The sequence below is a fragment of the Saccostrea echinata genome, unplaced genomic scaffold, assembly GCF_033153115.1.
Source record: "Saccostrea echinata isolate AGI-Se365-2 ecotype Australia unplaced genomic scaffold, CSIRO_AGI_Sech_v1 ptg000018l, whole genome shotgun sequence".
NCBI lineage: Eukaryota > Metazoa > Mollusca > Bivalvia > Ostreida > Ostreidae > Saccostrea > Saccostrea echinata.
The window spans coordinates 3,275,847-3,420,025 of record NW_026889767.1 but is presented as its reverse complement, the minus strand read 5'-3'; the positions used below and the strand labels follow the sequence as shown (position 1 = coordinate 3,420,025).

The 144,179-nt window shown below is 33.0% G+C and overlaps 2 protein-coding genes, 1 long non-coding RNA gene and 1 pseudogene across 3 annotated transcripts; 3 read left to right on the top strand and 1 right to left on the bottom strand.

Annotated features, from left to right (window-relative positions):
• The first annotated feature begins 24,603 nt into the window (after window positions 1-24,603).
• On the top strand, window positions 24,604-128,547 carry LOC133189445 (glucose dehydrogenase [FAD, quinone]-like; annotated as a pseudogene).
• LOC133189395 (steroid 17-alpha-hydroxylase/17,20 lyase-like) lies at window positions 46,507-63,912 on the bottom strand. The gene is made up of 10 exons (XM_061324774.1): window positions 63,771-63,912; window positions 54,742-54,819; window positions 54,513-54,611; window positions 53,708-53,801; window positions 52,431-52,586; window positions 48,547-48,758; window positions 48,170-48,298; window positions 47,786-47,890; window positions 47,430-47,561; window positions 46,507-47,070 (listed from the first exon to the last, which is right to left on the bottom strand). The coding sequence occupies exons 1-10, from the start codon at window positions 63,910-63,912 to the stop codon at window positions 46,715-46,717; spliced, it is 1,503 nt and encodes a 500-aa protein (XP_061180758.1). The 3' UTR covers window positions 46,507-46,714.
• Window positions 72,289-74,186, top strand: LOC133189402 (uncharacterized). The gene is made up of 3 exons (XR_009721468.1): window positions 72,289-72,384; window positions 73,719-73,793; window positions 74,040-74,186. It is a non-coding gene; the product is annotated as an uncharacterized LOC133189402 (long non-coding RNA).
• A 5,326-nt stretch (window positions 128,548-133,873) lies between the features above and the next one.
• Window positions 133,874-134,473, top strand: LOC133189444 (uncharacterized). The gene has a single exon (XM_061324817.1). The coding sequence runs from the start codon at window positions 133,883-133,885 to the stop codon at window positions 134,471-134,473; it is 591 nt and encodes a 196-aa protein (XP_061180801.1). The 5' UTR covers window positions 133,874-133,882.
• Window positions 134,474-144,179: the final 9,706 nt, after the last annotated feature.

Below are 144,179 nucleotides of genomic sequence, written 5' to 3'. Positions count from 1 at the left end.
CCTTGAATGAAGAAAGGAGTCAAGGTCAACATTTTAGTGCACTGAATCTTTTGTAAATGTCTTTTTTCTATGTTAAAATTTGAAATCCTAATGTCAAAGGGTTCTCAGGTTATATCCTGGACTATATTTTTATGTAAAGATTGACCTTGACCTTATCAAAAGGTCAAGATAAAAAGAGTTTGGTGGCTTCAACGCCAATTCCATACCACCTCTCCATGTTTCAAGTTTGAAGTCTTAATGTCAAAGGGTTGTCAAGTTAAGGCTCGGACAAAATTTGATTGAAGAAGAAAACTGACAAAAACAATATGTAGACAAGTAAAGTCTACTTGTTGCATCAAACCTGTAGGAGGAGTAGTTTTGAAAGAACAAATTTGTTTCTACATTATGTAATGAAACTTTCACATAAGATTCAACTTTGCTTGCCAAGTGGTTCTTGAGAAGGAATTTTTTCTTATACAGTAAAGCATACTTATAGCGAAACAAGCCTACAATGAATTGACACTTACAGCAAAGCGATTTTCATCCCCGTGACTTTAAAATATATTGTAAACTTAATGGATATAAGCAATTACACTTATAATAAAGCAAAATTTTCCGTCCCAGGCACTTTGTTATAAGCGTGTTTTACTTTACATTCCCATGTTTACAAAACTTTGATCCCCTTTTGTGGCCGCACCCTACCCCTGAAGGTCATGATTTGGACAAAGTTGAATCTACACTAAGTAATGAAGTTTCACATAATTTTAAACTTTTCTGGCCAAGTGGTTCTTCATCAGAAGATTTTTGAAATAACATTAAATTTTCACTCATTTTTATCTGCCCTTAAAAGAAGGTTTGGCCCTTCATTTGAACAATTGTTTTACACAAGAAAGAATATTTTGCATGAGAAATAAAACTCTTTGTGTTTCTAAATATTTCGTCACACCTCTATTGTGTTTCTTCTTATTTTAACTAAGATAGTGATGATTTAATTATGACTTCAATTTTATTCAGGCCTTTGTATGATAATTCTACCCTGAGGGGTATGTTTACCTGTCTTCAACAAGTCAGGTGATTGTTCACAGTGAGTACTTTTCAAGCATAATTGATCAAGTTCATTTCTGCCTACTGAAAATACTGATCTTGAGCAAATTAATAGGAGTTCAAGTGAAATTTGTAACAAACCACGTTAAAAGATTTCTGCCTGTGTCCTTTTGTAATTATAGATATAGATCAAAGACAAGATAGTGGGTAAACTTATTTTTTTTCTGGGAGGGATAACATTCTTGCTGCAGTATGAATTAGTGTAAAATCCTAAAAAGTCATCAATTAAAAAAAAATTGTCTTATAATTCCACTTTAAATTTGACTCAAGTAGGAGAGAGAGAGATTACTCCAGGTATATAGCCCCATGCAAAATATATATCTGTGATAGCAAATTCTCAGGAGACAATTTTTGAAATGCAATTTTCCTCCATGCATTGTTTTCAGAAAACTCAAAGCTGAAAATTTAAAAATTATACCTATGTCAACATACTGCATATTTTATCTATATTGATAAAAATGTACATTAAAGAAAAGTATGATTAAATAGCTAAATCAAAGTGTTTTGAATAGCAAAACCAAGCTATACCAGTATAGCTAATTCAACTACAGAGCATAACCAATTTTAAGAGATTGTGCAAGACCTGTTTTAATTCTTAATCATTCTTAAAATATTTATATCACCATTCCTGATTCAAGGGAGAGCTAGGCATATGACCAAAAAAGTCCATGATCTATTGATTTAATAAAGACACATGTATGTTGTGAGAAGATCAGTAAATAATGATGACAAGTGGGAAACGACAGGGTTAATATTCACAAATTTTAGGAGTTTTCAACATTTAAGACAATGCAGACATAACTCCTTCCCCTTTCCCCTCTTCCCAGCCCCAGGCTCGTTTATTTATACAAATTATTTATAACTTGTTTTGGTATAAAATAAATTGTGAATAATACAGAAATATATATGTACACAAAGTATAATGGCTGGTCTCTGAATGATTTTCATTTTCTAATTCTAGGAGGGTGGACTGACCCTAGGGGGTCCTGAATAAAATGTCAAGCAGATTATCACTAACACACTTTTGACGCAGGTCATATTGTGATCATTTCCAGTTTCAGGATGAGGATGACTTCAAGGGGTCATAACCTTTATACCATTTAATGCATAATGACTCGAGGGACAATATTATATATGGTTAAGGGGAGAGTTTTCAACCATTTTCAAGATACAATGTATATGATCATTTGTTTCAAGTTTTAGGGGTTGGGAATGACCTCTGGGGGGTCATGACCCCATATATCCTATTTAGTGTGTTATAATACAAAGATGACTTAGGGGCTTTTCCTTTAATGAAAGCTATTTTATTGTTTCCGGTTCCCAAGATCGAGTGGAATGACCCCAGGGACTTGCCTCATTGTATAATTTGTGTAATTGTGGCATTCCAATGATCTTTGACCCCAACTATAGGCCCCCTAACCATTTTCATTTCCGATTATTTTACCCCGTTTTAGTCACCCGTGTGGCGCAGTGGTTAGAAAGTCTGCTCTAGAGTCGTGGAGTAAGGAGTTGATCCTTAAGTCGCGGGTTCGAATCCACTGCGGGACGTGGAGACCAGTGTCGACCATAGGTTAAAATTTGCAGCCCTCCACCGGCAAGTGGTGGCGTCTCCATATGAGTGAAAAATTCTCGAGAAGGACGTTAAACAACAATCAAACCCCGTTCTATACTAAACGTTTAAAATAATATATTCATAATACAGTACTTACCGCCTGTTATAGGTACTGTTAACTTGATAGAATAATAAATCCATTTAAAACACACACTAAATATTAATAATCCCAGTAGTAATAATGATGTACCTACACCATGTGCAAAACAATAATGAAAACGGTAAAAGTAGTGCTCGCAGTGTGATGTAATTCCACGTTTGTAAAATTTATATTATAATTACATACATTTTTTTTCATAAGTCTGTGTTATCTATTCTAAATATGACAGGAAAACGGGTAAATCGTGGGTGGGGTTGATTTTTGACAAAGTTGATTGGGTCAAGATTTGTAAAGGGGTTCTCCGAGTCCTACCCAAATACTGATAAAAATTTGCATAAGTCGGCATCTATTTTTTTTAAGTTCATCAAAAAAGCTATGCACTAAAATAATTTTTGTTGTTTTGACAATAAAATCAACAAGTTCCAATTATGGGTAGAAAATTAACCACCCCCTCCTTTTTTTTTACACAAATCTTTCAAAAATTCTCTCTTTATCAGAATTTACATTATTAGGTAATATCAGACTGGTAATGAAATATTTACATGCGCGGATCTAGAGGGGGAAGGGGTCCGGAAGCAAACACGAAATCTATATACGAAAGCAACTAAAAGTGATCTTGGAACCCCCTCCCCCCTTAGAAAACACGGGCCCCTGTTAAGTTGAAAAGTTATACTTATGAAGCTTAAAAAGTGAGCGGCCAACCCCCCCCCCCCTCCACCACCATGAAATAGAATTTATTTTTTTTTTGTCAAGAAATTTCTGGGTTGGATCCCCCTGGAAAAAATTCCTGGATCCACACCTGATTTACATGAGAGGCCCATATGGGCTGCATGTTCACCTGAGCATTTTATGCTTGATTTAAATGTGTGCTTCTTCCCTGGGTTACCAGAATTTGAAGGAGAGCAGTCAGAGCACATTTCAGGGACCTAGCAACGTTTTTGAAAGTGGAAAGGGGGGGTAGCCAGAGAAAAAAATTTCAACTTACCTGAAAAAATTTGACAAGCCAAAATTTTTTTTTTTTTCAAAACTCAAAAATCCTATTTCGTGGGGTGGGTGGGGGTGGGGCGGATTCCAACTTCTTTCAGTACTCCAATTTTATATATACACTACTACATTACCTTTATTTGACTATAATGCAACAAAAATTGGGGGGGGGGGGCAACCACCCGTTCATGAGCATTTTCAATAGTAAAAAGTTATGTTTCAAAAAAGGGGGGGGCAGGCCCCCTCTGCCCCCCCCCCCCCCCCCGATGCTATGTGCCTGCATTTAGAGGCAAACACATTAGTGCGGGTATTACCGTCTCATGACAGCATCTAGTTTAATTTTGTTTTGCTTAGATACTTTTGTTTCTCACATACACTTTCGATATTTTTTAAGCATTTAATGTATCAAAACTACCATATGAAATAAAATATTACTTTAAAAACAGAATGAATAAGTTAATGTTTTAAAATTGATAAGAGAGAGAGAAGGAGAGAGAGAAAAAGGGATTACATTGGATCCAATTTATTACATGTTACATAAGGAAATGTGAAACTTTAGTGAGAAGATGAATTTTTCGAAACAATTTAATTATTAAAATATGAAATGAAACTTTGCCTATAAATTTTCAGGAACTCATAAATTTAATTTTTTGGTACTCGTTTAATGCGTTTATATGAAGGTCAAAGGTTTAAATATCATCTGCATTTATTTTTTTCATTGTAGTCAATATGATCTTGTCATTCATAATATCTACGCAGTATAAGTCTTTACGTTCATATTTTTATTAATGATGTATAACTTCAATTATGGATTTGGAATAATATTTCTTAACTTGCCTTCGAATTATATAAACATATTTTTTTTTATTCTTAATTTATTTGTAAAAAAAAAAAAATGCTTTAGAATTACATGTAGTTTAAATCAGGTTTCATTTGTGCATGTACGTATAAAATACTACAAATACATTGCACAAAACATAAACATTATGCTTGCAAGGTTTTTATTTTGGCTGCAGACAAACAGGCACTTGTTTCAGTTATATTTTTTTCTAAATCAATATTATGATAATTTTAGTATACTATGGGTTAAAAAATTTATTATCAAATCAAGTGCCTGTGGGCAGAGGGGGGGGGGCATTTTGTATTACTGGGACCTAACTTTGACAGATGTAAAACTTTACAACGCTAAGCATATCCATGTCTCTGGCATGGGGCCAGACTGAAATTCATTAAAACTTTATTTGGATTGATAACATGCTTATTTTATTTATTAAACTTTAACATAACTTACATTAAAATTTCCTATGAGAAAGAAACTGAAGGGGGAGGGATTGTTGAAATTCTGAAATTCTTTTTGACACCGTTAATTAATTACAATATACCTCCATGTACCACTTTGTAAAAATCCGTACCCGGTAATTTAAAAGCTCGGCAAGTCAGGGAATATTACGTACATGTAACAGACACACTTACCTGGACATGCACATTATAAGTCTGATTTTGAATTGAACATAATTAAACTTTTACTATAAATTAAACAGCGTGATTCATTAAAACAACATATATATAATTATACATGTGTCTGATTTATCTATTATAAAATATATTTAATTTGATTTAAGTGAATGAATAGATCGACAAACCGATTTCACAGCTTAACGAACAATTCGTTTTAAATGATAACGAAAATGCCCGGAATCTATTATTTGTCCTCTTCTAAATCATTTTCATTTTCTCAAAATGAAATTCAATTGTTATTCTTCGGTGCCATTTCACTCATTGATAGCAGTCAAGTTCCGACTTCCGGGCATGTGGAGCCCGGCCATTGATCCAAGGATCGTTGATTGTTTATGAAAATGACATTTTTATACATGTAATTATATGAAGAAAGAAAAAGGTGCAAAAAATAGATCGAAGAATAATTTCCCATTGTTATTTTAAAGTAACTAGGTGGTGTATATCGTTGTGTTCGGAGGGGAGGGGACATTAGGCTTGCGCACCTAAAGAAAGCTTTTTAAAAATGCTATGAAGCTCATATCATCTATAAGTATGTCATTTATCATTTTAATTCCAACCCCACCCAACCCACCCCATCCCAAAATAATCACCACCGGAAATCCTGGAACTGACCCTAAGTTAATATTCATACATGTGAACTATAACTCATTTAATCAGCCTGTTTTATAAGTAAATAATCAAAAATGTTCAATGTTACCATTGAAAGACAGGTGTATTGTGTCTATTAAAATAGTGATTATTTTATTACCATATGCAAGACAGAAGTCCTTCCGAGTTTTTTTGTTTTGTTTTTTTTTTGTTTTGTTTTGTTTTTTTTTTTTTGAAAAGATTTTGTGGAATATTGCGTTAACATGCAAGTATCTACTGTGCATCAACTTAATGTCCTTAAAATTGTTGAATATTAGTGATTAATAACATTTAACATTTTCATTTTTATATTCATGTTTATATTTAGAAAAAGAAAAAAACAAATATATTTTACACTACCCTGTAGCATCTAGATTCCTGTTGTTCCCGGGGACATTTTTTTTTATTTTCACATTTGGGATATACTTATTTCAAACAACAAAAATTGACATCTTGGCCCATCCAGAGCCATATTTAAAATGAAATGACTTTCGAGTTAATCCTATATATTTCCTATTTCCTATAAAATTCCAAAACAATTCTTGCTCGGAAGTCGCACGCTTCTAACGTCTAAATTTCTTGTTGTCCCAACATAAGCGAAGTGTACAGCGAACAACTCATACGCTTATAAATCTATACAGTTGATGGAACTACTAATAACAACTATTTATAAATTAACAAGGTAATGATAAAAAAAAAAAGATTCTATACATACATATATTAGTAACGTTACAATAAAAAAAAAACACAGTCACGTTCACTCCGAAAATGTTTGACGTTTGACGTTGGTGCAAAAGTATCATGACGTCATGTTTTCACTGTTGAAAGTATCGTTGATATAAATGAAGAAAAAACATACCTAGAGTTGGAGTAGAACCATAAAAATTCATATTTGACAATTCCTAACCTTGCTCTATCAAAATCCATGAAAAACTCAAAATGTGTAAAAATTGCCATAAGCACCCTTTCCTCATGGGCGCAATCTTATACGTGACAAATACATACTATGCATACAGTACCCGCATCATTATTCTTTACAATTCTATCGTGTCCTATCGTGCGTTTATCCTATCGTATCGTGCGTGTTTCCTGTCGTATCGTGCGTGTACCCTATCGTATCCTATCGTATCGTGTTTTCTGTTTATCAGGTTTTGCGTTTTCTATCGTGTTTTCCGTTTATCAGGTTTTGCGTTTATCGTGAAGATCGTTTATCAGGTTCTATCGTGTATCGTGTTTTGCGTTTATCGTGTGCATTCGGAAACCTTCGCTTTTTATCTTTACCTTGAAAAGAAACACCCGAGATATCTCGAGTTCATCTTTCGTTTTGTTAATTTATTTAGGATTAATTTAACTGTTGAACAGAAAGAGAAATCAACACTCTAACTTTGGTATATTTTTTAAGAAAATAAATATATAAATAAACAAACAAATAAATAAACTAGAGCCGAGCTCGTTGCAATGCAACGAATAGGTCTTCCGTCGGAGCTCCGGACAGGACAGAGCGACCTTGAGTCAAGGTCATGCAACATTTTAAGGTTATAAACAATCCTGTAAGGGGCATCAACTTTCAATGTTTCAACAGTAGAAAGACAGTAAAGGAATGTAAAATTCCCCTGTCAGTGAACTTGAACTTGTCCAAATAACTTTGCGTCAGTGACGCCACCATTTGCCGATGGAGATCTGCAAATTTTGACCTATTCTCGGCACACATGGCCATTTAGCAGTGAGGGATCTTTTTCGTGCCAGCACCTACTGCCAGACGGGACCTCAGTTTGTACGGTCTCATCCAAAGGATCAGTCTCTGCGTCCCACAGTGGGATTCGAACCTGCGACGTAAGGATCAACTCCATAATCCACGACTCTAGAGCAGACACTCTTACCACTGCGCCACTTGGGCGACTAGACCTTTTTGAATTTTACACTTATTATATCAGTGACCTTGAACTTGCCTAAATGATCTATGTTAAGGTCAAAAACAACCTTTGAACAAATTATGAGCTTCCAGTGATACCCAATGACAAAGATATACCTGAAAAAGAATATTGCACTTTTCTGTCAGTGACCTTGAACTTGCCAGAAAGACCTTGGATCAAGGTCAAAACACATTCTTGGATCATAAGCAATCTCTGTATCAAGTAAAAGCTTCCAGTGATTTTATATAACAAAGTTAGAGCATGTGGAAAAAAAAATACTTATCTGCCAGTGATAACCTTGAACTTGCCGAAAAAACCTTTGTTCAAGGTCAGGAAAACCCATCTCAAGCAATCTGAGAAAAAAGTTTCCTGTGTTCCTCCCACCCCTTATAAATTTATAATCCAGGCACGAATTTTGCCACTTCTTCTGCCAGTCTAGTACTATGTTATCTCAAACCGGTGGATCATAAGCAATCTTTGTTCCAAGTATGAGCTTCAAAAGTTATAACACATACAGTAATCTTACAGTTTTCTGTCAGTGACCTTGAACTTACAGGAATGACCTTGGATGAAAGACGTGTCAAACCCTTTAATTTTGTCATAAGCAATTTCTGTATCAAGTATGATACTTGCTATTTTTTTCCAATGACCTTGAACTTGCTGGAATGATGTTGGATCAAAACCATGACACACCTTCGGATCATTAGTAATCTTTGTACCAAGTATGACCTTCCAGTTTCTTCATAACAAAGTTATAATATCCTTGGCGAACTATCACGTACAGTTTGACAGCTAGGCAGACGGACAGTGTGATTCCAAAAGACTCAAAACACCCCCACCCCAAACCCACACACTTCGTTTGGGGGGATATATAAATTCCTTTGTTAAATTATGAACACTCTTTCCGGCCCAAACCTTCTCCCTGGAATCAATATTTGAAAAAAAAAATGAATGTATGCTATGTTGGAAATTTTCTCATTCTAGTCCAGGGATTCTTGAGAACACTATTTTCAAATGACCCCATGCGCGGATCTAGAGGGGGTAGGGGGCAGTTAAATGTATATACTAAACAAGAGGCCGATGGGCCACATCGCTCACCTGAGTAACTTTGGCCATGCTGTTCATTACCAGACTTCCCCCCTTGTAATACCTATTGTGGCCCCACCCTACCCCCAGGGGCCATTATTTGAACAATTTAGAATCTACACTACCCCAGGATGCTTCCACATAAGTTTCAGTTTTTCTGGTCCAGTGGTTTTTGAGAAGATTTTTAAAGATTTTTCCTATATATTTCAATGTAAAACTTGAGATTCCCCCAATTGTGACCCCGCCCTATCCCCGGGGTCATGATTTGAACAATTTAGAGTCTACACTACTTGAAGATGCTTCCACATAAGTTTCAGCTTTTCTGGCTCAGTGGTTCTTGAGAAGATTTTTAAAGATTTTTCCTATATATTTCAATGTAAAACTTGAGATCCCCCCAATTGTGACCCCGCCCTATCCCCGGGGTCATGAATTGAACAATTTAGAGTCTACACTACTTGAGGATGCTTCCACATAAGTTTCAGCTTTTCTGGCTCAGTGGTTCTTGAGAAGATTTTTAAAGATTTTTCCTATATATTTCAATGTAAAACTTGTATTTCCTATTGTGGCCTAGCCCTGTCCCTGGGGGGCATGATTTGAACAATTTAGAATCTACACTACCCCAGGATGCTTCCAAAAAAAGTTTCAGCTTTTCTGGCCCAGTGGTTCTTGAGAAGAAGATTTTTAAAGATTTTTTCTATATATTTCAATGTAAAACTTGTATTTCCTATTGTGGCCACGCCCTACCCCCGGGGGTCATGATTGAACAATTTAGAATCTACACTACCCCAGGATGCTTCCACATAAGTTTCAGCTTTTCTGGCCCAGTGGTTCTTGAGAAGAAGATTTTTAAAGATTTTTCCTATATATTTCAATGTAAAACTTGTATTTCCTATTGTGGCCACGCCCTACCCTCGGGGGTCATGATTTGAACAATTTAGAATCTACACTACCCCAGGATGCTTCCAAAAAAAGTTTCAGCTTTTCTGGCCCAGTGGTTCTTGAGAAGAAGATTTTTAAAGATTTTTTCTATATATTTCAATGTAAAACTTGTATTTCCTATTGTGGCCACGCCCTACCCCCGGGGGTCATGATTGAACAATTTAGAATCTACACTACCCCAGGATGCTTCCACATAAGTTTCAGCTTTTCTGGCCCAGTGGTTCTTGAGAAGAAGATTTTTAAAGATTTTTCCTATATTTTTCAATGTGAAACTTGTATTCCCTATTGTGGCCTCGCCCTACCCCCGGGGGTCATGATTTAAACAAGTTAGAATTTACACTACCCCAGGATGCTTCCACATAAGTTTCAGCTTTTCTGGCCCAGTGGTTCTTGAGAAGAAGATTTTTAAAGATTTTTCCTATATATTTCAATGTAAAACTTTGATTCCCTATTGTGGCCCCGCCCTACCCCCAGGGGTCATGACTTTAACAATTTAGAATTTTCACTATCCCAGGATGCTTCCACATAAGTTTCAGCTTTTCTGGCCCAGTGGTTCTTGAGAAGAAGATTTTTTAATTACCCCACCCTATTTTTGTCTTTTCTTGATTATCTCCCCTTGTAAGGGGACTTGGTCCTTTATTTTAAAAATTTAAACTCCCCTTCCCCCAAGGATACTTTGTACCAGTTTGGTTAAAATTGGCCCAGTGGTTCTTGAGAAGAAGTTGAAAGCTCAAGTGAGCTAACAAGTAAAACTGACCATGCCCCCCCCACCCCCCCTTAGAAAACTCGGACCCTTCCTCGGAAACGCGGATCTGTGTTAAAATGGTATGAAAAGTCTTAGGTATGAAGCTTTAAAGTCAAGGACCCCCTCCCCCATACACACACACAAACACACACACGAAATAGGTTTTTCACGTTTGGGAAAAGAGTTTCTTTTTTTTTTTTGGCTCGTCAAGAAATTTCTGGGTTGAAATATTTTTTTTATTGGGATCCCCTCCCTCCCCCCCCCCCTCCGTGGAAAAAAATTCCTTGATCTGCGCCTGGACCCCATCTAATTTTTTCTACATGTATCCGTTAAAAGAGGATGTGACCCTTCATTTGAACAAAACTTTACCAAAAATATTCTGTGTTAATTTTCGTTGTTATGGTCCAGTGGTTCTTGATAAAATAAAAATGAGAAAAATTTACGAGTAGCTTTAGAACAACAACGACGATAATGCTTATATACACCAATATAGCAAACAAAGATGAAGAATTATGAACAGCAAAAGCTTACTTGGGTTTTTGGCTTGGGAGATGAGATACTTATTAAAAATTGAAATTATTTTGTCATTTTTTTTTACAATCGACGGGCCTGCATTTCAAAGAGAGAGAGAGAGACAGACAGACAGAGAGAATTTCTAGCTAGGTCTTTAAATAACAGTGAGATCGGTTCAGAAAACCAGGTCCCTAAGAATGTACATGTATATAAAATAGGCAGTGCCTTTCTCTCGGAATTCATCAAGCTTCTATAAAGCTCCATCCTCACTTGTACTGACATGCACCTGGTAAAACCAACCGACTGCGAAGGAAAACATTCTATTTATTTCGAGGATGGGGGTTTACGTATAGTGATGAGAGGAAATTTATTCACCTATACGTTCATTAAATAAGAAAGATTGCTTCTGAGTATTTGTATACGATCGCACGACTTTCGTGTTAATTTATAAAAAAGTTAGATTATGAAAGCAAAGAACTAAACTAACATTTGTTGTAGATGAATTAAATAATTATTTAGCCGTTTATAAGGTTTTTTTAACATCTGTAAGAACCACTTTATTTTAAAAAACAAATAATCGTCCTATTATTGGCGCCCATGATATATTAGACTATGTGTTTAAATAAAACATAATTCAGATATCGACATCCAAGAGAACAACACATTCTTTTTCAGTGGCGGAAACAGGAATCTTGAAAAGGGGGCCCGACCAGTTTTGTGTCGGGGTAGGAGCCCAAAGCCATATTATAAATTGATTTATTAAATCTTGTGTATATTTTGGATACAAAAGGGGGCCATGGGCGGATATAGGATTTGTGAGGGGGGGGGGGGGTGGGGGGTGGATAACTTCGTTCAGGCAGGGGGTCTGGGGGCCGCCTTAAGGCCCCCAGTGGTGGTGGCCCAGGGCGAGAAGCCCCCTGAAGCTCCTGGGTTTTCGTGAATTTTAAGAGTCAGTAAGACCAGACACAAAAATAGTTGTATTGATTATTTCCTTTACACAAAAGCCTATAAGATATGAACTAAGTTTGTAACTTACAATACTCTAAAGTCTTTGTAGGAATTTCACGTCTGCTTAAGAATAATGTACAAATTTATTAATCATTTGATAATTTTTATTTCAAATTTACTCTTGAGAAAGCAGAAACTTTGTGTATCTCCGAACTTCGTGAATCTCCGAACTTCGTGTATGTCAGAAGTCGTTCTGAATCATTATTATTTCAGCAAGGATGCTTGTCAACCTGATATTTGTATGTAACTCTAATGTTATTCCAAAAAGTGTTGTTGTTGTTTTTTTAAATTCCATTCACTGACCTACACATGTATCTCCACCGCAGCCAACGAAACAATATAAACAAACACGCTGTAACGTGCAGTTCCCTTTATAGCAGTATGAAATAAACGAAGCACAATGATACACAAAGAATATCTGAATATTGAAAAATTAAATATTGCAACGTTTGCTTTTATAAGTATTATACATATATGACAGATACACTGTAGGGTAGGGTGGTGTAATTTCGACCGATTATTTTTTTATATTTAGATTTGTTCAAGTATGTCACTGCCTATTACATGTATTACGCTCAACATTTACTGGATTATTTTTCCTTCGGAATACCATTTATTGTTCAGATTACATTGTGTTATATGTATTATTCGTCATGATATAAAATAAATGTGTTCGATTTACAAGATATGTGTGTTGGGTAACTTCAACTGCACACGGGGTATTTTCGATCGATGTGCAAATATAAATGAAATTAATCGCGTCATCTCTAATTTAAAAAAATACATATATATTAATTTAAATTATTCTGTTGTAAAACATAAAAGATTGTGAAAAAATGCTGACAAAAAGAAAAAAAAAGCAATTTTCAAAATGTACCTAATTTGAAGACATTAAGTGCACCAGGTGCCTAGAGACTAATTTACCGATTTATCAAGGCATGCTACAAATATATATATGCGCAGGCATCTAAACCGCATGTAAACAAAACAGATGATTTTTTCACGGTTATAGAACTAGTTTCTACGGAGTATTCTTGTACATAATATTATCCTAATACTTTTTTTTATACGGATGGTGGTCATGATTTTTTTCTGGTAACAAATAGCATTGCGTCATTTTCATTGGTCGAATTGAGTTACCTGCTGACGCCGTATTCATGCAAAGGGTAACTTCGGCCGATTTCTGTTCAGCTGATTTGCATTTTATTTGTAAAAACTAAATACTATAAATTTAAAAGGTATGAATTTAAGTTGCAAATTTAAACATAGTTGATAAATTTCACGCCAGGAATATCCACTGTGTCTTTCTGTATATACAAGATATTTTTAGAGGTGATAAACTGATAATTCCCCGCAATGGTTTAAAAATACTCGTCCGTAATTTTTCGGGCGATAAAGTTTCTTCTTGGATGTAATTTTCCAGTAAAGAAATAAATTTCGCCTATTATTATCAACATTGATTTGTATATGAAAAATGCATTTTCTTTCTGCATAAAATAGATGTGTGTACACTATAATTGGTTATAAACAAATTATTTTAAGGTATTTATGAAAAGTCGAAATTAACCAGGTGGTCGAAGTTACACTCGTCTGTGACCATCCTAGCCTATATCCTGACGGTAATGTTTATGTAAGTAAATTACTGCATAGTTACACCATTTGATAAATAAATACATCAATCAGTGGATATAGGTTTGTAACGTAGACCTTCTGATTTTAAATTCATTTATTTACCTCACTCGGCACACCTCGGCCGATTCGTACCTCATCTGGATGAAAGTGACGGAATCAGCAGAGGTTTGCCGAATGTTATTTACCTTCGACCAGCCTTTAAATATTGCAGTATTTTTCTTTGCATCATCATAGGAAATTGACAAGTGCTGTCTACCCTTCAAACGAAATCGGGAGACGTTTTCCGCTTTGAATAATTATGAGATAATATTCATAGCCTAGGGAATGCAAGGTTTTCAGACTTGATTTTTAAGAAAACTGATACTTGGTCATAAAATAAAATTACCATTTTTTGATTGACCATTAATTATAAAACCAAAGTATGGCATTATTAATATTAGTCATGTCATATTTTGAAAATTTTAGGTGGGGGGGGGGGGGGGGGGGGCGTGCGCCCCCAAGTCCCACTTAAATCCGCCAGTGGGGGCAGGCCCCCTGAACCTCCTCTAAATCTGTCAGTGTTTTCTTTCATTATACGGACTTGCAGAATAAGCGAAATACTCCAGACATTTAATAAAAATCTCGAACCCGATCTAAAACGCGTTGACAAAGTCAAACCAGACGGTTTTAGTTTTTACGGCATTTTTACAGTGATATGAGAAAAGTCGGATAATTGCTTTTAATTTTAAGAAATAAAGTTCGGCATTTTTCAACCTCGTTCGGTATAATATAATTTACTGATATTTTTTTCCGTTAAGGAGGAACACATGGACGAAGGATAAAAAAAGAGGTATTCTGTATGTACATGTACACATCATTGCTATAATTGTGTACTCGGGATTAAACCCAAAATCCTTCGTTACATTGTATTTGGGTATAATTTTCACATGTTCTCAGGCGGATAATCATTTATTTTTATCTGTCTAAAGACAATAATTTCAGTTAATAGAGAAATGTATTTATTTCGTCGTTTTTTTTCCCATCCTTTTGGTTTACACGTTTGCTTTGTACACAAAAGCGTGTGTTCATATACCGCTGTTTCTACACGCTATCGATGTGGTCAGGGAGAACATGATATCCTCCAGCAATTTACTTCTTATGAAAACACTCAATGAAAACATATTAGGTGAAAATATATACACCCATTAGTATCTTAGTACCTTAGTATCGACCTGTTTAATTGCAATGTCACCAACCGTAACGATCGCTGGCCAGGACTTGAATATAATTTATTACCGTTATTAAAACAACTCGTCAGCTGAGTGGACCTATGATAGGGAAATTCCAGAGTTCGAAGTGTATTTATTTTGGGCGCTCTTCTGCATAAACAAATTAAATCGCATTTACGCGTACTTACATGCATGTACCAATAATTTGTCTCATGGGTAAATTCAATTTATTAGATGAAATGAAACAAATGCATAAGATTAATCTTCCTAAACAACACGTTTTTAAAACAATCTATCTGATATAACTGACGGTATAAAATAACAAAGAAAATAAAGGGTTTGTGTTTGTATTTAATTTGGAATGAGAACAAATCTTAACCTGTCAAATAACTTATAAAACATACTTCGTTTTCCAGACACTAATTGCCATGCGTAATCTTCACATGCACTGACCAAGAGGTCACAAGTTTGAAATGTATGGCTTCTCATTGCGTGAGTTTTGTCAACACATGTCGGAGTAGACTATCTAAGCCAATTGATTCCCAAAGAAACCTGCATAGGAAGGGTTCTTTTTTGATACACTTTTTAACGGGTAAAATTCATTCGACGCTCGATAGAATTTTCAAATACAAGTGAAATATTGAGGCGGTTAAGTTACATGCGTCGGACCTAGTATTTTGTATGCAATAATATTGTAAGTTAGGAAGAAAATAATACAAACTCAAAAGTACTTAATTTTATTTTCGATTTTCCTTACAATTTAAAATGTGACCTCTACATACAATTATCGTTTTTAATTATATACATCCTGTTTAATGTTCATGAAAGAAATAGCAACTCGTTAAATAATAACATAAGAGAGATAAATAAACTGTTTCTTTAATACGCAAAGAAAGTGGTCTTTTCGGCATTCAAAATGCATTGAATTTGAAGTGAATAAGTGAAAGGCACTTAAGACTAGCTGATTGAAACGAGCGAGTGATAATTAAACAGTAAAACGGAATCATATGAAAGATTTGAAATGATTTTAAAGTAATTTTCCACAAAGCGCAATTATCTCAACAATGCAATGTTTATAAGAATAAATATGCAACTTTCTTGTAATTGAGCGAATAAAATATAAATCGAAATGTACTAGCGACTTAATCAAAGATATGAAATAATCTGAAAGATTCAACATATTTATACACTCATCACTTAGTTAAAATGTATTTGGAATGGCCATTCTATGGTTTGTTTTGTGTATGACCTTAAGTCGCTGGTTCAAACGCCGATTGATCCTCGGTGACCTCCTTTGCCACGCGCTATCGAGGGAGGGGTTACATAATTGTAAACACACGAGGTGAATGTAAAAGGCTTGTACTTAATGGCTGTGAATAGTCTATGTTTAAAGTTTTGTTTTATTTTCTGACTTTATTGTTTGTTTTTATATGATAAGAAGAAAAGGTTATCTTTTTTCCCTGTTTAGTAGACTGGTTTATCCTAATTTGAAAACAAACGAAATAAAAGGGAAAGTTGTCAGTAAATAATTTGGAAATAAAGCACAAAATACTTCAAAAACCTGATTCTAAAGAATATTAGCATCTAATATAGCAAGGTTTATTATTTATGGTAAGTTTATTTTAATTACACGCATGAAGAGCTCTTGTTTACTTGCTGAATGAAAACACTTACCTGTATATGTGTTATGCTTCTAGCTCATTTAGAACACAAGACTCAAACAAAATAACATTTTCTTCAGATCAATAAGATGTCAAATAACAACTTTAATTACGGCAGCTATTTCGAAATATTTACCGTTTTTGAGTTATAAGGCAAAAACTTTAAAGGGCCCCAGATCCCTAATTTTAGGGGCCAGACCCTTTTTACTGGTCTCAAATGAAAGGCCTTAAAATTGTGCACAACTTTTATTCTACATGTTTTATCAAAATATTTTTAGTTTAGAAGATAAAAAGGAAAATATGTGTAAATTTTCGCTCTTTTTGGCGTTCTAATTTTTGACCCCAGACTAGCGCCATTTTGAATACAGAAATTGAAAAACAAAAACCGATGTGCACAACTTCAGTGCTTCTATTATTTAAATTCGGTAGAATTTCTACTCCAGCTTCAGTAGTCTCTGAGCCTTTGTCTGGAAATGAAGCCTCCTAAATTTTCATTTAAAGGGAGATAACCCAAAAGCGGAAGTGGGTTTTGAAATGTTTGACAGCATTCTGATAGAATTTTGTAATTTTTATGTAGTCTTTGGAGACCAGATCTTCCAGCAATCCGTTGGAAATCCCATAGGTACTATTTTTGTCCCATATTAGCAGAACTTTTTTGTATTCTTATGAAGCAGAATTTATTAACGTCTTTAAACCCTGCAAATTTGAGCAAAATCCGTTGAGAAATGAGCAAGATATGAGGTCTCAAAGTTGGCGTCTAGGAAAAAAAAAGAATAATAAGAATAATCTTAACCATCAGAATCAGTAGAAGGTCTTCCGCCTGGAGCGGAAGACCTTAATGAATAAATGAATAAATAAATAAATAAATAAATAAATAAACGTCAAGTACCGTGACCAAGCAGAGTGCATAAATCGAAAGTCAAATTCTATTTTTGTACATGAAATAATGGATTTACTATTTGAGTCATTCGTTATTTTTTTTTTAATTTGTCGATACGTAAGAAATATTTTTGTCAAAGATAGAAATATAATCCCTTCACACAGTCAGAGTCAAAAAAGCAAGACCTTTATTAACTTTGTTTTGATAATTATAGACACATAAAACATTAGGTATGTGTGCAAAAAATAAATTATGAATAAAAAAATATCAGCATCTTTATTAAGTCTATCCTTTTTATCAATAACGGAAATATAAATTTTGTCTATGCGCGCAAGTTTTGCTGTTCCTTTGCATTATTATTTTTGATCCATTCGTTTCTCTGATGTATCTACAAGTTTAATGACAATTTATTATACATGAACATGCTCCATTCAATTCATCATATATAAGATAAGTAGATAGATAGATAAGTATATATTATAATATAGATGTTTGCCATTCATATTTAACTACTGCATTTAGAAGATGTAAAAAATAAATAAAGAAATAAACAAAACCACACAATTTTTTATTATACATCTTACCTACTTCGGCGCGGAAATTAAGTAATATATACCGTAACTTAATGACAGGTGGAAGCGCTCCCGTGACAAGAGAACTGACACCTACCTGCCTAATCAGTACACTGTCTTCTTGTCAAGTCAAGAACCCCCCTCCCCCCCCCACCTTTCCTCTACATGACCGGCCCGTGTGTATTCAACGTAGACATACCTGAACTCCAGCTCTCATCTGGTGTCAAGTATTTACCTTGAACCCTACTGGGTTTCAATGAAATGCATCTACTTATTTTCTGGATATTGTTCATAATTTGTATGAACAACACTTAATTAACAATTAAAGATTTTATACTAAGAAAATTGGTAAACGTACACTTCCGTTACAGATTAAAAATTGAAGAATTGAATCAAATAAAATATAGGCGAGGTTTGTCCTCCAAACTCCGTTGATTTAGTTCATTTGTATATCTTTATGTAATTTTTATAGATTTACAGTCATAAACATGATTGGTGTGATCAAATAAAAAAAAAATGCTCTTGCGGTACTTCTGGATCTTAGGGTTTTCTGTGTTGTCTGTCGTTGTTACATGTAAAGGCATCTCAAAGATACATAAAAAAAAATCGCCCCGTTCGCGGTGATACACAAGACTGGTAAATACCTTGTATTTAATTTTATTCGTGTTTATCGATTGCATATAATACATGACTATATTGAAGATGTCAATATGTATTTTTATTTATTTTATTTATTTATTTATTTATTTTTTGTGTGGCTTTTTGAATCGGATTCTCTTTTTTTTGTGGGGGGGGGGGGGGGAGGGGGGGTATGGACTTTCATAATTTACAAAGTTTTGTCTAATTTTACCGATGTCTTCCTATAAAAGATAAGTTTTGTAACAATTATTACAAAGTCTAATAGCAATAATTGACAATTATTCAATCCGAAAATCCACTTGTCAAATTGTGGAAACTGATTTATTATTTATTTTTTGTGTGTGTTCTAATATGTTGTAAACAAGTGTACGTAACCATTCAATATTATTTATTTAATACAAAGTTTAAGTACCCAATAAATATATTCACATACATTGTAAGCTTAGTTTACACGTATCTATAGTAGATACAAATCCTGTTATTGTAAATGCTTATAACACAAGCACGTTAAGAAAGCAATATCATTTCTTTGGGGGCGGTCCGGGGGGGGGGGGGGGTCTAAAAAGAAATGTTTTGAAAAGCAAACAAAAATGGCTAAAGACATTATAATTGTCGATGGGCAATATTATATAAGCATTATACTACTGTATACTACACATGTTGGTACACTGTAACATTTTTTTTTATTTATACGACTGCATGCTCCCTTCTAGCTTAATCTTACAGGCCTACATGTATAACATTAAAAATACCAAAATAAATATAAAAGAATAGAAATGCGATATTTTTTCGGATAATAGATGACGACAGATCTAGTGACGTTTAATAATTTTATTAAATTCGATTTCTTTCGCCGGTCTCCTTCCTCATATATACATATACAATGTATGTACTTGGAATATGTAAATGATTTCTATGTGCACAGGATATGCGTGACATACATATTTATATATGGGAGAGATTAATTAATCACAGTCCAGTGCATGGTCTGTCTCATTGCAACTAGCAATTTCAGCAATTTTAAAACATAAAAAAAATAATTCATTTATATAAAATATAAATTAAATTCGTAAAAACTTGGAGGAGAAAGCATTAACCTTAAAATAATTATAACAATAATTTTTCAATTCCCCCCCCCCCCCCCCCCAAATTATGACTAGTAATTTTTTTTTTTTTTTTTTTTTTTTGGTAAGATTTGAATTATTACATACAAACTATTAAAGGCGATTTTGGATACTTCGCAGACTTCTAGCAAAAGATATTGAATCCAAATATTTCATTTTTTTTTTTTTACATGTTTTCCCGTGAAAATAATCAATGTTTGTTATGAATTTCATAAGGTTTTATTTGTTAAAATAATAAGTATATTTATAGCGTTTCGTGAATTTATTGCACTTGGGTGTAAAACTTCGCTTGTCTACGGACTCAAAATTCAAATTTAACGATTCGAAGGAATTTCGACATTTGTATAATTACATAAAAAAATCGCCTTATTTCCATCATAGAGTGGAATTAATCTTAAAATAATTACAGTTTGAATCTGATGACGATCAATTTTATTGACAAAAAAAAAAAAAAAAAAAAAAAAAAAAAAAAAAAAACGTATCTTTTACAAAGCATAATTACTTCAAATGTTTTATCATAATAAATTTAAAATGTTTTATCATTTCGATTTGCGGCTTTGTAAGTAAATTAAAATTATCATACTGCAGTATATCAAAAAGGAAATTTTTCGTCTTGTCAAAAAAACGTTTCGCATTTTGAAACAATCCTATCAGGTTTTGCGTTTATCCTATCGTGAAGATCGTTTATCAGGTCTATCGTGTTTTGCGTTTATCGTATTTTGCGTTTATCCTATCGTGCGTGTATCCTGTCCAATCGTGCGTGTATCCTATCGTATCGTGCGTTTATCCTATCGTATCGTGCGTGTATCCTATCGTATCGTGCGTTTATCCTGTCCTATCGTGCGTGTATCCTATCGTATCGTGCGTGTATCCTATCGTATCGTGTATCTTGTAAAGAATAACGATGCGGGTACTGTAAATATGCGAGGGTTGATCCAAAAGCAATGTCACAGTGTCCATATCTTTTATATTTGGCGTCATATTATCAAATATAATATACAAAAATATGCACATATATAAATCTAATTAACATTGAAATTTTGGTTAAATAATGTTAAATCAAATTCATTTTAAAGTTGTTTCAAACATAAGGCATAAGGGGTTTCGCCGCCTCACAACTAAACTTCACTTTTTAAAGAGCATTTTTTTAGGATGAAAAATAAAACAAACAAAAAAAAAACACACATTAAAAAAACATCAAAAACGCGAATAATCGGCCAATAATTCTAAAAGACAAAATTTACGTTATTTTCTAATGATCAGTTGAAAACTAAAAGACGCCACTGTTATTTTAGATTATAATCATTGTGTTTTACTCTGATGCATTGAACAAAGGACGCGTCAAAATGGGAGGAAATACCGCAACGAGCTGTTATGCATTTCTCATTTTTACTTCAAAATGAGGATATTACCAGCAGAGACAGTTACGTTGATTAATCAGACTCACAGTGAAAAGAATGTAAATAAGAGTCTTGTTTTATAGATGGTTTCAGCGATTTTGGGGAGGGTGATTAGTTATTGAATGATTAGCAAAGGACAGGAAGACCGAAAGATGAGAGGTCGGACAGAAACGTTTAACTGGTGTCAAAAGACACACATATATCTGTGATGTAAAGGGATATGAACACTCTTTGTCTTGTGTACTGTTTAAAGAATTTTGACAGAGGACTTAATTATGAAAAGAGTGGGTTTACGGTGGGTACCAAGAATTCTTAAAGTTTGTTTTTCGTCCCGTTCGAGAAATTTTCACTCATATAGAGACGTGGTCATCAACAGAACAGGAAAAGGGAAAACAAAAACTATACCATTTACAGTGAAACCTCTCTAATCTGGATGTTATGTAATCCAAAATCTTGCTTTATACAACATAAGCTTTTGTTAAAGTCCGAATGTCCTTTTCAGTAAATTCATTTGTTTGAAATACCGTCTTCTATGAATCTTGTCTATTTCTTTCAAATTATTGGAAACAATTGTGTCCAGATTAGAAAAGTTTCACTGTATATAATTCTTTCTTTAGCTTACCTTTGCGTTCTCCCAGGTATCTTCTGTCTTGTTGAAGAAATAACAGTGGTTTTCAGTCTCATCCAAAGGACTGGTCTCGACGTCCCACAGTGGGATTCGAACCCGCGACGTAAGGATCAACTCCTTACTTCGCGACTCTAGAGCAGACGCTCTATCCATTGCGCCACGCGGGCGACTGCATAATGCTAAATCATAAATAATTTCGTTGAGAACATATCTGTGTGTCTATACGGAACATGTATCTGGAAATATGTCATTTACTATATCTATGATAATTCAACAATTTGTGTATACCGATTTGAAGACAAAGAAATTAGCTTTTGTTTTTGTACTTTTTACTCTAGTTATTAAAGTCAGTAAATGAAATCACCTAACTGGAGAAATTTAAATCATGGCTTATTTCTTTGAAATGCATGTATTTATGTTTTCAATGATGGTGCTTTAACTTTTTTTTTTTTTTTTTTAAATAAAAACCGAGATTCTTTTTTTTTCATTTTTCAGTAATTCTTATTGTAATTTTATCATCGGATGAGACCTAAATCTAATTTTCTATCCCAACATCCTTTATTCCAATTCTAAGGTAAGTAGAAAGATAAACTGCTGTCAGACACATGGAGAGATCGTTATAAAGACAAGGAATGTTTCTCATACATTTGTCAATTTAAAAAAGAGGAAACTTTTTTTTTATTTTATAAGAATTGGGTAATTTAGTAGATTAAAAAAATATAAATGTCAGATATAGATCTGATCGTTCTATATTACTAATTGTTTTTATACTATCAGTTGTACAAATGAAAAAGGTTATGCATTTTTAAAAAGTCTCTCCTGAAAGATAGAGTAAATGTTCAGGAAATAAAAAAGAATTGCCATTTTAATAATTTAGAGCAAAGAGTTATTGCAGCCACATATGAACGAGACAATTTAAGACATAAATTGATGATATTAGGATATACTTTTTAAACAATTTGACCTACTTTTAAGAGTTCTAAACGTACAATATACATGTAATAAAACTGGGCAAACAAGATTCTAAAAGAAAACAAAAACGATATTTATTTTATCCCTTATTATTATTATTATTATTATTATAAAGGTCTTCCGTCTTCACGGAAGATTTTATGGTGATTTTACTGTTTCTTCCTATTTTTTAGACCAAGATTTTGTGCAAGCGATATCTCAAAAAGTTTTAGCAGTTTTTCGTCAAAGTTCCAGGAATAATAGGCTATGACATGAAGTTGTCAATTTTGTAGAAAGTGTGGAGAAGTTTTTTTTTTTTTTTTTTTTTTTTTTTTTGGTTCCACGTAATGGACAATTTCCTGATTTTAAAATGAGATTTTGTCCGCCCAACTCCTCCTGAATGGCTTAAGATTTGAACTGGAGGCTCATTAAAAATGATAGACAATCATTTGTAGATGTACAGGTTTGAATTTCGTGCTTCGTCATTACTTGCTGCAGAAAGCGAGTTTAAAAAGTGAAATTTTTTTCAACTTTTTTTTCAATTTTTTTCTATGATTTTAATAAGGGTGGATAGAAACTTTTATCAGAATACATAATAAATAATTTGTTTTAAAAATTGTTCACTGGAAGTAGTTTCAAAACAAAGATTTTTTTAGACAAATTGTGTGCACCCAATATGTCAAGAATTAATCAGTTGTTTTTCGTCAAACTTTCAGGGATATTGCGCTATTAGATGCCATTGTAATATTTGAAAGGATTTTGCTCGCTTCCGGTAGCAATTGATGGATGTACATGGGGACAGTTTTCCATGGGCTAATTAATTACACTTCATATGCCCATGACTCACAAATTATGTCAACAAATTACATGTAATCTGCCTATTAGAGTACACGTGTACCAAAACTGCACCTGGGGACTCCCCAAATTTTGGCTTGTTTTTCCAAGATCTGGGCCTCAGTCGCACCCATACAACCTACCCCCAGGCCCGAGCGAGCAGGATAAAACACCCAGTATGCTGTAAATCAATGCATGCCCTAATGAAAATTCACCAATTGATATGGGGCCATTCACCTTCCCTCTGAGATACACACTTTCTTCTAAGGCCTACTGCTTTTCAGCTGAATTTCCTCTGTAACTGACCACGTGTCTTAGTTTCGCATTTACAATTCTGTATATAAGCGTCATAGTGACACCTACATGTTGCACAGCATTTTTTTTTTCATTAAGCACTCTGCTACACACAAATGTGTCCCATAATTATTCTAATCATTTTTTCTACATAAAATATCACATCAAACAGGGGATATCTCAGTTTTTTAAGAAATTTGACCGGGTCTTTAGTACGAAACTATCCCCTACCACCCTTAACTTTCAAAGTTTGCTTTGCAATTAAAATAACTTTCCATATTTATAAAGTAATATCAATTCTGAGTAAAAATATACTAAATATGTCTTATTTCAATGAAAAACAAAAAAAAAAGTTAGAGGCAAATAAGTGACCCCACCAATTGTCGGTCAACCACCTTAAACCCATTTTCTTTGTGTTATTTCAAAAATGACCAACTCCTACAGTAGCCGCACTCAAGCAGTGAAGATTAACACCAGTGTGTCCTCAGATGTGCCACTGTCCACTGGAGTGCCCCAATGGTCTGTTCTCGGCCACCTTCTCTTCCTGGTGTACCTTCTACCACTCAGGGGAGAGTCATTGACTTGTATGCCATAAACCGTCATGGATTTGCAGATGACACTCTACTGTACAGCCGTCTGAGTGTAAAAAATAATGCGTACCGTACAAGTCAACGTCATGGAGGAGTGCATAGCGAGTGTCCGAACCTGGATGACTGTAAACAAACTCAAATTAAATGATGCAAAAACTGAGATAATGGTGGTTGCCAGTGCCCATAACCAGTACCGTGTGAAGGATCTCCGCCTGAAGTTTGGTAAGGCAATAGTGACATGTAAATCTACTGTAAAAAAAAAACCTCGGTGCTGCCCTGGACGCCACCTTATCAATGGAAGCGCGTCAACTACATGGTAAGAAAGATGTGCTTTAACATTAGGAGAATCTCCAAGGTGAAACAATATCTCATCCAGGAAGCGTGTGCAAAGGTCATCAATGCAAGTCATATCCCACCTTGATTATCACAATGCCCTTCTGCTTGGCATAACCGATCGAACCATTTGAAGTGGCTCAGAACAACGCTGTACGTTGTCTCACAAGAACATGCTACAGACAACATATCACGCCGGTACTTCAAAAACATCACTGTTGCCTGTAAAGCAACGTGTTGTGTTTAAAGTGCTGACAACCATGCACAAGTCTCTACACTCCTCCTCAGCACAACCATATATGATAGAGCTATGTCCTATTTACCAGCCACAAAGGACTTTAAGATCATCGTCTGACAAATAGAAACTGATAGTAAAGAAATCACTAAACAAATACCGTGCAAGAGCCATAAGCACATTAGGTGCACAACTGTGGAACGACCTGCCATTAGAACTTCGAAAGCTTGAGGCACATGGAGCATTCCGCAAGAACCTAAAAAAAACTCTTGTTCAAGCGTGAATATAACCTGTGAATGTAAAATTCTAGCACAACATTAAGGACTCTATGTGTAATCTCTCGCAAACTCAACTTCAGTCCTGTACTATCCTGTATGTTAGTTTTTATTTTTTATATTGCCTAGTCTTAATTAACCAATTTTCATCTTACTACCATGTTTTATCTAAGGTTTTTCTATGTTTTATCGATGATTTACTTAACAATTTTATCATACCTCTGATAAGTCTTTTATTGATATTTTGTCATTAAAATGTTAGCAAAAACATTGTACAGCGCATAGAAACTACATGTAATTTTGCGCTTTATAAATTAATAAAATAATAATAATAGTTCCACATGATGTGGATCCAAGCTTCAAAGTACCTAACGACGATCTAATGACTCTAAAGACTCTTTCTTGACTAGTTAAAATTAAAATATGTGTGAAGTCATGCAATACCATCTTTTCCTCTTCCAAACCAAGAGCATCTAGAATGAATATAGTTTTACGTATTTGAAATAAAACAATTTAAAAAGCCGGTTTTATTGAATGATTAAAGAAATAGATAGCTCATCTTCATTTAATTATGTGCATTTACGTGTAGTTTACCTTCCGAAAGATTTTTTGGGACACAGAATTTACAGTGATAACTGCGTTCCAAAGCATTAAAGTTTAAGCCTCGGTGAGCTGTTTTTTTTTTTTTTTTTTTTTTTTTTTGTTTTTTTTTTTTTGGATTAAATCAAACCAAATTTGAGTTTTTAAGTTATTTCAGTTCTTATAACTATGCTGACAAAAAAAAAAAAATAATATTAATTATCCTGTTGTGTGATAATATCTGTAATAAAGAATTTTCAATCGTCCATCATTTACAATCTTAAACGAAGGACAGACGGGTACACTGATAACAACGAAAAAAACAATTTAATAAGGAAACAAATCACTAACGATCAAACAAACATATAATAATTCTTATCTTGGAAGGGTGCACATTGTGTAAATATTACAATTATAAAACCACAAGCTTTTTTTCTCATAAATATTGCTAATTTCTTAAAATTTCTTAAAATTTGCAATCTTTTTCCTAAAGGGAGCTTTATGTATTTTTTTTTTTTTTATTTTTTAAGAAAGAAGAAAATTTATGACAATTTTTTTAAGACATGCTTTTCAAATTTCAACCTCAACACAAATGATTTCAGTGTTCCCTATGTTTTCATTCCAAAAACATGTCATTCGCAGCAATGTTAAGGCTTCCCGAAGCTTTAAATGCGTTCAAAACATAACACTGCATTGCAAGGTCGATTTTTATTTTTATTTGTATATACAGAGTTCTCTAGCCTATATATAAACGTATTTGGTACGATATCACATGACCTCTTTGATTACGTGACGGTCATTTCTACGCTTTTTTCAGCGTTTCACATAAATCTCTTCGGCGCAGCTGATTAACACAATTATTATTAACTTTTTGTCACATAAATAAACTCGCCGCATCCTTGTGAACCCGAAATGTGCTTGGGAGAAGTTAGACTATTACTCTGGTACAAAGTATTTCACAATAAATTCAACTTACCGACAAATTTGAGGGTATTTTCCACTCAGTATCGTCATCTGTATTAAAACAAAGCCATCACACATTTTTCCCAAGCAAGATTCAGTTAGAGGGGAAACTCCTCTTACAGATTTCCACAAAAGATCTCAAATAAATCCTCATTAATCACATGCGCCAGGCTCTTTTATACACATATTATAAATTCTACTTCTATGCAAGGGTATAAAAAAGGGTAAATGTCAAACGTATATGTTCGTATATATTTTAAACACGCTGACTTTTAAATATGAGTAATAAGGCAAAGTTATCTAAAATATTCGGATATATAAGATTTTTAAAAAAGATTATAACACGTTTATTTTACACTACCTTTCTGACACTTTATATGCAGATTGAAATAAGGTGAAAAGTTTATATCACTCTCCCTATCATAACAGCTCAAGTTTGCAGTGACTTGAAATCATTTTCAATTGTGATGTCATAAATTTGTAGTTCAGAGAAGTGAAGGCACAACATACACTGCGATATTCTCTAGGAAGTCTTAACGTACCTGCGTTGTTAGCAAATACAGGTTGTTTCAACAAACATGTCCCGACCTTGGATATCTATATTTTTGCAAATTGTTTTGCTAAGTGGATGTTGAAAACATTTCTTTAACCGGCGTGATATGGTTCTCAGATGAAGCACATTTACACTTGATGGACTTGTAAACAAGCAAAGCCTTACTTCTATGAAGAGAGACCACTGCACAGCCAGAAATTAACAATCTGGGCTGCTATGAGCAGTACCGGTATCACAGGGCCATTTTTCTATGAAGAGGATAGTGAAACCACAACGGTAACATCTCAACGCTTTCTGGCTATTCTGAGAACAAAACTTCTACCTGAGCTAATGAGAAGAGGAATAGAAATTAACGAAGTATGGTTTCAGCAGGATGGAACCACTCCTCACACCGCAAATATTGTGCTTGAATGGCTGTCTCACAGGTTTGGAGAAAACTTTATATCCCTTCGTTCAAACATTTAGTGGCCACCACATTCACCCGATCTTAACCCTTTAGATTATTTTTATGGGAATATTTAAAGGATCGTGTTTATTCACCACCCCCACAAGATACAAGTGCTCTGAAAATGGCTATTAGAAGAGAAATTAGACGTATTTCTTTGGACTCTTGCAGCAATGTTATCAGGAACTTCCGAGATAGAATGAAGCTGCTGACAGAAAAAAGGTGGACATTTGTAACATGTTATAAAATGACGTCAAATCAAAATCTGCCTGTAATGATCATGTTCAAAAAATGTCTATCTTTAAAATAAATGATCCATCTTCTTTAAATCTCTTGTATTGATTAAATTGTATAACTTTTTTTTTCTGAAACTTCCCTTTCATGGATGCTGTATAACTTTTTTTTACAAAACGGCAAAGTCGGGACATGTTTGTTGAAACACCATCTATTATGAAGTTCAATGCTGACTGGCGTTTTTCATATAAATTGTTAAGACATTATTAACACACTGAACTGTCTATGAATTTTTCGGTTTGCCCGATCATGACAAGAAGCACACGACGGGTGTAATTACCGCTTTACAGGGGATGCTTACTCTTCCATGGCACCTGATCCCAACTGTGATGTTTAAGAGGTCCGTGTTTGCTATGTTTCTACTTTATATTGTTTCAATGGACTTATGAGATTGATTACTGTCTATCATATCATATTTCATCAAATTCAACTGATGCATTAGCGTTGGTTTCCTCATGTTATGATGATATTCTTTCAGTCTTTATCAAAATATTTTTCGTCTGATCTCTTTGATTTAATGTTTAGTAACAAACGATAAATTGTAATATATGTTGAGACTAGGATTGAAAACTATACTGACATATAAAATTCGCATGTGTGATGCATATATGACGCTGTCACACTATGTTTGCTTCGCACTCGTGAAAATATAAAAAAAAAATCCTGTTCCACTCGTGAAATGAATTTCATATTCAACTACAAAAGATTGAATATCCTCTATTTATTTTATCAATGCTAAGTCCTTTACCTTTTGATAATAATGAAACATAGATAGTGACCAGTAATCATCAGTAAATGATCATAACTATGTATACAGATTGCGAGCAGAGGAAACTCGAACCTCTGAAAACAGAGAAAAGATCAGATGGGAAAAGTGAAGTATGAGTAACACTCCAACACACAAGGAGGTTTTTTTTTCCGTCGCCTCCCTTTTCACTTGATTAAACATTACGAAATATGCCGAAAAGGCAGGTCAACAAAGGTATGATATCCGATAGTGTTTTCACGGCTTTCAAATTTCTTCCTGCATTTTTTGTAGGTAGATTCTATGCAGCCTGCTATCCTTCATGGATAACTTTTATATCATCAGGGAGGTTAGTATTTATAAGAAACCAGGTAATTTAAACAGTTTTTGTCGGACAGTACGCATTCCCTGTAAACATGTCTTCAAAAATCATTTATTTAGGTAAGAAGGCAAATTATGTTACGATACATTGTGAATGCTAAATTGTCAAGGGGTGTTTACTCTTCATTTGGCGGGTGGATTCAGGAGGAGGCAATATTTGATTTAAAAAAATGATAAATGATATTCATATGGTTTTTAAATATTATATATTACACATGTATATATTCGTACATAGTTCTTAATGAATGAATGATAAAAAATATTGCGTTTTGATAGTTTATGTTATAAAGGAATTTCGGCCAATATTTTTTGATTGGATTTTTTTTTATTTTTATTTTTTTTTTTTTTGGATGGCGAGAAGAAAAATAATAAGCTTTAGATGGGAAACATGTAGCAAGGATAAGTAAAACATAGATTTTTTATATAATATCCTTATCTGCTTATTTTTTTTTTAAAGATTTTACTAAAAAGGGAAAGGAACATATGACACTGATAGGGGGAGAAGGGTTGAAAGGACGTTTGCTATTTTTTCCTGCTTATTTAGCTAAATTTAATACCAAAAAAGGTTATTCTCCCTGTTCTCCTTGATTGATCAATATGTCGGCAAAGGTGTCTAGGAGTTTAATATTATAATTTAAAAAAGAAAAATTCACGAACACGATGAAAAATAGTATTTAAGGGAGAGAGAAGGGGTGTCTTTTTTTCGAGCAGTTTTACAATCAAGATACATGTACGTGCACATTCTTTGAAAAGTATGCAATATGGGAAGTCTAGTCCAGCAAAGAGTCACGTCAATTGAAAGTGAGGGCATTGAAACAAACAAGTGACATTTACATATCGAATGGAGGAAGAATCAAATATTTTTTTTCGTTCTTTTTTTTTTTTTCGTTTATTCGTTTGAATCGAATTGTGAGAATATTTTAATAATGCATATATACATTGTAAAACTTAGGATATTTCGGTTGTTAACGTGCTAATATCAGATTTTAGAAATATCAAAATATTGCAGACAAGCTCAAATTGATGCTTAGCTTTGTAAATCACCATTGTAAAACTCTCCCATATTTGAATCACTTTATATATGCTGTATAATACATATACAGTCCCTGAAACGTTCTACTTTCCAACTTGAACGGTGAGCGAACGCTGAACGAACGGTGAACGAACGCTGAACGAACGCAGAGCGAACGGTGAGTGAACGATGTGTGAACGCTGAACGCAACTTGGTGAACGATGTGTGAACGGTGAACGGTGAGCGAACGCAGAACGCGAACGGAGCGCAAACGCGAACGCAAAGTGAACGGTGAACGAACGGTGAACGCAAGATGAACGATATATTCGGAATGCCTCTGATCTTTTCCTTGCATTGAAACTATTTTATTGTTTTATAATGTCAGGTGCCAAAAAAAAAATAAATAATAAATCAATAATAAATAAGTAAACCAATAAATGAATGAATAAATAAGTCAATAAAATAAATTCTCCAAAATTGTCCTGAGAAAGACGATGCATGCACACTAAGTTTTAATCACATTTTATCGCATTAAAACATTGCAATTGTTGCCGAACGCTGAAGTATAAGAGATATTTTTTTTTTAGTTGGAAAATAAAAATGTTTATTCTTATTTGATAACAAATCAGAGAAAACTTCTGACTTATAGAATGAATTAAAGTGGTTGTAACATCCATTCATATATCTCCGTGTTAAGGCGATTTCGTGTAAAGTAATGAAAAAAAATAATTACAAAGGTCAGTGGACGTTTTGCATTTATACGCTCGTATTTTAAATTTTTAATACAATAATATATGATATGTCATTTCTATTTTTCATGATGATTTATCAGGCCCGTAGGAAGCAAATTCGGTTGGGGGGGGGGGGGGCACAGCCATACATTTTCAGTTGATAGTTGAGGGGGCACTACCAAAAATTTCCTGACAAGCAAAAAAAAAAAAAAAAAGGTTTACTATAGTAATCTATATATCGGCAAAGTTATTGGGGAGGGGGGCACGCCCCCCCCCCGGTTCCTACGGCCATGTTTACTGAGCAGACTTCTACATTTATTTGTAGATAGCCGTGATTATACTCGGACAAGATAATACAAAGATATATTGATATTATTTGTTATAAATTCAATTTTCAGAACTTGATATTCAAGTAATATCCTGTTATAGTTTTTATTAAACAGAAAAATGAGAGAGAGAGAGAGAGAGAGAGAGAGAGAGAGAGATATTCCGTTTTAGCCCCCCCCCCCCATTTCAGGCTTCACTGCATGTTTGTACCTACATCAAACAAAAACTCTGAAATTTTTTTCAAAATATATCAGACAGTGAAAGTAACTTTTTTTTATCAACAAATCATATCCATTAATTTTGTTTGACAGTCATACTCGTTTTTATTTTCCTGCTTCAAGTTCACACGAAGTCCACGTGCTTGTCCTGTCAATCAAAATCATTCGACACTTTGCAGGTGTGAAAGTTTCGTCACATCGAAGACGAAGCGCGAGTATTTCCAACAAGTTATAACATTTATTTTCATCATTTCTAGATTTGATTCCAACATTTGAATAATAATTGAATAAAATACATAGGGCATTAACACTTGAATTTGAAACATACTCTCTGCCAATTCCAAATACCACCGCCGACACGTGTACATTTTGAACTACTATTGTTTTGTGACTTTTTTTAGATGCCTGTTTGTTTTGAGACTGAAATTTTTGTTCTAAAAAAGACCTTAACTTTTTTTTTAAATGTTAATTAAAATATTCTGGAAATACAATACTGACTAAGTAACCGATTTGGGGGAAATGGGGGGGGGGGTATTAATGATATCGAATGGCAAACATATAAAGTTACGATGAAGAAAGATTTTTTTTCTCTATATAACTATAGACTTTACATATTGTAGTAGAGAAAATTCTGTAGTGCGTTACATTTTAAATAAATATTTCCTTTAACCACACCATCAATTTAATTCGCTCCAAAGATAATAAATTAATACGATATCCGCAGTACTATGTATAACTCTCAGAACTAGTTCTATCATATTTTCTGTAGTAATTGAAAAAAAGAGTTATAAATATTTTCGTAATTTTGCTGCGTAATTATTTGACTTGGATAATTATATCTCCATTAACGATTTGTCGTCTTTAACAAAACAACAAAATGTTGCAGTGCTTGAAGTATTTGCACATTGTCCTTAGTTAAATTTAATATTTCAGCATCGTTCTACATAGGTACAAGATGTGCTTATAACAACATTTATTTTCCAGAGTAATTTAATAAATAACCTAACAGCTAAGTTAGAATAATAAAAATATATATCGTAGATATTTTCTCCCCATGAAATAATGATTCTTCAAACACGATATGTAAGTTATTAAATTAAAAAACCTGTAACTCCTAACCTACAAAAAGATAAGTCCTAAATTTCACTTCGGAGTTCCGAATGACAATGAAAACTGAACGATAGGTGAACGCTGAACGCAAGGTGAACGCAAAGTGAACGGAACGAAGAGCGAACGCTGAACGCTTTGTGAACGGTGAACGCGAGCGCACGGTGAACGGTGAACGCAAAACTGTGAACGGAGAGCGAACGGTGAACGCACGGTGAACGAACGGTGAACGCACGCTGAACGAACGGTGAACGAACGGTGAGCGAACGGAAAAATGGGAAAGTAGAACGTTTCAGGGACTGTAATCATAACTGACAAATATTGAATAAAAATTACAGCTCTATGTTGTAGACCTAAGCTTTTTACCTTTTTACTTAACAGACATGTGTTTAGTTCGGGTTTTTTATTCGTGATTTTACAAAGAATACACATTCATTTTTTAAATGATTGAATGATTAATTGCATGTTGTTTAACGTCCCTCTCGAGAATTTTTCAGTCATATGAAGACGTCACCATTTGCCGTTGGAGCTGCAAATTTTGTCCTATACTCGGCACTTACGGCCATTGAGCAGTGAGGGATCTTTTTCGTGCAGCACCAATGCGACACGGGACCTCTGTTTATACGGTCTCATCCGAAGGACCGGTCTCCACGTCCCACAGTGGGATTCGAACCCGCGACGTAAGGATCAACTTCTTACTTCGCGACTCTAGAGCAGACACTCAAACCACTGCGCCACGCGGGCGACATTTTTTAAAATGAAAGTCATGCATTATTTTTTTTCACTCATGGACAGAAGTATACACGGTGATAATTTTGAGCATTTCTATCAAGTATGTGCAAAAAAACCTATTTTTCTGACTTTATTATACTTTTAGAAAAAGAGTGTTACATATTGAAGAAATTAAAAAAAAATATTAGCTATAAAAGATTTGTTTACAGGAAAAAAGCATTTAGTTCACATTTAGGAAATCATCCAAGTGTAATCTATGCTTTGCATACATATTAATACATGTAAGCTTTATGTAATTGTTCCAAAAGTTCATACTTTGGTCATTGAGCTGACCAAGGAAAAAAACAAACTCCTTTCCAACCAGGCGCTTTTCCTCACTATTTTTCGCAAATGAATTGTTTGCTGTACCCACATTTTGTGTCATCCCAAACTCCATTTGGACAAATTTGAACACAGTCTCCATTACCGCCGTTGTCCGGCTGACCAGGGAACCAGTTGGAATATGTTACGTTGGTGTTTCGGTTCCACGTAAAATACCCCTCTTTGTCGATGTCTGTTGCCCCAATCCAAATTGAGCACGAACAAATTTTAGGGCACAGACCACCTGAACACAATGCAAATATACATACTCTAAAAGCAGTTACTTTTTTTTTGTTCTGGTTAAATTTTCGTTGTTTTCGTGAAAAGACCAAAGCTATGTGAAAGAAATGGTCGAACAATCCAAGAAAAATGCATATGGCTCAACAAATAAGAAACTGAAAAACTAAACTCCAATCATACTTTTCAACAAAAATTCAGGTAACATGAGAACGGCCATCTTCTAACAAATGCATAACAAAACGAAATCAGGGCCTTTTCAGTTAATTTACTACAACACTGCTACAGCAAATACGGTTAAATAGATAACGAATGCTTCAAAGGGCAAAAATAAGAATTATATTTATTCATCAAAATTTGATATCCTCACCTTGTTTTCTTGGATGAAGAATAGCCTCCATAGCCCAAGTATTTTCTACTTCAGTTTCTATCGCCAGTAGGTGAGCATTATTCCTTTCACAGTGTTTCTAATATATATATATATATATATATATATATATATATATATATATATATATATATATATATATATATATATATATATATATATATATATATATATATATATATATGAACAATGATTGATATTTAGTATATTCCCTATGCACATGCAAGGTATTGATTATCGCGTTATTTTGTGACAAACAGAACTCAAAGTCCTGAAATCTATATAAAATCTATATAAAATCTCTTGATAAACCGTCCACTCGAGAATTATTGTGACCGCGAAGTGTTGTCAAAGAGCCATTTCCCCATACTAAGTACTCATAAAAAGTAAGGAATTTACAGTACATTTATATAGTTGACAATCAACAAAAAAGCAAACCAAAAACTATTTATACCATAAAGAGTAAAATTTGGTCTAATCCTAATGCTTAGTAATGAAGGATACTCCTTACTAAGATATCAACATTAGTTAAAGTCCAAAAGTCCTTTTCAGTAAATTCATTTGTTTAAATGTCTTATCTTAAATGTCTGATTAGGTCACTTTCTTGGTGTCTAGATAAGACAGGTTTAACTGTATATAATTCTCTCTTTAGCTCTATATCTTACTTTTGCGTTCTCCCAGGTATCTTCTGTATTGTTGAGGAAATAACAATGGTTTTCAAAAGGAATCCATCCTGGCTGACAAACTAAGGAAATGGATAGGAAAAAGAAAAAAAAATATACATGCATAGTTTATTGTCAATAGGCAATAAAGGTTGGAATATTGCGAGATGTAACTTCCACAAGAATTTAAATTAAAAATCTCTAGAGATTTGTCATTTAGATAAAAAAAAAATGAACTAAAATCATGTTTTTTTTTTTGTTTTTTTGTTTTTTTTTTTTTTTTGTTTTTGTTTTTTTTTTTTATAATGATGTAGACTTTGTTTTTCCTTTCAAAAATTTTTATGTCAATTTTATTATCGGATGAGACCTGATTCTAGTTTTAATCCCAATTCCATTTATTCGAATTAAAAAGAAAGAGGAAAAGACAAATGATGACAGGTCCATGGAGAAATTGCTTTGAGTAGAATAAATATATTACACACCTTTTTTTCATTTAGAAAGAGACGCTCTTTTTCCTGCTTTATTTTATATGAATTGGGTATTTAGGTAGGTTCATCAAATATTGATGCTGGATAAAGAGATGATCATTTTTAGTACTAATTGGTATTTTTTCCATCAGTTACACAAATGAAATAGCATCTGTTCCCGTGTCATCAGATATATACACACCTTATATTGCAATACCAAATGTTGTGTAATATGTACATACAAGCAATTTAATTAATTAAACCATAGTACATTCGTATCGTACACTTTAATTTATACATAAAATTCATAGCAGTATTGATACATAATTATACAGTAATACAACTACTGTGACTGATTACTTTTCTTATTGACTGTCTTCGGAAATATATCGGGTTGCTCAATCTCATAGATGGTGATATATTTCCGAATACACACGACATACATCATAATATGCAATTCAATTCATATTAGAGAAATTAACATTGTACAAATTTGTCCAATTATCAAGATGGCTAAGCGTCATAAATGTCGAATATTAGTTTCCACCTGTCAAACATGAAGATATAGCGGGCAGTCACAAAGTAGATTTCAACCAATGAAGATTCGAGATTTTTGTTTTTATTAAAATGATTTTTAAAAGAATTGGCTGTTCCCTGAATAAATAAAGTATTTTTTTTAAATATTCATCAACATGAAATTAAAAAACACCCGTCTTTCAAGCTAATAATCTGTTCCGGGGAATAAATTTTGAAATTTTAACTATCATTTTCACATTAATTTCATTCCTTTTTAACTTCCAAAAATTATTCTTTGTGTCAAATTAATTCTGCAAAAAACTTCAACATCAGTACTTAGTGCTATCAATGTTGTTTACTGCAATCGCAAACCTATTTTTTTTTTATTGGATACAATGTACACATAACACACAATTACCATTATTCCGAAACCAGAAGTTCCACCCACTGGAAACATTATTCCTGTTCACCGACTTTTCATTAAGGTGGCATCGCATCAGTCTACACGACTGAAGGTTGTTGTTATACAAGATTCCTGCACATTTGGATTTTTGTATAAAGCAACGCAAAGCACAATCAGTTAGGCTTGATCTTTCGTTGGAGTCGATGACGTAAAGATCATGAACTGGTAATAGGTTTTCGAAAGAAAAATCTCTTATAAATCGAACATTATACAAAGCAGAAAGAGAATATCCATTGAACACGCTCAAAAATATAAATAAGCAAGTCGAGGTGTATCCTTTCCACATGTTCACAGATTCGTATCTTATATGAATTTCTCTAACTTAAAACATTACGTACTGATTAATACAGAAAACTGATTAAAAGGTACAAATTAAAAAAAAAAAGAATATAATGTACACGGTCATACTTATTTGTTTTTTTAATCATGCTCAAGTGTTTTAAATCCATAAATGCGCAAATAGGTGACAAATTGTTGATAAAGAACATTAGGGTTTCCTATCAACATAAAATGCGTCATTAATCCCACTGGAACATTTTTTTTTCTGATTCATCAGAAGAATCATTTGATTTGTTTCAACCTGTTAATAAATACTTTATGTATTTCATTTTTGGTGTCACTTTGTGGTAGAAAGAAATGGAGTGGAAGTGATTCAAGCAATAATGAAAAAAAAAAGATTGAAATAACTTAGTTGAGTAAAAGGTAAAGTGTGGCATTCCTATTTCCCATTCAAACGCCAACTTTCATTTTTAGTATAAATGAACCACTTATAAAGTATTTTCAACGGTACATTGAAAAGGTAGATATAATCGACACCAGTTGGAAATCGACTTAATAAAAATTTCAATATTTCCTTTAGAATCCATTCTTGTAAAGGTATGTCAGTTACAAACAGAAAGGAAAGTCATATACAGTACAATTACTTAAGGGCAATGAGGACAATAAGAAGTTAATTGGCGCCAAAGACAGCAGTTACAGCGTGTCCGAAAAGAAAGGTAACACTTTAATACTTTGGGAATGCTGATTTAATGTTGAAGAATTTATATCAAAATATGTACACATAAAAAACAAAGATGTAAGTTTGTTCTGGTAGCATGATTTAGTTAATATGTCAAATATTGTTATTTCAACAGTATTTTAAATACAGAGTACCTTAAAATAACATAGTGTCATAGTGTCGGAACGTGATAAGTTTTGGCGCATTATTTTTTCAAATAGTAAAAACTTTCATTTGAGACCTTTCGAATGATATCAGTTTCATGAAAATAGCACGGGATTTAGCGAAGTTATCAAAAATGTTAAATTGTTACCTTTCTTTTCGAACACCCTGTATTTCATTGGAGCAATTTTGTTGTATCTGACATTATAAGAGATAAATGTGCGGGTAATGATGGTGAATTATGTTACACGTATCTATTTATATGCTTTATCAAAATACTGTATTTTTGACATTCTGTTTATTTTTTTCATAATATTATGTTTTTGGAAAAACTTCTTGGATGGTCAGTTCGGCCTACAAGTACTAAAAACCCATTATTTCTGGGGTAGCTTAAGATTATTACTTAACAAATTTTAAATTGTCATCATTTCTGTTTCATATTCATAAATAATTATTGATATAGACAAGATGTGGGTCGAAGTTTCAAAGTAGCTAATCACCACTGTAAATCTTTTCCATTTTTAAATCATTTATAAATGCTGCATAATACATATATCAAAACTGAGAAACCTTACAGAAAGAAAATAAAGTTCTATGCTGTAGTCTTAAGCTTTTTACTTTTTTACTTGATGTGTTTGTGTGTTTATTTCGTTTTTTCGTGATTTTACAGGATATGTCCTCTTGAATATTTTTTTAAGCAAAAAGGTGACGGTGCGAGTAGGAAAGAAAAATACGTGACGATTCATCTCTTCCTGCAACCTATAAAGAACTACGAATGCTAACTCTCGATTCCCACCTACAATTTTCACCCATTTAATTCAATACTAATGGCAATTTGGCCATGAAATTCAATGGTAATTGATTAATGATTTTAATATCAGTGTTAAAGAGATAATTATCCCGAATTCCAGCTCTGTTTATAATAGGGGTTTAGACGATGCTTTCCATTGAAATCGGGTTTTAAAACATCACTTTATTTTAAAATATTCTTGAATATGAATAAACATTCCTTAATTTTTTTTTTTTATGTTTTCCGCGTATAGAATAAAACAAATATATTATTGATAAAATACAATGTTTTAGTTGTAAACTAATTTGAAATTGGTGAGAAAATGAACACTTTTGTCAATTTGTGTCTGTAAACATATGTTCCCCTCTTGAAACACAAAAGACTTTGGTATGAATTCGTGAAATAACAGTCCATAGTAACTGTAAAAAAGAATTCTTGTTTCACGGAGGGATGTTTTAAAAAAAATATATTCAGTTTTCCTCTGATTTCTATGGTGCAAAACACGAGTTTTACCAAATTATAACGTTATCTCACTTTATTTACCCAAATAAGTTGTTTTAAGAAAATTCATTATTATATTGATATAAATATGAAAAATCTTTCAAATTTGTTAACTTTTGAGAATTGACTTGCAAGTAGGCTGGAGAACAATATTAACGTTTGCAGTTCTTCAGGATTTGTCCCATGCTGTACTACCAGTGTTTTAATCTTTTTTTTTTTTTTTTTTTTGGTAGGTATAGATAGACATGACATTATCATCATTCATATTTTGGGCGCTGATTGCTGTTTTTTGTGTAAAATTATTGGTTTGTGAAGAATGAATCAGCAGAAGAAAGTGTACTTAGCAGTATATAAAACTACGTTACAGTTATGAATCAGTTTTTATAAGATTTTACTGTTATACACACGTTACCAACCAAGTACAACCTAATAAATAGATGACATTAAAGAAACTTCTGTTGCTAGATCTACCTCATACGAACATGAAATGATGCATGTCCCATTTATGTCAAGTGTCTTGCAAGCGACGAAACATGACTGGGATTTCAAGACAGTTCCTCAAAAAATTGCATGCCATAATACAAAAGATAAGGTATCAAATTGGTAAAGCTGTAATACATGTATTTGATTTTCAATCATTTTTGTCGAACAAAATAATATGGATGGTCTTTCCCTTCCCTGTAAAACAGCTTATAAGGATTTTTTGTCATGCAATATTATGGAATTCAGGATTATATTGAGAACCGTTTTCTTGTATAGTGACCCTAACAGATTCTCCATACATGAACCTATATGTATAAATACTGTATGCAGCAATATTTTCGCTCCATTTTAAATTCGCCCATTCACACTTGCAAGCAATTTTGCCCCGTTTTAAATTCGCCCAGTCAGAGTTCTGTTCAACAAATTATACTGTGTTTTTTTTAATTCGTCCCGTTTTAATTTTGCCCACCTGTGAGTAGGGCTAAAAGGGCGAAAATTTCCCTGTATATGGAAATTTACGCAAAGTTTTTGTATATATATTATATATATACTTCCTCCTAAATGAGGTATAAACTGTATGTTTAACTCCTTCTGAAAATCGAAACAATGAAAAATATTAAGTTGGAAATAAGTGTATCTGTTGATTAATTGCTCTTCTTCTGCATATGAAACAAGAAATATGCAGTTTAACAAGCCCTAGTCACAGATTCTTTTAAGTTTTCCTTATGAATCAGGATCATCGCTAAACTCATACATTAAGGACCATGTGTAAAGATTTTTTTTTTCTGTTAAATGATCAATGAAATGAAATTTGTTGTTAGAAATGCACATGGCCAAGAGGGCGTGTTCTCGGTGGTTCAAGTTCAAGTGGGCGCGAGAGGGTGCAGATGGATGGAGTTACAAGGATGTTCTTTCATATTGTAGATAAACAAAAATGAAAGCAAAAAAGCAAGTTAAACTGTAACAATTTTGGAAAATATCATTTTAAAAATTTGGACTTTTGACAGGGGGTAAAAAAAAACTAGAAAGAACTGATTAAAACCATATTTAATCAAACAACATGGTTACACGTATCTTATGTATGATAACTTTTTTTCTACAAAATAAAAAGTATTTTTTTAATTTTAGATTGATAAATGGCGGATCCAATATTTTTGTGGGCGACTATTTCAGTACTATATCCGGTGACTCTCCTGATCGGACTTTACGGAAATATTTCGGGCCTAGTCGTGCTTTTCCGTTAGCGAAAAAAGACAGGCAGTCTTGTTCTTTTACAGAGCATATGTGTTGCTAACCTTTTATCCGTTGTTTTGGTATCTTGGTTGACTCTTAGGTTAAATATTAAATTATATGGTTTTGAATCGCAAATCACAGAAAATGACCAATGGCAGATAAAATTTTATGCCTTTATTGGAAACATTTCAATATCCTGGATTGCTTTCGCAACAGGGTTGATTGCAATACAACGAGCATGCAGAATGACGATGCAGATGAAGCTTCATAGTTCTTGTATGATCCGCAGTATTCTCTATTTATTTTTTAGGGATGGCAGTGCCAATATCTAAATTTTTTGACCTGGATAAAAAGTCAGTAACTTTAATAGATACACTAATTACAAGAATTATTCCAATTGTTGTCGTCACCATCGGATTTGCGATAACCATGACCGCATTTAGTCTCCATTCGACGAACAAACTAATAAGGCATCTTATTGACAACATTCCAAGTAAATTCCTGAAACGCAAGGAAACCCAGAGAAACAGACTCACTAAAATGCTTATAATTCTGATGCTTGCATTCCTCTTTTGTGTTGTTCCGAAGACAAACTTTCACGCTGATAGTTGTCTTTGGTGAATTCAAGGTTTGCTAATTTTTGTTTATTCCGGAAAATATCTAAATTGACTTTCACGGTCAGATTCCTGTTTTTTGATTTCTATATAGGTAATATTGATAATATTATGGGTCGCAAATACGGAAGCTTTTTTGTGCCACTTGGACACTTTTTTATTTTTTATTTTCCACACTTTAATCTGTAAAATTTACACTTTAATTTGTAAAAGTTACAATTTAATGTGTAAAATTTACAATTTAATGTGTAAAATTTACAATTTAATGTGTAAAATTTACATTTAATCTGTAAAATTTACACTTTAATCTGTAAAATTTACACTTTAATCTGTAAATTTTACACTTTGATCTGTAAATTTTACAGATTAATGTGTTGAATTTACACTTTAATGTGAAATATTTACACTTTAATGTGTAAAATTTACTTTTTAATCTGTAAATTTACACATTAATCTGCAAAATTTTCACTTTTTATCTACTTAATTTTACATAATCAATGTTGCAATTTCATTCATCTTAATGTACATGTATGACTAATATGAAACTTTCATAGAATATTTGAGAGAATTATGAATTCAGTGGATGTGAAGAGTAAATCAGACACATTTATATCTTCTCAATAAATATGATATTGATATCATTATACCCAGATTATCAACTGTAAAACTATGTTTAGCTCATTTTTTGTAATTTTGTGTGGCATACATGTAGATGTTTAATCGACTACCGGTATTGTTTATTATTGTAAATTTACTTCAATTGTTTGACTTACTTTTTTTCAACTGCTTTGTTGTTAATCTTTACTTCTGAATGTGCTTTTATAATTGGTCTGAATCTAAAACGTTTAAGGAAGATACTTTCTTTTTGTGAAAGCAAGGGTCATTAAAAGGCCTCAACATCATAAATGAAGGTCAATTAAAAAATTGTTGGTTACGGCACTACTGTTATACAAATGTCCCATCGGTTAGCATAATAATGTAGAACAAATAAAACATTTAGAAAAAAAAAACTTGCTAACTAGTGGCCTTTAATTCATGATATGAGGACTTAACATAAGTTAGTGGCAATCCAGCAAGGGCCATAAATAGTTCCTTCCACTTAATTGAACTTCTTGCATTAGAAAATCTTGTAAAGGGGTTGCGGCGTGATTAGCTTGTACTTTAATTTCATAATCATGGTAAACAAAAGTGATGTTATTATATAAACTTTTTTTTCCAATATATCTTCAGTAGTGATTTGATCTCGTCAAAAAAGAATTAGTTTTGCGCTGAAATCCGTATAATTCACTTAAGGGTATTTGGAGAGAGTCCAATTCATCCTCAAAAACGAGACAGTCTTCTCCCCTTTCTATGTTGAAAAAAAATGTACATGTATATTTGCATGATTTAAGTTTCTGGAATAAATCTGTTACTAACTGGAATCTTTGGCCCTGAAATACAGTCTACAGATTAAGAAATCGAGGGTAAAACCCGTAGGTTTCCTACTCTTATCAATATTTAAAATCGTTGAATGAAATGGAATGCTAAAGAATCCGGTTATCCATTGCTAACTGTGAAAAAATGTAATGAAGGGATTTATCTTCAACTAACATAGTAAGGAAGAACTGAATTGTTTCTCAGGAAAATACTAGTTGAATCAAGAAAAGTTAACAGAACATATACATGATGCCAAGCTTCAGCAATTAATACTATGCATTTTCAGTTACATAAGCTTTCTTTGAATTCCTTCTAAACTGCAAATATCTTTTAAAATGGGTAAGTGCTTAAGTTATTTTTGATTTCATAACATTTGAAAATAGATTCCGTGCTACATAAAAAGTTAAATAATACATTTTTCTAAATAAATATGATTTAATTGTGACTTCGTCCTGCCTCGTCAAAAGAAAATTCCAAGCATTGATCACGTTCAAAGGCTTATTCAGTTTTTTTTTTTTTTTTTTTTTTGGGGGGGGGGGGGCATAGAAATACAAGTGTCCACATTACAAAATCTGAAAAATAAACAGATCTATGTCGTGGGATGAAAATTCTCCTTAATATAAGAAATTTTCAGAATAAATCGGATATTAAAGAATCCGGGTACGCGATCCCTATTAAGAAAGGTGCTGAGATTTACATTTAGGGAAAACTCCACTTTGGCTCCCTATTCTAAAATTTTCACTGTATGACCTGCACTTCATATTTTGATATTTTACTAAAAAAAGACGTTAATGGTTACCTAACAACAAATCTTTATAATAAACGTGATGACTTCAACTTTTCTATCGTCAACTTCCCTTACTTATACCCTTATCACCTGCATATGGGGTTTATGTCTCCCAGTTGATTCGTTAAGCAAGTGCATGTTCTACGTACGAGGCAAGCTATTTACAAACAAGTTAATGAAACAAGAATATCAACAGTCTCGTTTGAACTCATCATTTAACAAGTTCTATGGTTGATGCAATGACCTTGTCAGCTCAGCAAATACAGTCCATAAAAAAGGTCGAATTCTGATTGAGTTTTTCATGCTATTAGGCTATTGTTTACACAATGAATTGTCTACGGATTTTCCGTTTTCCCGATCATGACAAGAAACACATGGCGGGTGTGACCGGACGACAGGGGATGCTCACTCCATGGCATCCGATCCCAACTCTGATGTTTTAGAGGTCCGTGTTTGCTCTGCTGACTCCTGTTTCGCTGTTTCCTGATTTGTACTGTTTCAATGGACTTTTAAGCTTGAATACTGTTTGTTATCTCTATATTTGATGATATCAACTTATTATTTTCTTCTTAAATGCATACATCAAAAACTTTTTGGTGAACAACGATTTCATAAGTTTATACACGAAAGACCAATCTCTCAGGAAAGGGAGCGGAACAAAAGCTTCTCCTTCACTTCTTTTAGAGTCTTCAAAGTAGTCCGTGCATCACAAATTAGTAGGCGTAGAAATTCAAGTAAAAGGGTTTCATACACAATGTATTGATATTCAAGTGAATATTTTTAAGATGAATGATTGTACGTTGTTTTTACGTCCCATTCGAGAATTATTCACTCATGTAGAGACGAAACCATATACCGGTGAAGGTCTGCAAATTAAGAAGAGTCACAGCCTATGTTTACCTCTGAGGTTTGACGCGGCGCGGCGAACGAGAACCGAACCCGGGACTCCCGATCATAAAGCGAGAGCCGTACCACTAGGCTATCGTGACAATGCACGGATCAAGAAGGGGGTAGGGGGTTCGGACCCCCCCCCCCCTTGGAATTTGCAGAGTTATTAAAAGTATATACTAAAGCAAATAAAAAATGACTTTGGACCCCTCTAGAAAACGTAGACCCCACCACCACGAAATCGGTTTTTTTTTTTTCACGTTTTGGAAATGGATTTTAGTTTAGTTTTGTTTTTGGTTTTGTTTTTTTCTTGTTTGTCAAGAATTTTTTTCTGGTTTTGATACGTTTTGGGAAAGTTAGTGTGTGGGGGTTGGGGGGGGGGTGTTTATTTTATTTTATTACGGCTTGTCAAGAGATTTCTGGGCTGAAATTTTTCTGAATGGAGTGGACACCCCTTCCTCCCCCCCCCCTCTGAAAAAAATTCCTGATCCGCACCTGGTGACCGTTTTTTAAGATGAAAGCAAAAAGTAACTGTAGGAACAATTTTTTTTATGTTATGGCGGAAATAAAACAGGGGGTAAAAAATTACTAATAACCCTTTTTAAAAGAATTTTATAGACAATTACACAGGTGTAAGATTGTCCCGAGGCGAGAGATTGTAGAGCTTGCGTAGCTCGCCATCTGTTGAGAGATCGCCCGAAAGACCACGAAGATTCACAAGTGACACTTGCTTTTTTAAAGGTAAAAATTCAATTAAAATTTCCCTTTACAATCGCTCTAGATCTGTGTGCTCAAAAAATGTTTCAAAAGCTGTATTATATATATATATATATATATATATATATATATATATATATATATATATATATATATATATATATATACTAGCTATAGTTATTACTGTTTACGCTTGAATTCGCAATTTTGGCATTTATAATCATCTTTCAAAATATGTATGCAAACACAATACCGGAAGTTTCTGAAAAACCAACAAACCTGAAAATTAAGGTGCACATGCTGTATGTGGTAGCTGAGTTAAAAAGAAAAGTGATTTGACAATCTGCAATTTTGAATAACCTCTATAGTAAAAAAAAAGAAAAAAGAAAAATAGTCTTCAATAGTAAGTGAAGAAATAAAAAAAAAACTTCCCAAATGTCACAAAAGTACTTGAAAAAAAATTCTTCAAGTTAAAAAATTTTGTAATTATGTTTTATGCGTTAATGGATTCACATAAGTGTAAAAAAAAAAAAAAAGTGGCAAAGTGATATCAAGCTTAAAGCAACATGATAGATATAATCCTATTTAAATTCTTTTTATTTCAAAGCTTCGAATTTTGAAAAATGAACATTTTTTTCTTATTTTCCTTCAAATTTTCTTCATAAAATGCACATTTCACGATAATATGGTTGCTTGATAGATACATTTTAGGTTTGACGTGATCAGTTGATGCTTTTTTGTACCTGTACAATAAAGGCTCGTACAGTAAGTTCATCGATAAATAATATCAAATATAACACGAAGACTTGATATGAAATTTATGAGTTCTTTAATATTTGCAGTAATGGCCTGTGCATATGCGATGTTATATTTTGTCTTTACGCTTATATCACGAAATTCATTTTTTTTTTTTTTTTTTTTTTTGCATTTTCTCCAATGTGCTGCACCCTCCATTGTTAATAGTTTCGTTATTATTATTTTTTTTTTTACTTCTTTTGCATTTAGGTATTTGTGTGAGGTAAATTTCTATATATTTGATGAAACTGATATGAGAAAAAAAAACAATTCAGTATCGAACACAATGCATATAGCAGCGGCATACAAATATTCATGATTTAAAAAAGAAAGGAATGAGTAGAATCGCTGTAATTAGAATTGAATATTGTTTACTGCTTAAAAACATTGTAATTTGTAATCAAGCTTATTGTGGCTTAAACCACAAGCTCATTCATATGGCTTAATAATTTTTTAAAGATATAGTTTTGGAGATAACGTTTTATTTACAGTAACTTACGTTTTTATTTATAAAATACATACATGATCACACATGAAACACCAAATACCTCTAATAATACAAAAACTAAAATTTCATTTGTTATCTTCATCACTATCTAAAATACATTCATAAAAAGAACACTTCAAATATACGCGTCTCCTCCCTTTGAAAGAGATATACTACATGTAAATTACAATAATTTAGTGACATCAATCAAGACTTTTTGAAGCTCTAACGACGGTCATTGCTAAAAGAGCTGCGTAAAGTCATCATTTCAAATATAAAATTACATTCTTTCTTTCACGACTATCTTTAAGTCCGCTGGGGATTCTGTTCCAAATACGTCACGATGTTCATCGATGAAATTTTGTTTCACGCCATCGGGAAGAGTGATGTTGAAGCGTTGTAATAGATGCACACACATCATCATAATTTCTGGTTTTGCAATAGATTCTCCTAAACAAACCCTCCTTCCAACAGAAAATGGCAGCCAACTTTCCAATTTTGTAGGATCTAGTTTTCCATTTTCGTCTAAGTATCGCAGTGGATCGAATTCCTCGGGATTTGTCCAATACTTTGGATCCCGATGAAGTGCATAATGATTGATGAAGACAATCGTATCTTTGGGAATGTCATACCCACCTTTGCAAAAGAAAGATTTCTTCATTAGATAAAAAAAAAATACATGTATATAAAGGACTTAAAACTAAAGAAGATATAAATTATTTGCCGAGAAAAATATTTGATATGAATGGATTTTTCAAATCCATATCATGGGAAAATTGTTTTAGCGTTATACGTGTAGGTATTCCTCTTTCAATCGTGCTTGGTTATGAATATTACTGGTATTAAAAATATCTTAATTGTAAAGTGTCATATACCTGAATGGGATATACTGTTTATAGTATTATCATTTTCTTTCAGCCAATAGTAGAACATAGCTTAAAAAGTTTTCAAATTTAAATGGTGTCTGTAAGCGCTAAAGTAAACCAACTACATACCAACTTGGGTATCACATATAGTGGAATGGGGTAAACCAAGTCCCGCAATCACACCAGCTCTCATTGTTTCATATAGACATGCTTCTGTGTACGGTAAAATCTGTCTGTCTGTTATTGTAGGACAACGGCTTCCTTTTCAATAAAATTGCACGTGACAAAGCTACACTAAGATTGCCAGCTTTATACATAAAAACATTCGTGAAAATAAACATATATTAGAAAACGTGTACTATTAAATCTAATCTTAATTATATGAATGTTCTGAAAAAATGTAATGAAGGATTTTTTTTCAAATTATAAAGAAAATCAGGATCGTTAAAAAAGAATGATATTGTTTAATGTTCTTATTAAAGTACCAATATGTTCCTCGATTTCTTTTTGACATTTAGCCTGAATTTCCGGAAATCTAGACATGAAACAGAGGAACCACTCTAGCGTCAGTCTGGTAGTGTCAACTCCAGCTACAAGTTCACATAAAATTAAATCAAGCTCTATTTCAAACACATACTCGAAAAATTTACAGTTACTCAATACCTAAACTTTGATATTATTAGAGATAATATTCTTCAAATTTAATTAAACCACTTCATGAATTTTTCTGCATCCCAACATATTAACTTCAGAAATGCGATGCGCATAATATATATTCATATCATTTATCATACCAATAACATTTCAAACAGAAAGCTATTTTTTTAATGTACTCCATGCACATTATCAAATAAGGTTTTATACCTTACCAAAGAATATATCTGACACGGTTTGAACTAGGTATGTGTCTGTTAGATTCTGCATGGATTCTTCATTCCCCGCCTGTTCTGCCTCAGACCTTGCCAAGAGAAGATGGTCGGTCAGGTCTCGAATGTTTTCTGGAAAAAAATGGTTTACTAAGTGATTATATATCCTAGTAATTTATCCAATTGTTACATGTACACGCATGTAGAAATTAATATTATCCTTAATTGCCATGAGAAAATTACACTCGTAGAGTTTCCTAATTCAGGTATGCGAATTTTTTCTTCGTTTCATTTATACTTCTAAGAATGCTATATGTTCATGTATAAAATCTAATTAAATTCGGTCTTCAAATAACGTCGTTTTGTAAACAGAAACTTACCAGGGTCAAATGTTTCCTTGTGCTTTTCTAATTTTTTATAGAAGAAAGTCAGTACTCTGTCGAATGTTTCCTGCATTATTTGGTAACGTTTTGACGGACACAAGTCCTTCAAAAAAGGAAAGATATCCTCCCTGAGACCATTTTCAATAGTTTTGTTGACCAAATCCTTCTCCTTTAATAAAAACTCCACATCTGGATCACCTATGTCCTTTCTTTAGCAAACAAAAAAGAAAAAAAACATATCAGAAACAAGAGGCCCATGGGCCATAACGCTCACCTAAGTAACATTGGCCCTATTGTTCTTTACCGGATTTTTCCCCTTGTGGCCCCACCCTATGCCCGGGGACCATGATTTGAAAAATTTAGAATCTACATTACCCCAGGATGCTTCCACATAAGTTTCATCATTTCTGGCCCAGTGGTTCTTGAGAAGAAATTTTTTCCTATATTTTCAATGTTAAACTTTGATTCCCTAGTGTGGCCCCACCTAACCCTGGAGGCCATAATTTCAACAATTTAGAATCTACACTACCCAAAAATCCTACTACATTAGTTTTATCTTTTCTTACCCAGTTGTTCTTGAGAAGAAGAATTTTCCTTTATATTTCAATGTAAAACTTTGATTTCCTATTTTGGCCCCATCCTACCCCAGGGGCCATGATTTCAATAATTTAGAATCTACACTACCCCAGAATGCTTCCTCATAAGTTTCATCTTTTTTGGCCCAGTGGTTCTTGAGAAGAAGATTTTTAAATCTTTTTCCTATGTATTTCAATGTAAAACTTTGATTCCCTATTTTGGCCCCACTGTAGCTCTTGGGGCCCTGAATTGAACAATCCAGAATCTACACTACCTCAGGATGCTTCCACATAAGTTTAAACTTTTCTAGCGCAGTGGTTCTTGAGAAGAAGATTTTTAAAGATTTTTCCTATATATTTAATTGTAATATTTGATTCCCTATTTTGGCCTCACCCTAGCTCTTGGGGTCCTGAATTGAACAATTTAGAATCTATACTACCTCAGGATGCTTCCACATAAGTTTATTTTTTTTCTGGCCCAGTTGGTCTTGAGAAGAAGATTTTTAAAGATTTTTACCATATACTTAAATGTAAAATTTGACTCCCTATTGTGGCCCCACCTACCCCTGGGGACCATGATTTGAACAATTTAAAATCTACACTATCCCAGGATGCTCTACATACATTTCATCTTTTCAGGCACAGCAGTTCTTGAGAAGAAGATTTTTTTTAAAAATTCCTATATATTTCAATGTAAAAATTTGATTCCATATGTTGGCCCCATCCTACCCCCAGGGGCCATGATTTCAATAATTTAGAATCTACATTACCCCAGAATGCTTCCTCATAAGTTTCATCTTTTCTGGCCCAGTGGGTCTTGAGAAGAAGATTTTTAAAGCTTTTTCCTATGTATTTCAATGTAAAACTTTGATTTCCTATTTTGGCCCCACTCTAGCTCTTGGGGCCCTGAATTGAACAATTCAGAATCTACACTACCTCAGGATGCTTCCACATAAGTTTAATCTTTTCTGGCACAGTAGTTCTTGAGAAGAAGATTTTTAAAGATTTTTACCATATATTTAAATGTAAAATTTCGACTCCCTATACCTACCCCTGGGTGCCATGATTTGAACAAGTTAAAATCTACACTATCCCAGGATGCTTCTACATAAATTTCATCTTTTCTGGCACAGCAGTTCTTAAGAAGAAGATTTAAAAGAAAAAAAAATCCTATATATTTCAAAGTAAAACTTTGATTCCCTATTGTGGCCCCATCCTACTCCCGGGGGCCATGATTTCAACAATTTAAAATCTACACTACCTCAGGATGCTTCCACGTAAGTTTCATTTTTTTCTGACCCAATGGTTCTTGAGAAGATTTTTTAATGATACCACCTTTTTTTCATTTTCTTGAGTATCTCCCCTTGGAAGTTGGCTTGGTCCTTTATTTTAACAATTTAGTAGCTCCTTCACCCAGGGATGCTTTGTACCAATTTTGGTAAAACATTCGCCCAGTGGTTCTTGAGAAAAAGTTGAAAATGGGAAAAGCTTACAGACGGACGGATAGACAGACAGACAGACAGACGGACGGAGCCGGACACCGGGTGATCAGAAAAGCTCACTAGAGCTTTCAGCTCAGGTGAGCTTAAAAGTTTATATGAATTCAAAGAAAACATCATTGTCACTGGCAAGAATATTTGCATGTCAAGCGTTTTCAATTACATTTATTGAATAAGGAACCTTTTACTGCCTTTGTCGCACCATGTTTAAGATATTTGCAAACATCCACAATATATAAAAGACAAGAGGCCCAATGGCCTTAAATTGCTTGTCTGATAAACTGTACAACCTATCACTTCTATTTGAAGCCTCTAAGTACCCTGTATATTTATATGAAGCCTTGAAATTCCAAAGGTAGGTCATCATGACCTACATTTTAGATAAAACACTCTGAGAACCCTAGATGATTCTAAGCTAATTAGTACCTGAGGGTAAGTCATGGTGACCTACTTATCAGTTGTCATTCTCTGTGGACCCAAGATGCATCAACTAATTTGTGATTCTAAGCCAATAGTACCTGAAGTATTTTGTAAAGTCATAAAATTTCAAAAGCAGGTCATGTTGACCTTCTTTTCAGTTGACGTACCCCGAGGACCCAAATTGCAACAACTGACAAAATTGGTTGTTCTAAGCCAATTAATACCTTAAATATTTAATTATAACAATAAAATTTCAAAGTAAGTCTGCTGATTCTAAGCCAATTAGTACATAAAAAATATTTAGTCAGATCACAGTGACCTACTTTCACTCCACGTACTCCAAGCACTCAAGATGCATCAACCAACAAAGTTAGATGACCTTAAGCAAATTAGTACCCGAAAATATAATATAGCCATTAAGTTCCAAAAGTAGGTCAGAGTGACCTACATTTAAGTTGACATATGCTGAGGACGCAAGATGCATCAGCTGACAAAGTTTGATGATTCTAAGCCAATTAGTATCTGATATATTTTTTAAAAAAAGCCATAGAATTTCAAAAATAGGTCACAGTGACCTACTTTTCAGTCGACTAACTCTGCGGACCCAAGATGCATTAACTGACAAAGTTTGGTGATTCTAGCCCAATCGGTACCTAAAAATATTAAAATAAAGCAATAAAATTTCAAAAGTAGGTCACGGTAGTCGACCTACTCTGCGGACCCTAGATAAATCAACTGACAAAGTTTGATGATTTTAAGCCAAATAGTACCCAAAATATTTAAATATAGCATAAAAATTTTAAAAGTAGGTCACGGTGACCCACTTTTCAGTTGACATTTTTTCGAGGACCCAAGATGCATCAACATAAAAAAAATTTATGATCATAAGCCTTAAAATGTCCAAAATATGCCTCTAAAACGTTTTGAAATGCCTGCAAAGTTCAAAAAGTAGGTCACAGTGACTTACATTTTAATAAATATCTTTTATGGCCCCGAGATGCATCATTTTAAAAGATTTAGTGATTCTAAACCTCTCAGTATTCGAATTAATGACCTTAAATGTTATGCAAAAGATTAGCCATAAAATTCAAAAAGAAGGTCAAAGTGACCTATGTTTTAGTTTATGTACTTCGAGGACCAAGATGCATCAACTAACAAAGTTGGATGATCATAGGCCTTAAATTGTTCAAAATATGCCTCTAAATTATTTTGAAAAAGAATGGCCGCAAAATTTTGACTCAGAAGAGCTATTAAACAATTAAGATTTTTTTTATTAAAAGACCAGAAAAACTAGACGAAATAATAAAGATTGATTGATCATTTGTTGATTTATGCCGAGTCGGCAGTATTTCAGTCATGTTTCGGCAGAAATAATAAAAAAGCGTACTTTTCTCCAAAGCAAAGTGTATATAACTGGTAGAAGACGATGTTATTCAAGTGAAGAATCGGTTCAAAAGGTCCCTTCTCCGCCGCCATCATATTCATCACTTTCATCATGTTGTCCTGAGTAAGTTTCTCTAAGAGATCGCCTTGTAAGTAATTCCTATAAAGAATATCGGCCACATTATACGTAAGCTCATTTAGGACCTATCAAAAAATATGTATCTGAACGAATTCGGGAATTTGTTATATAATTTTTTTTTTAATTATTGAATTTGTTACAACGAATTTAATCTGTTATAACAATTTTTTTTAGTTCTTTATATCAAATTCAAGAAATTGTTATAACGAATTAAATTCGTTTTAACTAATCAATAAAGTTGTTATAACGAATTAAATTCGTTTTAGCGAATTTTACAATTTGTTATATCTAGTTCTTAGATCTAGCGCTATCAAAACCTATCGAAAAATAATTTTGAATTCTATAAAATGAATTGTTGAATTTGTTAAAACGAATCTAATTCGTATAACAAATTTAAGAATTCGTTAAAACGAATTCAATTCGCTATAACAAAGTTAAGAATCCGCTATTACGAATTCTACAAATTTGTTAAGACATTAAATTCGTCATAACAAATTCAGCAAACATGTTCTGATTACAGATTACACTCGTTATAACGAATTCTTGAATTTCGACAATTCGTTATGAAAAAAAAATATAGGTATTTCATCAATTTTTATTCAGTATTGAAAAGCTGTTACCAGATTATGCTAATTGATGAAAACTTTTAATACTTCATTGTCAAAAAAGTACAATGAATTAAGTTACAAAATTCTATTGATGAAACCCTATAACCTGCTTTCCTTGTTTAAATTATATAATTCTTTGTTGAAAATATATTACACATGTAATTGTTTTGTAAGAAAAATATGCATTTTCTGTTTTCTACAAATGCAAAAAATTGAAAATTCCAAGATAGTCTATAAAATTCAAAAGTTTCCATAGTTTCTTTTTCAAACTTCTCAATCAGTCAAGAAATCAACATCTCAAAAGTCTCAATTTAAGGCGGAGAAAACAAATTCGTCTATTTTTTGCCCAAAAACAAATACAGGTGCGCTTTAATCATTCTCTAAAACATTTTCATCGAAATTATAGGATTTGCTATTTCACATAGTCAAAAGAAATTAATTAAAAAAAAATAATTATACATTTTTTTTCTTGAAGTATCGAGATCTTATTAAAATCTCCTGCAACATTATGTAACACAGAGTTTCTGCACAAACCTTAGAGCTTTCATGGCTACTCGCCGATGGTACTTCCACATTGGTGAATATGTAGCCATTGCAATGTCTTTGTTCCCCTCCGTGATCAAAGAAACTAATTACAGAAAAAATCACGTTTCAAATGATGCAAGAAAATGTCTATACATTTGTAATTCGTATTTATGCCTGTATAAGGGAAACGATTTAACATATTGCAAAAAATCCAATAATCTCTTCCGCAATTAATGATAACAATAGGATTTCTATCATTAATCTGATCGTTTGTTTTTTCATCATCATTTGCTTTTAATTAGTTTACTGTCAGTCGAAATCTAAAACGGAAGCCGTGTGCTTAGCTCCTCAAACTACACTATGTTAAAGGAATGAGTGCGGAAATTGTTTCAAATGGTCAAAAGACACACACGCTTATTCAAACAAAAGAAAGTTATTTGAAGATTTTTCTACAGAAATTAAAGATGTTGGTGAAGCATTTTAAAATTTTCACTCTTTTGAAAATCAATACATTTAACCAAACTACTCGGATGCCAAATATTAGACTGTGTTGCCCCTTGTTTACTTCCGGAAATGTCAGATTAACTTGGATCTCGTTAAATTCGATGAAATGTTGTAAGGTTCCTCGACTATAAATAAATCTAATTCAGAGTGAATCTAATGTTTTGTTACAATGTCTGTTTTTAATTTCTTTTAATTCAAGTTTCTATTTTTTTAAGTAAGCATCAAAACTTTATAAAAATCTACAATAGTTATGAAGCTTATAAAAAAAATCTTTATTTGACCCCGTCTTCAATTCTATGGTAATCCTTACATGTAGTTGAGGCTGGTCGTCCAGCAAAATCCGCTTTTTTCTTCACCATTGCCTCCATCACGACATCATAGTTATTTAAAAACACAATAGGAATAGGTCCTGATTTCAAAAGTAAAATTGAAGTGTCATATAAGTACATGAATATTAAATACTTTTTAACTACAGGGTATATGACCGATGATAAACAAGAGATATCGAATATAGATTCAACTTCTTCTGAAATTCTTACCAAACGATAGGCGAAACACAGGACCATATTTCTTGGAGAGTTCTGTTGTGGCTCGGTGAATTAACGGCTTAGAGTACACTACAAAAGAAGGGGTGCATATGATCATTAAATTCATGATATTTTTTTAATGAATGTAGTGAATTTTCAATGTTAGTAAGAGTTATTTTTCCTGACAAAGAGCCATATTAAAACACTGAATTTATATCGAAGTGTGTATCGATCGTATTGTACCTTATTACCGTTGCTAACCTGTTTCTATTCCCCTACACATACCTCTAACTTGTTACATAATTAGGTGTGTATACTTCACTCAAAAAACTTTAATTGCTTAATTCTTCCATTATTTTAGGATACAAATAAAATATTACACGTAGCATAAAATGATAATCCGTTTTGAAAGGTACATGTATAATCCTGGATTTTATTGTAATAAATGTTAATATTTGCAAATATAAACAAGAGGCCCAAGGGCCTTAACGGTCACCTGAGTATAATACAAGTTAGAGGATCCATAGAATATAAAGTAAACTGGTAGATGAAGATTTGTTGCCCAAAAGCAAGAGAAATAGGACGATCAGGATCAATGAAATAATTAGTCTAATATCTAGTAACAACTAAAAAATTAAGTTCTAATCTGTACCCAATTTACTACTATCACCATGCAGACTATTAACAAACTAGTAGTGCTTCTGTACTATTTTTAACCCCAAGTTATAATCTCTCACATTGGCCTCTTTTGGTCTTTGAAGAACATTTAAAAAAGTTGTTTTTGTCACATTTTTATTATTCCATTATTTACAAGTCAATTTGATCATTAAAACCATAAAGTAGTTTCTGTATTATACAATAAAATATTTTGCATAATTCTCTTATTCTATTAACTTTTCAAATACATTATTTACAGTTACAATTGTATTAATTAGCAAAAGTGAATTGCAAAGGGGAATAACTTCTCTCGGTAGAATACGAATTAAAAGAGCCCTGGCCAGGACCAGAACACTTAACCAAATGGTCAAGGATCCGGTTGCACGAACGTTAGTTAACTTTAACTGGCCGTTAACTTTGCGTTAACCCGATATTAAATTTAACGGCGAGTTAAACCGGTTGCACAAAAGTTAACTAACAGTTAAAAGCTTTATTAATTGTCTGATTTAACTGACAGATTAAACTGAGGTTACCTAGGTATATTATATATTTCATTAAACATTAAAATCAAAATTGCGGACTTGTTATCATTCCAAAACTTGCTTGCGGGGAAGGATGAACTTATACAGAGATAAAAGAAATATCTGCCTTGAGCAACACGAAAATTCAATCCCGATTTCGATTTAGGCAAGATGGTATTATACATGTACATATTGCAGATATATGTTCCGATATTATCTGCAAAGAGCACCATATGAGTGGGGATGTAGGTACTTTTTTTATCCATACAATATATGTTTATGCATACAATAAATGTCATTATATTTTATAAAAAAAAAAAAGATCATCATTTAAAAAATATTAACCTCAGACAAGTTACTGAAAAGTATAAATCGTTCAATTCCATAAATTTTAGGCACGTCAAACGGGGAGAGGAGGGAGAGGGGTTCCTCTCCCATTTTTGAGTGATTTATTATTATTATTATTTTAAATTTCTCCTCCCAAAAATCAATGCCTCGTGCTACATGTAAATACTTTGTAATTGCATTGTTTATACTGCATGTAAAATGACTATCTTTCAATGCAAAAATTCATATTTGAAGTAATTATCTTTAATAATATATTTAATATCTTTAACCAAAATAAGGTTAATATTTTTTTAAAAAGTAAATAACCTTAGCAAATTAACATTTATGAACTGACGTCATTTTAATTATGACGTCAGAAATACTTTTCCATAGGTAAGGGAAATGCGCGTGTAGAACGATTTTAACAGAGTTAGCTATAAGACACCAATTAAATGTGAGTTAGCTAATTTATTTTTAATAGACTTTCGAACAACAAATTTTTAACTGACAGTTACGTAACTCGTCGTTAAAAATTTAACAGCTAGTTAAGACACTAACTGGAAGTTAATATAACTAACGTTCGTGCAACCGGATCCAGATGTTTAAATATCTGGTAAAAATATTCTTGCTTATTAAAACTTTTACTTGTTTGCCCTTGATATGCCAAGGGGCAGAGAAGATTTTCAAAGAAATAATGCATTTCACTACATGTACCATGACTACAGATACAACACAGCCCTAACCTTTACAGCAAAACCAATGACCCTGCAGATTCATGAATTTCACAAATTTGGAAGAGGTACCCTCATCATCATAACTCTGCACTTAGTTAAAGATTTTCAAAAAATTAACACATTTTCACTTATGTTATCAATAGACCCCCTCCCCCAATGAGAAACACAAAAGCCCCTCACCCTGGGACCACGAAGTTTTAAAAATTTTGTAAGAAGCACCCTAATTCATCATCACTGAGCACTTTGTTTATCTGCTCAACACTAAGGATTAGACAGGATTATTTAACAGAATAAATGCATTTTCACTACATACATGTAATTAATAGAGCCCCGCCCTAACACCAGAACCCCTGACCCAGGGGCCATGAAATTCACAATTTTGGAAGAGGTACTCTTCCTCATCATAACTATGTACTTAGTACATTGGCCTAGTACCCAGGAGCAGAGGAGAAGATTTTCAAAGAATTAATGCATTTTCACTATATAATCAATAGAGCCCGCCCTAACGCCAGAACCCCTGACCCTGGGGTCATGAATTTTACAATTTTGGAAGAGGTACTCTTGCTCATCATAACTATGTACTTAGTTCATCGGCTTAATATATATACCCAGGAGCAGAGGAGAAGATTTTCAAATAATTGATGCATTTTCACTATATAATCATAAGAGCTCCGCCCTAACACCAGAACCCCTGACCCAGGGGCCATGAAATTCACAATTTTGGAAGAAGTACTCTTCCTCATCATAACTACATGTATGTACTTAGTTCATTGGCTTAATACTCAGGAGCAGAGGAGAAGATTTTCAAAGAATTAATGCATTTTCACTATATAATCAATAGAGCCCCACCCTAACACCAGAACCCCTGACCCTGGGGCCATGAATTTTACAATTTTCGAAGAGGCACTCTTGCTCATCATAACTATGTATTTAGTTTGTTTAATACCCAGGAGCAGAGGAGAAGATTTTCAAACAAATAATGCACTTTCACTATATGATCTACATAGCCCCGCCCTAACACCAGAACCCCTGACCCTGGGGCCATGAATTTCACAAATTGTGGTAGAAGGCTCACTGCTCATTAGAATCATGCCAACAGTTTGACTGCTTGATGTCCAGGAGTAAAGAAGAAGATTTTTAAAGATTGCATAAATTTTCGTGGTTTTAGCCCCACCACTCTGACCCCGGGGGGGGGGGGGGGGGAGGGACCCTGAAATTCACAATTTATGTTTCCCTTCACTCATAGATGCTATAAGCCAAAATTGGTTGAGATTGGTTAAGCGGTTTAAGAGAAGAAGCTGAAAATGTTCAAATGTTAACGCACCACGAACGACGACGGACAAAAACGGATAGCAATAGGTCACCTGAGTGACTCAGGTGACCTAATAAATAGAAACATGATGTTTGAGGCATATGACAATTACGTATATCTGTGCATGTTTGCAAAAACTTTAATCTATGACTTATCATTCGTATATCCACAAACATTATTAAAGGATTTTCGCACCCCAGCCTGCCTCCGACGCTCTTGTGTATTAAGATGAATGATGCTATAATTATATATGATATGCACAGGCACTTGTTTCTGTAATGTTTTTTAACCCACATTATTATAATAACACATCACTGGAAAATTCGACTCACGCAATGAAAAGGTATGTACTAATATTGAGCAGAGAGCAAATTTCAAAAATGATTGGGTTTAAAAATTCAATTCCAATGGTGAAATATTGCAGTGCATGAATAAATAAAATTTGTTTACGATTTATTTTTCTTAAAAAATCATTGCGGTATTTTTCTGATGTAATTTTAGAAACAGATTTTTAGCCAATCAAAATCCAGCAACATATTCCGCCAGAGATTAATATATCCCAAACGAAAATGTCTAGTTGGCCGTCAACTAGTCGTCAACTGAATACTCGAAAACAATTGACAGCTAGGTGTTGAATGCATTTTCTGAAAAGTTGTAAACTATTTTGCCTACAATGATCAGTTGACCGTCATTGGCTGCTTTCCGCTGAGTTGACCATTAGTTGAATGCTAAATGATACTTTGAAAATTTCATGCGAGGAAAGAGTTGACCATTGTTGAACACTCCAACTTTGTATAATCTTGCTGAGTTGACTATAGTTGACCATTCAGTGTTAGAAAATCTCTACGACAAAATTTACGTTGACTTTGAAGTTGCATTTGTATGGATCGGGTTTGCAATTCCATAATTCTTACAACAATTTATATTTGAATTCAGTATGTTCTAGTAACGTGTACAAGTGTAACGTGTTGAGAGGTCCGTACCTGGTTGACCCAAGGATCCCGATTTTGGTCTAATAAAATAACAAATCATTTTCCTCTTAAAAATGATTATTTAAAATGATTGGCCTGCATATATACAGATATGGCCCTTCCCTTACTTAGGGGAAAATCACACCTGAAGGTCAGCCTTAAATTGACAAAAAAAAAGTGGAGGTTCACAAGTGCCACCGGACAGACACCAGTTATGCCTTATTCAGGCTCGTAGTGTCTGTCACGATGCTAATCTACAACTAGTGGTCAGCCTCCGACAACAGAAGATATACTGAGTTGTCCTTATTCAGGATATACAGTCATCCACTGCTATCAGAGACTTACACTGTCTAGGAAGGTTACCAGGCAAATCTCTGAGGGGTTCTCCTCCCTCTACGGTCGGTCTCTAAATGGTTGGTCACGCAATACTACTTATTTGTTGTGGCAAGCCTTCGCCTCAGACAATCCACCTAGTATTGATAAAATAATCGTGGTAAACCTCAGTATTAGGCAATCCACCCAACTAACCGTATCTCCGATCGAACCGTCTTCTTGCCTTTGCTGCCTGGATTCAAAAGAACCTCACAGCTTAGCTGCGCTCTCTTATATACCTTTTTTAAGGTCCCGTGATTTGCCTCAACCACTAACAGATCTTGAAAGGCCGACTTGCATATCCGGTTTACAAAAAGCTATAAATCGTTACACAAGCTTATCTTTAAAAAAGATAGGCGAGCTAGTGCTGTGGCCATCATAAAACACAAAAGTAGGCATCTGAACCATTGGTTTAATTCGCTGAATCAATTAATTATTAATAGAAAGGTACAGTGGTGCTTTTGGGGTGGTTTTTTTGGGGGGGGGGTCTCAATTCAGAATGGTGAAACTAGAGTGGGCTTCACATTGGCAATTGCATAACTCATTAACTGTGCTTTAAGCATTCTGTAGTTTACTGTAATTTCAAATTTAAGGTGAAAAATTTAGAGATCAGTAGAACAATGAGCACATATAGTTAAAATATTCCAGTGTAGTATTATTTTATAGCAATCGCATCTTCTCAGCCGTTTCCGGCAAGCTCGGAATACATATCCGAAATTGCTTTTCTGAGCTTGCCGTAAAGATCCAGGAAGGTAGTTAAGAAAAGCTAGGTATTGAATAATTTTAGAAATAACTGATCTCTACAGTCTTGACATTATAAGACCCTAAGTTACTGTTGCTTTCGTACATTTATCTACAGGTTAGACAACAAATCACGAAACTTCAGATGATGTGTATTTTCAGATGATAAAACGAAATTGAGATGGAATAGTTTATCTACAGTAGTATTCCAAGAATGCCCTACCGTGAAGTCGAGCATGCGTATTCCAGTAAAAAAGACTAACGTAGTTACTAGCGCTCGAGAGCGCTAGCAATAACGTGTGTTGGTAAGTGTTCTGTTAGAAAGTAAAGAATTATGAATTGAGACATATGAATATTGTTGCTTTATGAATGATTCAGCTTGTGCAATCCATGTAAGTATTAAAATTCAAAGATTTTTCTTTGTTTATATTTTCTTCTATAAAATATTGGAAAGACATAATACTGTAGCTGATATAGGTCCTTACTGTTGTGTTTTTGTTAGCATATGAAAGGAATTCCGATAACTTTTCGTGCATTTAATGTTTTGTTGTGTTTCTTTTTGTTTTATTAGTAAAAAAAAAACATTACTTTGACTAATAGCTACTTCTTCTGCACAGAAAATAAAGAAGGTGCAGCAACATGTGAGGGTGTGTCAGCTAAATTTTATGCACTTATATATATACATTGTACATGTATAGATTTTAGTAGCCCATTGTTTTGAATTTTCCTACTCAGTTACACGGCAGCTTTTCAAAGCACACTTCTTGCCTTAGGTTATCAAAATCCCCCCCCCCCCTTTTTTTTTGAGAAACAACGTGCACTGAGTGATGGATTATTCAACAGTGGTCAACTGCACAGAAGATATAGGAGCATTCAACAGTGGTCAACTGCAAAGAATATATAGTCCTGAGCATTTAACAGTGGTCAATTGCACAGAAAATATAGAAGCAATCAACATTTGTAAACTATCTGCAAATGAGTTGGACGCTCCCTCATTTTGCATGACAAAAATTCAACTAATGGTCAATTGACGGTCAATTGATCGTCAACGAACCATCAACTGTATACTCCGATTGAATTCTGGTAGTCTTTTTTTTTCGTATGGATTAGTACATCCCCCTTCATGGTGTCAGACGAACTTTCCCTTCGGCGAGCAGAGTTTTGACACTGTTTGTGGTTATGAAAGAATTTAATAAAGACAAGCATGCCATATATATGGTTGTGTAGATAAAGAGGTATGGTGCACTTAGTATACGACATGGTCTACAATATAGCGCATTTACAATCATCTAAAATATTTCAATATTTTATGATATTTAGTAAATCTAATATCTATAAACAAATACAAATTATACCAGTACCTGGCAAAAATAGTCATAGTTATCTCAAACAATATCAATGAAATTTACAGAATTTGCATGGGATATATGGAGAACTACCGAGTGAGCATTTTAAAAAAATTCAGATTTATATATTTGAACCAACTTAAACCAGAGATCTTGAAATGGTCATGTTCTTTTGATATTATAGTATACTGTTACATTAAAATCATTTTGGTTTAACTTGGTCTTCATATTAAAAATTGATTATATACCTTAATTATTCCATTTTCCTTAAGACTCTAACTCGAGGCTATATATACACAAATTAATAAAATGCACCTGGTGTGATAATTGTCTGCGTAGCGTTGTGGTGTACGCTGATCTGCATTTCATTTCCGGAATTTTGCAATGTATTTCCGACAATTTTTATTTTCATTTCCGACGTTTTTTTTTAAATTTCTATTTCCGACATTTATTTATTTATTTATTTATTTATTGAAAATATTGACAGGACATAATTATTACACCTATTTCAAACCACATTTTCTAAATAAAAATATTACAACACACTGTATATAAATGCAGCACTAAGTCTAATTCAAAGTTTTGCATTAGTCAAATGAGCATGCATTTTATCTTTTGATCATCATCTTAAACGTCCACTGAATTGTATGACTGTCAGTGACTGCACCGAATTTATGTTGGATATCAATGATTTATTCTTTTGGACCTTTTTATAAGGAAAGTCTTGAATTCTGTTTTCATTGCTGAAAGAGTACTTTATGATTAATGTCGGAGATGAAAACTTTAAAATGTCGGAAATGAAAACTACAAAATGTCGGAAATGAAAAGTTGAATGTTTTAAAAAATTTCGGAAATGAAATGCAGCAGTATGCTGGACTGTTTTTGTGTTTGAGGTCTCCGGTTCAAGCCCCTCCCCCCCCCCCTCCCCCCTTTCCAGATTTTTTTTTTTTTTTTTTTTTTTTTTTTTTTTTTTTTTTTGCATTAATGATTGTTATTAATATATATTTAATTATCTAGCTCTTTTTTTTATTTTTGCTTAAGCTAGTTAGTTTTAATCATATTTTCCACATAATATATACATCAGAAACAAATATATAGATTCAGGCCCGTAGGAGGCAATTTCAGCTTGGGGGGAACAGCCATACATTTTCGGGGGGGGGGGGGGCACTTACAACTACCAAAAATTCCTTGACAAAAAAGGTCATCAGACTTTATTATTGAGGGGGCACAAGCATATGGTAACTATGTTTTCTACAGTACATTTATTCTATATATCGACAAAATCAAGGATGTTTGCATGCTTATACATATGAATTTAATGTTAACTTAACTGACTTAACATATGAGATTTTTGGCTATTTTGAAAGGAAGAGACACATAAAGAAAAAGTGGATTCGTCGACGTACTTAAGATGCATCAGTAGTTCCCGAAACGAATAGTGATGTAGACTTTTCATGATAATAAAAATCTTGAAAACAGTCAAGAAATAATCATAATTCTGTAAAATGTCAAACAAATCATATTACGGAGAGGCGGATTGGGAAGTTATCAAAGAGAAATATCTCGTATATAGTTTAAAAAGTGTTTCTCGTAAATTTATAGCCCGAATCAGAGCATAAGTTTACGGGTACAACTTTTATATTATATACATGTAGGTGTAGTTCGAATATTTATTTCATAAAGTTGCTTTCCTAAACCAATGTGCCAAGTATATCTATTTATAGTAACAAGTACTTTCCATTTAAACATGGTAGTAGGCGAAATACTGCAAAAGGGCGCTATACCTCCTATCATAGAAGACAATGGTAATAAACAGTTTCCCAGTGCATTTTCTTTGAAAGTGTAAATGACTGCGATTCTTGGGAAGGGGGGGGGGTGTACTTCATGTAATTCGGAGTTAGATACCTTGTGTTATTATTATACTATGGGTTAAAGAAAATATTACAGAGACAAATAATGCCTGTGCATGATAATATTATATTTAATTACGTGTACAATTGCAGGCATTGGTATTACATTGTATATGTGCTTTGGATCGATTAACATGTCATAGTTAATACCGTTAAAATGACCGATGAGTGGGATACACCATGGCCCCGGGGGTAAACGGTAGAGGGTCCGTCTTCTGATGTAGTACACCAACAATCCCACAACCACAGCCACCAGGATTGTCTGTACATTTAGAAGCGAGAGTCCCAGCATCTTGTTGAATCACACTTATTCCACAGACTGCATGAATATCTGTAGGTACGTATTACTTGTTGAGAAGGTCATAAATATATTTATTATATGATTGAATTAATCCAAGCTCTCTGACTTGCTGAGATACAACATTGTTAAAAAACAAACAAAACAAAAAAAAAAACAAAACAAAAAAACAAAAAAAACAAAAACAAAAACAAAACAAAACAAACAAGAGAAAAAACAAACAAACAAAAACTACGTTATATTCACCTGCACGTGACCTTCAAAGTGAACATAAGGATTTATTTTTTCTACACTGGACTAAAAATAGATCGGGAAATTCCAAATGATACAGTTCTGGAAAGTAATTTCACTTGCAGTCGACTTCAACTCAGGTGTACATAACATTCAGGCACATAGAATCGGGGCTGAGGTGGTGGGGGTGCAGGGGGCCTGTCCCCTTACCACACTTTTATTTCTGAACGTTAATTCTTACATTAAATTTAGCATAAAATGTTCATTGATAGTCTATCCCTCCGTTATTAGACCCTAACAACCCTTCCTCCAAATAAAATTTGGAGTTTGGAGAATTCTCCTCTTTGGGGGGGGGGGGGGGGGTAGTCAACATTATCATCATTTTTTTTTCTTATAATGCCCTCTCCCTCATTTTTTTTTCAAAATCGTTCCTACGTGCCCGACATTTAACATATGTGTAATTCTTTTTTCTACATCGCACCTAAAATAGATTTTAAAAATTCAAAATTAACAACTGATTATGTTTATTTTAACCCCGCTCCTCTCATTCCGTTTGGCTAGAACTTCAGCAAATGTAAACAGGTAAGGTGGCATGGATTGCCTAACGAGTTTGTAGCATTTAATGATTGAATCATATAATAAATCAAATATTTCCGTTTTGAGGTCAATAAGGTGATTGACCTCAAAAACAGGAATAATTGTGTATCTTACAATTTAATGAAATTTGCAATATTTACAATGAACAGAAATTTGATTTTCGATTCATGTAGAAAATATAATCTCTACGTCGGGAGAGGTCAGAATTTTGACCTACACTGTACATTGCCCTGCTAGGCCTATGTTTACCAAATTGAAGATATCTGTTAGAAAATTATTTTAAATTTGTACTTTCAAGATTATAAGTTTCAATTAATTTTGTACTTGAATATAGATATTCAGAGCAAGACTTACCTTAATATCTTGTCTTCACATCATATGTACTGACGCAATCTTTGTGGATCTTTCATAAATATTTTTTCAAGCAAAATCCTGACGAAATTTTGCTATACATTGCAACTGATTCCAGTATATAAACATAAAGGTGAAGGACATTTAAAAATAAACTTCTCAATCAGCTGTGTATGACATTTTAATTGTTCAGGTACCATGCACTCCATACATAAGCGCTCGCCTCACATTTTGATGCCTTTTATAAAGGTTTAGACCTAAGACTTACCATTTCGTCGATTACAAAATAAGATGGGAGCCCGGGTCTGATTAATATGCACATTACTATGAAAGAATGGAGTGGAACGAGGATTTCTGGACCAAAACATCGTGTAGGAAACGTCTGATGAGGAGAGAATGGGGGTGGGGATCGGGTGTTGAATTCCCTAACAAAAAAATTCTATAGTAAACTATAGTTAACTATAGTTTACTATAGTTAACTAAAGTAAATCAAAGTTCCAAAGTTTTCACTATAGTAAATCAAAGTTCCAAAGTTTTCACTATAGTAAATCAAAGTTCCAAAGTTTTTACTAAAGTAAATCAAAGTTCCAAAGTTTTAGTAAATCAAAGTTCCAAAGTTTTTACTATAGTAAATCAAAGTTCCAAAGTTTTTACTATGGTTAATTAAAGTTTCAAAGTTTTCTCTATACTTGATCAAAGTTTCAAAGTTTTTTTCATTAGTTTAACAACTTATGTATTTTTATTAATTTTTTATTATTATTATTTAGCCGTTGTAGGGGAGGGGGTGCATAAGGGGTTGGTTGGGTCTGGTTTTTGTTGTACATCTTTATTTAAATATTCAAAGTAGTAAATTCAATGCAATATTTACATTTATAAATTTAAAAAAAATAATCATTTTGACTGAAACTGATAAAGCAGATATTTTGATTCTAAATGACACAATTTTTTATAATATATTATTTTTTCTCCATAAATAAGACTTACGTTACATCTGCATAACATTAAAATTAAATACATTGAAATAAATATTGCTTATTTATCGGCGCAAGCGACAACCTTTACATTAAAATTCATATATTGTACATTATTCTTTTAGGGTAGGGGTCGGGTTTTTAAAGTGTTCTCTAAAAGATTTTATGAATCTTAAACTTGAAATATCATAAAATGTAAAGAATGGGAATCAAAAACATAATTCCACGGGATTTATCGCACTTAATCAAAGTTTCAAAGTTTTTACTATAGTAAATCAAAGTTCCAAAGTTTTCACTATAGTAAATCAAAGTTCCAAAGTTTTTACTATAGTAAATCAAAGTTCCAAAGTTTTCACTTTGGTACTATAGTTAACTATAGTAAACTAGTTAACTATAGTTTACTATAGTATTTTTTTGTTAGGGTTGAATTAATACATATCATTATTTTTGTATATGTCCAAAGTATGTGAAAGCTAGAAAAGATTTTTTCAATATTTTTTTTTTTTACTATTTGATAAAAGTCACATTTTAGATAAACACGTCTTATTGGGGATAGATTCATTGAGTTCTGCAGAGAAGAAACGTCTTTTCTCTTTTGTTCAAACATTTATTAAACATTCTGGTGGATTTGTTTGTTTGTATTTATAAATATACCGGTATATTTATATACAAATTCACATGCATGCATCTACAAAATGCATTGATTTGTAAATTTTGCAAGTATCGTATACTTTGTCTTCATGTTTACCTGTGACTTAGCTTAAAATTAACCATGTTTAAATGTGACTTAATCTGTAAATTTGTAACAAACATGTAGGGAGAGGGTCCAATAAGTTTTTAGAACTTGTGCCCAATCCCTTTGTAATTATAAATGTTCAAACTAACCATTAAATTAAACTGGGATGCGTACATCGTTTATTTGGTTAATTACACGTCTGTGTAGTAAAGAGAGTTGTCGCATTTTGAAAGCATGACAAGATTCTCTGGTTCCGTTCAGTTCCGCTGAATACCAAAATCCGTGTGGATATTAGTATTTAGCGGAACGGAACGAAGCACGGCGAAATCGAATACTTGTAATGTTCGCATGCAAGCTCTCTGTTATTATTCAATTAAATTATCAACAAGAGGCCCATGGGCCACATCGCTCACCTGAGCACTGTGGCTAGGAAAAAAGCAAAAATCAGTTCAGTATCGAAAAGCTTAAAATTAAACGGGGGGGGGGGGGGTGGCTTCATGATTTGAACAAAATTGAATGTACATTAACTAAGGATACTTACATATTTCTTTGACTAACTGTGACTTTTTTTCCTTCAAGTTTGAACTTTCATCGTGGCCCCACCCTACCCGAAGGGGTGGTCATGATTTGAACAAACTTGAATCTACACTACCTGAGGATGCTTCCATATACATAAGAGCAATCATGGCTTTGTTCTTGAGAAGAAGATTTTTAAAGATTTTTCCTATATACTCCTATGTAAAACTTTGATCGTCCATTGTGGCCCCACCCTATCCCCGGGGGTCATGAATTGAACAAACTTAAATCTACACCACCTGAGGATGCTTCCTTGTAAATATGACTTATCATAGCTTTGCTGTTCCTGAGAGGAAGATTTTTGAAGATTTTCCCTTTATACTCCTATGTAAAACTTTGATCGTCCATTGTGGCCCCACCATACCCCCGGGGGTCATGATTTGAACAAATTTGAATCTACACTTCCTGAGGTTGCTTCCATATGAATATGACCAAACATAGCTTTGCTGTTCTTCAGAAAAAGATTTAAAGATATTTCCTTAATATTTCTATGTAAATCTTTGATCGCCCATTGTGGCCCCATCCATCCCCCGGGGGTCGTCATGATTTGAAAAAAAAAATTGAATCTACACTACCTGAGGATCCTTCCATATAAATATGAGCAAACATGGCCTTGGTGTTCTTGAGAAGAATTTTTTTAAAGATTTTTCCTACATATACCTATGTAAAAATTTGATCGTCCATTGTGGCCCCACCCTACCCCCGGGGGTCATGATTTGAACAAACTTGAATCTACACTACCTGAGAATGCTTCGATATAAATATGACCAATCATGGCTTTGATGTTCTTGAGAAGAAGAATTTGGAAGATTTTTCCTACATACTCCTATGTAAATCTTTGATCGTCCATTGTGGCCCACCCTATCCCCGGGGGTCATGATTTGAACAAACTTGATTCTACACTACCTGAGAATGCTTTCACATCAGTTTCATCTTTCCTGGCCCAAAGGTTCTTGAGAAGAAGATTTTTAGAATATGCCATTAATTTTTCACTATTTTGTAATTATCTCCCCTTGGAAGAGGGCATGGCCCTTCATTTGAACCAACTTAAATTCTCTTTACACAAGGATACTCTGTGCCAAGTTTGGTTGAAATTGGCCCAGTGGTTCTGGAGAAGAAGATGAAATTGTGAAAAGTTAATGACAACGAAGACAGACAACGGACAAATTCTGATCAGAAAAGCACACTTGAGTCTTCGGGTCAGGTGAGCTAAAAATGTAACCCCGTATGTTAAGTTCCGAAAAGTAATATGAAAGGGAGAAGGGAGATCTGAATCCATGTTCGAAGAGGAAAATTATTACTCTTACGCATCAAATGAATTACATGTTTGATTTTTCAGAAAGTGTCAAAACGCACATGTACGCACATCATTTTATGATTTGTTTTTACACGATTATATATTTCGGACCTTGATGCTGATAATAAAACTTAATTACGATTTTTCAATCAATTTAAAAAATTTATAAACTAGCTTCAACAGTTTTGTGTAAGTGTACAACGTGTCTTTCACTAATTAGCAATTTTCAATTGCCAATGAGTAAATTATCACTAATTAGTCATGTACTCATTGGCAATTGAAAATTGTTAATTAGTTAAAGACGTATAGTTAAAGTGTTATAAAGTGTAATGTGTTATATGCCTACATATTAAGTGTTAACTAATTCAACGTTTATGGATATATTTATGGTTCAGATTCGGACTCTTGATATTTTTAAAATAAGAATAGTAAACATAAAGAAATTCACGATTGGTTCCGTTCCGTTCCGTAAAATACCAATATCTACTACTGTAACAATATTGGTATTTTTCGAGACGGAACGGAGCCACAAGGGTTGATAAACGGCGAGAGATAACATTTGTGTACTGTACGTAAGTATAAAAGGGAGATTTTTCCAATTCAAATTTTAGAAATGTGTCACATCTGTATAATGTTGACCTACGGAAAATGCCGATTATTTTTACAAAAATTTTATAGATTTGATGCTTTTGTACATATGTTGTGTTCGTTTGTCTAATTTTATGAGAAAGTCAAAATTGAAGCTTTCATCATAAAGAAAAAGTTTAATGAATTTTCTAAATCATTACCGGTAATAGCTTAATTGCATATTACCTAGTGCATAGGGGGCTTTTTGTTCTAGCACATAAGCGATAAAGGGGAAATCTTAAATCTGTTCATCTTCCTACTCTTATTTCAATGGATTAGACTGAAAGCAGAAAAGCTGAACCACTGGAGGGGACAGGATACAGCATATTTCAAAGGAATGAGTCCCCCCCCCCCCTTAAAAAATGATTTAATCATGCTTTTCCATATATGTTATAAGTAACTATAAATGTATTTCAATTTATATAAAAATATAAGTACTTGGTATTTCTTATTCTACATGTATTTAATCCAATTTTGTAGGCTCAAAAAGCTGGTCCAAAGCGGAAACTTTCACTGAAAAAAGAATTTGTGATCACTTTGGTTCGTCTTAAACGTGGGTTAGATGTAGAAGTGTTGGGTGATTTAGTTGGTAATTATCCATCGAGTATCAGTCGGATTTTCATAACATGATATATTTTTTGTATCTGGAGTTTATTTTTTTTTTAATTTCATGGCCAAATAAAGAGCAGATAACAGCTAACTTACTAAAAGCATTCAAATATTTTCCAAAGACCAGATCAATTATAGACTGTACAGATATTTTTACTTAGAAACCAAGTTTACCATCCTCTCAGTGAGTAACCTGTTCAAATTATTAAAACCACAATACCCTCAAGGCACTTATCTCCATTTACTTTCATTTCAAAACTTTTCACTGGTAGTATTTCAGACCGACGTATTGTTGAGGGAAGTGGTTATTTATATAATATTTAGAATATGGGGATGATATTAAGGCTGACCGCGGATTTTTAATACGAGATCTCTAAGCCAGAAGATCATGTACTCTGAATATACCGCCTTACTCCATGGGTAGACATTTGAGCAGTAGAGCAGTGACAAAGACAAGACGGATTGCAAGTGCACGGATTCATGTGGAGCGTGCCATTGGAAGGTTAAAACATTTAAAATTTTACAAGGAACTATGCCTTTGACTACATTCTTTATTTGATCAAGTTTTGGGTGTTTGTGCTTGTATTTGCAATTTAGGTTCAAAGTTAGTCAAATAAATTGTAAATTCAATCTGAAGCATGTTTACTAATTATAAAATCAACATGATTTGAAATTATGATCATTAACTTTATGAAATATGTACAATTTTATTGATCAACTCTTAAGTAATATTCATATTTCATTATTTCATACATTCATGTATAATTGCAAATGAAATGCATTAATGCAAGCACAGTTTAACTGTTAAGTCTATCACCAATTCAATCTAACATATTAAAATATATCATCATTTGCTCAATTACCATGTATCTGACAATATAATAAATGAAAGACTGAAAAATTTATGTATTAAGATGAGCACAGGGAGAACATACCTCTTGTGAAACAATACTAGTTTCTGTGCCATACTAGAGATTTATTTATTTATTTTTTATCAAAATGAACATGAGAGACAAGAATTCCTTTCTGTGTATATATTACCAGATCAGCATTTTCATTATCATAAATACCTAACTGTCCCTGTATTTGATCATATTATGCTGAATCTGGAGCTACAATCCAAATCCCAGAGCTTTTGTCTTAAATACATTTTGATTGGACTGCCACATCCTTTGGCTTTTCATTCTTCATAGAAAAAGGGCATTTTATTTCAACTATTTTTGATGGGTGAGGAGGAATGCATTAACATGTGCATATGCAATCAACACTGCATCCAAGTACTAGAACTCTTCATTTATAAAAAGCCCATTTTCTTTTACTCTCAGGCGTCTGTGTTGGCCACGCAGTAACCTGAAATGAATGTCATGGGCCACATTTTCCTTTTCCCTTCCGCATTTTAATGGCGCGGGTAAAACGAGATCTTCAATTCGATTTTCACACATCGAGCTTCTCATAAATGATTTTGATGGTTCTTTTTTGTCATCAATATACTTGATGGCTTTTTTAAAGTTTGAAGCTGTTAAAAGACCAACCCTCATCTCATACCATGCTTCATTTGTAGCTTGTCCTTGGGTATATTCATTAATGTTAAATTTATCTTCTTGGGAATGGTTAATGGAATTATAAAAATCTTCAAGGTCCATGTTTCCAGCATGCATTTCCATGAATTTCTTTGCCTTGTAAGAAATAAATAGTTGACCGAGGTCTCTCAATTTTTGATCAGGATGACTTTTGGTTGGAAAATCCTCAAGGTTAATCAAAATATCGAGAGCATTTGCATTTGCAGATATCTGAAATGTACAACATTGTATATTATGTTGGGGGAAAACAGATTGCAAAAAAATGATTTAATTGGAAGTACTTTTTTTTACTTATTAATAAGTTGAGCAAGTTCTGTTACTGTACAAATATAAATATATACGAGGGTTGTCCAAAAAGTTTTTGGACAATTCCAATCTGGAATGTGCGCAAAATCTGACGTATACCCATCTACAGTGTATCTTTAAAGGACCTTCATCTGGAAGGCCGGCTTTTTTCAGTTTTGATTATATGTCATTATAAAGAGAATCCCTACAAAAATCTGGGCCAACAGATAAATCCAGCTGTTTAACAGCGATTGCGATATCCCTCAAGGTGCGTTTGTTATAGCCCGACACCGTCACGCCCCTTGCTCGCAAATAATCTTGCAACTCAGGTAAACGACAGGTAGTTAAACACCGTGACATTTCAATCGATAGTATGTTCTCTCAAGCGAAACTACGTTTGTTTGTCCGTTGGAACTCTTCTTTGTTTTAAGAACGATATTTATAAATGCAATACAAAGAAAAGATAATTGGCAAAGGACTATTCCCTCTTATTATCAGGTGATGTGAACGCCCATCTCATGTTTTCTCACGCACGCACATTTTTCCCCACGGCGTGGCCACAAGTGAAGCTTTGGTCAGTCAAACGAATAGAATTGATAACTGCTAGTAAGTTACTTTCTTTTTTGTTTTTAGTTTGTTTTGAAATTAATTAGGTATTGTCATTTATTAAATGTATTTTAAACGTGATAGCTATATTTTTTTTTTAAAAAATGTAACTTTGTAAGTTTCATTCAAACTCGAAAGAATTGGGGTTTTTTTTATTCTCTAGCTATTTGAAATATTGAGGTTTTATCTGTGAAACAAAGTATACATTTGTTAGAAAATTTGTAGAAATGTTCTTATATTCAGTGTTGATTATCAAAGTAGTAAATATGAATTTTAAGTTTTACTTAAAAAATTTTATGTACATTGGAATGCTCTGCGTATAATTAGAGTTATCTCTCTTGCATTATCCTTGGAAGTTTTGGCGTGTCCAAATTAGGAGAGGCAAATGCAAGTGATTCTTGGAAATGAAAACATTTAGTAAATGCCCAATGAAAATCATGCGCGGTAAAAATCTGGACCCGGTCGTCCAGATAGCGTCGTTTTTCAGTTTCTTTTAGGACGCCGTGAAAAGTACATGTGTGTTGGATAGCTTCAAATTATTTTAAGCCGCCTCCACCCGGCCACCTTTTCCTTTTTTAAGGAAGTCCAATTCTGTCTATATCTTCTTTGTTTTTGAATTTGTTTTAGGTAGTTTTCGGTTTCAGACCACAAGAAGGTTTTATATATTATGTAATCAATTACGCCACATATTAGGTAATCACTGTTTACATATCAATCATATTCATAATTCGACTTCATTCTGTTGTGAATTTTTGATACAGATAATAAAAAGTTAATTAATAATTTTATGGATTTCTTGACCAATTATTACATAATTAATTACAAGTAATTTCTATAATTAAAGTCACATTAGTGGCAAAGTGCAACATACCTAAGTGTTTTGTTGTTTATGAAAATGGAGAGTGAAGGCGGTTTCTCAAAATTCTGCGATAGTACAATAACTGTGAGTTGGGTTCATGACAGTACGCAGAAATGTTAAAGGATGAGAAGTTCCACAGATTAGTTATTTTATCAAACTGAATTTGGATTGGCAATTTACTTGTACATAAATACAATTAAGTAATCGCTTTCAATGCATCTTGCGCTGAAACAAATATGTAACTATGTACATGTAAATATGATTGATATATTTTGTATGACTTTGATAAAATATAAAGGTTTAACTTGTTTAAGAATGCCTGAGTTAGAAAATTATAGTTTTATTTTAATTTTATTAAAAGGTAATATTTTTGTTCCGATAACATGGTAGCCATGTGTTCGCTAGAGCGAGTGCAGATGAAATTTGATTTCCTTTAAAATTTGTGAGCTAAGGAAATTCACTTTAACCTTTGTAGAGCCAGAATTCAGCATCGCTAGACGGCTATATGTAATCAACTTGTCACTCAGAGCCAGTTAGAGTTATGTCGAGGGTACGCTATAGGAGTGTATTTCTCTTTTTTTATTATTATTATTATTATTATTATTATCTCTGTAATCATATTTTTTGTAGTTAACATGATTATTAAGAAAAGTAAAAGAATTTAGGAAAAGTCTCTTGTTACATAATTTCTTAAATACGATTGATGGATATTTACAAATTATTGTGTGATATAATATTTGTGATAGCAATAATTTCGCACACAATTATTTATAGCACACTTTTGTTATATTTGTAGGATGTTACAACGTCGAATAATGAGCCAGGAAAATAACTGAGTCGAGCTTGTTGGTCTGAAATTCCCCCACATAAGGATTTTATTTTGAAATCATAAGCTGCATGAAAATGAATTTCTTCAGTAACTTGCATTTATAAAGAAAATACTTTTTTAAATAGATGATCATTAATATTACTTAAACATTCCGTTTTAAAGTAATATTATTTATGAAAAAAGGAAAGAAAAGAAAATATACGATAGCCATATCTTGTTCCGTTCCGTTCCGCAAATTACCAATACCCACACGGGTATTGGTATTTTGCGGAACGAAACGAAACCATAGGTTTCCTTTTGAAGAGAAAACATAAAATCAAAAAAAAAAAAAAAAAAAAAAAAACGACAGCAGACTTACAGATTCTGTCAATGTGTGGTTTGAATATTGTTTGATTGTGAAAAAAGTGTGATAAATATGGATTTAGATGATGTTAAAAATAAAAACGCAAATATCTTTTCCTCAACTGCTCGACATTTTTATGTACCATATTTTGGTATTTATGTAAATGTTATTATGTGCGTAATATATTGGATGAATGAAGTAGCGTTACAACAACCTTTAGGACAGTAAAATAAAATGCTTAAAATTCTAGCTTATACATTATTTTGCCGTGTGGGTTTTTCATCTGGTGTGACATCTGTTGTTGCTATGTAAACTGTGTTAAATGATTGATATGTATCAATTATTGATGTAAAATGAATTTATCCAAATGCTTGGGTACAGTGCTAAAGAAATATCGTTTATTTGTTTATAAACACGTCCAAAGTAAAGAGAGTTATCTCCCTTTGCCAACATTGGCCATTATTTGGTTCCGTTTCGTTCCGCTAAATACCAATATCCGTGTGGATATTAGTATTTAGCGAAACGGAACGGAACCAAGTTACCCAGGAATCATATCAATGTATGAGTATTGAATGAGTTTCAGTCTGTTATTCTTTATCGGTAAATCTTATTATATTATTTTTAGATGAATTAATATTACATGGTAATCTGAGAAAAAGCGCTTGCATTCAAATAAATAAAAGTGACATCGTTAATAATGTGCAGAAGTATTCCAAATGTCAACATTGTATGCATAGATGTGTTTTTGTTTGTTTGAAATGATTTGTATTCAAAGACACTTGAATAAAATTTCTTGGTAAAAGGTAGAATTACAAGCTTTGAATGCCTTTATAACAACAAATCTCTAATCTTAAATCCTCTATCAGCCATAATTTCATGACGTCGTCGTACATAATTAAAAAAAATCAATTTTTAATGAAACCCTGGCGGATCCCCTCAAGATATCAAGATATTTTCACCCTTCCTGCATGTACACACTCTAAAAGAGATAACTGCAAATTTCCTTTCCGACAATCTGGAGGAAAATCCGGGAACAAAATTCTCTTGTCTCTTTAGTATTGATTATCTAAATTAAATAGACGGAATTCTACCTTTCATGATTAAAAAGAATTAGATTAATTGTCTAACAACAGAGTACTTGCATATACATCATTGGATTTCAACTTCGCTGTTTCGTTCCGTTCCGCTAAATAGGTATATCCACACGGATATTCGTATTTTGCGGAACGGAACCAGATATACATGTATAATGTTTATGCTGGCAAAATGCGACAACTCATTTTACTATACAGACTTGTTGGATAACAAAACAAGCGATATATTTTTAGAACTGTATCCAAGATTTTGATGAGTAATTTTGAAAGCAATGCATTTTAAATATGCATATTGAAAATTCTCATTCTCTTTTTAAATTTCTCCATAGAGGCAAACTGGTATATCTTTTGCTCTCTCTCTCTCTCTATCTCTCTCATATATATTTTTTTTAAATATTTTTTTTTAATCGCACGATTGAATCGCCCATGATTCATGACAGCTTAGCTGATATCTATAAAAATACCGATTTAGAGATGAGAGACTTTGTGTGGGACATGTGTGGGACATGTCCCGTTCCCTCCAAATATCCAACGATTTTATTACATAACATGATATTCATGCATTTCTTGACATACAAGTACACTCATCATTAGAAACTATTTGTCCCTTGAAAGTGAATTATTTTGCTGAATATCAAAACGGCATTTAGAAGGGAATTTTATGGTCAAGATATGTTGATATCTTGAGCCTTGAGGGTATTTGACAGATGTATTATTAAAAATCGTGGTTTTCTTGAATTACGAGTATGTATGACCAGGTCATGAAGATATGGCTGATAGAGAATTTCAGATTATAGATATTTTGTTAAAAAGGCTTGCAAAGCTTTTACCAAGAAATTTTATTCATGTGTATATGACTAAAAACAATAAAACGCAACAAAAATATTGAGTACTTACAATGTTGACATTTGGCATACTTTTGCACATTAACGATGTCACTTTTAATTATTTGAATGCAAGAGCTTTTTCTCAGATTAAAGTTTTGTTAATATATATATATATATATATATATATATATATATATATATATATATATATATATATATATATATATATATATATATATAATTCATCTAAAAATAATTATAGCAAGATTTACCGATAAAGAATAACAGACTGAAACTCATACAATACTCATACATTTATATGATTCATAGGTAACTTAGTTCCATTCCGTTTTGCTAAATACTAATATCCACACGGATATTGGTATTTAGCGGAACGGAATGGAACCAAAGGATGGCGAATGTTGGCAAAAACCAACTCTCTTGACTGAAATAAAATAAACGATATTTCTTTAGCACCGTACTCGAGCATTTGAATAAATTCACTTTACAATAATAATTAATACATACCAATCATTCAATACATCTCCCATTATAACAACAGATGTCACACCAGATGAAAAACCCACAAGACAAAATAATGTATAAAAGCTAGAACTTTTAAGCATTTTATTTTACTGTCCTAAAGGTTGTTGTAACACTACTTCATTCATCCAATATATTATGCACATAATAACATTTACATAATACCAAAATATATGGCATAAAAAATGTGTTACGTAACAGTTGAGGAAACGGAATATGCGTTTTTAACATCACTTATATCAATATTTTTCACTTTTTTCACAATTTAACAATCTTAAACCACACATTGACAGAATTTGTAAGTTTGCCGTTGTTATTTCTTGGTATTTTATCTTTCTCTTCAAAAGGAAACCTATGGTTTCGTTTCGTTTCGCAAAATACCAATACCCGTGTGGGTATTTGTAGTTTGTGAAACGGAACGGAACAAGATATGGCTATCGTTAATTTTATTTTCTTTTTTCGTAAATAATATTACTTTAAAACTAAATGTTTGAGTAAAATAAATTAATTATTAATCATTTATTGGATTTAAAAAAAAAAAATATATTCTCTTTATATATGCAAGTTACTGAAGAAATTTATTTTCCTGCAGATATGATTTTAAAATAAAACTCTTGCATATAGGACACAAAAGTATATCTCTCGCCGTTTATCGACACAGTTTTAAACCCTTAACAATGTGGTTCCTTTCCGTTTCGCAAAGTACCAATATTGTAGTGGAAATTGGTATTTCACGGAACGCAACAAAACCAGTTGTGGACTTCTTTATGTTTTCTTCTTTTGAAAATATAAAGAGTGTGAATGTGAACCTTTAAATATATCAATAAATGTTGAATTAGCCAACATTTCTGTCGGCCCATAACACATTACACATATAACGTTACACAATACAATTGAAACTAGTCTATAAATGTTTTAATTGATTGAGAAATGGTATTTGAGTTTTATTATCAGCATCAAGGTCCGCAATATATAAATATATATAACAGATTTTAAAGTGATAATGATGTGCATACATCTGCGATTTTAGTCTTTCTGAGAAGTCAAAAATCTAATTAAAAATCAAGCATATTGATTCTAATTCTCCTTGTCTTTTTCATACTGCTTTTCAAAATTTAATATACAGGGTTTTCTTTTTTATAATTTAATTGAATAATAACAGAGTGCTTGTATGAGTAACATTACAAGTATTTAATTTTGCTGTGTTTCGTTCCGTTCCGCTAAATACTAATATCCACACAGTTATTGGTATTTAGCGGAGCTGAACGGAACCAGAGAATCTTGTCATGCTGGCAAAATGCGACAACTCTCTATACTATACAGGCGTGTAAGTAACAAAATAAACGATGTACCGAAGTCCTTGACGTTAAATTTGGATAGGAATGCATCGTTAATAGATGAATATCAATCATTCAATACTGTTTATATAGTAACTACAGATGTTAGCAAAAATTAATGCATAAACTAGGTTACAGGCATTTTATTTTACAGCTCGCTACTTCACACTGTGGCGTAATGTATGTTAATTAAATAATATTATTTATTTTTCTTTTTTTAGTTTTACATTCATTTTTATTTCCCCCAGAAGGTACCCCCACAACTGGTTTCGTTCCGTTTCGTTTCCTTCCGAGTCAGAATCAGAAAACAGAAAAGATGTCACGCAAGCGCATTCTGCAATATCACAATACTAAAAACTACATACATTGTAAGTCTGAATTATCGCTTACTTTGCAATGTCTGTTTAATGAAACAAGTTGATAGGTAACTGCAAAGGATAGAAAAGGTAAGGTACACATTAAAACCAGTTCAAATACTCAACGATCTGTTAATTAAAATCATTAAAGGGAAAGAAACACAGGACAGCCTCAGTTCAGTTCTTTTATTCTTTGAATCAACAGATACATCAGATTAACATAATTACATATAGTATACATAATTGACCTGTCTAAAGAAAACAATACATATATTACAATATACCCAAACAATCTAAGTGATATTAAGAGTAAATGTGCATATATATATATATATATATATATATATATATATATATATATATATATATATATATATATATATATATATATATATATATATATATATATATATATATATATATATATATATATATTAGGGATGGCAATCGATTACAGAATTGCTAATCGGTTAACTGCAAGACGTTCCGACGATTAACCGGTTAATCGTATCAAAATGCACGTTTTCTTGAAAATTGATTTTCAAGTAGCTCTGTCCATATACACAAATAGACCCAAATAAGACGATAGAAGTTAAAACATTCCATTAGTCTTGATTCTGGATCAGAAAACTACGGGTACATATTTTTTATTTAAATTTCAGTAGACAAGAAAAAATATGAGAAAACCATGAAAAAAGCCTAAAGAATCTTTGATAATTTTCAAGAGCAGATGTCACATTTATAAGTTCTTTTTTTCATTTTCACTATGATAATCAAAACTATATGTGAACTCTATGACCCCTAATTTACAATGTTTGTTTAATTATTAAATTGGATTGAAAACTGAAAACGACAAACACGCCAATTCACGGTGCTCAATGACTCAATTATTATCATTAAAGAATTACAGGACAGTCGGGGGCAACGACATGGTTTTTCACAGTAATTAAAGGTGTACATAAACTGACCAATTACGCTACGGTCTCAATCCGGAAATTACATGTACGTCCAAATTAGATCTGTTAAATCCTAAATGATCATCCTTTGTGCAGAGATTTCTTTTTTTTTATATAATATTTTTTTAAAATGTGTTCAATTTAAAAAATATTTCATTTCTTCCAATTTATCGATTACAGATTTTCTAATCGATTGCCATCGTTCCGACCGAGTAATCGGTTGTAATCGGTTAACCGGTTACAAATTGCCATCCCTAATATATATATATATATATATATATATATATATATATATATATATATATATATATATATATATATATATATATATATATATATATATATATATATATATATATATATATATATATATATATTGTTGTAATATAGAAAATCACTCTTAAACATTCTATTATAAGTTTATTTTACATTCCCGTATATGATTTACTTCTCTTAAAAAATTTCCAAGACACCTTTGTTAATTCCCTTACATTTCGAACACTAAATAGTTGTATTATTTTATATACACTACTATTTTGATAATACTATTTTGAAATATATTTCTTCCTTATATTTTCATATGTTGGATACTCTAAAATAAAGTGAAATTCATCTTCTATTTCATTCAGATTACATAATATGCAGGCTGGGTAACGACATGGTGTTTAAAAACAATGAACATCTCGACAACTGACTTATTACCCCCGCAATGTCAAGCCGGAAGCTTTAATTAACTCCTAATTAACTTAAATAGATATGTAAAAATGCTAATATTTCAGATTTTTACTGGTTCTTTTTAAAATTGAATTTTTAGGAAATCATGTTCAAATTTACAAATATTTCTTTCGACTAACCGATTACAGAATTTCTAAATGATTACCATCGTTCCGACCGAATAACCAGAAAATGGATTAAGAATTGCCATCTCTACTTTTTACTTAATTTGTTTCAGAACCAAGTCATATGCAATTTAACAAGCCCTATTCACAGTTTCTTTTAAGTTTTCATTAATCATCGGTATATTCATAAAATTTGGACAATGTGTCAAGACTCTTCTTTTTCTCCCAAACGGGCATTAACAGCTTATTTTAAGATTATTTTTTCTAAACCATCTGATTATTAGTTTCTTTGTAAATTTATTGTTAGAAATGCACATGGCCAAGAGGGCGTATCCTAGGAGGATCAAGCTCTTTTGACTATAAGCAATACATAAGAGGGAGCCGCCATGACTTTATTGGTTGGGTCAGAGAGGGTGCAGACGGATGGAGTTAAAAGGATGTTCTTCCGTATTTTATCAAGTCTGAGGATATGCAGATACGAAGTCTGCGATAATCACGTATCTTATTTTTATCTTGTTTTATTTATTTCCAAAAAATTATCTCGATTTAAAGAAAGGGTTTTACAGTTTTTATTAACTTTGATGTTAGTATATATGAATTTCTCACGTTAAGAAAACCATTTCTTTTATGAATCTGTACAGCGTATCATGGAATGGGCGGCCCTCTAACTGTAAGTGAAGGAACAACCACGAATCTCAGCGACAAGGTGTATAGAAGGGGTATGGAGGAACGCAAATAGGTTGCATACTTGTTTTATTAATTTGGAGGCAACGTGTTTTTCTTCAAGAGTCAGCTGTCTTTGATTTGGAATTGTAGAGAACTTTTATTACACTCATCAACTGCATTATATAGTTATATATGTTGATTAAGTTGTGAATGAGGAATCCCTTTTAAGGGAGCAACGATACCTCGTTAGGTATTTTACAAGTAAAAATTACTCTAAAAGTGTTTTTGTCTTCATTCCTATATATTTTTTCATTCGTCTTTTTTCTTAACAATAAAAGGCTATTGTCCTGGGCAAGAGACAGTGAGAAACGGAGAAAGGTGGATTACCGCCAAAGCTTTCCTAAGGCCTGCCATGAACCGTGCAAACATCCACGTGTTAACAAACTCATACGTTACAAAGGTATAAAGAAAATCAAATATCATATTTTATCCCATGTTTACCCCTTTATCCCGTGGATATGACTCATTGGATAATTTTTTCATAATCCACAGTTGTGACGTCACAATGGTTTTTGCGTTAGCGCGAAGAAGTAAAATAAAGTGGAGTCCTATATAAAACAGTGTAAAACATTGGTTGTGAAGTATTAAACATGGGATAAAAAGAATCTCCCATGATTTGTAGTTGGATATGACTTTTATCCAACTCGTTGTGTGTTTTTATCCCCTCGCCAAGGCTCGGGGATAAAAACACACAACTCGTTGGATAAAAATCATATCCAACTACAAATCATGGGAGATCCTATATATTTACAATTTAAAGCGTTTTTTTAAATCGATCAAGTAAGAATAAGCAGAGATTATTTTGAATATATATGCATTACTTCACGTATACATGTAATATGCAGGTATGATATTGTTTTGATGAATTCGTGGAGAGGGTAAAAACTTTATGTGATTTTCTATATTATTAATCCTGCCTCGTTTTGAATTCGTTAATTTTTTTTTCAAAAACAAGCAATTCTCTATAGAGCTATTCTCTATACTTTTGAATTGTCTCGGACTTTTCACTATCTATCCACGACTATTGCAAATCCCACTGTGGAACGTGGAGACCGGTCCTTCGGATGACACCGTATAAACCGAGGTACCGTGTCCCAGTAGGTGCTGAAACGAAAAAGATCCCTCACTGCTCAATGGCGCGAGCATATGTCAAATTTGCAGCTCTCCACAGGCAAGTGCCAAGTGATGGCGTCTCTGTATGAGTGAAAAATTCTCGAGAGGGACGTTAAACAACAAACAAACAAAACAGAAACGATTATTTCACGATGATATTGTATACTCGTATTTCAGTAATGACAATAGAAAGCCAGTTTCAAGTGTCCTGCCTGTTTTAATGAGCAGACGAATTATTTAAAAAAATGCTACAGCAAGAAGAGCGTATGCAACTTCGAACTAATTTCTTTTCAAAGCTTTATCAAAGTTGCATGCACAACTACACTTGGTAATTAACATCACGGAAAGTTTCATTATAAAAGATTGCTAACGCCCTAAGCGGGTTCTCCTCAGAGGAAAATCAAGTGGAACAATAAAAAGATGTACGTGGGGGGACATTAAATAGATATATACATAAACACTACGAAATTTCAAAATCTTTGAGTTTTCAGTTTTTATGCACAAACGTTTTCGTGATATGACTGCAGAAGCTTTCATTGTTAACAAAAAAGGCTCTCTTTATAATATTTAGATATTAATAGAAAATAGGAAGGCAGTAGAATATCCATGGTGAAAAATTATTTTTATAAAAAATAAGAGCAGAAAAAGAAGTCATTATTTTTGCTGGAGCCATAAACTCACCGAAAATTCTGATGTTGTCAGTTATAGGACCTATGAAGAATCTTCAATCAGTTTGGGTAAGAAAATTATGCATGAATGTAGACCATGTTACTTGATAAAAGAAGCTCATATTAGTGTTATAGAGAATGACATTAATGACTTCGGAAAAATGTGATTGATTAGAGGATGTATCCCCAACATTTGCTCTGCTAAGAGGATATGACAAAACACGGTCTAATCTTTTAACCTCCTTGCTAGTTTTTGCTAATACTGCTTAATATTGACGATCTATACTATAATACTTGTATATTCTCATTCTCTTTTTAAATTTCTCCATAGAGGCAAACTGGTATATCTTTTGCTCTCTCTCTCTCTCTCTATCTCTCTCATATATTTTTTTTTTAAATATTTTTTTTTAATCGCACGTAGTTTAAAATATCAAACAGGTATATAAAAATGTAGCCTAGTTCTACTTTTGATACTTCTAAAATATAGACTGAGACTGACCGTGTGACTTCAGTTTAAATAATGTTACCACTACTGTTATCATAAATTTTACGCTCCTTAAACAGATCCCCCTGGTTCCGATCTGCCTGTTGGAGAAAACTTAGAGGATCATGTTAATGTACATATATCATTCAGAGATATTACAAGTTCAGCGTATAGCCTTTCAACCTTTTCTTTTTTGGATCATGGCATATCAAAATCAGGTAATTTTTTTTTTTTAAATTGAAATGTTTGAATTAAATTGTGTGATTAATAGCATTGGGATCTGCATTCGAGGTCCCAATGATTTCCTTAAATGCGAGTTTTACAACAAATTAAAATCAGTATTCCCCGGTTAAAACATATACTACTCCAAAAAATTGAGAATCACACAAATTTTAACAAATTGTATTAAAAATATACATATGTGTAATATCATAAAATGAAGTGTGGACGGAATAATACAGAGAAAAAAAATTCAAATGCAAACTGCTAAGCAATCGACACTTAAAGTCAACTTACAAAGTCAAACATAGTGAAATGTCACGTCAGTAGCACATATGTCACCCATGTGCGTTAATACAGGCTGTACAAGCTCGGCTTCCTCACGCTTTGAATACAAGCCCTAATGGTAACCTACGTGATGATATCTATTTTTCAGGGCAGTTCAAAAGCTGGTTGATGGTGTTTATAGGGATGGTTCTATACATTCGCCTTTCCTAGGTCCGGTAAATATGCATTCCATTGGATCCTCGTGATGTTATTCTGATGGATAAAATCAATTACATTGCCTATCCTTGAGTCGTATTTTGGGTGACTTGTTTCATACCAATTGTTAGGAATTTGTTTTTATACTGATTTTGACTACTAAATGCTTCGTCTACCTGATCAATATATAGGGCTCTCGGCGGGTGTGACCGGTGGACAGGGGATGCTTGCTCTTCCTTGGTGCCTGATTCCGCCTCTCAAATTTCGTAATTCCTGACCGGGGTCCGATTTTTTTGATCGATCACTGTTCGTTATCGTCATCCTTTTCATTACGATTCGTTCAGGATGGGTTATGGCGTTATGCTCTTGAAGATGCATTTTCCTTCTAGCCATTGAAAAGAAGAAAGAACTATTCACTGCAAATTTCATAAACGTAGCGACGAGATGTTAAATTTATATCAATAGAATGAATTTGAGTCCTTTTGTTAGAAGGTTTACCGATCATGCTCCCTAACAGAAGCGAAAGAAAAACTTTCTTCAAGATGCGATACACACGAACTCTGCCATCATTGAAGCAAAGATTAAAACTGCTTTCATCAGAGATACAAGCAAGAGTCCTCTGATTTCATTTGAGGTGTCGTCTGTACCATTGGAGACGGAGACGTCTTTTACGTAGGTCGTTTAACAATGCTGATGTCATTTTTTCACCCTGTAAGGTGATGTTAAAAGGTTACTGAACATGATATAATCCTGGGTAACTTGTTTAAATAACAAACCTTATTCAGTCACCCCTTTATGAAAGGTAGTTTTCCGATGAATAATAAAGTCTTTCTAAAAGCAAACTTTACTTTTAAGCAACTCTGCTATAAAGACGTTGTTTAGATAATCTTGATTATGATACTTACGACACTGAACGGTATTCATCACTTTGATTAACTTTCATATTTTGTAGCATTTTTTTATTGTACCAAAGACTAATATATGAGTGATTCTAAACTTTTTTAGTAGTATATAAAATTTGAATCAATTATTTAATTTATTATATATGTAATGGAAAATGGGGAATCAACCAAAATGCCCCATAAAGAGAAGAATAAAAGTTTATAAATGACTGTGTACATTATAGTTCACCCGTTTCGAATTGTATTACACTTCCATTTATATATAAGTTCTATTTATAACGATAAAAGTTGGGCGCAATTTCAAAGACGTTTTATTCTTCCATTTACATTGTTTCAGTGATGAGTTTTTTTATCAATATTTTTTTTAGGTCCTTTAAGCAAAACACACATAAAAGGAAGCGCATTTTTCAATGATGATTAGAACTTGATCCCATATTTACAACTGTCTTTTTACAGTGTTTCAGGAATATCTCCTTTAGACGACCGGTTAACTGAAACGATAAAGGTTTTTGTTTTACGATTTCTAATTTTTTTTTATTAAAAAGTTTAAACTGTTTTATGATCAACTAGAGATCCGAAAATTAATTGGATGGAGGCCTGAAACTTTCTGTCCATTGAAATCATCTCTCTCGAATTTGTTGTTATCTAATTGTTATATATATTTTTTTTAATATATTTATTTCAATTTTTATTTAATTTTTCATCCTCTGGTTTAATACTTATTTTCTTACGCAGATTCAATATAGTTTAACAGATTTGTTTCAAAAATTTATAATTACTAAATTTGAAGTTGCAATATGCAGTTTCTCGGCAGTTGAAAATACATATAGATTTATAATCGGTAATTGAGACTGACAAATTAATTGGTGTTCCTGCACTTTTATTTGGATATCAGCAGTCTCGTTTAAAGTCATCATTTCGTAAGTTCTATGGTCGATACAATGACCTTGTCAGCAAATACAATTTATCATTGAGTCAAATGCTGACTGACGTTTTTCATACTAATTGTTAGGCCATTATTTACACACTGAATTGTCGACGGATTTTTTCCGTTATTTCCCGATCATGACAAGGAGCACACGGCTGGTGTGAGACCGGTGGGCAGGGGATGGTCACTCCTCCATGGCACCTGATCCCACCTCTGATGTTTTGGAGGTCCGTGTTTGCTCTGCACCTATTTTGTAAGGTTTATTGGACTTTGAGCATGAATACTGTTCGATATCTCCATATATTTCATATAATATTAACACTGAATTGTCGACGGATTTTTTCCGTTATTTCCCGATCATGACAAGGAGCACACGGCTGGTGTGAGACCGGTGGGCAGGGGATGGTCACTCCTCCATGGCACCTGATCCCACCTCTGATGTTTTGGAGGTCCGTGTTTGCTCTGCACCTATTTTGTAAGGTTTAATGGACTTTGAGCATGAATACTGTTCGATATCTCCATATATTTCACATAATATTAAAGATGTCCTTCACTGCGAGGGCAAAAATATTCAATTGATTGGAGTGAGAACTGCCTATTTTACATTGTCGATCCGTGATTAAAGTGATATTATTCTCTTTGAAATAACTACGTCAAGAAGCTACCTCTCATACCGTTAGACTTTGTGAAATCCTTCTTAAACTTTTACATTAGTCCCAATTTTTTTTATTTGCAAAATTATTCATTTATTGACCGAGTTCTCGGGCAACAAGCTTTTTGTCTCACCTAATAACCAGACTGTTTGCAGGCAGTTTAACAGTTTAGTTCGAGGGTTCTTCGAAACGAATGTTGTCCAAGAACAAAGCTTATAAATGTTCTGCCATATCTCTTTTTCTGTTTGGTATCTTATGCTGGTTTCTATGTTTTGTATGAATATGAGAAAATCCTTTTTCTGCAAGGTGTTAATTTTGTAAACGTCGAACACGAAAGAATGCAAATAAGGTATAGCTTTTGCATCACGTATGCTTGGGGATGGGAGCCCCCCCCCCCCCTCCCGTGTTTCGTACCTCAAGGGTTCTTTGGCTTTTTATGAATAATTTTTCTATGACATGTTCACAAAGTATTGCAACTGAAAATTCCAAAACATAGCCTAAAACTAGCTTTTTGTAAAAAAAAAAAAAAAGTACATTCTCTTTTACTATCAGAGTGTGGATTTTTTTTTTTTTTACAAAATGTTAGTTTTATGTTATATTTTTATGGTATATTTTTGATTTTTCAGCTGCGGTACTTTGTGAATATGTCATAGAAAAATATTTTATTTTAAAAAAGTCAAAGAACCCTTGAGGTACCGAACACGACCGGGGGGGGGGGGGTTCCGGTCTCCAAGCACCTGTGCATTGCATGTCGTAAAAACGTCATAGTGTAATAATTCTGGAATTTTAAGGTAGGACCACGCGGAGTTCTCAATAAGTCACTGTTGACATCAAGTGATTTAATTGTGTATATATACGGAGACTCCGCAGTCGTCTACAGTTGTTCTTCGGACGCAGCCAAGGTTAGAAGACGAGTGTAGTGAATGAAGTATTCACGTTTAATATTCGTCGCCTGTTTTACACAGTTAGAGAGAGAATTTGGAAGGCCAAACCAGTTAAGGCCTGCCACAAACGAGATTGACCTCCAATATGTAGGCTAGCCATAGTTTGTTTGATCTCGTCTGCATTGGCTGACCAGTCTGTCAAGGCTGCTATACTCATTGTCCGTCCTTAATAAGGCATCCTACAGTGAGTGTAGTGGTTGAAGGGCTATCACATATGCTGTCCGTCCTGAATAAGGCATCCTACAGTATATGCGATAGTCTGAGGGCGACTGGGCTCCCATTTTAGTGTTAGGTTAGGACTACCAGTTAATTTATTGTTGCTTGCCTCTGATTATTATAGTGATTTCCCATTTGATTATTGATAACCTTAATAAGGTTAGGACATATTTGTATATTTCGGCAGTCCACTAAAATCAAAATTATTTCCAATCATTTAATCATTTAATGTCGAACACCCCAAACCCTGGAATTGACTAGGTACTGTGTGTTTAATGTAAATACGTTACAATATCAATGCATTAGACATCGACCTATCCATCATAGCAAAAGTGGTACAACATCGACATTTTTTGACCACTCATAAAACATGAAAATTTGAGACTCTTTAGTAGAGAGTTATTAAGGATAAATATTTTAACGTATGAAAAACGTTCTGGATATTGATGTATAATGAAAGATGGGAAAAAAACAAACAAAACAAAAGAAACAAACAAAATTTCAACTTTAAATGTAATTTTAGAATTCCAGTTCTTTTTCTGTGTCCAATTTCTAAATTCTACCTTTTTTCAATCTTATATTACAATGATCTGTGTATTCAGACATCTAAATTACTTACTGTTCCAGTTTATTTACGAAATATAAGTATAAAGAACGGTACTCATGCTTAAATATCCAGTCACATGATACAAAAAAGAGAGATGGGATCGGGTGTCATGAGGAGTGAGCAATCCTTGTCGACCAGTCGCACCTGCCGTGTGCCCCCTGACACGATGGGCCAAGCGGAAAAATCTGTATATAATTAATTGCGAAAACAATTGCCTTACAATCCGCATGAAAGACGTCAGTAAATAATCGACCTAACGATTGATTTTCATTTTTCGAATTAGTTCATTATATTGACAATAGATTTTTTTCTCAAATTGTTGCCCCCATACAATATTTGTGATATCGTTGTATCATCAACTTGTTTTTCAAGTTTGTAGCCTGCTTTGTTTTAGAAAGGGATCATACATAGAACATCCTCCTGCTTATCAAATCAACTTGGATACATAAACCCCATATGTAGGTGAAAATGGTATGCATATTGCTATATTGAATAAGGAAGTTGATGATCGAAAGATGAGATAATCTTGTTTATCGTATTGTTCAGTTTTTAGCTTGTCATCAATGGCTTTTCCTTATTGTTCTTATACAGGGAAATTTTCGCCCCCTATTTATTTTAGCCCTACTCACAGATGGGCGAATTTAAAACAGGGCAAATTCAAAGAACTCGGTATAATTTCTTAAACAGAACTGTGACTGGGTGAATTTAAACGAGGCAAAATTGTTTGCATGTGTGAAAGAGAAAATAACATGTGGCGAAAATAACCATATATACAGTATTTTAAATTTATTAAGTCAATAATCAAATATTTAGATACAGTGTATGTTGTTTGGAATGGTTTTTACCATCCAGTTATATGAAATAATACATGTGTTTGTTAAACTACTCATTGAGAACTTGCATTGAAAAACACACTAAAACCAAATCTTAGCACTTTATCTTTAGGGAAAAAAAAATGAGACATAAAAATTTATTGTCTCAATAACTTCTGCAATGCCATGAATATATCCTACTTTTAACATTTGTTGTTGTGTACTTCCTTCAAACAGTCATAGGGTTCTCCATGAGCTGTTTTACTGTGTCGGCCACGACACAGTAAAATTTTCCCCGACACAGTAACGATTCAAGTTTTAAGCGTGCGACACAGTAAAAATTTTGCAACACAGTAAGTTCTGTTGTAATCAGAAAATCGGAAACTAAATTTTCTCTAACTGAAACTTTGATCAAACAAATCTACCGTCTTTCCATTTTAAAGGCAGACCAATGTAGTAACCTCTAATGAAAAAAACGCCGCTTAATGATAACAAATATCATTAAGCGTTGCAATTGCAACACTTAATGCCATAAATCATTGCATTAATAGTTGACATTCTCAACTGCTCATGCTAAATCGCCGCTTAATTATAGAATTATATCATTAAGCGTCACAAATGCAGAGCAACATCGACGCTTAATGAAACAAGCAAATACATTGTATCTACATTATCGACTGTTAATGATACACATTAGTATATCATTAAGCTTTGCAGTCGCACCCTTTAATGATACAAAAAATTCACAGACACACACACACCCTCACACACACACCCTCACACACACACACACACACCTAACCGGTATCTTGGCGTCATATGCATTGTTATTTGACTGTGTGAATGTGTGATATTTTTATTAATCATTCTTTTTATTTTTTTTTTATTTAGCATATTTCATTTCTAAAAGATTTTTACTGGTGCGATAATTTAACGGTGTTGTAGAGTAGGATTACCCCATAGCTAGCTTTTCCCCCCGGAAATTGTACCCTAGAGTAGGATTTTCCACGAGGGGAAATCTCACACAAGAGCCAAATTTCACCCTCTTTCTTTCTCAGAGTAGGATTTCCGCCCTAGTTATGGAGTCAATATAAACTACAACCGCAATGCTTTTGTGGAAAAAAAAGATAAACAACACACTGACTTTTAAATGAAAAATAAATGTTTTTGACTTATATACTGTTCAATTGTAGTAAGAATTTCTTAGCATATTTTTCCAATCATGGAGTCTCAATCCGAATATTATGCTTTCAAAAGAAATGTAAAACTCCTCAGATTCGAAGCCTTAACACCTCTAATGGCGCAGCTGTACTTGTATTTGTAACATATTTTAATTTGCAGTATATCAAGGCTATCTAAAGTTTAAAGATTCAGTTTGCTTTCAAAGAAAGTAATTTATATATACCTTTTACTACTTGTTTGTTGTTTGAATCCAATAAACAAAAGAATGGTTTGAGTAAGTATCTCGTTAGAACGATTAAATGATTTCATAACGAGTTAGATATCTCTTATTACCAGATATTTATCCCCTCAGAAAGATTTAAAGCTATATCTGAGAAAATACAAGATTGAATGTAGATGAACATGATATTTGTTATTTATGTTCAAATTAAAATTTTCACCGATTTTGAACTTGAATAACCCAAAGTTTCTATAGTTAACTTGACTTAAAACTGTATCTGATATTTAAATGCAGAGTCGGTAAATAAATCGGTTATTGTTTAAATTTCTAATATCTATGAAACGCGATTGATTTAAATTGTGTAATTAACAGGAAAGTCCTACCTTTATATAAAGAAATAAAGCAAATAAAATCTTTTTAATTTTAGTAACTAAAGTCAAAACTTATCAAAAATACACCAGATATGACTTTAATTATCTAGATATATCGAGTAAGTTTTATCTCGCTACCGTATAATTTACATGAAAAGAATATTTTAATGCTTAAATAAATGGTTGGACAGTTGCTGAGAAAAATGAGATGTAAAATTTTCACTTTTCATTCTTCGTATGTTTCAGCCTGTCACGTAGCCTAGTGGTAGGGCGCTCGCTTCGTGATCGGGAGGCCCGGGTTCGATTCTCGTTCGCCGCGCCACGTCAAACCTAAGACGTAAACATAGGTAGTGACTGTTCATTCGCCAAGCCTCCGGCACTACAAGTGAAAGTCACTGGTCTTTCGGATGAGACCTTAAAAACCGAGGTCCCGTGTCACGGTAGGTACATTTCAATACATCTGGAAGCCCGTCACGGTAGCTCAGTCGGTAAAGCTCTCGTTCTGTGATCGGAAGGCCGTGAGTTCGAATCTCGGCCGCGACTGACCTGAGTGGATAAAAATAGGTAGCAACAGTACTGTTCCTTCGCCAGGCGCTCGGCACTTTGAAGTGAAAGTTGCGTGTCCTTCGGATAAGACCTTAAAAACCGAGGCACCGTGTCACGGCAGGTGTTGGCACAATTAAGATCACGCACTGCTCAATGTGCACTCGGTACTATGACGAGTGCATGCAGAATAAAAGTCTTAATTTTCCGCCCTTCATCGGTATATGGTGAGTGAAAAATTCTCGAATGGGACGTAAACTACATACAATCAATACATCTGGTCACCATTTTCAAGAGGGGACATATGTAACAATGTGTCGCCCCTTCCCCCTCATATCATTAGTACATCCATAATATTTTATTGGGGGAAAACTGGCTCTGGGAGAAATCGCACTCTATAACTTCTATACAGAGTAGCATTCCTCCCGGAAAATTGAATCTGGTGTGGAATTTCCGTAGTGGAAATCCTACTCAGGAGTCATTTTACCGTAGGGGAAATCCTACTCTAGAGCGTATTTTCCGTTGGAAATCCTATTCTAGATCCAATTTTCCGGGAGGAAAGATTTTAGAGGGGAAAGCCTACTGTACAAGACCGGTACCCTCCCCCTTCTGATAAAACCGGATACTGCAGGTCTTATACAGTTCAATTCGTTTGAATTTTGTTGCGATGTTAATCTTCTTTTTTGGGTATATCTTATGTATTAAAACATGTCCGGATTTAGAGAGGGGGGTGGGGGGAGACCTCCCTGGAATTTTCAAAGTTATTAAATGTATATCCTAAAGCAACTAAAAGTGACCTTCGACCCACGCCCCTACAGAAAACGCGGACCCCTGTTAAATTGGTATGAATAGTCATACAAATAAAGCTTCAGAAGTAACGGCTACAACACCCCCCCACACATCCCCCCCCATCCCCCACCACCACCACCACCACCAAGAAATATACGTTTTTTACACTTGGGAAAGGAAATAAAGTTTTTTTAAATCTTTTAATTGTTTTTCTTGTCCAGAAATTTCTGGGTTGGATTTTGTTTTTGGACTGAGGTGGAACACCCCCCCCCCTCCCCCGGGAAAAAAAATCCTGGATCTGCGCATGTTTAAGAATAATCAGGATGTAATTTACATCTTAAATGCGTCGAGTTTGTTTAGAATATATATATAGTATTAGAAAGTATAGTTTATATAATTTACCGCTGAGAAAACAGTTTAAAGTTCAGAAAATGTACTCTCAAGACAAGATCGCAAAAAAAGAAAAAGTAAACCAGCGAATCAACAAATACTCTACATCATGAATATGTATGTTTAATGTGCTACAGAATGAACATCGGGGTTAATCCTACAGGGATGATAGGTCTCGATGCAGTGGTCAGCCGAACAAAAAGTATATACATGCAAAAGATTTTTTTTTGCCTTCAAAAAGAATAGGTATTGCACAAGCACATTAATTTTACAATATACCTTTTCACTGATGATTTTCCAAAAATGTTATTAACCTAAGATCATAAAATTTGTACCATCATATGTTCTTTTAGTTTTTGAAAGAGAATATATCAAATATATAGTTTTAGCTGGTATTTTTAGAAATTTGATTCAGAGGATGTGTACAGCCTTACTAGGCATCAAAAAATAGCACAAAGTTTCTACAATTATTGAAACTCTTAAATTATACAGGGAAGAAGAACATAAAGTTCATAACTACGATATTTCCTTAAGATAAAATTGTTCTCTCCTTTCCTTCTATTTTCTTTGTCACCTTCTATTGAGTTTTCTCTTTTTTTCTTATACCTACATTATGTAAATGCCTATAAAGCAGAGCCAAAGTTTGAAGGCTATTGTAATCCGGAAAATTCTTTTATGAATTTGTTATGTCTTTGGCGTATCTAAGTATATTAGACAGAATAAAAACGTGGCATTGTAATTTTAACACTGACAATAAAACTTCCTCTTACGATCCATTTTAAATATTTTAGGAAAATCCTCCCTTGGAGCCTAGCGCACAGGTTCTGAATCTCTATTTTTTTGGCCATTACGCATTTTTTCGCTACGGTTGTGGGATGGATACATGTATATGCTTTCAATTGTATTTTACATATGATTTTTTTTTTTATAGAAAGTAGAAAAAATGTTTCTTGTTGAAAATAAGAAATAAGAGATCTTTAAATTCGTTGTCAATTAAAGCCTAAAATAAGTATCAAATAAGATAGTCAAGAAGAGTTGGTTAAACTTGTTTTACTTAAAATAATGAATATGTATGAAATAACAGTGACGTAGCATTGTTTTTGAAAGGGGGCAGAAGGGTAGGGGTAGACAGCAAGAGAAAACAAATTTCAACTTACCTGGCAAATAAAAAAAAGAGAAACTTGTCCAAAGTCGAAAATCGAAAATCCTATTTCGGGGGAGGGGAGGGGGGAGATAGGCAAATTTCTTACAGTATTTTCATACATTACTACCCTTATTTGACTATGCTACAACAAAAAGTGGGGGGGGGGGGGTCAATGAACATTTTCAAAAGTAGCAAGTTATCTGTGGAAAAAAGGGGGCAGCCCCCACCCCCTGATGCTACGTGTCTGAATAATCATTTGATAATACAGGTACTTTTTTATTCTGTGGAAAAAAGTGTTACAGAAACAAAAAAGAAATAACTTACAATCATGATTTAAAAAGGTGTCATGTTCTGAATCTTGAATTTACTAAGTGGAAGTAAATACAAAATTACAACATGACAACAGTTATCGTGTTCTAAAGTTTATATTTACTCCTACACGGTAACTTCATAAATTAGAACATGTCAGAAAAAGGATTTGAAAACAAATCGCAATTATCGAGCCTTACCCGATCTAAATTAAATGATCCGGACTAGAAATATATTTAACAATTTCACTTTCACAATAAAAATAGTCTGGTGCAATATGTTTTCAAATAAGTTAAACTTATTAAGCAAGTTGTTTTCTCCTTAACTACATCAGAATGACAAAATTTGTTGATGTTTTTATTTTGAGTTAATTTTATCATGTTAATTTTATTTGGGGTGAAAGTGCAAACTTGAACATCAGAAGTTTTATCAAATATTTCAATTAAATCAATTTACAAAGAAGGATTTCCCAAAATTTGTTTTGTATACATATGTGAAGAAAAACACCTTATTTAATGTCTTTTTTATATAATAAAATTGGAATGGAAATAGACATCTTTCAGAAAACTATCGAACAATCACACTCTCTTCGAATATACATGCTTAAATCTTGCATGATGTATGTCTTTTTTTCGGATGGCAAACATTTTTTTTTTTTTTAAAGCGAGTTATTTGGTCCGTAGAGACGACTATGAAGGGTTGGGAGGTAGATAAAATATAGAGATTGGATTAAAAGTATCTAGAATTAGGGAATAAAAGGTAATTGATTGACCAATCATATTTCCATAACATCATATTTAGCGTCATGTTCAAAGACAGATATAAACCATAACGCTACAGTTCTGCAACTACCACAAATAATGAAATCTAAATAAAGATTATTTAAAGAAATTTAATTTTGCCAAAAGTTTAGTTCCGACTTATAAATTTTGAATTTTTCTTGAAGAAGAAATATAGTAACTCGTTTATAAAGATCGGAACAATTCTAATGCAGAAAATGAAGATCTAAGGTTACCACAATCATAATGATAACACTAGAATGTAGAGAATTGAATGACCTTGTACCTGTTAAAATTGTTAGTAAACTCAAATATCTGTCTTGTCCCAAAATATACATGTACTTAGAAACACTGGAAAATACAAACGATTTTTCATCTGAAATTGTCTACAGATTTTAGCAAAATATTACCGACTTGTAAGCGGGTCATTGACTAATTCTTCCGAATTAATCTGCAAAACTACAACAGACTTATACGCAGACAGACATATAGACGAGTATTTACGGTATTCTGAAATGGATCATTGTGTACTGACATTTGTAGTAGAGACAAACTGAAATCTTTTAGTAACAGGCCCGTAGAGCGCAGGGGCCGGGGGGGGGGGGGTACTTTTTTCTGAATATAATATTTTGCTATAGTAAATATTCCTTTAGATGCTGGTTGCCCCCCCCCCTCCCCCCTTTGTTGTAAGGTCGAGCACCGGCAAATTCCAGGATTTGTACAGTAAATTACCTTTTTTTTTGCTTGTTGGATTCTTTTGGGAAGTCCCCCCCCCCCTCCACACACACACTTTTGAAACCTTTGCTAGGGGCCTGTGTAACGAATAGAACAAACCACGTTTGAATAATATAAGAAATATTTATTTCTTATTTCGAATTTATTATTATAGGACAATTCTCTGATATGCTTAGACTTTCGGTATATAAGGCGTGCAATTTTCGGCAATTAAGTGCTACACTGTCGTTATTAACGTGTCCTAGATTTTCCTTGGTCGCTAGCTCATCTGATTCAATATTTATAAAGTACCACAAATGCAAGTAAAGAAAAGAAATGCAGAAGTATTTGAACATTTCTTTCTGTCAGTGTGTGCTGTCTAGTTTGCAAAAATAAGCACGAGTAAGAGTTCTTATTGCAATGACATTTATTTAATATATTTTTTTGATATCAGTAAACAGTTCTTTGCGTGGAAACCCTGAATTTAGGTCCCTGCGTAGCAGATGTAAATTTAGATATCCGGAATTTTAAGAAGTTACCTTGACTAGAAAACATGGAAAAACTCCAATAATTACTATATTCTATAGCACAAGGGCATACATAAATGTTTTTTTTACAAGTGATGGAAGGAAAGGTAGCTATTGACAGCCATTTCTAAATTTTATCTCATTAACGGGTGCGACTGCAACGCTTAATGATATTAGACTAGTGTGTATAATTAATCGTCGATTATGTAGATATTAGCTTGTTTCATTAAGCGGCGGTGTTGCTCTGAATGATATAATTCTATCATTAAGCGGCGATTTAGCATTAGCTATGCTTTTAGTGTGACGTAATTCCATCGCCATGTTCTGGTTTAGAAGTATCCCTTAAAGGTGTACATTTGTAAAATTTATATTATAGTTCCATACAATGTATAATATTTAGTAAATTTTACTAGTAAGTAAGTAAAGAGGTCAATCGTGGTTGTGAGTTGATTTTATCAAAGTTGAACGGGTCAAGGTTTGGAAGGGGGTTCTCTGAGTCCTACCAAAATACTGATAAAAATTTGCACAAGTTGTCATTTTGGCATTTATTTAGTTACTCAAAAAGCTATGCACTAAAATAATAATAGTTGTTGTTTTGACAATAAATTCAACAAGTTCCAATTATGGGCCAAAAATTAACACCCCCCCCCCCTTTTTTTGCGCAAATTTCAAAAATTCTCTCTTTAACATGATTTACATTAACAAGTTATGTATTATCAGACTGGCAGACTGGTAATGAAATATTTACATACATACATTTACATATGTTCTCCTGGGCATTTTATGCTTGATTTAAATGTATGTTTTTTCCCTTGTTAACAGAATTTGAAGGAGAGCGCATTTAAAGGTAAACACTTTACTGCGGTTATTACTGTCTTATTGCAGCATATAGTTTAATATGTACCAATTATTCAATTTTTTTTATTCATCTGGAAATTGCTTTATTTTTTTATTTTATACTTTTTCCCGAATAAAAAAAAACTCATCTGAAATTTGAAAGAGGATTATGCCATATACTCGTATATATATATATATATATATATATATATATATATATATATATATATATATATATATATATATATATATATATATATATATATATATATAGGGTAAGGAGAATTAAGAGGGTTATTCGTTGCTGGATTTATGATAGCCCGAAATCAACATTTCCCGAATGTCATGAAAGTTATACAATAGGGTTAATATTTAAATGAGTCTTTAGTTAAATGAAAAAAGACTAATGAGACATATATTCATTTTTGTCGACCATCAGAGATTAAAATTATCACAATATGGTGAAAAGTAACTGATTAAGCGATGATAATCTGAAGAAAAAAAATTATTAACGAACAGCGGCAAGGAAAATATTCGGGTTAAAACTCATAACTAGCATAAATCCTGCCTTCATAATGATAGAAATATTTTAAGACTACATTTTATTTCATGCACATTTCATTTTCCCTTTTTCAATACTTTTTCAATATAAAGCTGCCAAAATTTTGCTTTGTTTATATTTTCATTAGGGATCTCAACGATATTCGACTATTCGACTATCAGTCGAATGGACCGACGATCGAATAACGAAACGACATTCGAATAAATAAATTTCAATAAAGAGTGATAAAGAGATGGAATTCTCATCATAAAATTGAGAAACCGTCTTTTCTCAGACACAGTCGAGAAGATTATTTTCCTCATTAAAAACTGCTGACTTTACATGTAGAAAGTAGAGTAATTAGAAATGCTTCACTTCCGCGAGAATTATTTGTCGATTAATGTGTTGTTTTTTGTAATAAAATCGCTATACTGCGCTTTCTTTGTAAAATTATTAATTGGACCTGATCTTATACCATGTACCCATTATAGCCGTGATATGTTTGGACATTACGATAATTATTATAAAATCAACATTCTTTTACATATTTTAAAGACAGTAGTTGGTACAAAAAGTATATTCAAACATTTAACATTATCACAGACACCGTGTGTGCCCCCTACCACCATCATTTAAATAAGCTTTTAAAAAATATATCGTACTGTTATTTTTTATGCCCCCCCCCCCAAAGAAAACGACTTAACCGACCGATTTATGAACACGATTGACGGGGAAATCCTACATTTTTGAGAAATTAGCAGTCTATATTTAGTAAATATAAACACGCCTTCCACATTTTAGGTCCATGTGAACATCTGTGTGTAACATTTAATGTTACTTTTTAATAAATTTAAGACAAGGGGATTTGGGCTTAAATATGTCATGTACCAGTGAAGTTTGAAATAAAATTTTAGTTTCCGAACGTTTCGAATATATTTGACTATCGTTCGAATAATGCAGTCGAATATTCGACTAAAGAAAATAAAAGATTTGACATCCCTAATTTTCATACATGTGTTGAATAATGGCAACATTTTCCTGTAAAATTCACGTCTTATGATATCTGAGAGTCACCGTTGCTACTCTTTCTATTCAATCAATGTATACAATATCCTGTAAGGAAATTACAACGTATTTGACATATAATGGCTTCATTATGGATACACAAAACAAGCAATCTTTTTTCACTGCGATCGCACTTCTGTTAAAGAAGGACATTTTATCAACATACTAGCATAGTCGCATAGAGTATCAAACTTTTGACAATCTTAAAGGAGTTCGTACCATAGTTATCTCATTTTTTCATTATGATTTGGGATCCCTGTCCATGTGGAGACATAAACTCAGACAGACGGACTCAATACACAAAAGAACAATGTAAACGATGCAGACTAGACATACTACGCAGAAGAGGTTCTAAAATATCAAGATTTGGTACGCAAAGTGATAATTCGGTAAAGTTTACAACAGATGACAAGACGACTTCAGCCTCTACAATGACTTCAGATAGCAACTTCACCAGGACCCACACAACAAGGAATATTTCTAGTAAGATCACATGTATGGTGGCATATTTACATGAAATATTAAAGAATTGTACAATAAATGAGATTGTTATACCTTATAATTAGTTCCTATATAAATCTATATTTAAAAAAAATATCTAACATTTCCAATGTTTTACTGAGCGGTCTTAAGAAAATCGATGTTTGAATGCAGTGAGATATTGGACCTGTCGATGAGAAAAAGTCCCCTTACGTCACACTGTGGACCGGATCAGCTATTCTAAATCTTATTTGCAATAGTTTGTGTTCGACACCGACAGAATTGACCGAGTTTTACCGAAGGGCGCGGGTAAAGGAAATTTACATCATCGAAGCCAGCACAAGATACATGTACAGTCCCTGAAATGTTTTTTTTTTTTTAAATTTTTCCCATTTCGCTCACCGTGCATGTACGTTTTACGTGCGTTCACCGTTCGTTCAGTATGGGCTCTCCGTTCGCTCTCCGTTCACGATTTTGCGTTCACTGTTCACCTTCCGCTCGCGTTCACCGTTTACAAAGCGTTCAGAAATATATTCATTCTTTGTTCGCTCATAATGCGTTCACCTTGCATTCACCTTGCGTTCATCGTTCACCAACCGTTCGTTCGGTGTTCTCTAATCATTCAGCTTTCATTGTCATTCAGAACTCCAAAGTGAAAGGATCGATCTCTACCGGCGATAAAATTTAAAAAAAGAAACGTTTGCTCAAGGGTGGAAGGAAACAACTTTAATATAACATCACGAATATAATTACATGTTTTAATTATAAAGCATCTGGACTATCTACGATGAAAATTTACAGAAAACTGCCATCAGCACACCAATTTTGGGCCTCGAGACAAGATACGAAATTTCATAAATTGATTTCAGAAAACAGGTTCCTTGGTTGATCAGAGGTATGCGTTTTTGTTTTTTTTTTTTTAAAGAACTAAAATATTTTTTACTGAACTGATCATTTATTTATTTTATATTTCTCTCATTACGTATATATTTATAATTATACATGTACAGTTAAATTTAAGGTATTAGCTTCGTGTTTCGTTTTGTTTTGGTTTTTTTTTTTTTTTTTTTTTTTTTTTTTTTTTTTCATTTGATAGATTTTTGGTTGACTTTTGTTTATAAAAGTATTTGAAGTATGATTATATTTTTATTTTATCGATTGTGTCATTAGTCCATCGGATTCTTTCACAAATAGAAATGTATTATAACCTTAATGAAGTCGCGGTAATGCAAATCAGCAAGTTGTGTTGCGATACATTTTAAGTGCGTTTTCGATATTAACTCATAAAAGGAAGAGAGAAAATTTGTACAAGGACAATATGCTTTCTTCATATGTATAAATGTGCAATTCTTGTCAAGTAACGAGGAGTTCAAGTCAGTTTCGTTTCATATAACTTTAATTGCTTAGAAAATACAATCCCCTTTTCTTTTAACCTGTACATGTCGGTTATTATCTTATTATATACTGTTAATACTGAAATTTGTAAGACATACCGTATAAAATATATGTGAATAAAAAAAATTAATTAGTCTATGTTGATATTGACCAAAATGTAAAGCATTTATTATTAATTACGATGGACACAACCTATAATAAAATATAGAGATCAATTCAGGTGATTCAAAACTGAAGTAGCAGGTCCATAGCAGCGGTTTCAAAAGGGGGGATCAACTTTCCAAGTTTTTCTGACAAGCAAAAAAAACCAGCTAATTTACTGTCCAGATCCTGGTATTTGCCAGTGTTCAACCTTTCAACATCAAAAGGGGGAACAAACATCTAAAGGGAAATTTACTGTATCAAAATACTATTCTCAGAAAAAAAGAGCACCCTTCCCCCCCCCCCCCACCCCGATTTCTATTGGCCTGAGTAGAAAATCGATATTTTGTATGCGGTACATGGATATATCACACATATATCACACAAAAAAAAAACCCATGAACTATAAAGTACATATAGTTTTGAAAAGAGCAATTTATTCCATGTAACAATATTTTTTGTACTCTGTCAACAGCAATTTGAAGTCAGAGAAAGACTTCACAACAGTATTTTCTATAGTCCTTAAAACTCGTAAGTAAAAGGGCAATGATTATTATGATTAATTCGATTTTTCTGTTCAAATGATCAGTAATCCGGAATATGAGTCGTTTTGGTACTTAAGTATGTCTCAAAATGGCGATCGAGTCCGAGGACTGACAGATTTGTCCTCTTTATTTATACATGTACAGTCATTCTTTCAGTATTTTCATAGAAGTGGTTACTTTATTAGTACCCTACTGGTGAAACCAGAGGGGCCTATGGGTTTCCTCTGCGTCTGCCCGGACGTCCGTCCGTCTGTCTAGCTGTCTGTCTGTCCCTCTGTCTGTCTGTCTGTCTGTCTAATTGTCGGTCAGTCTGTCCCACTTGGTTTTCCCCACTTTTTTCCTAAATGCTTGCAGATATTGAGCTGATTTTTAGTATGTGAGTGTTATCTTGATGAGTTACAAATGACGTTTGCATTTCGTTCTGCTTCATTGATTACGACCTTTTCAATTTTTAAGGGTTTTTCGCAATTTTTTTAACGCTTTGGTTTGTGACTTTACCTTGATTAGTTATAGAATAATTTTGCATTTTGTTTCTCTTCAATGATTTTTGACAGAATTATGGCATTTTCAATTTTTAACGGGAACCAGATTAAACTTGCCGGTAGGGGACTAGTATTGCTAATGCAATACTCTCAAAATGTTTGTTTAAGAAGGGAAATTCTCCGTGACAGGCCCCCTTGGTCAAACCTGTCGCGAAGTTCAACTTCAACAGTTCAGATTTTCTTCAGAATTTCTCATTTCTCCCCATGGAACAATAAGTTTCCATGGAAAAAGAAAGCAAATATTGTTTTCTTATGTGAAAAGAGGTTTGCTTTCGCAATTAACTAGGTTGATTTCATCTCATTGTTATCAACAATAAATCTTGTTGAGCTGTTTATAGAAGCTAAACTGAGAAAAACTTCGAACAGCCTAATTGACATTGTTTGGTTGTTTACAGGAACTTTGATTGTATTACAGGGAGAAATGGACTGGAAGCTTCAACCAAAGCATATGAGTATATCAACACTGGATGCTGAGAAACCTTGAAGAAACTGCTGAAAGCATAAGGAACTGCCTAAACTACTTTTAAAAACTTTTTAATGTATTTTGTAATTTCAATTTCAGATCTAGTTAAAAAAAATTGAGTACAGCATATCAAATGATTTTCTGTGTTCTGAGTTTATTACATTCATGATTAATTTTTATTTGTAAGACGTATGCTTGTGAGCATTTTTTGTTATTATGAACAAAATATTGAAAATGTGTTATATTAATTAAAGTGACATAGTTTATTACTTCATGATTAATATAAATTCATGCAAATGAAATGAAAATGCTTTTAAATTTAAAAGAATAAAAAGAAGGTAGAGCGTTCATGGGTAATTAGTCTCACTCAATTTATTTTCCCGTTATTTCCCGATCATGACAAGGAGCACACGGCGGGTGTGACCGGATGGTCACTCCTCCATGGCACCTGATCCCACCTCTGATGTTTGGAGGTCCGTGTTTGCTCTGCTCCTATTTTGTATTGATTAATGGACTTTTGAGCTTGAATACTGTTCGTTATCTCCATATATTTCATCCGTAAATACAGTTTGACTACATTGAAACTATAATGATAAATGCAATTGTTTTTTTATCAGTCCAGGTATTTTACATAGAACTGGACCCATTACAACGTATCAGTGGCTATCTAGCACATGTGTTGCATCACTAATATTTATATGTCGAAGATGAGATTTAAGGCTGACGAGACCTAGTATAAAAATGACTTTAAATATGAACATTTCCATTTAATTCATTTAGATGATAAATAACATTATTTTGTAATAGAAAATAAAATGAAGTAGGGTGACTTAAACTTTCATTCACTTTCTATCTTGGGAAGCTGGCAAAGTTTAGGCGATTATTCTGCCTCAGTTGCTTCTTTTTTAACTCCGTGATTTAAGTTGAATATATCTCTATTCTACCTCAGTTGCTTCTTTTTTAATTCCGCGAATTAAGTTAAATTCATTTATTTATATATATGTTCATTATTTTATTTTGGGAATTTTACCCAACAATAACAATAATAGAAACTATTTTTCATTGAAAATGGTGCCGAATTTCGGTATCTGAAAAGGTACTGGTTAATCCAGGAAATTAAATGTATCCACAGATATTAGAAAGATACAAGAAAAAGAATAGCTATGATTAACAATTTAGTTCATGGTTTAAAATTGCCATTTAGTGAAGCACGTGTACGGTTCAATGTGTCACTTGTTAAACTGAGAACTCTCGGAGTGCACATGGTGTAAGGGTTTTTTTTCGCTTCGATTATATTCTGCTTTAAATTTGGCTTTTAATTTAATATGGAATTTTTATTGAAAAGTCCCCCTTTCTCAACATTTTTTGGAAGATCGTTGAACTTCCCTTTTTTTCAGAACAGAATAAAACAAAATAAAAGAAATTGTCGAAAGAATGGAAACATCGATGGATTTACCTACAACCCTACATGAATCAGGTTTTTGGTATTCTGCATGAGCAGTTACATGTGTGGTTTCTATCCTTCCTCTGGAGGGATTTTTTAAAATTGCAACTATTTTCTTCTTTCATTATTGTTTTCCTTGAAAATTTTCTTTAGAATGTAATAAAACCATTTGTTTGTGCTGGAACCTGTGTGAAAAAATACAACGCCAACAACCAAGTTGCATTTAGCGTTCACACGTCGTTCACTCACCATTCGCTCTGAGTTCGTTAGGCATAAATTCGTTCATCGTTCGCTCGCCATTCAAGTGGGAAAGTAGAACTTTTCAGCGACTGTATGTCAGGAAAAAATATAAGGTATAACAAAACATTGACTGTGTTCTCGGGAAAATTGATTTTTGTTCACCCTTCGAACCAAACTGTTTGCCTTTGGTCTTATGGCCTCAGGCAAACAAACATGAGTCCGACAAAACGCATGTTGCCTCGAACAAAGTCAATAATTGTATAATATTACGCATGTTATTATTCTGAATTCATAGAGAATTTTATATTTCTTGAGATGTAATGATATTTTGAAAGACCGTTCCTTATTGTTATTGATTTATGTCATTATATTGTAATCCTAAAAAAAATCTTTTTTGAGTGAAACTGCAGTATTGTTTTCAAATGTAAGCTTAAATCATGCAATATGATGCAACATAAAATTATACGGCTCGGAATTGCGAACTTTATGATAGATTTGAATGTCTTCTTTGGATTACAAATCACATGATTTTGTAAAAAAAAAAAAAATCAAAAAAAAAAAAAAAAAAAATCACACGTTCACAATTACAAAATGTAGAAAATAAATCACAAATTTACCTACAAGAAAATGAAGAAGACAGTTTTACTGTACAAAGTTTCTGCTCACAAGTACGTAAATCTGGTGAGTACATGTACATTCTTGTCACAATGTATTTGGAGAAATTTAATGCCTTTGATACAAAGATCAACCATTTCGTAATTAAAAAAAAATAAAATGAACATTACCATATGAAAGAAAAAATATTTTTTCTAATTGTAAAAGACAAGACAGTTTGAATTTGTGACATAATTTCCAGGCCTTGATCTTGATTTAATTATACACATATAACACTTCAAATAGTTAATCAATTTTCTATCAAATCGCTTCAAAGTGGTAACTATATCTAATGGAGAGCTAAGATGTGTCCTTGCTAAAAGAAATTCCTGTTGCTGTTTGCTATCATTAAAACAATAAAAAGGTCCTGCAGATAAATATGAATTGAAAGTTGTAGATATACTGGTAAGTGACATAATGATAAGTGAAGAAACAAATGCTTACTTTTTATTACACATGGAACTTTTTTGGTTGCACTTGAACAGCATTTTAACAGCTTATTATCATTTTATAATACGTCTATTTCAGTGTAGCTGGAAAAGGAAACAGATGGACTAATAAAAAAGAAGGATTTTACTGTTTTGAAAACCACTTCAATCTTCTACGCCTGCGAGATTCAAGTGACATGAAGAGACTTCCATATTATGGCAACACTTACCTGACTACAATGCACTTTAGAACATAACGAACTTATTCAGCCAAACATATATTTCAATTCTCGTGAGGAATCAATTCTTAATGATGAAAAATAATATTGGACGGTGTTTGATTGGTTCAATTTCCAGTTATTTTGGCGTTTATGTAGTGGTTTTATTCCCCCCCCCCCCCACACACACACACACACAAATAGTGCAAGAGACATGCACTGTTTTAAAATCATATTTGAATTTCTCCGGGCTTGGAATTTACATGTTTTCTTTAAAAAAAAAATTCCACTGTATTTTTTTGTCGCCTTTCTAAATTAATAAGTTTGTTTTATTATATTTTTACACACTTCGGCAAAAACAGGAAAATACAATCGTCGTCATGTAAATCAGAAGCCAACTCAGAGACCGATTTAAAGCACTATCATTTATCACCATCATTTTCCATTTTTATCATCATTTTTTGCCGCAGGTGGAGCAAGGCTGTTGCTTTTGTCCTTCAATCCAGAAAGAAAAAAAATCCCGTTGGTACTTTCATGGCACTAGAGTGATGTTCACTTCTGCTGGCCTCGGCTTTTCATTTATATACATGTAGAAAAATTTAAAATGATTTTTGGTAAAAGGGTATACATTAACTCAGAAGCTTAAATATCTTCAATGTCACAATCCCCAAGAAAAAACAAAATCAATTTCATTCAAGTTAACTCCATTCTACCCTGAATGGGTTGGAGGTCCATTTTTAAACTATGTGTTTGATGTTGTGTTCGATATGTATAATGAACTGTCAGGCATGACACAATCGTGGATGGTGTCATTTATCATCAAGTAAGTCAAAATCAATTTCATTCAAGATAAGTCCATAGTAACCTTTACGGGTTGGAGGTCCATTTTGAAACTGTGTATGTTCCATATTGAATATGTGTTCGATATGTACAATGAACGGTTAATTCAGGTTATGACACAATCGTGGATGGAGTTTATTTTTGAATCTATTATTTAATCGGCTGGGGTTCTGTTCTACCATAGTAAGAACATATTAAGAGGAATCGTCGTTAGAAAGAATGGGCTCCGCTCCGCTCATTCTTCATAAAGAGGGTTTTTCTAATATGATCTTACTATTACATATGCGAATGAAACAGGAAATCAAAAAGATACTTTGCAATACCATTCGAGTACAGGTTTAATAAATATGAAGAGATCTGACACAATATTATGGTATGGTCTAATTAAATTCCATTACGCAGAGATTGCAAAATTAATTATATCTCTTGACAATCTCTCACTCATTCACATGATTTCTCATTCATCTCTTAGAGATTTTCACAGTCGCTATGATCTTCTATATATTTTGATTGATCCCTTTACATTCATGGAGTTGAGAGATCTTTGGGAGATGCAGATGTTAGCTTAAAAAGGCAATTTTGCATTAATGTTATTATTGTTAAATGTTATCATTTTGAAATGCAATACAACAATCATGAAGCCCCTGTTGAGCGGTCAAAAATTTAGGAAAGAGGGATAGTGCCCTCTTCAAGTATTTCGCCTACTACTGGTTTTAAATGGAAAATACCTATTTATAGAACCAATTGGCGCATTGGATATGCGTAACTGCTTCTATTAATAGTTACTATTCTGCCTCAGTTGCTCTTTTTGGACTCTACAAAATAATCGGATTTATGTAGTGAATACGTTATAAATCCATTTATCACAGCGCCCCACGTGGAAGGATGCGCGCGCAATATATGCGCAAGCATTTGTACATTCCATTCTCACACCATTTCCAAATGTTGCACGTTTAGGCTTTGCTGTGAATTTTTAAGAAAATTTAGAATATTGCACAATGACATTGTCAAAAGACTGTGGTGTACAAAGACGAGGTTTTTCTGATTGTTTGCACTAATTGTACCGTTAGTGTACTTCAACATGCTAGAGTTTTTGACTTCGCGCCGAAGGGCTGTAAGGAGCGTATGGACGTTAGCCGAGGCTCTTACTTGTAGGAGTATTGTTGCTGTAAATATTGACAAAGATGTCCACAACATCTATAGTCGCCAAAGCCAAACAAGGCATTACAAAATGGAGAGAGAGAATAACGTCAATACCAGCAATGAGGAGGACATGCATAATACTACTACACACAGCACAAACGGTATGTCATCTTGTATGCCTACATCAATTATTAGTATAATGTTTTCACTGTTGTATCAATTACAATTTTAAAAAAATGCACAAGAAAATACTAAATGTTCAGTTAATCGATCATTCTGTTAAAATCAGTGGGAAAAGGCAAAGAATAAGCTAATCATTACAATTGGTTTTATTATATTTAGTAGAATCTAAATTTAAGCACACCCCTTCAACCACAGAGTTTAGAGCAATATAAATATAATTATGCACACGTTAAGATTGGGTTCCATAAAACTCCCATTGACTTGAATTAATTTAACCTCATACTCTTAAGATCACGCACTCGGCATCGTCGGTCATTGTTCCGATGTTGTAAGCGCCCGAGTATATACTTCATGGAGCCTTAATGTTATCGATATATGAGGCTATAATAATAAGACTAATTTATTTATTCACCAATCAATGAGCTTTGAAAGGGGGGCATATATATATATAATTTATAAAAACAATACAATTACGTTTATAGCAAGTAATGGCTGCATTACGTGCAATATTAACCTGATCCTCACTTGTAATATTTAACTGTCCTCGCTAGCATCCCTCATACAATTGAAAGACTAGTGTTTTGATGCCAAATATCGTTACTTATTGTGTATATATGTGCACATTGTTATAAAATATGTATTTTAAGCTTGTTCTCCCTTCGATTAACATCTTCGTGTCCGTCCTCAACAAATCAGCAACCCCGGCCTGGGGAAACACTTTTTGAAACAGAAAACCTTAAATTTCGCTACTCCTAGGCATTCAATTAATAAACATCGGTCATTCTTTAGTAATATTAAACTACTTCCAATATTTATGCATGTCATGTTCCACCAAAGCAAGAATTAGGCGATGAGTTGAGAAATGGTTTTAATTTAATTTAGGGCGCATGGAGTGAAGAGCAAATTAATTAATTAATAAATTGAAATTAATTTCAGTAGATCTGTATCAAGACAAACTCAGTATATGATGCTGAGTGAAATAGCTATGGGCGAATGGCTGTTCCTTTTTCCTTAACACCTCTATCAAAACTAGGCCCATAAATCATGGAGGGGGATCAATATCCACATAACAATAAACCCAAAAATTTTATAGATTGAGGGCCATAATCGGTATGATAGCACCATTGATAAGATCTTTACCTGGCAAAATGGATACAAAAAAAAAAAAATCGTTTTTAGACTATTGTCTAGAAAACCAGATGATTTTTTGCGTACTTGGCTTCGAATAACTACTATGTCAAACGCCTTCCATTTGTTGTTACACATCGTCACAAATAAATAAATAAATGAAGTGATTAATAAATTAATTAAACACAAATGAAATATTATCTTTTTTCAATCGTCAGGTCACAACCTGGTTCGAAATATGAAACGCATTTATTTATCTTGATGTCTTTCTGTTTTGCAAGTTCAGCCCACGCCAACATTTGCTCAAAATTGATGACACGTTTGGCGATTTTGGTCAGCATTGGGAATTCTTCAATGCGTTGAACATTTGTTCCCGTCATAAAAATTAATTCATCTGGGTTTGGAAATTGATACATGTCAAGTTTGTATTCTGACGAAAAGCTAATTAAACCTAAGATTTTGCTGATAGGAAGGGCCAATAAATCTTAAAAGTCACTTCAAATGAAATGCAATTCTTTCAGTGCCGTCTTACCGCGCTGTTACCAGCGTTCCCACGATGCAATGATTGGCATAAAAAATGCAGCAACTTTTCATTTGTATAAAGACCATTTGTTTTTATGTCATTTAAATTTTGAATCACTTTATATTTATTTCTTTACGATATTGCTGATTAAGCAGTAATGTTCTTTAGCTGAGCGCGGTAAGCGCAGACGGAAGGCATACTGGCTGCGGGAAAGCCAGCATATGATTATACACCTATAATTGTAGTAAAGTTATTTTGGTTACGATTAGATCACACAACTTTATAAACAGACGTCAAAATATGTAAGATCTATACAGTTTGATTTGGTGTTTAGTATATTTATAAATGACTTATACACGTTTTTAGATTTTACCTTATTAAATTGAGATCTCCATCTTAGAATTACTTGATCACACTCACATGTTATCATCACGGAAGTACTATTTCATTTATCAATATTACTTACATATACAGTGTCAAATTTTACAATATACAAATACATGTATAGATTATTTAGTATGTATACACATAAATTGTTTGTACTGTTTGTAATTGTGGAAATCATGCTTGTTGTTTGTGATGCCTGAAAGGGCCCTGATTTGGAAATAAAGAATCTTATCTACCATACTACCATCATCAATAAATAAATAAATAAATAAATAAATAGATAAATAAATAAATAAATAAATAAATAAATAGTGTATTCCATCTCATGTTCTCATTAATGTTAATATGTATCCAACAGTAGATAATTAACTATCCTTTTTATACTAAGCACTTTAAGTTTAAACTCGGCACTGCATAAGTACAACCTCGTTATATAAAACGAGTACTTTCATCACGTAGACGTTAAACTGCAGGGGGGGGGGGGGGGGCAGTAGGGTAAAGAGACACAGTTACTGCTGTATTGTTAATTATTAGTCATGCACCATTGTTTACGAATCAGAGCAAACATTCCTGGTAATTTATTATTTATATTAACCTTAAACTAGATGTGTTGCGTCTCAATATAAATATATGCACTATACATGTAAATTATATTCTTTTAGAACTTGAAAAGCTACTTACTTTCATGCGAATCAATTCAATTATTTGGAAGAGAACAATTTAAATGTTATCATTCATAGATTATAAACCCTGCAGTTCAATAGAATAAGAAAGACATTTGAACTTTTTCTCTAGATATTTGGTTCATCTGTTCATTTTAATCACAGGCTTCTATAGCAGTAAATTTTAGTATGTTGTAACAAAGCAAGAGAGGAATGTGCTAGAATGGTAGAATGGGGTTCCTAATCCGATATTCTATTGCGGGGCAAATGACCTTGGCTGTGTAAAGATATGCATTGATAAAACTGCCGAATCCTTAAATAGTTCAGTAAAGTTAACTATAGGGTCGTTTCCAGATGTGATGGGAAGTTCGATCAGGAAAAAGATCGCAAAAGTAATTAACTCAGTTACCAAGCATAATTAATCTAGTTACAACAGAGGATATTTCATATATACAATTCGTCTGGCAGTAAGCTAAAATTTTTAAAAGCGGGCTTAAAAACATAGTGAACTGCCAACTTGATTTAATATTATCATTTATAGTAGTAGTATCATTGATATATATTCTGGGGGTCACGGCTGGTTTTGTGAGTAGAGTGTTAAGCTACCCCCACGTTTGTGGCGGCGTGCATATTACATGAGTAACTATGCACGTTTGGCGGATTTAGCTTAACACAATTCATCTCGACTAGCGCCGCTGTGAACAGGGCGCGGCTGCAACATAATTATTTTGACAACTGGTCAATGGAAAACAATTGACAGAACATTGATTAATTGAAATATTGTTTGGCTTAAACATAAACTTACTACAATTCATTGAATTGAGTGAGTATTGATTGATTGAACATTGATTGATTGAACATTGATTGATTGAATATTGAAACATTGATTGATTGAACATTGATTGATTGAATATTGATTGATTGATTGAATATTGATTGATATTATTGAAAATGGATTGATTCATTGGACTGAAACTTTTTGATTGATTCAACTGAATATTCATTAATTGATTGGATATTCATTAATTGAATTGATAAATTGATTGATTGATTGATTGATTGAACTTGATATTGATTGATTCAATTGAATATTGATTGATTGATTGAATATTGTTTTATAAGGCTGGCGCACCGCAAAATTTGGAAAGCAAACGCCAGTCTTATAGTGTAAAAAATGACATGTGTACAGTTAATATTGATTGATTGATTGATTGATTGATTGTTTGCTTTGATTGGAGGTGTGCCAAAAACCAATTGGGTCGGCACCCACTGAACACATGTATCTTAAATAATTGATCTGCAACCAGCCGTGGCCATATGATGCCAAACTTAATAAATAGATAATTAAGAAATGGTGTCACTTGTTTTTTAGTGGTAGTCTGTGATAAATAAAATATATTTATCTATATATATGTTCATTATTTCATTTTGAGAATTGTCCACAACAAATTGGGAGAAATAAAACCTATTTTCCATCAAAAATGGCGCCGAATTTCGGCATCTGACAAGGTACTGATGTATCCTGAAAATTAAATGTATCCACAGATATTAGAAAGAATAGCTGTAATTAACAATTTAGTTCATGCATTAAAATCGCCATTTAGTGACGCACGTGTAGGGTCAATAGGTCACTGACTTGATAAACTGAAAACTCTCGGGGTGCACATGGTGAAATGTTTTGTTTTGTTTTTTTTTTTCGATTTGATAATAATTCTGGTTATTTCTAAGCACAAAAGCAGAGTTGGGATGGGAAGGGTGTTTAAGGACCCTCCACATTTTTTGGCTTTAAATTTAGTATGGAATTTTCATTGAAAAATCCCACTTTCATAACTGTTTTGGAGGTTCGTTGAACTCTCCTTTTTTCAGAACAGAATAAAACAAAATAAAAGAAATTGTCGAAAGAATGGAAATATCGATGAATTTACCCCTAACCTTACATAAATTAGGTTTTTAGTATTCTGCATTAGCAGTTACATGTGTGGTTTTTCTCCCATCTCCTGGAAGGATTTTTTTTTAAAAATTGCAAATATTTTCTTCTTTCATTGTTGTTTTCCTTGAATATTTTCTTTAGAATCTAATAAAACTGTTTGTTTGTGCTGGAACCTGTGTGACAAAACACAACGCCTAAAGCATGTAGAACAGAGAGAATGGAAGTGGGTGTCTTTATTATGGACAATTCAATGTTCGTTGTATATTGTATAAAGGTATTTTGATATATAATGAGAAAAGTGGAACCCATTTATGCAATTCCTTATTCCGTTAACTTCACCCAGCAACCAAAGAATATTTAGAAATTCGGCCATAAACTTAAATTAGTCGTTGTTGAGCTAGTCATTGTGGAAAGATACACTTTTTAAAACAATAGGATAGAACAAATAAAACGGCATTGTAGTTTGTAATTAAGCGTTCACTTTTCGCTCACCTTTCCGGAGCGTTCTGCTTTCGCTCACTGTTCACTTTGCGCTTGCGTTTGCGTTTTGCCTTCGCTTATTGTTCACCGTTCAACATTAGTTTATCAAGTTGCATTCAGCGTTCACACGTCGTTCATTCACCATTCGTTCTGCGTTCGTTCAGCATTCGTTCACAGTTAGCTGGCAGTTCAAGTGGGTAAGCGGAACTTTTCAGGGACTGTATGTCATGAAAAACTAAAAGGTATAACAAAACATTTATTGACTGTGTTCTCAGGCAAAATGCATTTTGTCGACGCATGTTGCCCTCGAACCTAATCAATAATATATTATGCATTTTATTATTCTGCATTCATGGATGACTTAATATTTCTTGAGATGTAATGATGTTTGAAAGTCCGTTTCTTACTGTTAATAATTTATGTCATTATATTGTAATCCTAGAAAAAGCTTTTCGAGCGAAGCTGCAGTATTGTTTTCATATATAACCATACGTTATGCAACGTCAAGCCACACAAAATTATACGGTTCGGAATTGCAATCTTTATGATCGATTTGAATGTCTTCATTCAAATACAAATCTAGAATACAATTCACAGGATTTTGAAAAAAATCACGCGTTTGCGATTAAGAAATAATAATAAATTGAATAGAAATCACAAAAAATAGAATAGAAATCACAAATTTACGAACAAGAAAGTGAAGAAGACAGTTTTACTGTACAAAGTTTCTGCTCACAAGTACCAAAAACTGGTAAGTACATGTACATTCTTGTCACAATGTATTTGGAGATATTTGATGTCTTTGATACAAAAATCAACCATTTCGTAATTTAAAAAAATTAAATTCAAATGAACATTACCATATGAAAGAAATGATATTTTCTTTGATTGTAAAAGACAAAACAATTGGAATTTGTGACATAATTTCCAGGCCTTGATCTTGATGTAATTATACACATATAACACTTCAAATAGTAAATCAATTTTCTATCAAATTCCTTCAATGTGTTAACCATGTCTAGTGGAGAGCTAAGATGTGTCCTTGCTTAAAGAAATTTCTGTTGCTGTTTGCTATCATTAGAACAGTAAAAAGGTCCTGCAGATAGATATGAATTAAAAGTTGTAGATATACTGGTAAGTGATATAATGATAAGTGAAGGAACAAAATGCATACTTTTTATTACAAAAGGAACTTTTGTTTAGTAGCATTTTTAACAGTTTATTATTATTATTTTATAATACGTCTATTTCAGTGTAGCTGGAAAAGGAAACAGGTGGACCGATAAAAAAGAGAGAGTTTACTGTTTTGAAAACCACTGCAATCTTCTATGCCTCCGAGATTTAAGTGGCAGGAAGAGACTTCCATATTATGGCAACACTTTCCTGACTACAATGCACTTTAGAACGTAAGGAACTTATTTAGCCAATCATATATTTCGATTCTCGTGAAGAATCGATTCTTAATGGCGAAAAAAATATTGAACAGTCTTTAATTGGTTCAATTAACAGTTATATAGGCGTTTCTGTATTGGTTTTATTTCCCACACAAAAAGAAAGAAAGATAAGGCAAGAGACATGTACTGTTTGAAATCATATTAGAATTTCTTCGGGGCCTAGAGCATACATATTCTCTTTAAAAAAATCTACTGTAATTTTTAGTAGCCTTTCTAAATTAATAAGTTTGTTTTATTATAATTTTTTTTACACATTTCGGCACATACAGAAAAATACAATTTTCGTCATGTAAATCAGAGACCAACTCAGAGACAGATCTAAAGCACTACATGTATCATTTATCACCATCATTTTTCATATGACGGAGTAGCAAGGGTGTAGCTCGTGTCCTTCAATCCAGAATAACCATTCCGTTGGTATTTTCATGGCGGTAGAGTGATGTCAACTTCTGCTGGCCACGGCTTTTTCATTTATATACATGTAGAAAAATAAATAAAAGATTCTTGGTAAAAGTATATTCATTAACTCAGAAGCTTTAATATCTTAAACATCATAGTCCCCAAGTAAATCACAATCAATTTCATTTAAGTTAACACCATGCTAGTTGGAGGTCCGTTTTGAAACTGCGTGTGTTCAATATTGAGTGTGTATTCGATATGTACAATGAGCGGTTGAATCAGGCTTGACACAATCGTGGATGGAGTTTATTTTTGAACAATTTAGGGGTACAAAGTTAATAAGATCTTTTCAAGAGAAATCGCCGTTAGAAAGAATGGACTCCGCTCTGCTCATTCTTTATGACAAAGATTTTCTTAATATGATCTTACTGTTGCATATGGGAATGAAACGGAAAATCAAAAGATGCTTTGCGATACCATTAGAGTAAAGTGTCAGCCAATAACACAGTTGTTTGTATCTTTTTCAAAAAGTGTTTTAATCCACCGTGATCGTATAAATTGTTTTAATTATAATTCCTGGAATGTCATAAGAAGAGATCCAACGCACTTGTTATAACAAACGTTTTTAAGACTAGTTCAAAATATTCAAGAAGAGCTGAGAACTAGAACCCAAAGGTAAGAAAAAACCGAAAAATTAGAGTCCAAAATGATTCCAAAATGAAAGTAAAAAGAATAAACGAACCGAAGATGCCATTTTCCGGAAAACAGGGTATTTAATGCTCAGAGGGTATTCTTGGCCCCGGATATAAAAGTACTTTTTATTGGCTGTCTTACCAATGACTTGCCACCAACGCTTGGTCCGTTGTCCAATGAACCGCAACATGGCAACAACCCCCAATCAAGGTATACCTACATTAGTATTATTTATGGGCTTAGTCCCCATCTCTGCACCAGGAGAGTTCTTGCCCTAAGCTCATTTACTTATCTACTTCAAAGTTCACAATTTTATTGCTCTTAGTCAAAATTGACAACATATTATGGTATGTTCTAATTAAATTCCATTACGCAGAGATTGCAAAATTAATTATATCTCTTGACAATCTCCCAGTCATCCACATGATTTCTCATTCACCTCTTAGAAATCTTCACAGTCTCAATGATCTTCTATACATTTTTATTGATCCCTTTACACTTATGAGGTTGAGAGACCCTTGGGAGATGCAAACCTTTGCAGATGTTAGCTAAAAAGGGCAATTTCTGCGTTAATGTAATTATTGTTAAAGAGACACCGTGGCGGGAAAACTGGACAAAAGTAGAATTTTGGCAAGACATGCAAATTTTATTCAAATTTTGAAAGTATTAGGTTTCAGAAAATTACAGGTTTCAGAACCTTAAAAAATCTACTTTTTTGGAAAAAATATAAGTAAAAAAAGTTTTAGTTTGCCCCAATATTGCTTCACTTCCTCCTCTTAAAGGAACACCTGCGCAGAAAAGTTGAAGAAGTTACCACCTTGTCAATTCCTTAGACATAAATGTCGGATGACCGATCAGAACTTATTCCTCACTTCTGATTGCTTGAATTCAATGTTGTTTCCAAGTTTTACGCTAAAAAAAAAAAAAAGACACATGACCTTGACATTTTTGACATTGACGATTACAACCACGCCATAGATACAACTTTTCTTTTTCCGGCACTTACATTTTGCCGTCTTTTCTTGCTTAACCGTGCAGTTGAGATCTCAAAACTTCGCCTTATTCATATTTCTCATAAATCTTAAGCTTTATGTTATATTATCTTAAAAGAAAAACATGATATTGACTCACTATGTAACTTTAAATGTCATCATCATGCGCATGCGCTTCTTCTTTTTTTTTTTTTTTTTTTTTGGCTTGACACAAATTCTCTGAACTAGCTTGTTACTTCACAAACAGCCCCTCTAGTTTTATGCATACATCACTTTAAATACATCAAGAATTTTAATAATCTTTAAAACTATTTTAAAGACACACCGTGACGGGAAAACGGGAAAATTAACAAAAGTAGAATTTTTGCAAAACACATGAAAATTTTATTTAATTCTTGATAGTATTAGGTTTCAGAAAATTACAGGTTACAGAACCTAAAAAATCTACTTTTATGGAGAAAAATAAAAGTAAAAAATAATTTTAGTTTGCCCCAACACGAAAATATTGCTTAACTTCCTCCTCTTTAAGGTACGCATGCGAAGAAAAGTTGAAGAAATTACTATGGTGTCAATTCCAAAGATATATATGTCGGATGGCCGAGGATTTTGATATAATCTTCATAAAAAGATGATCAGAACATATTCCTCACTTTTGATTGCGCCAATTCAAGTTTACAAGTTTACAAGTTGTTTACAAGTTTCACGCTAAAAATAAAAGACACATGACCTTGGCATTTTTGACATTGAAGATAACAACCACGCCATGGATACAACTTTTCTTTTTCAGGCACTTACATTTAGCAGTCTTATCTTGTTTCTACCGTGCAGTTGAGATCTCAAAACTTCGCCTTATTCATATTTCTCATAAATCTTAAGCTTTATGATACAATTATCTTTAAAGAAACACATGATATTGACTCACTATGTAACTTTAATAGTTCGACATTGTACAGAATTATATATATCAAGATTTTCTTTTTGACTATTCTTATGATTTTTGTTTTCATGAAAGGTCTACATTACGTATGGTTTTGGAAAATGCTGCTGCATCTTAAGTATGTCGTTAACGTATCTACTTTTTTCTCTTTCATATGTGTCTCTTCTTTCCAAAGTAGTTGAAAATCCCACGTATTATTAAGTCCAGGTAACGTTAAATTCAAATGTATATAGTAAGCAGTCAGAATGGAAGAATAATGCATGGATCAGTTTGTTTATTTTTGTGGGAAATACGATAATGATTAAAAATGCACTTGCTAACGAAAAAAAAAATATAACTAGATTTTGATTGCCTATGCAATAACAGGTCTTCCGTTTTCTGGAGTAATTTAAAAACAATCTTTTCAACTAGTATAGTAATTGTTCTATGAAAAATTAGAGGCTTTTCCAGCTTGTCAAGCGATTCATTTTCTTTAATGGTAAAAATGAAATAATATCATCATTTTAAAACATTTAAATAAATATCTATAGAGGCAGGACATTTTGTAAACATGGAGAGAGTAAAACTTAAGAGGTCAGGTTCGGATATAAATATTCATACCCGACTACTCTGAAATAAATATGTAATATTTGAATAAGCATTTGTGTGGATTGAATTTAATGTAACAAGAATAAATTAAATTCCAAACATATATTCTATATTTAGAGCAGGGAAACATTGCAATTAAAGCGTGCTTAATTGCTAATTCTGGGAACTTTTTTAAAAACATATATATCATATAAATTCCAAATGATTTTGGAAAATATTTCCAAAAATTCCATAGGTAAAATGAAGAATTTTTGGTATTAAAATATCATATCATATCAGATTTGAATACTATTGACGACATCTGAGGAAAGAACGTTAAAAGGTTTATATCATGTCTTTGTTTCTCTGCACTTAAATTTCAAATACGGCAGAATTTGTGTTAAAACTCATAATTTATATACACTTCAGAGAATCACCGACACTCACTTTCAGAAAAGTTTTTTTTTTAAGGTTTTCTGTACATTTCTATGAAATGTTGTGTCGATCCGAGGTGTAGTTTGAGTTTTAGAGAATTATCCTATGCTGCTGGTCAAGGGTTGAAGACTCTAATGCAGTTAATTTAACGGCTCTGAAACGTGAACAGCAAAAAAAGGCGATCACTATGAAGGGATTGAAGGACCTATATCACTGACCACGAAATGACAATACTGGTGAGTTGGTTTTAATTTCTCATGTTTCTACTTTGAATTTTCCTGGACTACAATTTACATATTTTTCTTTGCTACACAACTTTTATATTTTACTTTTTTCTTAGATATTAAGGATAGCATCAACCTAGTGAACGTGCTAGAATAAGTGTCATCAAATGCTTCAGGAAATTCGAAGTTTTAGTATTTTCCAGATAAAAGAAGTTTTTAAACTTGAATTTCTAATATTTGGTGTGATTATCTCTAGCAACATACTAGTCATGACATCATAATGATAAATTTAGAAAATATTACACTGTAGCTTCAAATATGTGTCCAACCCCTATAAAATATGTATTGACTCTTTCTTCTGATTTGAGCTGACCGTCACGGTAGCTCAGTCGGTAGAACGCTCGCTCCCTGATCGGAAGGTCGTGTGCTCGAATTACTGCCGTTACTGACCTAAGTCGATAAAAATGGATAACAACAGTTACTGTACCTTCGCCAAGCGCTCGGCACTTTGGAGTGAAAGTTGCAGGTCTTTCAGATGAGACCTTAAACACCGAGGCCCCGTGTCACGGTAGGCGTTGGTACGATAAAGAATCCTCACTGTTTAATGGCCCTGAGTGCTGAGTAAAGGTCTAAATTTGAAACCTTTCACTGGTATATGGTGACGTCTTGGAAGGGACGAAAAACAACACACGATCAATCAATCTGATTGGAGCTTTTTTATATAAAAAAAAGAAAGATGAAAATTCTTTTCTTCGGATAAGCTTTCCAACTTTCAACCTGAACACATATAATGACTTCAATGTTCTTTAAGTTTTAATTCTTGAAATCAAAATTAACGCATAAGCGTCGTTTTACTCATGTTCTGCTGGTATTATTAGAACCTTTCTATCAAAACATTTGAATTTTTTTTTTGTCTAACTTCCACCAGAATGTAGGGTAACTTATAACAGTCAATGTAAATGATAGACCAGGATTGTATTGACATTTTAAATACTAATGTTCGATACATGTATGATGCTGTCACATTTTGTTTGAAAGGAGGATAAGTAAGTCGGGTTGAGGGTATTAGTAGTAAACTTCAATATGTGAACATCAATTAAGATTTTCATGCAAGTAAAAATATATATCATATCATTCATTTTATAAATGCTACTGTCCATTCCATTTTTGTTATAATCAATTATTATGCTTCCTGTCAGTTTGTCTCTATATAATCAATATCCAAGTATTATCGCATAATGTACAAAGGATTTATATGGCGTATGCATACTATGCCGAAATAGTGCACGGATTTATTTACTGATTAAAATTCAACAAACACCCACGCCAAGAATCGAACTCTCGACCCTTAAATTGTCAGTCCAACGCCTTTGCCGATTGCGCCACTGACACCATTGGGCTTACAAGATAATTCTATCAGGTATTTAAGGAATGAATTTAATAGCTACCCAAGTTATACTGATATAACCTGGGTTGGGGCAGTTTACGCGAAGCGGTTTATAAAAAAGCGTAAACTGTTCCAACCCAGGTTATACCAGTATAACTTGGGTAGCTATTAAATTCATTCCTTATGATTTAATTTTCCATCATTAAGTGTAAAAAAATTAGAAAATTTCTCCTTCAAATATGCCTTGAAATTGTACGAATTTTAAATGTAAAGTCAAGCGGATTGATACGTTTTTTTTGTGAACTAGGCAACCCAGGTTATACGATATATTCTAATTTTTTTATCCAATCAAATGCCTCGTTAAAACCAAAATTAGATTATATGAATTTAATTTATACAATTGACACCAAAAAAAGAAGAAAATAGACAAATGTTATTCGGAAACATTTATTGTTAGAAACATTAGGTAAATTTTTAATACAAAGTTTCAAACTCATTAATTACAGATCGTTAGATGAAATGGTATCAGGGAGCCAATAAAACGCTTTTTTTTATAAAACGCTTGATTAAAGCTCAAAAGTCCAAGTCAACATTACATACATATTGCGAGCAGAGCAAACACGGACTTCAACAGAGGTGGAGGTGGGATCAGATGGAATAAGAGGCTTTAAGTTGTCGTCGTCCCACTTTCCAGTTGATTGAACCTTACAAGATATGACGAAATGACCACAGGTACTTGGGGAAGGGAACCCCCCTTCCCCCTCCCCCGCGTTCCGTACCCCAAGTGTTCTCCGACTTTTTATATGAAATATTTTTCTATGATACGTTCACAAAGTATTACAATTGAAAAATCCAAAAACTAAAATTAACCTTTTATAAAAATTCATACTCTCTGATACTAAAACTTCTGAAGCACTAAAAGATACTAAAATATTTTATATTAAAAAAGTCGTAGAACACTTGGGGAATGGAACGCAGGGGAGGTGGGGTCCAGTCCCCAAGTACCTGTGGAAATGACAGGTCAACAAAGGTAAGATATCCTATAGCTGTTTTCACGGCCTATAATCCACTTCCTGCATTTCAGAGGTAGATCCTAGGTTGCCTGCTACCTTTCATGGATGTCTTCATACACCATCAGTGTGGTTAGTATTCTTAACTATTTTAAACAATTTTGGTCGAAAAGTGCGCATCCCCTGCAAAAATTGCTGTTCTGAAAAGCTATATATTTCCCAATTAATTCGTCAAAGAAACTTTGAGAATGAATTTATGTAAGACGGCGAATTATGTAACGATACAATATGAATGTTATATTGTCAACTGCTGTTCATGCTGAAGGCTTCGGGTGGATCCAAGATTTACAATTAAAGGGAGGTGGCAATATTTAAAAAACAAAAAAACAAAAAAAAAAAAACAGACAGAATGATTTCAAATGAATTTAAGTATCATGCTTACATGACTCTAAATGAATGAATGATCGAAATGCAATGTGTTTTGATATTATACATGCTCAAGTAATTTGAGCCATAATTCTTTGTTTGGAGTGTAACGTGTCGGACATGAGCGGTCGGTAGGTCCGTGCTCGGATTACCGAGTTTTACTGAGGGTATGATTAATGCAAAATATATAAATAGTGTGACGCCTTCCTGGTGTCTTCAAATCAAGTGACCTATGTGCTTTGTATATATCTACAGTTTATAATGGCACCTGCCTGGTGCCTTATGAAAATTGACTGACTTTGAAACAACTGTCTATACCTGCCTGGCGTCTTTTGACAATTGGCCTGAGCATTATAGCTTGAAACTTGCCTGGTGTCTTAATGGAAAAAATGTAAACTGTTCAAACTTAAAATAACTAAAAATCCCTTTCGGAAGGGAAGCAAATGGGGGGAGGAGGAGGAAGCAATCAGGATCCACATTAAAATTTACATGTGAAAACTACACCAAAAGACTATTATCAGAAAAAGGGGGTATCCCCGGCCCCACAGAATACTACGGGTCTGAAATATTATAATTATTTTCAAAATTAAATGCATATAACACATCTAACTAGACAGTTTATTTTTTTAATACATAATTAAACAAAAGAGGGAGTACATGTGAATTAAGGGAATATACAATAATACTCAATTTTTATAACAAGGAGGAAAAGATCACTGTAAAACGCCATATTTCGCTAATAAACGTCAATAAAAAAAATTAATTATTATCTTAAATAAATAATTCTTCTGTAAATTGATCATAGGAGCTTTTTAGAAACATCATTGGGGCATAGTTATAATTTTTTAAATCAAATAAACCCTCTATAGAATTAAAAAAAATCAATTTCACACATCTGCAGTCTCCCCGAGAGCGAGAACAATAGGGACAGTACTTATCAGTAAATGTCAGCACTTGTCTAAGTTTTTCAGCAGGGACAGTAGAACGGGTCAGTAATTGTCTAAGTTTATCAACACCGACTAAGATTGTCAGCACTTTTTTAAGTTTATCAGCACCAGCAGTAAAAAGGACAGTAATTGTTTAAATTTTGCAGTAAAGGCAGCACATGTCAGTAATTGTTTAAGTTTGTCAGTAAAAAATTGGAAGGTCAGTACGTTGCTGACTTAGAAGTGATATTCTCTTTTGCCATTCCTCTTCTACATGCATTCATTTATAAAATGCCGATATTTATTTTTATTTACTGTACTTTTAAACATTTTTTATTGTTGTACACATTTTGTTGTTGATAGCATCTTTCATCTTATTTTGACATTGATTTTTATTTCATATTTTTATTTATTTTATCTTATTTATTTATTTTTTTATTCATTTATTTATTCATTTATTTATTTATCTATTTATTTATTTATCTATTTATTTATTTATTATCTTTTTATTTATCTGTTCATTTTTATTTACTGTAATTTTAAACATTTTTTATATTGTTGTTCACATGTTGATGATGGTTATTTTCCGCACGAAAAATGGCACCTTTTATTTATAGATCCCACTTTCCAGTATAAAGGCGTATGAATATACATGTATATATTTCGCAGTTTTTCTTCTACTGGAAATGACTTGCTTTATTACTTTTTATAGTGTATCATGGAAAAGGGGGTCCTCTAACGGTGAGTGACTCAAAAGCCACGCCCCTCAGTGATGAAGTTTACAGGCGAGGAGTGGAGGAGATGGGGCATCAAGTAGTAGACTGTAATGGAGAGACACAAATAGGTTAATCATTTTTTTCAATACTGAGAGGAAATTGGGATTTTTGTAATGGTTTATTCTTGAGTCTAAAGTAAAACGCTCCTCTCATAGGTGAGTTAAGGCTAGGTATAGGCATTTCTATCCAAATAAACTGATTTAAATGCCTAAGGACTATATCTATTATACAGAGAAAGCTAAAACTTATTTTCTAATACATACTTGGTACCCACGACATGAGATAGCCAGTACACAATATGACGTCATATTATGACGTCATTGTTCTTTACTACACAGGATTATAATGGATATCAACAAAAATGCCTTGGCGCAAGGGCATGCTCTATTTTATTTAACTGAAACAAGGTATATTTGGAAGCAAAATATTCCAAAGTTTGCTGGCAATGCTGCACAAATATCAACAGCTCAGTAGTATAATTTCTATTTGTTAAGTTTTAAGTTGAATCAGGGTAAAAATATACAGTCCGGTATAAGTTTCCTCAAATTCCAATCAATTGAGAAAATGCCTAGGATTTGTGCAGCAGTTTTATTAATCTATAGAATATTCTTCTTAGCATAACACGGTTTCTATGTAAAAATAAATAGGGTAATCCCTTGCGCCGAAGCTGTTTTGTTGATGTGTTTTATTACCTCCAATAGGTAAGATCAATGACGTCATAATATGACGTCATAATGTGTACTGGCTGTAACATTTCGTGGGTACTAAGTATGCATAAGAAAATAAATCAACACTTTCTCTGAATAATAAATATACCTCTCATGCATTTTTACTAGCTCATTTGCATAGAAACGCCTATGCCTAGCCTTAACTCACATACGCTGCCCTCGAACAAGAGAGAGAGAGAGAGAGAGAGAGAGAGACAGGGTGCAGCAATGAAAGATCTACTATCTTTGAAATTGGTTTGTTGGCAGTATATGGGTTTGGAATAAATCAATTTTAAAGATAAATTGAAAAAAAAAATCAATTTTTTTATATTTTGCTTGATAGTGTCAGAAGAAGGGGATATACCTTTTTTTTAAGTAGGGACCAATGTTAACGTGTAGTGATACTACATTTTTAAATTTAGTCTATCAAATTTCTGTCCTTACATGAAATAATATCCTCTCTGTTTAACATCAGGATTCTGTCATGGACAAGAAACAACCAAAAACGGAGAAAGATGGAGCACTGCTAAAGCTTTACTACGACCAGCCATGATCCGCCCGAATCTTCACGTGGCTACAAACTCATGCGTATCAAAGGTAATAATTACTAAGTTAAGAAATCAAATTCGTATATTTAACAATATGTTTCATCTAACAGTTCTAGTCCCGTTCATTAGTCAAGTTAATTAGTTTCAAATCAAATTGAAAAAATTGTATTATGTCCTTCGTAAATTGTAAATAGTTGATACAAATTCCAATTAAATGAAGAAAAAATTGAAATACTTAACGAATTTCTTTTAAACTTACTATATACCAAGGCTTATTTAATATTGTCAATTAAATTGGAATTGAACTGCATGAGATCTTTTGCAACGGTGTCACATGCTATTTACACATTCACCCGAAGTTTATACATGAACAAAAGGGAGGGTTTTTTTTCTCAGAATGCTAGGAACTTTTTTAAATCCAGGAATACACGTGTTTATCACGTTTCAACAAGAAATGCAAAGATTATTATTTTTATTCTCTTTTCCTTAAAACATAATCGAGTTATTCCCTAAATAGTTTTCTTATAATGAAGAACTTTGATGAATATGGGTAGATACACACGGTTAGTTCTGTGACATTTTCGGACACAGATTATAAACACTCCCTCATGGACTATTGACTACTTTCCCTACGATTTATGCGCGATAATATGTAGTCCAAGAATTAATTTAATTGATTGCAACTTTTCGCGCCCATAGACTCCATAAGGGAGTATTTATAAACTGTGTACTTAATTAAGGTAGGCCACTCCATCTCTAGATTTAACTACAACTAAAAGGTTTAAAATTCTTTAGTTGTCTAACTGTGATTTGATTTATTAATATAACGTAACAGAAACGTAAAAAAATATCTTCTCCTACAAGAAATAAACGGTTTGTGTTGTCAAAACGTAACAATTTTAAAAATCCAGATATTGATAAAAGATAAGAAGGCTGTGGGAGTTTCCATGATTAGAGACAATGTAAAACACGTGATAAAGGCGAGAGAGAAGTCATCATTTCTGCTGGAGCCATAAACTCACCCAAAATCCTGATGTTGTCTGGCATTGGACCAAAGGAGCATTTGGAGTCATTGGGGGTAAGGAAATAATGGAAAATTGAATTATGAAATATAGAAGATTGGATTTGGTTCCTATCTATATATACATCATGCATCTACTAACTAAGCAGAGGAATCATACAGTGTTTTTTTAATACTTAGACATATAAGTGGCTTGAGGAAATAATGTCCCCTCCCCTCCTACCGACACGAATAATTTTAAAGTGGAGATAGAGATTTGCTTCTAAATAAAATGTTTTTATATTTTGTGTTTTGAAGGATAACATTCAGAATTCGTATATTATTTAACTCCAGATTTACGTAGTGTATTTCATTGCTTTACTGCGCAAATTTTACATAATTTTATTCTAAGTATAATTATAAGTCCTAAGCAGTTCTTAAAGCTTACCCTTCTTAAGCTTTTACTTTAGCTGTAAAGTGAGGCTGATCTTAATCTAATTACGATTTTCTTATCATTGCGACCCTTTGTGTTAAGATGCTTCTTTTATCTTTATACAGATCCCTGTGGTTGCCGATCTGCCTGTTGGAGAAAACTCAGAGGATCACATAAATGTACATACGTTATTCAGAGATAATACAAGTTCGGCGTTTAGCCCTTCAGCCATTTCCTTTTTGAAATACAGTGCATTAAAAACAGGTTAATGAAGATTTCATTTAGAATCAAATATCCGACCAGTAGATACAAATAAAACTCTATGTTTTAATCCACCAAATAACAAGTTTATGTAAATAATCAAATAAGCGAATGAAAATAACCGAATGAACCAATACTTTTAGCTCTTTTGCTGAAAGCAAAAGAGCCAAAATAGAGAAAACATTCGAAAGAAACAAAAAAAAAGGCCAGTTTATGAATCACCCTTTTACCAGAAATTGCCAAACATAATTCTTAAATCAAGGACTTTATTTTGAAACGAAAGACTAATCTTAATCACTCAATCTGAGCATTACAATCAGAGTGCCTGTATTGGTTACAATGTATTGCAAGAACATTCACATTTGAAATGCAACTTAGGGGATGACTACAATGGGTATCTTACACGAAAAAAAGGCAGAACCAGAGACTCAAAGACCAGCCTAGGCTTAGTTAAAATAAATATAATTTATTTATTACTTTTAATTTATTTATCCATTTCTTTATCTTACATATATATATATTATCTATAACACAACAAAGTAAAATAATATACCACATATATTAGATCTACAAGACCGCCTTAAATCTATTGATTATTGCTTCAGTTCTGGATTTGTTTTATTTTCTCGTTGTTTAGGTCCACTTGGAAAAACACACTTAGAAGGAAGCGCATTTCTTAAATATGATAACAATTTGCTTCCATATGCTCAGCTGTCATTTTACAGTGTGTCAGGCTTTCCCTCAATGGACGAGGGGTTTATCAAAACGTGAAATTTGGATCCAGAGGTTTGATTTGTACGAATTATTTCACCATCAATTTATTTGATGCTTCACTACTTTGATACAAGTGTATTTTAACAATATGCTACAAGGTTTATTTACCATAGGGAATTCTCACCAAAAAAAGCATTCATTGATCAGTTTCTGATTTTAAACCTTTCATTCGTCTGACATATCATCCTCAACTGTTTTAAATGTATATAAAAAGGAAGAGACTGAAGCAATTATTTACCTTAATACAAATAAATTTCACTGAATATTATTTTGACAATCAAGCATACAAATACATAGATTGGACAGTCGCCAATTAACATAAACTTTCAAAAGGTGGGAAAGACAGACTAATTGATGACTTTTAGATTTCCTTTTAATTTAAACTTAATTTAAGAAGTAAATAAATTCAATCTTAAATTGACTGAATATTGTAACTCAAAGTAACGCTTTTGTTTGTGCAAGATTCTGAATTTCAATAACACTGTTCATGACATGTATCTGCTAAATTTTATTTTCATCAAAGGTGCTTCAAAGAATGTATGAAGCGTTAAAAAAAAAGCAGCGTCAAACAAGGAGGGACTTTCCTCGCACTGTGTACACTGCTCCATTCCAAAGTAGAGGGAAGATACGACTTAGTAGTGACGATCCGTTTGATCCGCTTCTCATAGACCCTAACTACTTAGATCATCCGGATGATATGAAAATGTTATTAAAAGGTACACTTTGATAATAAGCATATGAATATAAAGTCGAGTCAGGGTATTCCGGAGCTTCACATTAGGGCAACAGATTTTCACTTATAACTATCAATGATAGTAGGTATAAAATGCAGTTAAGATCTTTCAGCCAACCAAAAGCTTCATTAATCAGAAAATTTTCTAGGAAACACCAGCATCCACATTAATGAGGCTTGGCTATTTAAAAAAAAAAATAGTGATTTTGATTATGCTGCTAAATAATTCATTTGAAAATGGCATGACATTCCTCCCTATTCCCCTTTCCGTACAAATACGAGCACAGACACACTCCAAAACAGTAAATGTTTAAGCCTGGATTACGTGTGGGTTGTATTATACATTGAACATCGTCATCTTTACCTTGCAAACAAGAAAAAGTGCATGTGCTTATGATTACACTTATTTAAAAAAACACACGTTTCCTTATTTCAAGTGTTTCAAATAAGCTTGTTCTTTTCAGTACTTTTGTTTTTATCATGTGCTAGCTTGTACACACAATAGTCGCCTAACGTACCTTTGTAGAAATAAAACAACTGTTACAGTTAGCAAATACAACAGCATTAAGGTCAGTTGGAGCCTCACTGCTTGATCCCTACGATGAATATCTTTATCCCCCGTCTAAAGATCTTCCGTTCGAAGCAGATGAACACTGGATATGTAGAGCGAAATACAATCTTCTAGCCATGTATCACACAACTTCCACATGTAGAATGGGGGCAGCAAACGATAATACTGCGGTTGTTGATCCACAACTGAGGTTAGGATATAAAGTTTTTTTTTTTGGAGAAGGGTCCGAAAATTTGGTATAATCTTTATTACATAATAAGTTTATGGTGGGATATGCCTCAAGTTGTTTTCATTGATTTGATTAATTTTCCCATCCTAACCTAAATCCCCGTGATCCCCACATTTCTCCCTAATTGATATTGAATGTCAGTGCTAAGAACGATAACTCTGAAATAGAGTCATGGCTATTTTTCCAACAGTTTTCCATCAACAGGGACGACTTATCCGTCATGGTTATAGTTATTTGTTTAAATGTCATTTATCTTCGTTAAAATTGTTAAATTTAACGAAAAGCTCCATTTCAATGTAGATTGTTGATCCCCCATAACTGTAAAAAGTGCATCTGATTCATTTCATATCGTATACAACGGCTTGTATTAATGTTCATTCTTTTATCGACAGGTACCATGTAAGTTCTTCATTGACATAAATATTTCTTCATTTCTGTTAATACTAGTTTCCCTATTTAAAATGAAAACGGTATTTTTTTCTGTTATATTTTGTACATATCCATTTTAAAACATTTACAGAGTTAGGGGTGTAGGAGACCTGAGGATTGTCGACGCTTCCGTCATGCGCCATATTTCTTCCGGTAATCCAACGCTCCAACGATTATGATTGCAGGGAAAGCAGCCGACATGATTCGAGAAATTGATAATGTGAAGCATATTCGACAAAATACTGCAAATTTATGGAAAACAAATATCATATATTAATGTATATGTGTGTGTGACAGAGAGAAAGGAAGAGAGAATTGATTAAATATCTATGAATTTCTGATTTTGCACACGAATTATTCTAACACGCCAAGAAAGTGGTTTTTGTATAGTGTATAATCGCAATGCGGCCAAATATGTTGTGTTAACAAATCATAGTTTCAAAAACATTTATAGAGTTCTGCAAGATCAGCAAGGAAGCAATTTGTAGGCAGGGTCTGAAATTTTATCAGAATTCTTGAAATCGTGGAATTGGAAAATTTGATGACTACCACTATAGTGTTAGGAGTTTAATTAATAACTCTATTTATTTGTAAGGTGACTCGGGTGAGCCTTTTGGTTTTTCTGTGTCTGTTGCGATAAATATTGTTTTAGAAATCATTTTAGAGAAAAAATGCACTTATTTACGTATATTTTCTTCGTCCTAACCTGAATGATATATATACGATTTATCAATAATTTTATCGAATATCTATAACATTTTATAACTACTTTTCGTATGATCAAGATTTTTCTTTTTGATCATTTCTCATTTGGTACCAAAACATCTTGGGGCTGTTTTCACTTGGTACAGAGCGGAAGTATTCGTTGTTAGATAGCGTAGGTACATGTAGCAACAACTCTTCACTAGTTATATTCAGCCTCGGCTATATCGAAATGGTTTTCAATAGTTTTTCGATGAAATATTCTTGAAAAAAAGTGTAAATCTATAATATAAAAGTACTGCATAATTTTAAGAATTTTGCAATTGTAGAAAGCGCAGATATGTTATGGAAGCATACAAATCGTCTTTCGGGAAATTTAGACTTTTTTAAGAATTTTGATAATTTTTCAAAGTCGCCGATAAAACGTAAACTATTATTAACTATTGCAGAAAGACAACAGAGTGTCTGAGGCCAAGAAGTGCACCATCACAACGTCATCACGTGACTTCTATTAATAGTAAAATATTCCTTAATAAAAAAGTTAATAGAACAACAATACCCCGGGGTTTGATAATTTCTTTGAGTAAATAATATAGTTAAAAACATCTCTTATGCTTAAAAAGTGTTGCTAGAATCCCACTGTCCGGTCGAGAAAGTAATTATTTCAGATATTCGCACGAATTACCCAATGTTTTGCATTTTATACATATAACCCGAGATATTTCTTCAAACAAAGTTTACCTGACGATTCTAACAGCACTTTCCAAGTATTATAGAACGCAAGCTTTCGGTATGTACAAATATTATGTTTTGAAGTATCCAGCTTAGTGTTGTTCTTTTGCATCATTGTTGTCACGAATGACAGGAAAGGCCAAACCGGGATATGTAAATAGCTGACTGCCTTCAATAGAGAATATAATCGATGAAAATGAAATAGCATACCTGTTTAACGAACTTTAACACATGAATCACACACAATATTCACGGTATTTACTTCTAAACCCCCTTTTACGTATCTTTTTACATGCCGTCTTAGCCAAATTCTCGTTACACAACATGATCAATTCTCAAGTTACTTGTTGAACAGATATGACGTCATCGGTCGGAGTTTTCAATTTAAGTGACAGATACAGCATAACAAAATAAAAACATTTTATTTCTCTTAATATTTGCAAGTTTCTATTCATTTTCAGGAGTTAAATTATATCTCTAAATAACAATATTGAGAAAACTTGTGTTCTTACATTGACGGCATCTTGCCTATTATGACGTCATATTGTATCACTGATTTAGTCAAGTCAGATTATCTAAGTGCTTCCTTAACACACCTGCGAATGGGGGACCATAAGAGAGTGAGGGAGCCATTTGGGAACATCTGTGACGGTTCCCGTTACAATTAGCACTAGCTCATTAATACTTTTGTCTCATTAAAACATTGATATCTGGAGATTTTATGAAAACATAACAATAAGCATGTTGACAGAACCTTAATTATTCGACCTTATTTATAGGAAAATGACTCATTTTATGAATTTATCAACTCTTTATTTAAAAAAAAAAACAGGGTTGGCAAAAAACTGGGAAATACTCATATTTCCCAGGACGGTGGGAAATACTGATAATTACTGGGAATTACTGGCATTTCGCGGGATATACTGGGAAATAAGAAATAGCTACATATTTCATTCATATTGACATGTAGTACACCTTATTGGCTAAAATATCTACCTGGTATCACTTCCCTGATTTAAAAATTTCTGGTTCCCATTTAATTCATTTTATTTAATCATGACACATTATATTCATTATACCAGTGTCATTTGATTCATGCTTGAGTCAGATGTTAATTAAACGTCCATGAAATGAACCCAAAGATCCCAATTGGGTTTTTATGTAACTAAAGTTTAGAAGGATCTTAGAAAAGATTATAACAAGTTTTTGTTTTTTTTTTTTTTTTGTTTTTTTTTTTTTTTTTTTTTTTTTTTTTTTTTTGGGGAGGGGGGGTCTTGGATTTATAACAAATAAACTTAATAATTTTACAAAACTGAAAAGAAACTTGAATTGGAAAACTTTTATACAGCCAGGGAGATGTTGCAGAATGCTTATGGTAATGGGACCTGGAGAAGTGATACATTCTGAATATGTTAAATTGCAATTTGAGACATATCCCATACGCAGCTAGGTTAAGGACGCCCATGAAATATTCGCCTTGTTATATTAAGGGAAAATGAATACAATTTTAATATTTTTTTTTAACAGCATTAGTTTTGATAAATGTGAATTATGGTGTTCGCACTTGTATGTATTGGGTCTCGCCAAAGCGACATCGCTTACATCAGCTGTTTGTCACGTGACAGGTTTAAAATTAGAACATATATGTACTACTACAAGGATCGTAAAAGTTCAACGATATACGGGAATCTTTCCGCTATAAAATTTATTCTGTTTTCTTTGAGACAAATTCCTTAACACGAAAAGTGCTGGGAGCAACTTCCTCATGCTCGGGAATTGTTTAAAATTTAGCCGTCTTTCTATAAACTCCAAACCAAAATGTAATACGCATTGTAATAATGTTACATTACGGAATAAATAAACAATGCACAACCAGCTCCCAGCACTTTTCAGAATAGTATGAATAATAGCTACAAGTGTTTAAAAATTCAGAATTTATCGTGAAGCGGATATCGTTGAACTTCTGGTATTTTCAAAAGGCTGGACCTGTCACTCTAGCACGTTACTGTACAAATGTGCTTCCTACGGCATTATATAAAGTCTACACATTATCAAATTATTTTGGCAATAAAATGTGGATTAATATATTTCAGAATATGTCTCTCATTTGGTCCGACTACGTGTGTTTTGTATTTATTTTTATTTTTACACGCTACGATAAAAGCTTGATCCACGCCTCGAGTACAGAGAAACTGCGTGTCAAACTAAGAAATGACGTCATCTCAGTAAGTACAGCGAGATCAAGTTGACTTTCATTCTACATACGCTAAGTGCTATTATGGCAAGATAAGTTACATATCCATTTATCTTTATAATATTTATGAGGAACGAAAGTATTTAGTATGTTTTAAAAAGAACAAATAGTATTTATTCATCGAGAATCATTTGTATTGTTTTAACGTGACGTCATAATAGCTTTCCCGAACCTCTGCATAGGCTGACGTATATATGGGAGTCCTTAACCTAGCTGCGTATTATTCATCTTCTCTTTTTATGTTTATTTTATTTTAAATTTTGCATAAGATTGAATGAATTAGAGAAATAAAAAAAACTTTTATATCTTTGTATGTCCCAGTATTTCCCAATATTTCCCAGTTTAGGGAAAATTTGTAGTATTTTGTCGAGACGGAAAATACCGGTAATTCCCACCACTAGTATTTCCCGGCCAACCCTGAATCAACCCAGTCAAACAAATCCCTGGAATAGTCACAGTCTGGTCAATTTGAAGCCATCAGTTTCAAATTGAAACGATAAATGAGAATATTCAAACCTAAATTGCTATTGTCCCTCATGGAAATAAGATTTTAAAATATTTAGAGACTTACATTAACTTAATTCTGATCCAAAGAATTGCCGTTACAAGATTGATCACTGTTGGTTGCCTTGATCTTTTTCATTTAGCTATGAATCCCAAAATTGAAGTGAGCTCAAAATTTTATTTTTTCCTCATTTTTTTCTTCTACACATAGAACATTAAAAAAATCTTTGTACTAATAAATCGAAATTAATGCATAAAAATAATATGAGCGAATTTAGATAAAGTAGTTCCTTTGGTAGTGAAGATGAAATGTTTACAGTTCACGTTTTAGACAAACTGACAGATGTGGAAGAACATTTAGAAAGAACTACGCACGCTAACTCTCGATTCCCGCCTACATTTTAAACCCATTTAATTCAATACTAATGGCAATTTGGCCGTAAAATTTTTGTTGAATGCAAAGAACAGTTCAATGGTAATTGACTGATAATTTTAATACCAGTGTTAAATAGTTAATTATCCCTAATGTTAGCTCTTTAGATAATGGGGGTAGACGATATTTTCCATTGAAATCGGGCTTTAAAGCATCACCACATTTTAAAATATTCTTGGATATGAATAGATGTTCCTTAAATTTTTTCTTATGTTTTACGCATATAAAATTAAGCATGTATTATTAATACAATACAATGTTTTAATTGTAAACCCCTTTCAAATTGGTGAAAAAATAAGTATTTTTTAGTTTTTTGTCTGTAGACATATGTTCCCCCCCGTGAAACACAAAAAGCTTTGGTATGAATTTGTGAAATGACAGTCCATATAACCTGGAAAAATGGAATTTTTGTTTCACGGGGGGGGGGGGGGGGAGATGTTTTAAAAATATTTTCCGTTTTCCGTTGATTTCTATAGTGAAAAACACTAGTTTTACCAAAATTATCGAGTTATCTCTCTTTGTTTTCCCAAAAAAGTAATGTTTTATGAAAATTCATATAAATATCTATATAATTATGAAAAATCATTTAAATGTGTTAACTTTTGAAAATTAGCATGGAGGTAGGCGGGAGAACAATACTATCGTTTGCAGTTCTTCCCACCGACGATCAGTCTAGGTGAGGTAGAACATGATCATTCCGACTTGGATTAAAATAGCACAAAACTGTTCAACATTATCAAATATCCATTGACCTTTCTGATTATTGTTGTCAAGTTGGTCCTTGGGAGATACTAGAATTTTAAATAAGAGTCCTTAACAAACACTTTGAGATAATTCACGGTCAGAAGTCGTGGGAATGAACACAAAATCGTCAAAGATACTCAAATAGATAATCTTTTCAATCGGTATAAAATCACAATTACATGTTGTACAGGACAGAAGTGTAGCTTGTCGCCTTTTTCAGATTCATATTGGTAGTGGAACAACATGAATGTACACTTACTTATCTTTAGTGTATTCATACTCGGGGTAAAGGGACTTCTAATTAACCTAAACCAGACTCATCATCCAAGTGTTTCAGAGAGATTAGATGCACTGGAAAAGCAACTAGCAGAGGAGAAGAGGCAAAGGTATCTGCTTCAAATGAAATACGATCAAGAAATCGAATACATGAATTCAACAGACCAAAAACTGCTCCAAGTTTACAAAACAGCTCTGAAACAATTCCAAGATATTTCAATCCAAATTAAGGGTGCTTCGTTGAGCATTAATAAACAAGACCACAGGCACAGTCTGGAAATACAAGAAATGCTAGGAAAACTGAGAGAAGTACAGACATCATTGAGTGCTTTTGCCTCAAACCAGTTTGAAATAGCCAACCTTCATCGACATTTCCAAGAAAACGAAAATGTTTTGACTAGCATGTTAGACATTCTTAAACATAATGAAACTACAAATAACGAGGCATTAATCAAAATGAAGTCAAATCTATCCAGTCTCGCAAACAGCATAAGGACATTAGAATATACCGTGAATGCAAACACAGATAAACAGATCCGCTTACAAACAGAGCTCTAGGGTATGTTATAACGGATCTTTCTATCAAATACAATTGTGAAGGCTCACATATAATTATTTGGCGAATTTGATAGTGAAAATAGAATTAAAATAAAGATTTTTTTAAACTATTTGGCGGATTTCCATTTTAAATTTAATAATCTATATAAAATCTCTGTCAAAAAGGTTATGGAAATGCTGGTGCGTTATTTTTTTTAGGCGGATTTCTTTGATTGAAAAAGCAAGTATTCTTAAAAAAAAAAAAAAAAAAAAAAAAAAAAAAAAAAAAAAAAAGAAACATCAGAGATACTCAAGGTGTAGAAAGTCAACTAAGAATTAGGTTGATAAATATCCTAACATGACATAAGGTGTAGGTTATTGAGTTCCAGCATCTTGTGTTGAATAAATATTTACATGTATTTTGTTTCTTAGTACACGGGCCTTTGCAACATATGTACCATCTATCTTTCCAATGATAGAATCTTCCGTACAAATCCAAAACAGACATATCAAGACCCAGTCATCATGGATTATCGAAAATAGCTAGTGTTTTAAACAAACAAAACTTTAGGCCTATCGTGGATAGAATTTTACATTTGTGTAGATCTTTGTAGAAAATGTGAACGAAAGGTTAACCTGTGTCACCTTTCAAAGTAACCAATGAACTCGTCCATGGATGCATTGACTGTTGTTGTAAAATTTACCTGAGAATCCTACGCAAACGAAAACGCGAAATCTCTGTATAGAAATTGTTGCGGCTGCGGAGCATCACTCATCATTCCTTTGTCATAGAATATAATACGACAATTAACACTCAATGTCTTTCATATTTCAAGATAAGGTTCATTTTTGTTTCTAGAAATATTTTAATTTACACGAAATAATATATTTTCATGTTTTTAAACTGAGTAAATTGATGACCTAGCATCGTTTTAGATAACTCAAGCCCCTCTAGGGCTTGAGTAAAAATTGCAACGTGCCAAATTTTCTCGATACACGATATATACCATGGTTGTCATAGAAAAACGCGAATATATAAAAAATATTTTTGTTTCACTGATGTTATAAAGTAAAAAAAAAAAACATGCACAATAATCAACATTTTGTTTTGAATGCTACATATGAATTTTGATAAAATATCTCTATAAATAACATTTTTCTTCCAGTAAACCTGATCTTACAGCACCGACGACATAAAAAAAATTTGTTACTGGCGTTTGTGACGTTTAGAAATTGTACTTCTTTGCTATCGAATTTAAGAATGTCGTTAGAGGCAGAAATTGGATGAAACATTTGATTTTTAGTTAGTAACCAAGTATATCAGTCTCGGACATTCTAGCATCATCGAAAGATCCAATATAAACCAATGTCCTTCAAACGTTTCCATCTCTTTCCGGAATGGACAGAAGTCTTTCCTCGTTTTTGACGTAAGCCTTTGTGACGTAGGCAACCCAGGTCATACGATATATATTCTAATGTTTTTATTCAATCAAATGACGTGTTAAAACCAAAAATAAATTATTTAATGATAATTTGGTGTTCTGCATTATTCCCCGACTTGGTCATTTTTAACAATGTTAATTTTAAAGCAATGCTTTTGTACATATAACATCATATAATTATCATTTATAATGTTAATCTAATGCATTTTCATACATTAGTAGCAAAGATCGTAGAGTCATAGAATCCATGTATTTTTTATCATAATATGTTAACGTTTTATCCAGTAACAAAAAATCTATGATATAATCCAAAATATCTGACGTTTTCCAGGCGTTTTTCACAGTTTTGATATTTGACGTGCCAGGAAAAGGGCAGAATTGGCGCCATTATGAAAAGTGGAAATTCACCGCCGCCCTCCGGAGGCGGCATTCTCGGGTCAATTTTATACATGCGAACCGAATTAAATATCTAACTCACATTTTATCAACAGTAAAATGCTTCTAGTACTCACCAATATCACTTTTTTTCCCTTTTTATATATTTTTATATTTTTAATATAAAATGTCTCGTGAAAACATTTTATCAAACTGTCGAGATTGTGCCGATTTCCTGCATTTTGAAATCTCGTGAGACCTGTTTCGAAATGTGGAGTGATAGTTTTTTAAGCGATATTGGTTAGAACTATAATATTGTGCTATTGATAATTTGTGAGTTTAACATTTAATTCGATTTGCAGATATTTTGGACTACTTTGAAAGTGCTTTTCTTAAAAATTTTAAAAAAGTGCTTTGCGCCGACCACCTATTTTTGAAACTCTTTACATGTCGTTTTCATAGGCAAAATGAAACTAAATCTTCAAAGTATTAAGGAGGAACAGGACCTTGAGCTGAAAAAAATCTAGTCAATTAATTTTTTTTTCATATTTTGATTATTTTAATTTAGTATTTCCTACATATCTTAAAGCAATTCTGTCATCAGATTTCTTGAATTGTTTAAGAGATATCGCCATACAAATATCGCTCCGTACAGTGCCTGTATTAAATTTTGGTTCTTCGTGTTTTTCGGGTCCATTATTGAGTCTATAATGGAAATTTTTAAGCACAAACAAAAATATGTATAAGGACATGCAGTCCTTCAAATATTCAGAATATAAATAGTGTTTAGAATTCGTACGGCATTTTTTTTTTCACATTTCACAATGTATATGGACTAGATAAATTACACACTTTTCAAGACGGCTTCAACGACAAAAAACGCACTTCGGAAAGAATTCTGTCAATGAATATTTTTAAAATTTAAGATTGAATCGAAGTCCTTCTTCCTAGTAATTATTTGTAGCGATATCTTAAGGTGAAGCTTACCTCATTATCACACAAGACATAGTTGAACAATACATAAAAGCGCTTCATGCTTACATTTTCCGAGTACGGGAAAACAACTGTGACGACACACGAAAACTTACACAAGCGAAATGGAATATTAATTCAGATAATCTCTGCTACCAAATACGTAAAAATTATTATTCTAATTATTGTAATTCCTGCTTTAAAAAAATCATCACGATGCATTGACTGTGTTCTGTTTTAATGTAATAAAACTGACCAGATTATCTCACTGATCTCACTGAACTGAGAGATCATATATGACGTCATGGACTTGTAAGACTGCAGCGTAAAGAAACAGAGGGGTTATGGTGGCATATTTCTGCCCCCTACACACAAGATAAATTATGTTAACATGCGAGAAAAGTATGTCAACATGCAAGATAATTATGTCTATATGCATAATAATTGTGTTGACATGCAAGTTACCAATTTTTTTTAGAGAATCTAATTATCTCGCATGTTAACATAATTATCTTGCATGCTGACATAAATAAGTCGCATGTCTACATAATTATCTTGCAGGTTAACATAAATAAGTCGCATGTCCACCTAATTCTGTAACATCTTGCTTGTATGATGTCATATAATGGCGTAAGTAAGAAAGTTTACCAACATTAAAACTAGATTCTCTAGAGAGATTGGTAACTTGCAAGTCAACATAATTATTTTGCATGTTGACATAAATAAGTCGCATGTCTACATTATTATGTTGCATGTTAACATAATTTATCTTGCATGTTGGGGGCAGAAATATGCCACCATAAGGGGTGGATCAATCGATTTCACATTTTTTTTTTAATATTTACATGATCGTTTAAAATTCTTAAATATTTTGCATAAAATGTTTAAGCTTAACGAATTGAACAACAAATATACAAATACAGGAGATTATAACAACGTTTTACACCTACATTAACGGTGACTATGACGTAGTCAATTGAGTCATGTGACATGTGTCCTGTCTCCCCTTAAGTTAAAATTAAAACAAAATATCATTTCCCAACATTGTGCAAAAATGAATAATTTTAGACAGGTAATCGTTTCGTTCCTCCTTTTCAGGATTCAAAATCATTTAAGTAATGTTGTGAAGTTTGATTTATATATGTATCCAATGTAAAGAATAAAATTAAGTGAAATAATAATAATATTATATCAAATAAATGAATTAAACAGAATATCATATTAAATGTACTCAGTACATCGGTCGAAGAAATGCTTATCTACTGTAAGTTTATCCGTCTATGATTAAACTTTAACAACAGATTTTGCCGATCAATATATAGATTCTCATTTGCAAATTGTAATTTACTTTCGTTAACCGAAGTCAGAAGTCTTTAATCATAGTTTTACGAATCGTAACACTAATTTATCAGATAAACTACTTTTGACATTTGTTAGTTATAGATTTAGGTCGTAAACTGCAGTTAATTGTTTTTTATACTCGTAAACTATTTATAGCGAGATTTGTTTAGCGAGGTGCTACTTTCGGCGTATTTTTGCTGTTTGGTAAAGTTGGCTAAAATTTCAATCACTTAATTTGCAAACTTCCATGTATGTAGTGAATACAAGAAAAATTACTTTTATCAGTCCGTTATTAACATAATATCTCTCTGAACTCTCGGGATAATTAGTATTCAAACGTACAACACTCTTCTGGAAAACATATCTATATATCTAAGGTACCTAAAGCACTATTTTAGTAAGTGTTACCAAATTATGTTATTGGTTTGTAATTTCATGGAACCCAGTCTCGCCAAAAATAGGTGCCGCAAAAAAATGATTGGCATGCCTTTGAGCAAACAAAACCCCAAAAATTTACAACAGCTAAACAAACCAGCTATACGGTACATCTAACAGACGTAAAATAAAATTAATGATCTCTGGAGATGAATTGATTCATAGTTTATTGTCCTGAACTATAATTCATACTCTTCAACTATAGTTAAGAGCTGATACGTATAGTTAGTGAATCTAAACATGAATCTACACACCCGTTATCACAGTTTTCAATTCAAAAGCTCTCGGAACCAATTGCGAACGACAATACAAAATTTATGTCATTTCCGAAAGTTATCTCTCTCTCTCTCTCTCTCTCTCTCTCTCTCTCTCTCTCTCTCTCTCTCTCTCTCTCTATATATATATATATATATATATATATATATATATATATATATATATATATATATATATATTTGAAATTAGATGAACATATTCTGAATAGTTTCTTTAAACAAGAGTTTTATACATATTGATTAGTAACGTCAAAGGTCACTGGGAAGGTCTAGACAAAAATATAAATTGGACATAGATGATGAATTCTCACCAAATTATGTATCAGTGCATAAACTTAGATAAAAATAATTTCTTTGAAACTAAGTTACATGCAAATTTAAGAAAAGTAAGTTTCTTAAAACTGAACTAAACAAAAATTTGAGAAAGTAACGTCAAAAGCAATGGAAAATTCAAGATAAAAAATATTGATGCAATTGAATACTCTCATCAGATATGTAAAAGCAGATGAAGTTGGATAAAAAAAAAACTTGGATAAAATCTTTGAAACTGAACTAATCACAAATTTAAGTAAATTGTGATCAAGGTCAGAGTAAAGATCAAGGTCAAAAATGTTGATGAAGTTTGATAGCTCTCAGCAGTACGTATCAGCATATCAGCCTATGTAGTTTGATAAAAAATATCTTTAAAAAAGTTTCTTTAAAGCTGAGCAAAACTTGAATAATTTCTTTGGAAATGAGCTAAACGCAAAATGTAACGGATGGACAGAGGAGGGACAGAATGATGGAAACACTATATGCCCCGGCCATATTCATGGTGAGGCATAAAAAGAAGTCCTGCATCATATAAGCAGAATTAATTTTGTATGCTCGAAAATCTTTTATATGCAGCAACTTGCTTGATACCAGCAATGCCTGACGTTGACAATTCAACCAAAATCACTTTCTATAGCGGGTCAAATTTTTGGGATGCACAGGCTCCATCAAATTTTACCATTTAAGGTTATGCATCTAGGCATTCTATGGAGCACTAAACACAGCAGCCACATACGTTACAGGAACTTGGATTTGTTGGTAATCCAACTTAAACTCATAGTTCCCTTTCTAAGGAGGAAATTCTTCAAAATCACATGTCATTTCTCAATACTTTTAAGATTCCCTACAATCAAACTGAATTTAAATTATCAAGCCCATACTGGATTCCTAAACTACATAAAAATCCTTACAAACAGATACATAGCGTATTCCAGTAAATGCTCTACCAAGACTCTTTCTTTACTCCTTTCTAAAATACCGACAAAAGTGAGGGAGAAACTTTAAGAGTATTGTACAAGAATATATTCGAGAAGTACTGTAAATCAGATGTGTATACTTGAAAACTCTAAGGAACTTTTAGTAAATTTGAAATCATGAAATTTTACCAAATCAGTAACATTAAAACGTACGACTTTTCGATACTTTACACAATCATTTCCCACTATGAACGTAAATTTAGCTTTTTCACAACACAGACAGCTCCTTTTTTCAATAGAAATGGAAATCGTATATTTACTTACATTGCCATTGGTCATTTGGAAAGCTATTTCAAAAAACACATCCTGATTGTACACACATGTTCCATGAAGTTGATGCTAAGAACTTGCTTGGGTTTCTGATTAACAGTTTCTCTGTAGTCTTCTAACAATTAGTCGAAATTCCCATACTATTTCCGCACTGTTATTAGCAGATCTATTTTTGTAATCATATGTAGTAGAATTTATTCAAAAACTTCTACATGAAAAGATGGGCTCTTGCTGTTGCTTTCAATTCAACTTTAAGATTAATCGAGGTCTTTTTATCAATAAACAATATTCGTTTTCATTCTTATGTTGATTCGATATATCCCTTTGAACTCGAAAAAGGGATAACTTGTAGTCTGAAAAATCTGTTTCATATTTGGATACTTTACTAAAAGAAGACCTTAATGGTAATCTAACAAAAAAGCTTTATAATAAACGTGATAACTTCAACTTTTCAATCGTGAACTTCCTTTACTTATGAAGCATTATACCCTGATCACCTACATATGGGGTTTATGTCTCTTAGTTGATTCGATACGCAACAGCATGCTCTACGTATGAACAACTTCTGAAACGAAGCAAGCTATTGACAAGCAAGATGATGAAACAAGGATATCAACAGTCTCGTTTGAAGTCATCTTTTCGCAAGTTTAGGGTCGACACAATGCCCTTGTCAGCACATACAACCTATCATGAGTCAAATGCTGATTGACTTTTTTTCTTCAATTAACAATAATTACTTCCATTCATATATCGACTCGACTCGTCCCAGTGAGCTTGAAATAAAAGATACCACAGAGTCTGACACATCTGTTTCATATTTAAATTTTTTTACTAGAAAAAAAAAAGACGTTAATAGTAACCTGCAACAAAGCTTTATGATACATGTGATGACTTCAAGTTTTCTAACGTCAGCTTCCCTTATTTATTTAGCAATATACCATTATCACCTGCATATGGCATTTATGTCTCCCAGTTTATCCGATATGCAAGAGCATGTTTAACGTAAGAACAATTTCTAAAACGAGGCAAACTATTGACAAAAAAGTTGATGAAAGAATGTCAAGTCTCGTCTAAAGTCCAAATTTGCAATTTCTCTGGCCGATACAATTATCTTATCAGCAAATAAATCTATCATTAAATCGAATATTGACTGACTTTTTTCATACAAATTGTAAGGTCATCATTTTCACAAAGAATTTTTTTCAGGTTTTTCCGTTCTTCCGATCATGACAAGGAGCGCACGGCAGGTGTGACCTGTCGACAGGGCATGCTTTCTCCTCAGTGGTACTTAATCCCACCTGACGTTTTTAGATGTCCGTGTTTGCTCTGCTTCAAATTTGTATTGTTTCAATGGACTTTTGAGCTGGTTACTATTCGTTATTGTCATATTTCATAGTGAAACTTGTATAACATGTTACATTAAAAGTTTAAATCTGAAATTTATAGTAATCTTTATACATATTATTGATTTTTTTCATCCTTCTATGTTTATTACCCATTATGATTCATTTTCATTCTAGCAAGTTACATTTAGTTCTTTAAAAATTATAAATAAAAAAAAATAAAAACACCCAACGCATTTATATAAATAAATAAGTGTAAATAATTTGGCTTTGGAGGACCGAAGCTTCTTGTCGCAAGGAGGGAGATGGTTATAGATAAGTTTAAACTTCAGATTTAAACTTTTATTGTAACACTTATAAATACACGAATTTTTAATACCTGAAATGTCAAATTAAAATATGCTTTTAATTAATGGAAATTGAAATTAAGTTAAATTGTCAACATATGATTCTACTCAATTTTGCATACTCCATTGCATTGTTTAGTTTAATGTAAGAAAAATGTTTTTTTTTCTTTTGATAGTGACATGATATTTACTCGTGGATATTAGATTTTAGATATCTAGGTAACAAAGTTAATTTTCACTTTCTTTGTAATTTAAGCATGACTCTTAAAGTCAAGATCTAGTGAATGAAAGGTGTCTACATATTTCTCAAAATTGAGAAATAAATTCGTACAATGATTGTTTATAAAAATATCATGGTTTAAATTGGGTGCATCATGACATAATTTTTAGGCAAACTCATCGGAAAAAAACATATTCTATACTGTCATTTTCAATGACAAAATTTTAAAAAAGTTTGATATAAATATTGGAGTTTTTTTCCTTCTCAGACACAAAGAATTCAATCAATATTGCTTACAATTTCTCAGAAAATCGTTTGTCATATCTTCTTTACCTCCTCTTTCAAATGATATTAAACAGAATAAAGGTATCTGGGTTACTTTTGACATGATTTCAAATTAAATTCCATAAAAATGGTTCATTTTCTATGTAATTGTGTTATAGCCGTAAAGTATGGGAAAATTAAGTTTCAGTAAATTAAGTAATGGATATAGCATAAAAACTGTCTAAAGATCAATCTTTTTAGAAAAAATGTTGAACTATCTAAGAACATATCATAAGTTAAAATTATACGTGTATGCTTATATTTTTGCTGCACAGAGTGCAAGTGGTGTACATAAAATATTTGTCTATACAATTGATGCTTTTTGCCCTTTAAACGAAGGAGGAAATGGGTTGTCGAAAGTTACATCTCTCTTCAGTCTTAAAGAAAAAAATAACTAGAGGTACCATTGTAAGCGGCTTTTGTGCACTTATATCAGTTTCTTGCTTTGGCCTCGACCCCTTTTGATCTCTACCACTTTCGTTCTTAATATATTAAATAATTACTTGTTAAGGTCATATGGAATAAAACAATCTTTATAGCTTAAAAAGGATGACTTTATCAGTGAATTTTTTATCTTAGAATATTTATATTTTATGTACGTTGCGAAAGGCAATTATTCTTAATATAAGAAGGGAAATTAAAAATAAATTTGGTTGAGCACTTATCTGTGTTTCTATACAGAACAGGTGTCTAGAAATATGTCGTTTGCCATATTTATGATAGTTCAACAATTTGTGTTTTCCGACATGAATACAAGGGAAAAAGTTGTCGTTTTTACTTTCATGTACAACACAGAAAGAAAGAAGTTACTATTTAATCTAGTTATTAAGGTCAGTATCAAATGTGAAACTGCTGAAAACAGAATACTAGTACAGTGTAGTTAGAACAATCACCAAACTGAAGAAAAACATAGCTTACTTAATTTTTCTTATAAAAACCGAGACTCTTTGTTTTTATTTTTCAGTAATTTTTATGGTTATTTTTTCATCGGATGAAATCTAAATCTAATACACAATCCCAACTTAATTTATTCCAATTTGAACGTAAGTAGAGGGGATGAATTGATGTCAGACCCATGGAGGGATCGTTATAAA

Coding starts and splice junctions, on each gene's coding strand:
- LOC133189395 (XM_061324774.1), bottom strand. CDS start 63,912: ATGCTGGGACTCTCGCTTCTAAATGTACAGACAATCCTGGTGGCTGTG. Junction 54,820..63,770: donor ACTCATCGGTCATTTTAACG/GTATTAACTATG, acceptor CTTCTTTTGTAG/TGTACTCTAAGCCGTTAATT. Junction 52,587..53,707: donor GTAGCCATGAAAGCTCTAAG/GTTTGTGCAGAA, acceptor TATTCTTTATAG/GAATTACTTACAAGGCGATC.
- LOC133189444 (XM_061324817.1), top strand. CDS start 133,883: ATGAATGTACACTTACTTATCTTTAGTGTATTCATACTCGGGGTAAAG.